We start from the raw sequence: 116,004 nt of genomic DNA on the forward strand, positions 1-116,004 counted from the left end.
GGTTTGGCTAACATACGCATTATGACAGGGCTCTCTAGCTCCAACCCTAATCAAACAAATCTCAACAAGCTAATCAAGATGCAATTAGATGGGACTCTAGCAGAAATCATGTTCATGGACGAGCTAATCTATTAAAGATTTAACGTCACTTGGTATGAAACAAGGTGATGCTGAAAGCCATGGAATTGAAACGAGGCCACTGGAGCAATTGCTAATGAGAGATGGGCGTGACACACGGCTCGAACACAGCAGAGCTTTTATTATGCCTCAGCTGACAGCTTCCGCTCCTTCCGGTCATGTGTATGTGGGGTAAAGCAGTGCTGTTTTATCATGCTAGATACATTTGAGTATGTTGATAGTTCTGTTATAATGCTACTCTGTGTTCGTCATCTGTATTTTAAAGCACATAACTTATTAACCCTTTAACTGTCACCGCTCCACCTGTGGGATGCTTGGCGCTCTTTTTTTCGTTGTCCTTTTTCTCTATCAAATATTTTAAATATCATTAAATATCATTTGAAAGCTTAGAAGCCCAAGAATCATCCTATGAAAACCATTTTGAAATCGGACATTGCATTACCATGGAAATGGTACTGTAAAATCTTTTGGCGGTCTCCTCCCCCTTAGCAGCGGTGTCAAGTGTCATATTACAAAATGCATCATGGTCTTTTAGAATCCAAACTTTTTAGAATCTTGACAAAAAACATGTCATTGGAAAGGTCTGAGTCTCAGGATTTTATATTTGGTGGTTATTTTGTGAGATTTAGACATTTGTGACAGAAAAATGCAGTTTGTTTGGCACCCGGTGGCTGTTTGTGGTATAACGCCCCAAACAAACTTTTACAGGAACCTAAATTTTTTTCATATCAACTTCAAATTTGGAACATAACTTATTTAGACATAAGGCTTCAATTTGATACCAAATGTAGGGTAAAACCTGTAAAATATGTATTTTATATAAAATAAAATAAAAATGGTACAGTGCATTTTCTTTTAAGTAAATTTAAACTTCCATAACTTATTAATATTTTATTTTTTTATAAAAATTCCACATCTGGCATAATCTGTTTTCTGTCTTCTTTGAAAAGAGACCAACCTTAGATCTGCATTCCAAAGTGTTCAGGAATTACAACAATTTAAGTTCGGATAGTGCACTTTCATGCCTATTAAAAAAAAAATGGGGGGTGACAGTTAAAGGGTTAAAGCATCTTTGATGTTTTCATGTTTTCTACAAAATAAAATTCCATGGAAATCTAGGATGTATGATGCCACTGGCAGGCGACGGAATGACAAAGGATGCATCACTTGTTAAAACTGCTAATTTCTCTGGATTTAAACATTCTTCAAAAACCAAGTTCATGACTGTGACATAAACTAAAATCTATTAGCTAAAGAACTATCATCTGTTAAGAAACGTGCTTTATTTTTTCAGATTCCTTTATATCAAATCTACAATTCAATACACCAGAAACAAAAGAACTATTTAATCTGTGAGACAGTGAGTCAACGGCTCTGACTGATCCTCTGCAACACCAGCATCCTGCTCTCATCATTCCTACTGAATCACTGATGCATGAAAACCTTTTGCTTCCCTGTGTTAACAATAACCTCACCTCATTCTCTCAGGTTGACAGGCATGGCAGAGCTCCGGCATTGTGACTGGACATGACATTTCTATTCCCTTTCAAACTCCATCACTTCACCAGCTCCACTGAGCCTGCATGCTCAGTCTGTTATTCTATTATACATTCCCCATTCAAACACTCTGTACTCCCCAAACAGTGCAGTACTTCACACTTCTCCTAGACTTCTTGGTTAAAGGTATCAAGCCAACTCCATTCTCTATTAAAAACATCTAATGAATGTAAACACATTTATAATGCATGCACATTATACAACTCCCGGAGGTTAATAAAGGCCTGCTGAAGCAAAGCAATGCATTTGTGTACGACAAGTATCCATATTTAAAACTTTATAAACCATGATCTCTTGCTTCCCCTAACTGTCGTACACGTGTTAGAGTGGCATTCCAGTAGATGACGTAGAACGTAGGCGTAGCGTAAGCTTCTTGACCACAGTTTACTTCCACTATAAAGCTTGGAAGAGCCAGGATTTTTTTTTATTATAACTCTGATTGTATTTGTCAGAAAGAAGAAAGTCATATACACCTAGGATGGCTTGAGGGTGAGTAAACCATGGGGTGATTTTTATTTTTGGGTGAACTATCCCTTTAATTATTATTAGACTGCCAGTTAAAACCATAGTTTTGAGATTCAGTTATTGAATGCACTGAAAATGACCAATAAGGACTTCACATTCATTTTATAGTGTTCATCTTGTTGCTTGTCTGATTGATTTGTACATTGCAATAGATGGTTTGTATTTTCTTAGCCTTGTAATAAACAGAATAATATTGTTGCATTTACCTAAAGCAGCTTCTGATTCTAAACTTGTGTTTATATCCTTGTCTGGCTGCATAACACTATATACTACAGTAGCTGTTACTGATGCTGTTCTTGTCCAGATGACAGTTTCTGCATGAAAACTCTCAGACACTTCACACAGAATACATAAAAAAACAATGTGGGAAATCACCACAACAGCACCTACAAATCCACTATACAGCACACCTCACATTCACATCTACATTCATGTAATAATTAAAGATCTTTTTAAGGCTTATGATATTGTTAACTATATAGTGCCATGACATTCTTTTAAACCTTTTTGGCATTAAGCAGACTTTTATTTATCCCTACAAAGTTACTCCCTCTGCTGGGTGATCCCATATAGACAGTGAATTCAACCTGGCATGTGTAAGTGGGTCACTAGAGCAGTGACTAATTAGCTGATAACACAATGAACTGCAGCTGACATGACAGGTGTATTGCTTAGAAGAGACAACACGGGGTCAATTCAAGATTGAAATCCATTCACTTTTACGTAAACAGTGAGGATGATGCCATCCAGGGCACTGAAATAGTCTCAAAACATCCCCTAAGGTCACGTTTGTGTCATCACAAATAACAATAGAGTCTATTGACGTCACTAATAATTGAAGACAGAACAAATTAAAGCTGTAAGCAGCGTTGAAAGGGCCCTTGCACCCGGGCTCACCGCCACCCTATGACTATAACTGGATATTGGAATGTCTTCAGGCCAGTACTTATATCAAACATATGAAGTTTGGTACAGATTGAACATGGTATGTTTGAGTTAGTGTAAAACATGACATATCCTGTTACCAACAGGTGGCACTATGATTATAACTGAATAATGGCCTTTAGATGTCTTCAGGCCAGGACTCGAACGTGTGAAGTTTGGGGTAGATCAGACATTGTATGGCTGAGTTACAACACCCTCTATTCCCATGGTGAAACATCGTACTTTGTCAGGCCACCACGGACACGCCATTTAACAAAAACTCAAGATCTTCGCAATTTAACATTGCAAAGGCCTTTAGAGTAGATTGACTAAATATAATGTTAATATAATGTTGTCATTAAATCTCTATGAGGAGTTTGTTAGAGAGTAAAACATGCCACTTCCTGTTGCCTGCCGGTGGCACTATGACTATAAGTGAATATGGTCATGGGCATGTATTTTGGTGCAGCTCAGACATTGTATGCCTGAATTATAACAACTTCCTTTTTCATGGCGAAACATCAAAGTTTGTCAGGCTGCCAATTTAAAGGAGAAGTCCACTTCCAAAACAAAGATTCACATATAATGTACTCACCTCCTTATTTAAATTGTATTATTTTTATGGAAATAACCAATCGTTACACTAGATAAGACAGTTCAAAAGCGGAGCACCATACCAGTCCATTATATGGAGAAAAATGCTGAAATGCTTTCCTCAAAAAACATAATTTCTTTATGACTGAAGAAAGAAAGACATGAACATCTTGGATGACACAGGGGTGAGTACATTATCTGTAAATTTTTGTTCTGGAAGTGGACTTCTCCTTTAACTTCACAAAGGGCTTTAGATTACACTGACCAAATTAGGCACTGATCTGTTTAAATCTCTTGGAGGAGTTAGTTTAAATACAATGCCTAAAATGGCACAAAACTTGCAGAGAAGTTTCAAAATAACAGACTTCCTGTTGGGTTTCGGACTTCATACCAGGGGACATTTTTTTAGGTATTGTTGTGTAACATGTCTGCCGAATTTCGTACACGTATGTGAAACATAGCTCATGGGGCATTTAAATGTTATATGTGGCACTATTGAGTCATTTTGCCACACTCACTTCTGAAACCCATATCAGATGTAAATTTTCATCACTTTTAGTGTGTGTGCAAAGTTTTCAAGCATGTTTAGGCCCTCAAAAATGTGATTCATTTTGGAGAAGAAGAAGAAGAATCTGAGCAATTTCAGTAGGGTCCTTGCACCACTGGTGCCAGGACCTAACAATGTAAAATATATTAATCTATTTATTTTTCCTGTGGTTTAATAGTGTTTTTTAACTGTAAATGATACATCCCTCAATATATCCAAAAACAAATTCACATATGATAACATTAATGGGGCAAGTCACCGCTTGCAAGACGGGGATTTTTCTTTCGTATTGTGATGAAAATCTTTTACCTAATTTGTGTAATTTGGTCATAAAAAATGGTTTGTAAATTTCTCATTATGCTATTTTATCACCAAATCTTGGATTCAGTCTTTTTATTAACTTTCTTTCAATTAGCACAAGTTTTGTATTCGTAATTGAACGAAAAAAAATGATGCGGGTAACATGAAAAAATAATAAACATTGTTCATTTACTTAAACTACTGACATTGTAACAATACATGGAGTAGACTCCATTTATCTCTTCATTCTCTATTGACAATGAACTTCCAAACAAACCGGAGGAATTAAATCACAATAGAGCATTGTGAAGATAGAAAAAAAAAAACATGACAAAATGGGGTTGTTTATGCAATCGTCCTTCTCCTACTCGTGTTTTTATTCTCAATTAAACTAGAGAAAGAGGATCCTTCATCCTGTGTGGGTGTCTACATAAAACTTTGCTGGAAGAGATGTCCTGCATGGGAGTTTAGAGTGTCTCTGACTAGATAGAGTTATTTTGATCTATCTGAAGCGTATGGCATGATACTTACAGCTTACTCCTGCTATTAAAACTGATATGTTATATATATAAAATACTCGGATTTGTACGCAGAGAGTGGGGCTCTGAGGAAGACTCAGGAATTCTGTCCAGGTTTCGTCTGGTAGATACTCCCATCCCTTCTAGAATTCCCAATGAGAGATAAGCCTTACTTGAGGAAAGGATATTTCACGGCTGGCTTCCCCCCACCTGTCCCTTGACTGACACATTCTGAATAGTAAATCGTTCTTTTCAGAATAACATACATCTTCTGCACTATCATTCTTGACTCCAAAAGAACAATATTGATTAAAGAAAACGGGTTTTGCGGGAAGATTGTGAGCATCTTATCTAGTGGAGGACATGACTGATTATTATACTTTTGCCCCTGTGCTTGTACAAAAGGAATATTGCAACTGGCAGAATAAAATGAAAGGCAACTTTTGTGAAAGTCATGTGATTTTTTTTTCTTCATTGGAAGTTTAAGCTATCTTTCTCAACAGTATCATTTCAGACCAATCATTTCATATATTATTTTAATAATGTCAAGACCAGTCATATGTATAGTGAATGAGATCGACCAACTGTGAAATGCAACAGATTTAAATAATTGAAGTGACAAACGCAGCCATTATTACACATTGCAGGTTCAAAAAGTTTTTCATTTCACATTATAGGTTCTTCATATAAAGTTCTTTAAATCACAAGAACATACAGCAGATGTTTTTAAAGAACAAGACAACACCCAAAAAGGTTTTAATTTGGCATCAGACTTAAAAACCTTTTAGCCCCTATAGTTATATTTTGTTATTACTATTGGAACTATCTAATGAAATAAAACACGCAAGAGGCAATGCTGCAAACTTCGGAAGCAACTCAAGAGTCATTAATCATGCATGCACTAAAAATACATTTTTATACAGGCCTTGCTCATAAAATAAATAATTATTTTAAAATTAACGCGACGTCAACACTTTAGACATCAAGCGCAATAAAAAGTATGTAGCACCTCTTTGCAAAAATAAATCTCTATAATCTATACCTCAGGAAATACATGAGGAAAAGCACCTTAACATTTGACAACGATGTAAACAATCGAGAACAACAGCAGCTGAAACGCTGAAGCTACTCACCAATCACAGAGTCCGAGCATCAGATGAGATGGCGAGCGAGTGCAGAACGCTGCGCTTCTGGATCGCTCACATCTCAGCTTCACTGGGTCATGTGACAGCAGCTGCTGCCCGCTTTATCATCCACTTGCTCATACTGCATCCATTCATCCGCAGCTTACTTACAACTACATTTGCTTTACATAGCTGGATGTTTTTTCAACTTCAGACACTTTTGTGTCCCAGGGCTTGATTAATGTATTAAAACTTAAATGTATTAAAAATAGTTGAAAATGACACTGTGGTGTAATGTTTATGGACACAATAATGACTCTTCTGTGACGTATGTGTGTGTGTCCACTGTTAATACTTCGCCAGCAGACAAATCACAAGTATGAAAATCCACATCACAGTTATTAAAGCGCCTGTATTTAAAGGGTTAGCGCACCCAAAAATGAAAACTCTGTCATTAAAGGAGAAGTCCACTTCCAAAACAAAGATTCACATATAATGTAAATGCAGCTTCAAACGATCCCAAATGCGGTTAAACGAGTCCAGCCAAGGAAGAAGGGTCTTAGCTCACCATAGCAACTCACCATAGCAGTTCATTATATGGAGAAAAATGCTGAAATGTTTTCCTCAAAAAAAAAAAAAAAAAATTCCTTTACGACTGAAGAAAGAAAGACATCCCTGGTGAAAAAAAAAAAAAACAGCATATGCTGGTTAGGTAGGTTTTGATGCTGGTTTAAGCTGGTCCTTTGCTGGTTTTTGCTGGTCATGTTGCTGGTCAAGGACCAGCATGAACCAGCAAAGGACCAGCATAAACCAGCAAAGGACCAGCTTAAACCAGCATCAAAACCTACCTAACCAGCATCCCAGTATCAAAACATACCTTTTTCACCAGGGATGAACATCTTGGATGACAAGGGGGTGGGTACATTATATGTAATTCTTTGTTTTGCAAGTGTACTTCTCCTTGAATTACTCACCCTCATGTCACTTCAAACCCGTAAGACCTTCGTAATCTTTGGAACACAAATTAAGATATATTTTTTTATTAAATGGTCAGCAGCACCACACGCATGCGCTGTGGTCAGGGTTGCCAGCTTTTCGCAACAAAACCCATCCAATTGCTACTCAAAACTAGGGGGTGGGGGGAGGGGTGGTCCGCCATATAAAATTGCATTCCGGTAGATAAAATACAATAAAATAAAATAAAAGTTTTTTTGTCGGGGTTCCCCGGGTAAATTCGCATTTGAGGGGCTAAATATGACGTTATTGGGGTTGCTTCAAACTGCAGACAGCAACGGCAGCAAGAGAGATTAAGTAGTCCAATTCCGCGGGAAAACTGCGGAGTTGGCAACACACATGTAGTAGTCGTGAATGCACGTTGAAGACTGACGAGAAGAAATTGTTGAATAAAGTCGTTATTTTTTGTTTTCTTTTCGCACAAAAGTATTCTTTTAGCTTCATAAAATTAAAGTTGAACCACTGAGGTCACATGGACTATTTAATCGATGTCCTTACTAGCTTTCGGGTCAGAAGCTATAGGATTTCATCAAAAATATCCTAATTTGTGTTCCGAAGATGAACGAAGGTCTTAAGCCGCCTACGGGTTTGGAACGACGTGAGGGTGAGTAATTAATGACAGAATTTTCACAAGTAAAGCAACCCTTAAGAAAAATTAACCATGGTTTATTATAGTAAAAGTGTAGTAACCATGTTTTTTGGCGCATTGATTACCAGTTCCATAATCTACCATTTATATAACTATATTACTATAATAGTTTTACAACAAATACCATTAAACTATGGTTAGTGTAGCAAGACCGTGGTTAATTTGTGGCTTCCATGGTTTAACTATAGTAAGCATGTTTTTTTTTTTTTTGGTTTTCTGCCATATTCCCTTGTTAATAGCCTAGTCAAATATTTTAAAGCTTAGCATAGTGCATAGTTTAAATCTTATTTAAACTGTTCACAGAATGTTTTACTAAAACCCAGTATGAAATGGAATTTTGGAATTTAGAAAATTGGGTGTATATTTTTTTTCAATATCAATCATAGCTCTCTGATTCAATACAAATTACACGTGCTGCAGTGATTCAGATTGTCTAACTCTTTATAGATTCTAAACGAGCAACAAAACTACAACTTTATCTTAAATTAAATATTTGAGAATAACCTGAAGCGTACCAGGCGACTCCATCTGAACCAACAGTTAAAAATGTTCCTCTTGGGTTGTCAAGCCTTTATAAGGAGGTTGTGTACATCTTAGGTGCGAGGGTGCTGACTATCTTCTCTTCTTTTTCATCTTCTGTGAGCACAAAATTTTATTATGCTAAAATTCAACTTTAACACTTCAGACATAAACACATTTCAGCGTTTATAAGAACAGACACACCTGAATGTATAAAAATACTTAAGACATGCCATCTTACATTGATGTTATTTTCTCCTCAGCAGGTTTCCCTGCATGCCAAAGATGTACTTTCTCATTTGAAGCTCAGTACAAAGAATCTGTCATCAATGTTCTTTAAGTATGTCACCCAGAGAGATTAAATTCGTTAAAACTGTTCATGTAACTAGGGCATGTTTCATTTCATAATAAGGTTACCTTCAGTACACCAACTTAAAATGGACAGTTTTAGGACTGTAGATATATGACCAACATCTGGTTTGAAAATCATTGTCAGACACGGTTGCTTTAAGGCCAAACATTAGTCAAAGTCAAAGTTTATTTGTCAAACTGCGGTATGTGTGTTATCTTACAAGCTCACCTTTGGGGGGAAAAAACCTTGTTTATATAACTTTTCAATGGCCACATTTACAGAAGTGTGCAGAAATATTAAATAACTGTTCAAGGCCAGATCTTCTGCCTTGAAATCTCATCTCGTAACAGTCCCTTACAAGAATACAGTGTTTCAAACACAAACTCACGCTCTGACCACATTAAAATGAGAAACTCTGCAGCCCTGCTGAATACAGCACACAGAAGTACACTGCTAATTTCTGTTTGCTTATGCAGAGGACATATTTACCCTCATTACCATTCAGGCCTCTTTCCCATCCACTTAATGACATTCAGCTGGTCCCGCAGGTATGCAGGCCATGGAGAGGTGCAGTCAGCACAAACCGGACTCATGCTGACTGAGGCATTAAGCAACAGTTCAAAGTCTCGTAGCCTTTGCTATATCCCCTCTCAAAGCCCACCTAAGGCCAATTAGACAGTAAGGAAAGAACCACAACAGACGTGCCAGAGGTATGAAATGTGAAGCTGCTGAGTCTGCATGTGGGTAACATATCCCAACTGATTTCTTGTACTGAAGCTGCCTGTCATAATGAAGTGTGTCAATAAAATCTGTTGTGTGTCACTTGGAGAGTGTGCTGGGTAATCCAGGTGTTAGATATATTTTGTGTGCTTCATCAGTTCCTTTTTTAGTTAGATTTGCCCGCTGAGGGACCTTCTAAGAGTGGCATATTTACAGTGCACTTGAAGTTAATGCATATTTCAACATGTTCGCTGTCTGTGTAAGTAGTCATTAGTGTTACTATGTTGGCATGCCAAGCTCTTTTAAAATAGTCATCAAGTGCACTCATTTTTCATCTGCCTTTGTGAGTTTAAATACTGGGTATCGGGTACTAATGTTTAATGTGTTTTTATACACTTGATCATGGTGTTTACAATAAATGACATTTCTATTTCCCACAAAGCTTTTCCACTGTCTACAGCAGGCGTATATGTTCAAACAAAAAATATATACTTGTCAAAGATGTTTATATTGTGAATGACATATTTATTTTCCCTTAGCAGATTCAGTTGAAGTCAAAAGTTTACATACACCCTGCAGAATCTGCATTATTTTAACAAAATAAGAGGGATCGTACAAAATGCATGTTGTTTTTTTATTTAGTATTGACCTGAATAAGATGTTTCACATTAAAAAATGTTTACATATAGTCATCAGTAGAAAATAATAGTTGAATTTATAAAAATGACCCAGTTCGAAAGTTTACATACACTTGATTCTTAATACTGTGTTGTTACCTGAATGATCCACAGCTGTTTTTGTTTGTTTGTTTAGCAATAGTTGTTTATGAGTCCCTTGTTTGTCCATGAACAGTTAAACTGCCCACTGTTCTTCAGAAAAATCCTCCAGGTCCCACAATTTTTTTGGTTTTTCAGCATTTTTTTGTATTTGAATACTTTCCAACAATGACTATGATTTTGAGATCCCTCTTTTCACACTGAGGACAACTGAGGGACTCACATGCAACTATTACAGAGGGTTCAAACACTCGCTGGTGCTTCAGAAGGAAAAAACATGCATTAAGAACCAGGGGTGAAAACTTTTTGAATTTGAAGATCAGGGTAAATTTAACTTATTTTGCCTTCTGTAGCTTATGTAGGGCAGTACTAACTGAAAAAAATATGATATTTAGGCAAAATAAGAAAAATGTACACATTCTCATTCTGTTCAAAAGTTTTCACCCCCGGCTCTTAATGTGTTGTGTTTCCTTCTAAGGCATCAGTGAGCATTTGAACCTTCTGTAATAGTTGCATCTCATATGTTGCATCTCATCCCTAAATGAACCATCCTGTAAACCCAAATGTTGTCTTTACTTATACAATTAATTAATCTTGACTAAAGTCAAGACTAGAGTCAAGTTATTAGGGTTTTTATTGTATCTGTTCAGAAAATTAATTTTTAATGCATAGATTTCTGTATTGGAATATGATAAATTTGTTTTGCACTACTAAAATATGAAGCAGTTTTTGATGTTAATGCATATTCTAGGATATGAAAAACACCAACTGTAATTCAAGTCATTTATTATTTTTATTGAAAAAATTAAACATAAAATGCAGATAAGAAAGACAGATTATTTTGTCCAAGTGAAAACTACGTTAAATATATATCAAGAAATCACATAACAAATTTAGAGAAAAAGTACAGTACAGATTTATGTATCAGTATCAGTTTAAGTCTTATTCAAGTACCCTAAGCCTACATTATATAATACATAAATACATATATTGCTTCACATTACCACTAACAAAACCCCCAAATCTATGGATTTGTTTCCCAACATGATATTTCAGACAGAATTAAGACCTTAGGCATCTCTAGAATTACTAAAACATCAATGCAAACAACTATTCCTACATGATTCTGAATTGCTTCTCTTGCACAGGCCTAAACTGCTGCTACATGTGTATAAACATGATTGAAATTGCAAGTTTGCATCCCATTTTTCTTCTCATTTCTTGTAGCCACCCATATATCCTCTTAGGAAGTCTTCGAATTGTGGAACTGGATGCTCAGGGGCCACATTTTCAGGAAGAGGGTTACCGTGATCTTGTTCTTGCTGGGCTGGCTGATCTTTGTGTTCCTCACTTGCGGATTCTGCCCGGCGCAGACGGCAGTTGTAATCGATTTCTGGGTCACAGTCCGGATGGGGCTCAATGATGCCATCTTTGACCGTCTTGGCTGCTTCAGCTCCAGTGGACGGCTGAGGAGCAAACTTACCACAGTTGGGGTCGTACGGGTGGCAGTCTGGTTTATCAGCCCTCAATTCCTGGTTCTCCACCGGGGTGCAGTCCTTATCATAGTACATGTAGCAGTCATAACCTTCCTTGGTCTTCCCACGGACGCCCAGGCGGTGACGGGTCTGGAACTCCGGGAGAACTGGAGGGGGTTTCCTGAGAGCAGCAGCTCCACCCATCAAACAATACGGGTCGTAGCGAGGGTCGCAGGCCAGGTTGAGAGGTGCAGGCTCATCTCTTGGAGCATATTCCAAGACGGGTTTATTGAGTGCGGCTAGCTTGGCAGCTGTAAGGGGGTTGCAGCCCTCTTCAAACAAAGGGTTGCAAAACTGCTCTTTAGGAGCTTCTGTGTTCACGCCGGTTTGGGCTGAAGGTGCGGCTACATTGGCGACGCAAAGAGGGTCAGTGGCGGGGTTGCAGGAAGGGTACAGGTGATACAAACCTGAAGGTGATCTGGCAACCAGCTTGGGCTGGCAGTAGGGATCTTTGGTAGGATCACATCCAAGATGAGCGTAGGAGGGCAGAGGGCCGAGTGAGGGCCTGTAGCCGTAAGCAGCGCGCAGGTGGTACTGCAAACACTCTGTGTCCGAAGGATTGCAGATACGCAACAGTTCTGCCCTCTTCTCAGCTGTCAAGAAAGGCTCTAAGACTGGAGCGTAGTAGTAAGCTGGTGGGGTTTTCAAAGGCAGAGGGTATAGATGGGACAGAATTGGAGCAGGGACCTTTTCTGGGGCGGGTGACGGCTCTTCTTCTGGAGCTTTTGGTCTAATAGCATAGATGCAGTAGGGGTCGAGGTAGGGGTTGCACACTGTCACAGTAGCTTGCCTCACAGGAACAGGCATGACCATCTTGGCTTTGGGTTTGCTGGTGTGTTCTGCAATGCAGTCTGGGTCATCGGAGTTGGCACAGGCTTTGTAAATTTCGCTCAGGTGAGTGAGGTAGTGGTTGAAGGAGCGTCCTTCTTCTACTCTGTGCTTGTTCTGCAGGTAAACAAGGTACATGCGATCCATGTCCTCAATCTGTGGAGATTGAAACAGAAGTCGTGCTTCCATTACAGATTTGTGCAAAACGTTTGCAATGTTTTATAAATGACAATAAAAAACTGTGATTGCATTTCCATTAACCAATGTTATGCTTAACCGACTAAACCGTAATTTTTTTTTCACGATACGTCATGCTGATGGATGTTGGTAGGTTTATGTAAGTCGCAGCCACCACACTAGCCATTCATTTTAATCTTGGAAAACATAGGCGTCTATCGTTACGCCCCACTTGCGTTACGTTACATATCTTTACACCCCATGTGTTTGGCTGAGGCCTGCGCTAGCACTTGAAAAGTTGACGGTGCAATCACACAGGGCATCAGCGCCACCGCCTCTCATTTACTTTGAATGGAGTGGCATCAAGCTTTGCTGAGGTCCGTTGCGTCGTGTCACTGGTGTTGCTCGTGGCAGAAGTTGAAAACTTTACAACTTTTCAAGCGGGTACACAGGTGTCAGCCAATCAGATCGCCTTATACAAATACACTAGTGCAGACGCTAGCCAATCGCGTTCATACAACACCACAAAAGTAAAGTGATTGGCTGTTGTCACTATGACGGTTGTGTCAGCACCAAGCTTTAGCCACACCCTCCGTCAAGCATTGACGGTGACGCCCCATGTGAATGTACCGTCAAAATTTTTCAACTTCTGCCAAGAGCAATGCCAGTGGCATAACACGGCGGATCCACAGTACAGTTCAGCAACGCATGACATCACCCATTCATAGAAAATGAGAAGTGTTAACGATGACACCCCGTGTAAATGGAGCATGTCAGAGATAGCGCGGACAGCCGGTTCTGGTTCGCTTCTGAAACGAGTCGTTGCACGCCTGGTATAAACACAAGCATTGACTAGTGTGGCTGTGAGCAGGTCCGCAGACTTGTGCAGTGTAAATAAGGGGTTATCCAAGCTTTAATGGCAAGGATTGTGTAGTCAACGCTTGTGTAAGCGGCAACATATGAGGTGTTTTTTTGAGGTTATAATACATTAAAGAATGATCATGTGACTTTTACATACACAAGGTGACCTGTAAATGTGAAAAGTCCGTTTACATTGCAGTTTTGTGAAATATTCCTTTTTCGAATTGCCTTAAAAACCACATCATGCAAGTGTAATTTTATTTTGTGATTTTGTGAAATAGACATGTTTACATTAGGCGTATTTTCAATTCGCAATTTCATTTTACGCAATTTGAAGGGTAATGGAAACGCAGCTAGTGAAACAAAATTCTGTAAAAAAAGTTCTCAAGGAAGTTGACTTATTTACAGGACTATTATATGAAGTCATAGACAAATTTCAAAATGACTATGACCATGACTAGCAATCTCTACTCACTCCCTCCTGGTTGTTGGTCTGCATATAGTATTTATACCAGCCCCAGAAATCAGGTAGGCTCCTGTAGTAGGCAACATTCCTCCGGCTACGGACCAGCTTTTTCAGTGTTGACTTGCTGTCGGATTTCACCTCAACAGCGCCCTCTATAATTGAACCAGCACATGACAACAGTAAGCATCATTTAAAGTGATAGTACACCCAAAAATGACAATTCTTTAATTAATTACTCACCCTCTTGTTGTTCCAAAGACCTTTCATAAGACCTTTGTTCATCTTCAGAAACCAAATAAAGTTATTTTTGATGAAATCTGAGAGCTTTCTGACCCTGCATAGACAATGTTTTCTTTGCGCACAAAAAGTATTCTTGTAGCTTCATAACATTACAGTTGAACTACTGATGTCACATGGACTATTTTAACAATGTCCTTACTATATTTCTAGGCCTTGAATGTTGTAGGAGGGTCTATGCAGGGTCAGAAAGCTCCTGGATTTCATCAAAAATATCTAAATATCTTACAGGTTTGGAACGACATGACGGTGAGTAATTAATGACAGAATTTTTGGGTGAAGCATCCCTTTAAGCATTCTTTAAATAATATTCAGACAACATCTTTTATTTTTTCTCTTCTTTCTTTGTTATAGTGGAGGTGTATATCTTTTTAAGGGTACTACATTTAGTGGATTTGATTGCATTCTTGCTTTGCTAGTGTGTCAGTCTGTAACTATGATGTGTTAACATTTTCTAAATATTTAACCTTAAATGACATTAAGAAGAAGGAGATTCTATTTTGGGGCCAAGATGTTGAGAAGCTCTATGTGAGACAATGAACCACTGTATTCAGCATGATGATTCATGTTTAATGGCATTATCTCACATCAGAGCTTTGATATCAGTGCATTTACAGCATAGCTGATGATATAATTACACAAAAATGTCCAACTCACCATCCTCTTCTTCAGTGCGTCCTACAGGACCAGCACTCAGAAAGTCTGTGTGAGACATTAATAAAAAAAAAAAGAAAGGAAATAAAGAAAAAATTCAATTGTTATGAACCAAATGTCAGACTTTTAAAATGAAGGAAAATGCCAAGCGACTATGACTGCACAGCAGGCACTTTTTCCGTCAGCGGAGCCTGTGTCTTATTCTAGTGATTACCGCTCTGTCTCGGCTCTCTTGAGAGCTCTAAGTGCCTTAAAATGGGGCTTAAACTTCCGGGACCCCCTACAAGTGTACCTGTTAAACTACAAAGAGATTGGGGAACTAGCCCACAGGCTGCTGCTATAATTACCACTGCTGTAAAATAAAATGAAGGATGTAAAATGTTCTGTACGTGCAACATGATTTGTGGCATATATCTGCATCTCCAGTTGGTCTCTTTAGAAGTTTATAGCTCATGGAAAATGTACAGTTGGCTGATATTCACAAGGTCAACCTTTGTCATATATGGAAACTGTTTGACTGAAATCACTATGCAGCGTTGTTCACAGTAAAAGAACAACAATACATAATGCTCAGTTGTTTTCTCTGGTTTTAAATCTTGGCAGTAATAATAATTAAATGTGCTTTGTTTCAGAGCTTATTAGGTCCATGCTGTATAATGTTATGGTGAGCAAAGACTTAATTGTGCAAAATATTCAGGATAACAGAATATTTATATTTTATCAAAATGGATTCTCACCTGGCATAAAAACAGTTGCAAGAGCCATTCCACAGAATATAACCGAAAGTGTAAGTCTGGCCATTTTTCTTGATTATTTGAGTCCTGAAACCAAATATTATCACAAAAATTGAGAGAGTGATCCATATCAGGGACATTTCCACACAATATTCAAAATAATGGTTGGCCAGTTGAGTTTTTCAATAGTTGACTCTTAAAGGAGAAGTCCACTTCCAGAACAACAATTTACAGACAATGTACTCACCCCCTTGTCATCCAAGATGTTCATGTCTTTCTTTCTTCAGTCGTAAAGAAATTGTGTTTTTTGAGGAGAACATTTCAACATTTTTCTCTATATAATGGACTGATATGGTGCCCCGATTTTGAACTTCCAAGATGCAGTTTAAATGCTACTTCAAACGATCCCAAATGCGGTTGTAAATGATCCCAGCTGAGGAAGAAGGGTCTTATCTAGCGAAACGATTGCTTATTTTCATTTAAAAAATACAATTTAAATACTTTTTAATCTCAAACTCTCGTATTGTCTTACTCTCCCTGATCTCTGTGTATTCTGGCTCAAGACAGTTAGGGTAGGGTAAAACAGTGATATAGGACGATTTTGAAGTTGAGAACATGAGATGGGAGTTTTTCTACATACCCTAACTGTCAGAGGAAAAAACAGAGGTCGGGAAGAGCAAGACAAGATGAGTGTTTGACATTAAAAAGTATATAAATTGTATTATTTTTATGAAAATAACTGATCGTTTAGCTAGATAAGACCCTTCTTCCTCTGCTGGGATCATTTACAACTGCATTTGAGATCGTTTGAAGCCGCATTTAAACTGCATTTTGGGAAGTTCAGATTCAGGGCACAATATGAGTCCATTATATGGAGAAAAATCCTGAAATGTTTTTCTCAAAAACATACTTTCTTTACCACTGAAGAAAGAAAGACATTAACATCTTGGATGACATGGGGGTGAGTACATTATCTGTAAATTGTTGTTCTGGAGTAATAATAATAAATAATAATGGACCTTCAACTGTTTTAATTTTTAAACCATGCATGATCTGTTTAAAATGACCAATATCTAAAAATTATGTGTTGTAGAATTTTGTTTTAATGGATAGACTGCAATTCACATTCTATTGTTCTTGTAGAAATATAATATGTAATTCGTTTTTTTTCTTTTGCACCTTTTTAAAATTCAGATTTATAAGTACTTCTTAGTCTTTTCCCTGCAAATTTTTTTAAATATCTTTTTGAATACTATTTACTCCTGACTTACATAATCCCTACTATTATTATTTTATATTATTATTAAGTTTTAAATCATGAAAATCCTCATTTGTTACATTTTCCAATTGCCAAACACATTATAAAGAATACATTTTTTTTTTTTTTAATTATTTGTCAACTGGATGAGAAAAAGAATAGAAAAGCTCTTCAAAAGCACTTACCTGTTCTAGGAGAAATGTTTGAAGATACTCCTAAGTTGCTGGTGGGCTCTGAAGGGGTGTACTGAGCTCTTCACACAACCCCTACACTCCCCTTCAAACCCTCTGAACTGCTGTGGTGAACGGGAACATTTTTAAGGTGCTCTATGATCATTAAGAAAAAAAAGGCATGTCATATGTCAGGAGCTTGCTGTTAGCCTTTTTTCGGATTGGCTCTTGCAAAATCAGCTCAATGACCAATAAGAATCCTGTAATTAGGAAGAAAAGCAGCAAGATCCAACTTGGCAGAGGGAGCCGGAGGGATGCAGAAATAATCAAAGAAATACCTTTTTACTGACTGATGAATGAGGTGCCACATCTACCACTGAGACACAAACATGTCAGAAAACCTTCAGAACCGAACACTTCGCTGTGTGAATTATGACTTTATCAGTTCATGCACTTTAGATTATTCCACCAAGAGCAGTTTATCTCTGAATATCATTAGGAATTCATTGAAATCTCCATTTGTATACTTTGCTTATGTGTAATATTTTTTAAAAAACGATTTTAAATGATTTTAAAAACGTGTACCCCACTGTAACAAATGTTTTGATAGGTAAAAAAAAAAGTTATTCATGTAAGAACATATATACAAATATTAGTTTTTTTAAAGGGATATTTCACCAACCATAATAGGTGTATATGAATTTCTTCTTTCAGGTGAATACAATCTGAATTCTATTTAAAATATAATGGCAGTGAATGGCTGTTGAGATTTTGAAGTCCAATAAAGTGCATCCATACATCAGTAAAAGTACTCCACACGTCCTCAGGAGGTTAATAAAGGCTTTCTGAAGTGAATCGATGTGTTTGGGTAAGAAAAGAATCCATATTTTAAACTTTATAAACTGTAATCTCTAGCTTCCACTGTAGCATGCACATTTACAAGACAATGGTTTCAAGCAGATGACTTAGGATATAGGTATAGCGTAAGCTCCGGTAAGAATATAGGCTCACAAGTTTTGTTTACAACAAAGGAAAAGCGGTCTCCTCTTGGCTTATATCGAAATCCTCCAATATTTTTCTTTACAAATCCTCATTTTGTACTTATTATTTTACTTTCTCCTCCGCACTTCTGCGTTCATCACTGTGTTCGCAACATGTCCTACATCATCCGCTGGAACACCACTCTGTCGTTAACGACAGTTAGCAGAAGCTAGAGATTACTGTTTATAATGTTGTAAATAAATAAAATGCATCGATTCACTTCAGAAGGCCTTTATTAACCCCCCAGAGCCATGTGGAGTCATTTTTATGATGGATGGATTCATTTTATTGGACTTCAAAAAATCAACAGCCATTCATTGCCATTATAAAGCCTGGGTCAGGACATCTTTTTAACATAACTCCGAATATATTCGTCGGAAAGTAGAATGCTATATACACCTAGGATAGCTTGAGGGTGAGTAAATCATGGGGTAATTTTCATTTTTGGGTGAACTATCCCTTTAAGGCAAACGACTAACCTTAAACATTATTTAAATGTTTACTCCACCCCAAAATGAACACGATTTAAGATATTTTGGATGAAAACCGGGAGGATTTTGACTGTCCCATTGACTGCCAGGTAAATACCACTGTCAAGACCCAAAAAAGTAAGAAAGGCATCGTCAAAATTGTCCATCTGCCATCAGTGGTTCCATGTGAATTTTATGAAGCTACAATAATACTTTTTGTATGCAAAGAAAATAAAAATAATGACTTTATTCTACAATTCGTCTCATCTGCATCACCGTAGCTCCATGGACTATTTTTAGATGGACTATTTTGATGACGTCTTTCATACTTTTACCTGGCAGTCAATGGGACATTTTCAGTCCTCCCGGTTTTTATCCAAAATATCTTAAATTGTGTTCCGAAGACGAACAAAGCTTTTACGGGTTTGGAACGACATGGGGGTAAGTGATTAATGACAAAATTTTCATTTTGGGGTGGAGTAAACCTTTAACAACCTCATATTTTTGTGGGTCAAAATTTTTTGTTTTGTGTTTTGTTTTATAATTTTGTCACTGTAAAACTATACAACTTTGACAGGAAGTCAGAGTCAACACATTGTTGAGGAATAAATCTTGGTGATCAAACAGTTGACGGTAGCCACTGACTTCCATAGAACCTCAGGTTTGGCCAAATTGAGGATGTAAATGCTGAAAGAAATGTCATTTTTGGGTGAGCTATCTCTTTTTTTTTTAAACCTTTACACAATATTGTTAACACCTGATCATCTTTCTCATTCAAGATTTTTAGCCTTCTGTCTAGTTGTTTAATCTATGAAGTGAAAACTGTATAAAGTAAGCTAAATAAAAACCAGACCCATGCTGTTAAAAACTCCCCCCCAACAAGCAGATTCCTGTCAGCAGCTTTCTGAAGGTGTTATCTGGCAGTTTCTTCACACTCACTAAAGATTCCACAGGAAAAGCAGAATGTGTCGGCCACCGTCATAAGAAACTGATGGCAACTGAAAGGCCAGAAGGTTACAGGATGCTATAAAAAAATCAGGTTTGGGTTAACGACCCAACTACTTTTTATGACAAGAGCATCATAGATCAGAATGATGGGCTGTCAAATATCATTTCAGGTGATTCGTTCCCACCATATACATGTATAGCTGCAAAAAAATCTATAGCTGAAGCTAAATGGTGGCTACTTTTGATTTAGAAGTGCATGCAATTCTTATGCTGTAAAGTATGTGATTGAATGTTTAATAAGTGTCCACATCCATTCATCATGATGATGAAGGGACGGCCAGATCAGCACGTCCACTGTTACACATATAATTAAACTTCAGGCTTGCTGCAAACAGGTGTTTTACATAGCACATAAACCTGCAATCCAACCTGGAAGCAGCTGAGCACACAAACACGATATGGCCTCATAATTTTAACATACCACATGTAGAAGAATGTGACATGCGCTCAGAATTTCGGAACACCTGGCGCCAGAGAAGTTTAAAAATCACTTAGAAGACCAAAAAAACCCTCTTTGCCCTTCATTGAAGCTTTTTTTTTTATCTGCCAATGCCTACGAAATATCTATGTATTTTTTCACAAATATCTAATTGCCCTATTTCACAAACTTTAGTGAAATAAGTGATCTTTATTTAACTTGTGACAGGACGAGTGTGTCTGGAAGGTCACGGTGATAAAACTGAGGAGTTCTGCTTTTTTATTTCCTTTTTTGCAGTTCACCTGTATGTCTCTGTAGAATTTTTACAAGACTTGAGACAAGCCAGCTTTCACATCTTCTCACCTGGAAATAGGGCAGAGCACTTTTCCTTTCTTTCCACACATACAATGGCTTTAAAAAAAATATTCAGACACTTAAGTCACACCTAAAAATGTGTGAATATCAAAATATCAAACCAACTGGCATTGTTCTTAAAAGCTTATCACAAACAGTCTTTTCAAGCTAATTTTCAAATGCTAAAAAACGCTATTGTTTAAAACAAATTGACAGTTTCTGGTTGTCAAACAGTAGCTATGTAAATAGTCAATGTCATGAACTACATCTCTGGTTACTTCTAATAAGAATAATGAATGAGAATAATTATATTCCTAGCATGCTTTTCCCAAACCACCAACGCGATTTGTAAACAACAGCATTTTATGGAAAACTAAAAGCCTTAGAAAGAATTTAGGCTTGTTTTCATGTAAGAAGTAAACAGAAATGATGTGTATGACACCATATAATTTACATGCCAGAAAGGACAAGCAACTGAATCTGTCATGTATAATTTTATATATTTCAGTGTGTGACATGGGTTACATGAATCAATGACATGAAAATATTGATTTAGTTAAATGAATACCAATAACATGTTTATGAAACTTTCTGTTGTATAGTTATCTATCTATATTGTGATAAGCAAAGTAATACCATAGGTCTGTCTTACGGTGCAGACAATCTTTTTTAATTTTTCTCATTTTTTGAAAAACATTTAGATGTGTGGCAAATTAGGGATTTTTTGTGGCTTGTTTGATTTTTATTTTGGCCCTAAGACACAAATCACACCACATTAAGCCACTCACTTCATAAAGAAATTCTCCAGTAGTAAAAACGTCTCCTGCTGGGTCTGAATCTTTAAAGGACCACCAGATGCAGAATTATGGAAGAGTTTTTTTTTAATTGTTTCAGTATGTTTAGCTATAACCTGTACAATCACTAATGTTGCATTCATTCAAAAACTGGACATTTGTTCACTCTAAATCATGAATATGTTACTGAAAATATTAGTTTTGTCCTTTTTATGTGCTTTAAAGGGATAGTTCACCCAAAAATGAAAATTCTGTCATTAATGACGTTCCAAACCCGTAATACCTTCATTCATCTTCAGAACATAAATGAAGATATTTTTGATGAGATGTACACTGTAAAAAACAATTTGTTGAGTCAACTTAAAATAATTTGTAACCTGGTTGCCTAAAAATTTTAAGTTCAGTCAACTCAAAAAAAGTTTGAAAATGCTTGAAATGTTAAATTATACTTGAAATGTTAAATTATACTAAGTGACAACTTAGATATTTGAGTTGAATCAACTTAAAATTAAGGCTGCTGGGTTACTTACCCATTTGTTAAGTTTAGCAAACACAAATATCTAAGTTGTTACTTAGTACAACTTAACATTTCAAGTTGACTACACTTATTTTAGTTGACTGAATTTATCATTTTAAGGCAGCAGGGTAACAAATTATTTTAAGCTGACTCAACAAATTGTGTTTTTTATTTTTTACAGTGTAAGAGCTTTTTTTTACCCTGCATAGACAGCAATGTAACTGACACGTTCAACCCAGAAAGGTAGTAAAGACATCGTTAAAATAGTCCATGTGACATCAGTGGTTCAACCTTTATTTTATGAAGCAATGGGAATAATTTATGTTGCAAAGAGAACAAAAATAACGACTTTATTCAACAGTCTTTCTCTTCCGTGTCACCATCTTCCAGCATTATAGAGAGCACGATGACGTATATGTGTGCATGCTTCTGCTCATAAACAAAGTGCAGCATTGTGGTACTCTTAATAATGGCAGATGACGTTCGTTATATATTTTTTTCTTGTGCAAGTAGCTTCATACAATTACAGTTGAACCACTGATGTCACATGGACTATTTTACCAATGTCCTTACATCCTTTCTGGGTCTGGGAACATTTCAGTTGCATTGCTGTCTATGGAGGGTTAGAAATATCTCAGATTTCATCAAAAAATATCTTTAATTTGTGCTCCAAAGATGAACAAAGGTCTAATGGGTTTGGAACGACACGAGAGTGAGTAATTAATGACAGAATTTTCTTTTTTGGTTGAACTACACTCTTAAAAGTAAAGGTGCTTCACAATGCCATAGAAGAACCTTTTTGTCTAAATGGTTCCATAAAGAACCTTTAACATCTGAAGAACCTTTCTGTCTCACAAAAGGTTCTTTGTGGCAAATAAGGTTCTTCAGATTATAAAAAGGTAAGAAAGAGAGAGTTCTTTAAAGACCCTTTGACTGAATGTTTTTTTGTGGAACCAAAAATGGTTCTGTGGCATCGCTTGAAGAACCTTTTGAAGCACCTTTGTTTTTAAGAGTGTATCCCTTTAAGCATGTAATTATAAACATCTCTTTAAAAAAGCTACATTGTAATATTTAGCGTTGATAAATGATTTCACATTGAAATAAATCAAACCATAATTAAAATAGATTTGAATAGTTCAAACTGAAGTACTTTATCCTTTAGTCATGATTGACAGGTTTAATTAATGCGCATTGAATAAAATCCTGCATAGTGATGAGCATAAATCTTATTCGAAACATGACTTCATTTTGTTCTGCTGACTCGAGGAAACGTTAAGGTGATGTATGGATGGTACGTTTTACAGGTGGACTACGAGTAAATCACCGGGTGCTGTTTAAAAGTGTCAGATTTATGAGGAGGACTGTTCCTCCCCTTTACCTAGTAAATCTAGAAACAGTGAAAAGCTCATATTTAACCAATACCTAAATCTAATGATAGTGATTACATTTGTTATTTGTTTAATCATGCATTTGGCAATTAGCAATACATATTATATGCATTTTTATAAGCTATATACACTGTAAAAAACAGTTTGTTGAGTCAACTTAAAATAATTTGTAACCTGGCTGCCTTAAAATTTTAAGTTCCGTTAACTCAAAAAAAGTTTCTTCAACTTGAAATGTTAAATTATACTAAGTGACACCTTAGATATTTGAGTTGAATCAACTTAAAATTTTAAGGCAGCTGGGTTACTTACCCATCTGTTAAGTTTAGCAAACACAAATATCTAAGTTGTTACTTAGTACAACTTAACATTTCAAGTTGACTTATTTTAGTTGACTGAACTTACAATTTTAAGGCAGCAGGGTAAGAAATTATTTTAAGCTGACTCAACAAATTGTGACAGTGGCATGACACATGCGTGTGGTCTTACAGGTTTTGAATGACATGAGGGTGATTAACTAAAGACAGAATTTTAATTCTGAGGTAAACTATCCCTTTAATTTTCAAATTTAAATGAATAAAAAAAGTCTGGACTTTTAATGTGAAATTTGAACCCCAATGCATATGTTTTGACCCCATTTAGGATTGTTTCAAAGTCGCTTAAGATATTTTCCACTGCAAACCCTTATTCAGAATAATGACAAAACACACAATTTTGAATCATACGGTTTTAATTACATTCTGGAGATTGTTTACATACAACTGTATTTTGCTTATTCTCTTCCGCTCTGACAGACAAACTCGCACAGGCATATAAGGCGATCATATGTGCGTGGCAGCAATCTAATAGGAGAGATATATAGGAATAAATTATATTTAAATTAAAAAAGATCAAACTGACACAGATTAGAATCATTTTTGGATAGCAGTCATTATAGTGACTGGCAGAAATTCCTATTCAGCCACTGTATTATAAAAAGTGTTTGATACATCTTAAAACAAAATTCATAATACATCAGTAGTTTGTTAGAAACACTAAATTTAGATACACACCAAGCACCACACTGTGAACAGAAACAGTCTTGGCTATATGTGCCTCTGTACTTACATTGATGAAAAGGCAATAATGAATAATGGAACATAATCTGCTTTCCCACAGAAAGCAGATAATGATCCCCAAAGAGACATTTTGATTTATAAGACTGACCAAAAGTACATTTGTCTTCTCTCTACATTCTTCTTAGCGATTAAATACATTTTACCTTTGTTACTTTTGCCTGAAAATAAATCTTAAGGTTCTTTGTGTACATTAAGAGAAAGGGTTCACCCAGAAATGATCATTATTTACTCACTTTCAGGTCTTTCCAAACCTGTATGAGTTTTATTCTTCTGTGAAAGTCAGTGGAGTCTAAAACAGCATTAAACCCCATTAATGACAGAATATTCATTTTTGGGTGAACTGTCCCTTTAAGTACCATCTGTATGAATATAAATCATAATCTGTTCAACTTTGGTGCCTATGTGCTCTAGTGCCTAGTTGGTTCACTCTAAAAGAAAGTGCATATTGAAAAAAAGTCTAAAACATGAATACCCATGCAAAGGATTACACTAAGATCACCAACTTTCCAAAAATCCTTCATGAAAAAAATACAAAAAAAATAGAAAAACAAAATATTTCAAATAAAAATACAAATTCGTCACGTGTACTTCATTATAAGGTCTTTCTGTTTGCTTATAAGTGCTATCCTGATTGTCGGTTAATGGGAGGCCCTTATTCTTTGGCCTTGAAGCTTTAGGAGTAATTATGTGAAGTTGAAAAGAGAAAAATATTTGGCAACCGAATATGGAGTATCCTGTATCTACCAGCCATTTAACAGCTGAACTACTGACTTTACTCTGGTCCATAACCCTCTGGTCATTGGCAGGATGGAGGTTAACAGGAAACATTCTGAAAACAATTTCCTCCGATGACCCACTGAGATGGAGCTACGCAAAAACCAGCCACTATCACCTTCCCCGTGAAATGCACAATTAGCACAATTATTCCTTCCACAGATTACTTTTTTCTTTTTTTTTTTTTTTAAATAGGAAAACAACTGAATCACACCAGCTAAGTAAAACAACGGAATACCTTCATTACTCTGGACCTTTTCCTGTAAACCCCACATTTATCCTCCCACCCACATCCCATCACAGAGGGAAGCGGAACCCCTCTGAATAAAATCATTGGTGCCCCAGTAGTTTGGACAGAAAGCCTGAAGAGGGTTTGCTAGGTTTAGATGTTTCTGCACGGCTCGCCCGGTCCAGCCCCAACTCGCCTTCCAGCTGTTCCAGCTCTGATTGGTCCAACAACTCAAAGTCCTCCGCCTCGCTGTCCGATTCCTCAGCCAGGGCCTGGACCAGCGCAGGCACTACCGCCGCCTCCAGGCGTTCCTGCATGGCCGCGGTTACTGCTGCCGTGATTACGTCTCCAGCCAGCCTCTGCACAACCTCCAGGGCCTGGGCCATGGGTTCCTCCTCTGACTGTGTGGACCCGACCCTGCTGGGATGGGCTAAAGGGGTGGGCATACCAATACTCAGGTCTTCATCGTCATCTCCATTTGTCCCCAAGCCATTGTCCAAAGAGGGAAACTCCGGTAGTCCACCTGTGAAGACCTCCTCGTCACTTCGCCGGTCTGAGTCTGTCTCAAATATGTAAAATAAATGGATGAACTCTCTCTTTAAACAGTTTTAGACATTACAGACAAAGACAGTTGAAGTTAAAAGTTTATATACACCTTGCAGAATATGCAAAATGTTAATTATTTGACCAAAATAAGAGGGATCATACAAAATGCATGTTATTTTTTTATTTAGTACTAACATGAATAAGACATTTTACATAAAAGACATTTACATATAGTCCACCAGAGAAAATAATAGTTGAATTTATAAAAATGACCCTGTTCAAAAGTTTACACGTACTTGATTTTTAATAAAGACCAAAGAATTTGACCTGAAGGATTTTTCTGAAGGACAGCGGGCAGTTTAGCTGTTCAGGACAAACAAGGGACTCATGAACAACTATCACCAAACAAAAAAAAATCTGTGGCTCATTTAGGTAACAACTCAGTATCATGGTCATTTTTATAAATTCACCTATTAATGGCTTTTCAATATAGAAGCCTGACATAGATTAACACTTTATATCTATATATTTCAGAAAAAAGGCAAGAGGGCTCACCTTCAGAGTTTTCTGTCTGAGGTGTGTGTCCCTCTGAAAGGTTAAAGGTGCCATTGTCTGTCCAAGTTATTTCAGAGACCTCTGTGTCTGATATAGACAGCTCTTTGCACACGGTAGAGTCCATCTGTAATAGATACTCAGTATCAGTTCAAACAGGAAATGGACATATTATGTATATTATATTGTTGTCATATCATGAAGCCCTCACAGTCTTCAGTGGCACATGATAAGTGTGTGAGTAACAGTATCCGGCCAGTTGTGTGGCAGCGCACTGACCTTGGGGAAAAGTGCAGACAGATCCGCTTCAATGCTCTCTCTCTTGGCTTGTGACTGGAGGATCCTTTTCTCTGGAACAGTGAAAACAGGGAATATGGAGAATGCAAGTCAGCCATTTAAATTAAATATTTCATTCTAAACATTTAAGAGATGCTGCCATATGTAGTGCACTTCACATCAGTCAATTATGAGATTAAACAGAGCTATATTTTAGTATTACTTATATAATATTATAGTAATTATTAATATTTTGACATTAGATTTTTTTTTTGCTTTTCTCAGCTATACTGAAATTATGTAAATTTAGCCATCTTCTGTGTGTTTGTGAGACATACCATGATTCTCTTTTATTTTCTGAAGAAACTGGCCCACTCCGAAGTCCAGTTTCTGCAGAACTGGTTCCACCCACATCCCGAACTCATGTGACGACACCAAAGGCCAGAGAAAAATGCCCAGCACTGCAGTAAACAGATGTAGAAACTATTAATGTACGTGTCACACTGGCCAGTGTGTTTATGAACCTGCTGACTGCTGGGAAGAAAGAGAAACCAGAGACTGAGTGAGAATATCGTCATGGTTACATTACTAGGAATCCACTATCACATGACAAACGGACTGTTGGATGTTCTCAAGAGTGCTGGAGGTAAATCCAAGAAAGGCTATGCTCATCTTAGCCAATAGAAGCATGGTTACAATCAGTTGTACACTTTTTTTGTGTAGGACCTAATTTGGCACTTACCTAGGATGTATGAAATAACAACCCCTGGAACGTAACGTCCAAGTATTGCCAGAAAAGAACACATACTGCACACCAGCAGACAGAACTGCAAAGAGACACAAATTTTAAATGTCTCAGTTCACTGCAAAAAGATAGTTAACATAAAATAGTTAACAAGTTAATAACCAGCAATGTCTATTTTACATCTACTTTAACTATCATTTTGCGAAATCTTTTATAATTGCAGCTTTTTATATTAATATTAATTTTATTTTTTACACACACTCACACACCCCCAGTTAAACTTTTTTGGACAGTAAGATTTTTAATGCTTTTAATGAAGTCTCTTTTGCTCATTAAGCAAAATCGAAATGATTGAAATCACAGGAATAAATTACATTTTAAAATATATTCAAATAGAAAGTTTAAATAGTAAAAATATTTTACAATTTTACTGTTTTTGCTGTACTTTGGATCAAATAAATGCAGGCAAGAAGAGACTTTTAAACTCTTTTTTAACTTAAAAAAACGTTAAAAATCTTACTGTTCAAAAACTTTTGACTGGTAGTGTACATATATTACACACACACACACACACACACATACATACATATATATATATATATATATATATATATATATATATATATATATATATATGCTTTTAACATACATCACTATTTGATGCACCTGGAAACATCATCAGTGATGTTATAAATTAATATCTGTCAGACCATGAAAAATGAACTAGAGAAGGCAAAATGGTAGTTAAAATGATGAAATGAAGACTTGACGTGATACCCAATATATATAGTTTCTCTTTATACAATCTACATTTTAATTAAAAAAAGGGTACATCATGCACCACCTAAATTCATCCATACCTTGCCTGGATTCTGCTGCTTGAAAGAGGACGTCTCCTCAATGAAGAGCTTGAGGCTCGACCAGAAGTCTGTGAATGGAGATCCTGATCCAGACTTGCCCTCCTGAACAGAATCAATGACCTCCCAGCTGCAATTAAAAGTCCAAAAAAGCACATATTAATTCATTAATTTAAACAATGTACACTTCTTTAATGATCACTGCATATCCGCTGCTATATTTGTAGCACGGCCTTTTCTCAACCTCTGGAACTGAGCCTACTGGAACATGCCCTATACAGGATGTTTTAATTCATGTTATGGAGCCCATTTTAACAAATGTCAGTGTCTATAATATTAGCTATACAGTGTGTATGCTTTTGAAGGCAGATTCTAGCACACTGTACATGTGAAATAGTTCACAGTCTGAGTGATGACTACAGAAATGTACAAGAGGATTCTTATAATATCTACAGTGGGGTCTTGAGATAACAGAAAAGGAGGCGCCCTGAGAATGCCTGGTTTATAAATAAGGGAATTACTGCACATTGAAAAACTTGGCTTGAAGGTTTACTCAAGATTGCTATTCATAGATTCTTGTTTTAAAATATATATGAATACATATCAGTCTAGTCCTAAACTGATGACTTACATCAACAAACATATTTTTAATTACATAAATTGCTAATCTTTAAACCTGTTGGGCCTCTTCGATGAGCTTAAAAAGTCAAGTAAATAGTTCTTTGGTCAGACATTTGGCTTTGAATGAATTAGATTGACTTTCAGAACAGGGGAATTTCTTGGCACACGATAAGCATCTATTAACAGGCGGCTTGTTAATGCCCTTTATCTGTGGTTATGTGCACCTATTCCTATCCCCTCACAGCTGTTGCCCTGTATTTCCTATCTCCAAAACAAACCAAACAATACCACCTATAAATCAAAACCTTTTCAAACTCAAAGTCCTTCAAACAAACAAACAAACAAACTGACCCCAAAAACATGCTACACATAACCCACGCAATTAAGAACTCTCCTTCAGATCCGCTCGAGCTGCGTTTCCTCCAAAAGGTCATAAAGCAGTCACCTCCAACGTTACAGAGACACATTCCCCCACCGGAGGTTTCCTATTAAACAGAGCGCATGGGGGGCATGTGACTATGAGGCAACAGAGCTCACATTAGCATTTCACCATCGACCATGTGGCAGATACAGGCGAAAGTGCCAGAGAAAGTGAGCTCGGGCTTGCCCAACCCAGACCAGAGCCGACGACTGGACATCAGTGAGGTGTAATGCTCACAAGTGTTAAGAGGTTTCATCAGATGAGGTCTTTTGTTACATCTTTTGGGAAATGTGCTTGTTGACTGGCACCATGTGATGTTTGATAGTTAACACTATTTATACCATGATCTGTCTGAATACTCGATTCTGATTGGCTGGCAGGTGTGTATTAAAACGGTTTAATCACTGTCTGTCCTATATTAATGCGCTGCTTTAACTGTTGCACGATGCACACAAACACACACACATATAGAGAGAGAGAGAGAGAGAATGAGAGAGAGAGAGAGAGAGAGAGAGAGAGAGAGAGAGAGAGAGAGAGAGAGAGAGAGAGAGAGAGAGAGAGAGAGATCGCACTGCCCCGCAAGTTTTATTAATAAAATAGCCTAAGCATTCTTCAGCAACGAGGAGGTAAAACAACCGTTTCTAAAGTAACTAAACACAGCATAATTGTTTGTAGAGAGAGACGTGCAGATACAGGTTTATGTAAGTTCACATACAACTCTGTCTCAATGAATAATTACTTTAAGTAAATATTATATTTTATTTAAATAAATGTGATCATTAACAGCTTTAAAGTCCTCATGAAATCAAAATCTAAGTTTTTTGGCTGTTAGTATGAATATGTTAGCCTTAAGGTTATCCTTAAGCTGGTGTGCTCCAAGTCAATGACAAAATTGCATTTAGAAGATATAAGCATTCAAGCATAATTATGTTAACGCTGAATAACACTGTGTGTTTCAAAGCACTTCAGTGGACCTTTAAGTTATCAATGCTGGCAAACGGCTATGGTATAAGTGGGATAATGCACGGCTAGCTGTGCATTAAATGATTTTAAAGCACGACGTGGAGCCACCCTTACTTGAAATCATACTGCATGGCATGTTTGCCACTGGTAAGTATTTTAAGTAATATCATGTGAACCCAAATGAAGTGGGTGCTTTTACACCTGTAGATCGATTGCTTTGTTCCCGAAATAGGGATTAAAATTATTACAATATTGCCTTTTATTCTTGGTGCGGTTCGCTTTCACACAGCAAAGTTTCTAAAAGGACCAAATGTGTTAATACAAGTCACGCACGAGAAAACTGTCCTCTCATTGGTCAAAGCTTATCAAATGGCATTACAAAATGAAAATGCGCGCTTTGATTTTTGAATGGCGAAGACGTGCCCACACACATTATATTTATATTATATTTAGTCTTTTGCCTCCAAAATGTTTGAATTTAGCGGCAAGAAACCTGATTTGCTGTCAAGGCAACCAGTAGAGGAAACGCCCATTAGCAACCTCGTGCAGCGACAGAAGTCGCTGCTAGTGTGAACAGGGCTTCTGGCGCGGATCCGAGCGCGATTGCCGTGTTCACATATGCCCAAACGTGCTAAGGGGGGAAATGCGCCAGGTTCTGAAACAAAGTGCCAGGTGTGAAAACAGTTTGCTGCCTCAAGAAAAGTCCTAAATCTTTTAATACCAAAGAAAATGTGTAGAATAGCCTCTAATGTCCCTGTAAATGCCAACAACAGGTGACTCTGGAGACTAGTTGACTCTTATGCTAATCGCTAAAACAACAAAGTAAGCTACTTGTCTGACACTCAAACAGACCCAGTGACAAAGTACTAAAATAGTCCAAAATAGCTGAGGAATGCCACTGAAAATCAACAGTGTGTCTTAATTTGTAAAATAAGGGTAAAAGGACTCTTGGTACTGTTTTTTTAAGCTTATCTGTGGGTCTGTCCATGTACACCTCATCACACATGACTGACAGGTTCCATTGCTGTGTGGTGAACATGCACGTATCAATACCTATAAAGTCCTTGTGACAATCGACATGAAATTCCCCCTAGCAAATGTTCCAAAACAAGGGTCACTATGGAGACCACACAGCCACGGATGCACCTGATGCATGATGACTGACATTTCTAATAATTTGGAACAAGCTAATTTCTGAAACATGACACATCTAACTGCAGTGTAAGTAAGATTAAAGAACAGTTGTCAAAGACAAAGTCACTTGATTAAAAAAAAAAAAGAAAGAAAGAAAAAAGACAAAATAAATATCCGAGTCATATTTACAAATAGACACTTGAAGGTATAATTCACATGACTCTGATTCTTAGTATTCAAAAAGTTAACAGTGACTCTGCCTTTGTTCCAATTTCTTTAATAGTGTATTTTCTTTCCTTTTACCTTAGTGCTGATCGATGGTCTTCAGCAGTCATCTCAAAATCTCTAGGTTTCAACATGAAAGGCGTTCAGGTAAGTCAGAAGGTGAGCGTGTCAGCGATAAGTTCCAGAGTTCAGACAGAGTCACAAATGAAGTGTCGCATGAAGCCACACGAGCTAGTGTTTATGTTGACCAAGGCCCGAGCTTCACTATTTCAACCGGTCAGGTCTAAAAATACCAGAGTCACACAGCATTCCACAAGCAGGCATCAGACGGACAGTGCTGGAGCATGAACACACACGTACAAACACTCCATATAATACCCCCTTAATACCCCCCACTTCATAGAATGAGACCCTCTCAGAAGAGGATTCTGAATTACGCAAATTTTCTCAATGAAAAATGATCTGCATACATGGTACATGGGTATCATAACAAAGAAACATCCTGACATCACAAAAATGTGTGGTGTTAATCTGACTGATTTATAATAAATTCATGTTTCATTGTGAATGTTTTAAAATCTCATACTGAAAGAAATATTACATTAATACTTTAATTATATTTAAAATTAAAACTTTTTTAGCACAACGTATTTTAGTGCATATTATACAGTATAAATATCATTAAACAAATGAATAAAACTACACTAGTAAACATTTAGACAAGAGTCAACTAGATAATGAAAGTAGAATTTAACAGAAATGCTCTCAAGACAAGTTTCACTGTGTGTGTGTGTTTATAAAAATATTTAAATATTTACATTTCAAAAATGTCCATTTGAGATGGACTTTTAACATTTTTGTGTTTTACATTGCATAAAATTATACAATTAATTAAATATTTATTTTTCAGAAACATTCATTTCGAGCAAGTTGGGACTTTTTTAAAAACAATTATGATTATTTTTATTTGCCTGTGTTTTAAATAGCAGCCTATAAAAATTTACAATTTATTAATTAAATATTAATTTTTCACAAACGTCCTTTAGGGACAGGTCATGTTTTCATTGTTTTATTATTATTATTAATATTATTATTATTATTTAATAATTAAAAAAATATTTTGTGTTAAAAAATATTTTAATATTTATATTTCAAAAGTTACCAATTACCATTTGAGACAGGCTTTCAATGTTTGTGTTTTATACAGTATAAAATTACACAATTAATTAATTATTTATTTATTTTTCATAAACATACATTTGGGGCACGTAGGCACTATAAAAAAATAATTATTATTATTTGCCTGCATTTTAAAATCATACAGTTGATTAATTAAACACTTAGTTTTCATAAACATTCATTTGGGGCAGGTTGGCATTTTTTTAAACAATTATTATTATCACTTATGTTTTAAATAGTATAAAATTTTACAATTTCTATATTAAATGTTTATTTTTCACAAATGTCCTTTTGGGATGGGTTGTCACATTCTCATTGTTTTTATTATTATTATTATTATTATTATTTACATGTGTTTAAAATATTTTAATATTTATATTTCAAAAATCTCCATTTGAGACAGGCTTTCACATTTTTGTATTTTATATTGTTTAAAATATAAAATACAAACTACAATTAATTAATTAATTAATTAAATATTTATTTTTCATTAACATCCATTTGGGGCAGTTTGGCACTTTTTAAAATTATTACTGTTATTATATACCTGTGTTTTACATGGTATAAAATTATATTTTTATATATATTTTATTAATTAAATACTTATTTTCAACAAATGCCCTTTAGGGACAGGCTTTAACATTTTCATTATTTTTTTTATTATTTAAATATGTTTAAAAACTATGTAATTATAAATATTTTAAATTGTCCATTTGAGACAGCCTTTCACATTTTTGTATTTAATATTGCATAAAATTCTACAATTAATTACATTTTTATTTTTCATAAACATCCAGTTGGGGCAGGTTGCCACTTAAAAAGAATGACATGTACCATGTGTTTTAAATGGCATAAAATTATACAATTTATTAATTACATATTTTTCAAAATGTTTTAATGTTTCTAAAATTTCTTAATGATAAATTATTAATATTCGTGGGCCAAAAAAAGGTTTGCTATGTTTATACATTTTTGCTGTTTTTATCTTTTAATTTTACTGTTTAAATTTTGCTTACCCCAGCATGATTTGCTTAAACATCCATATATATATATATATATATATATATATATATATACGTAAATAAACCGTACCATTTAACCTAGTTAATAATGGTGGACATATTTTTTTCAACTTTTTTCTATGCTTCAAAATGACTTAAAAAAAAAAAAAAAAAAAAAAAAAAAAAAACTACATTTGCAGAGAAAGGGAGTAAAAAGTGTAAAAACTTGCCTAGTCTTCCCTGTATATTCAGACAGTAACAGTTGTCTTTACTATTTATATCACTTCTTTATTTGTCATTCTATCTACTATTATTATTTGGTCATTTGACTGTGATGGAAGGACCATGTCTGGTCAGTTGGTCAGCAAACAAATCCTTCCTCCAATGGGCTACTTAGTCTCTAGACACACCCTTTGTGAGTTAGTATCCTGTGATTTAATTGGCTTCTCAGTTGGGACACTCCAAAATCCTCCCAATAAGAGTGGCGAGGAAACGCAAGAGAGGATTACCATCACTCCCGAGTGCACAAATGGCTGTGTCATTCTACTCGCCATGCACGCAACAGTCTGAAACATAAACTCAAGTTTCACAACACAACATGATTCCAGAACAAAACAACCCACTCTAGTGCATACGTCACAATTTACAGATAAACAAAGCATTTCATCACTACAGCTTGTAAATAGCATAGTGTAAATATTTATAGCAGAAAAAAAAATAGTGATTACATTTATATGACTAAATTTCTGTTGGAAGTTTCATAAAAAGGCAAAAAATAACATTTTTTCCAAAGCCTTAATGTGAAATTACAATCATCACACTTTAAATTTAATTTAACGTAACGTCTATAACATACACTGATACAAAAAGTAGGCCACAACAGAAAGCTCTTTAATCCCACAGCTATGGGAGGACGGGGGGGCAAAGAGGTCAAAGTGAAGATCCGGGTAAAGACAACTGTTGGAACAGGACTCGCATCAACAGCAGCCGGCAGAAACGAACAAGCTGAGACAATCCAGCAGCTGTTGGTCAAGTACGGATGATTTTAACGAGGCCCGTCTCGCATAAACACCACACTGAAGATTACTACACTGGTATCTCACCCACTGGTGCACGGTGGAGCCATTGCATTTGTTTTTACCATAAGCATGTAAACAATGACAGGGCAACTTCGGTCAGAGTACAGCAAGACGCAACCCAGATTCAAATAATGGAAAGCCGAAGGCCATGGATAAGCAGTATTGGATAAATTCATCAAGCCTTCCACTAATCCAATACTTTAACAAACTTAGGCCAACTTTTGAATGTTCTCATATGCAAAGATTTGACGTGAATATTGATCAATTTCAAACTACCACGTGAGAAAGGTTACCAGTGTTGTACTTTTTTTTTTTTCAAGCAGGTCAGGAGTGCTTGGTTAGATTTCTTAATTAGTCTTGATCTCACATCAGCACTGGATTTCACAGACATTTCTAAATTCACATGACTCTCACTTTATGAACTGCTGTATGTCATCAATAATGCCAATAAGAGGTATAGGACGCCCTCTAGTGGCTACACTCTTAAAAATAAAGGTGCTTTAAAAGGTTCTTCACAGTGACGCCATAGAAGAACCATTTTTGATTCCACAAAAAATATTCAGTCAAAGGTTCTTTAAAGAACCATCTCTTTCTTACCTTTTTATAATCTGAAGAAACTTCTTTCGCCACAAAGAACCTTTTGTGAGACAGAAAGGTTCTTCAGATGTTAGAGGTTCCTTATGGAACCATTTAGACAAAAAGATTCTTCTATGGCATCGTGAAGCACCTTTATATTTAAGAGTGTACACCCAAAATACGAGGCGGCAGTCTGAGGTTTGCAGTTTCGGCGAACAGCAGCCCATCACCGGCTCAGATTTCAGCGAAACACCGGAAGGGATTAGAGAGAATGGTTGAATACACTTAATTTAAAATATTTATTTTAAATGTTACAGTTTTTTTTTGTAATGCTTGTTAAACGAGTTTAAATGTATGTTATATAGTAAATTATGTTCACCCACATTCAATTTGTCTGTGTTCTTGCTTATTTAGAAATATTCATTCTCTGTTGCCTGAAGCAATTCTATGTGCGATTTTTCATTTCCAGCCTATTTTAAGCCAGCAATAATTTTAAACAATAGTTTACTTAAATAAAACAACCCAGCATGTCTGTCCAATATTTAGCCAGCGCTGGGTTGCCAAATATCTCAAGTTGGGTTGTTTTTAACCCAGCATTATTTAGAGTGTACAAGCTGGACTGTATATGATGAATAGAAAAGACTTGAGATGAAAACATCTTCATAAATACATTCAGATGTGTGCTCCTTCAAATTTCTGAGTTAAGTACATTTTTAATGTAACTACCAAAAAAACATTTGTATGTGTTGTAGGTAGATCGTTTCGTTTAAAATAAAATTGTGCCATCATCTGTCATGTTGTTTTAAACTCAAATAAATGTAAAAGGAATTAGTGAATGTAAAAGCTGCTCTTTTTATTACAATAATTAAATGATTTGGGTTTAGTAAGACTTTTTAAGAAATTAATACTGTTATTCAGCAAAGATGCATTAAATTGATTTTTTTCAATGTTACAAAAATTCTATTTCAATTTTTTTCCTTAAAGAATCCTGTAAAAAGGGTCTCATAGTTTCCACAAAAATACAAAATAGCCGTTTTCAACATTAATAATAAGAAGAACTGTTTTTGAGCACCAAATCAGCATATTATTAGAGTTTCTGAAAGGTAATGTGACACTGAAGACTGGAGTAATGGCTGCTGAAAATTCAGCTTTGCCATCATGGAAATAAATGACATTTTAAAATATATTAAAATAGAAAACTGTTTTTTTACTTGTAATAACATTTCACAATTTTACAGTATTTTTGACATTTTTTAAAAAAAACTTCCCTCACCAAACTTCTATAGCTAAATGATTTGAGGAGTGCATGCTCTAAATTTACCTGCTTGTCATACTCTTCCATAGAGCGGCTCCTGTAAGTATAGGAAAATAAACATCAGTGGGATCTAGACACCATATCAAACTTTGATTCTATTCTTATGAGTAGCAACAGTCACACGTTAGGGTATTATGGGATGAAACAAACCCACACCTCTTGATCTGGAAAGAGCCACATCTCTCACCAGCTGTATCATCACTAAAAGAGCCACACACATGGAGATGAGGCTGAACACCCGACAGGGACTAAGGGACACAAACCTGCATGGAAAAAAACAACAACAAACAGGTTTCCCCTTCTTCATCACGTGCAGTTACAGCCAACAGACATCTAACTCTCCATTTCATATATATATGTGACCCTGGACCACAAAACCAGTCTTAAGTCACTGGGGTATATTTGTAGCAATAGTCAAAAATACATTGCATGGGTCAAAATGACTGATTTTGCTTTTATGGCAAAAATCATTAGGAAATTAAGTAAAGATCATGTTCCATGAAGATATTTTGGAAATTCCTACTGCAAATATATGAAAACTTTGATTAGTAATATACATTGTGAAGAACTTTATTTGGACAGCTTTAAAGGTGATTTTCTTAATATTTTAATTTTTTGGCACCCTCAGATTCCAGATTTTCAAATAGCTGTATCTCGACCAAATATTAACCTAACAAACCATACATCAATGGAAAGCTTATTTATTCAGCTTTCAGATGATGTATAAATCTCAATTTTGAAAAATTTACCCTTATGACTTGGTTTTGTGATCCAGGGTCACATATATTGTGCTAAAAGCTGTAAGATCATCTAAGACCTGACATCATACCTTTAAAAACAATTAAACCTGTTCATGCTCATGTGTTGTTATTATTTCTCTTTACAAGTTATGTAGAATCATGTGTTTTGAGGGTTAAACTAATTCCTACATGCACACCAAAATACTAATTATAAAGCCATGTTAACCTAAATACACCATTTGTCCATATGCCAGAACAAGATTTATTAAAAACAGCTTTTGTCAATGCATATGAAATTTTCTTTAATTCAAAATTGTAAAAGTTCATCTTCAAAAATGTATTCAGGCTACTGTCACTAGCACAAAAGGCCCACCACTATACAAATACCAATACAACTGTAGTGAAATCCAGTGCAATCACAGATACAGAGAAAATGGTCAAAGGAAAATGCCTTAGGGGCCAGTGTACAAAAAACAGTTAGGCCTGCTGATTTAATTAGGCAGAGAAATGTAGTGCATTGGAAAGCGATAAAGACTGACCCATTAATGCAATATTTTATTTAAACTCCAACATCATGATGTCTTAAAGAAAATCTGATATTTGCATTCATACATTCTGCATTCAGCTGATGAATTAAAAATATGCTGCGTCATGTGTCTCACCAAAACGCTATATTTGTAGTTGCGAAGAAAGCGGAAGTCCATAACGGTCTTTTCCAGTTAATCAGCTTTGATATACGACACAGAGGATAAGTGCCTGCAGGGTGTCGGACTCCAGAAGGCTGCTCTTCCTCTTTCTCCGCCATCTCTCCTCCACCTGAGTTGAGTGATCGGGAGGAAGTCTCGCCGGCCCTCTGTCCCACCGGCTCCACCTCTGAAGCCTCCAGGCTGCCGCATCCACCCTGATTAGCCATAGCAAACGAACGCGAGCCCGCTCCCCGCTCCTCACGCGCACTGCCAGCTGCTATTTATTTTGTTGTTGTTTAGTCGCTGACGTCACTCGGAGGCAGCCCCGGGTTGCTGTTGGGAACTCTTACGTCATCGTTTAGTCAGCTGTGCGACTTTCCACCTGCTCTGGATTACCTATGCATGCAGCTTTTTGCTCGAAACCACAGCCAAATCAACGTTTTGTTTGCATTTAATTCACATCATAAAGAAATAATGCGTAGTTTTCTGATATTCATCTTTTTCTTCTTCTTCTAGTGAATCATCATTCATTATTCTGAAGCTTTTGAAGTATTTATTCTTCAGCCTATATGCTTCTTTTCCACTCGTGTAGATTATCTGATATTTTATTTCTATTGAAGACAAAATATGAATGAGCTCAATACGCACTTTATCCACTAGGGCGCAGTGTACATTACTGTACAGTGCTTTGTAGTTCCAGTGGAAATAAATATAAATACATAATATAAGTATAAAACTACCCTATAAAATGTTAAGTATTATTTTTTAACATCTCAAACGTTTTCTCTGCTATTTAAAGACCTGATGTTGTAACATATATGTAATTAATCCGTGTTTGATTAAAGAGTCTTGTTATGAACATTACTGCAATACACTGAATCTACGCAGATGATGTTCTTGACCAATAGATCAATATGTCTTAGAAAAAAGGATTTTTGTTGTAACACATCATTTCTGACAGCCTTAAAGAATTACCACGATATTAAGGCAAAACGACTTTTTTTCTAAGTAGGTTATTCAAGTAATTATCCCCCTTTTCTTCAACGCCAAAGTATGCCTATGGGCGAGACTTCCGGTTTATTAGCCGCTATCGGGAAGTAACGAGAAGATAACAACGTACAGTAAACGGTAAAACTGTTTGCACTACAAACCAGTGTGTGTTCATAATATAGATAATACATTAACACTAATTTGCAATATAAAGCAGCAAAACCAGCGGTTTTGTACTGCTAAAAAAAGCTGGATGCAGATGAGACTGGAAAATTTAAATGGCTGTGCCCGCTCTTATGCAAAAATAAGGTAGATTCTGTTTTTAATTATATTGTTTTATCATTAAAAGACACATCAAATTTAAATTTAAATATTGTTTTATCATTAAAAAAGGTGTAACGTTGATGCAGGACGATTTTGACATTGGAGGAGAAAATAGGATGGGAGTTTTTCAACGTACCCTAACTTTCCTAAACAGGACGCATGCGCGTGGCAGAACTAGACAAGACGAGCATTTGTGGTTAGAAAGTGTATAAATATTAATTTATTTAAGAAAATGACTGGTAATTTCACTAGATAAGACCCTTCATCTTTGGCTGGGAGCCCTTTAAAGCTGCATTTAAACTGCATTTTGGAAGTTCAAACTCGTGGGCACCATAGAAGTTGACTATATGGAGAAAATTCCTAGGAAAGTTTTCCTCAAAAAACATAATTTCTTTACGACTGAAGAAAGAAAGACATGAACATCTTGGATGACAAGGGGGTGAGTAATTTATCTGTAATTTTTTGTTCTGGAACTGAACCACTAAGTTAATATCTTTACAATATCAGTTGTTACAATTGCCTATAACCACATTGCAATCAGTGAGTTATGAAGGAAGATTACACATCTTTTGCCCTCACCTTTCCTGCTTTAAATAAATGCCAGTGTTGTGTTAGATCGCTGTTTCCATGCCTAGACAATTAAGATCCAGCCCCGGATGCCAGATCCCATCAGAAAATATCAGTTTGTCCAGTAACAGAACAACTCGTCAGCAGAGTAGTCTAATACCCAAACCCTGTTAACAGGAGGTCTTGTCTGGTACCCAAAATACCCAAAACACTATTAACAGTCTTCTATCAGCCAAGAAGTTGACTGAGGAAAAAGCCAATGAAAGTGAAGAGCAGAAGCAGGAGATGAAGTAAAGATGGTAAAAGGAGCAGAGTTTATTGAATAGTCTTAGTTGCATTAACAAGTACTGTTATACCAAACTGCTTCACAACAACATCCCATAAACCTTGAGTTTCTATAAACTTTTCCTTGTATCTCTTATTCATGAAGACAAACAGCCCTTGAAACCACACAGTCATAAGACTAAACAACAATGGAAAAAATATCTAAAAAAAAAACCCAACTATAATATAAATGAATAATCAATTAATTAATCAATAAAATGAATATATAAATGACTATAATGATTATAATAAATGATTTTATGATTAAATGGAATAATAAAATGATTAATGATTATAAATGAATAAATGAATGAAGAATAAATTAAGAATATATAAAAAGAAAGCAAAACACAACACAAATTTATGGTTGCTCTTAAGGCAAAACACAGTTTGCATTTGAGGATCGTCCGATCCTTCAGTTGTGAAACTCCAAAGTAATACTTTTTTTCCATTTGAAAAAGGAAAAAGCAGCTTGCAGAGACATGCAGACATGGACCAAGTTAAGTTAATTAGACATTATCTAATTAAATATGCACTAGTTTTCATACATTTCCAGAACAAAAACCTTAGTATTGGATAAAGTCAGGTTTAAAATGCTTGTTTCATTTTGCTGACATATTGCAGTCAAAGGTTTTCACAGAGGGGATTCTGGATCTTTTTTAAATCACTCAAAACAGCCAAAAAAAAAAAAAAAAATCAGGAATAAGATGTTGTATAAAATCAGATAATATATGAACAAATCCTTCTGTAAAAACCTTCAGAAAAAAAATGGAAATTTCTGGCTGTAGTGCATGAGAAATTTCATTTTATGCAAACAGCCTTTAAAGATATATACTGAAGTTGAAATGTACAGACAGATAAAGTGCAAAAAACTAAAAGTATAATTTTATAGTGTGTATTCTTTCCTCTGGTCTGAAACATTGCATTATAAAAAGACAAATAGCCCAAAATCACTGATCAACGCATAGATATAAAATAAATAAATAAATAAAAATAGTGCCTATAAATAGTGCATGTCTTAATATAGGTTCGGAAAGAAATACCAATCAGATGTAAGTAAATTCTCATTTACATGATAAAATCTGAGTAATACCTGCCTTTGAGAGACAGGCTCAGTGAACAGCAATGACCTAATTTTTTGATGCTACACAGTGAACTGTGTGCTTCCAAACTGGCTGGTATTCAAAATTAGAGCTTGGAGCAAGTTTTCAATAAGTTTAAAATATTTGATATTATTGTATATTTTGAGCTTAACATGATTTTAGTCAAACATGATTTCTTTTTATTTGGAATAACCTTGCATCAAGCCAGCAAAAACAGCACGGTGTACCAGAAAGAAGTGTGGAGCCACTAATTGGACTGAATTTCAGTGGCAACAAAAGCCCTGGCTAGAAAATTCCAGCCCTGGTTTTACAGGGCCTGCTTTGTTGCCGCAGTGTTTGTTCTCTACTGCTGTGTTAACAGTTATCTTTTCGGTGGTGGCCTCTCCCCACCCTTCCACACAGTGCATGAAATGTTCCTCAGCACAAACCCGTCCAGAGCCACCGTGACACACTACAGGCGATGCTCCCCGGTTCTGCACAGGACACCAGGAGTGGCCCAACAGCTGCCTCGCAACCATGTTCCCACACAGCTTTGACTACAACCCGCCGATGAGAAAGCGTTGAGAAGAAGGAGACATGATGGGACAGTTCCCGGAGGATGTGGTGGGTGGCTTCACCGCAGAGGAACTGGAATGCAAGATCTGCTACTGCGCTTACAGCCTGTCAAGTCGACGGCCCAAGGTCCTTGAGTGCTGCCATTGTCTTTGTGCTAAGTGCCTTGCAAAAATCCTCGATTTAGGCGAATCCTCTCCGAATGCAGTGGTCTGTCCGTTCTGCCGCTACATCACAGAACTTCCCGGAGAAGACGTGGACAGTCTACCAGATGATTATAACTTGGTGTCTGCACTGCTGTCCATCCAGACACGGAAGCATCAGAACCTTAATGCCAACCAAGGCGAGATTCTCCTCAGTCCCAGATGCCTCAACTCCCTGGTTGGACACTCCGCCTCGGCGTCTCCCACCTCCATTCGTTCCAATTATGTGGTGATCACCATTATGGAGCCTCGGCAGGAGCCTGTCATTCCAGCTGCGGGTAGGAATTTCCGCTCTTCCAGCCAGGACTCCATGGCCTCCGTTACCCAGAGATGGACAGTGTGGAACTGTGCGGCCCTGCTGTGCCAGACTTCAGCACGCGTCCTGGTCTGGCTTCTGGGGCTGCTGTACTTCAGCTCACTGCCTCTAGGTGTCTATCTGCTAATCATGCAGCATACCACGATGGGGGTGTTGATGGTCAGTCTGGTACCTGTCAGTCTTCTCATCGTCATGGTGTACGGCCTTTGCCAATGCCTGTGCCGTGAGTTTTGGGACTGTGAGTTTTTACCACCCTAATGACCAAAGCAATAAGTGTAACTGTTATGTGTGGATATATACGATGATTGGTTGTGCTAATGGTCCTGCCAGTTTGTGGAAACCCATTGATAAACAATGTACACTGAACTGAAATACAAACAATAAAAGTGCACAGATTTGATTTAGTAGGCTATCATACAAATCAATGTTATTTTAGAATACTTTAAAATAGCATCCACCTCAGCAAAATTATTCACTATCTTTTTTTTAACCGTCTGATTGTTAAATTCCTGGAGTGCCAGAAATGGACAGTTCAATAACTACACCTACTCTAGGTTTGCTGATGTACATTTTCTCTGTCTGAATAATTAACATGCAGTAACTTTGTTAGTCATTGAATGCTTGGGTAACATTTTACAATAAGGTCCCATTAGTTAAGTTAGTTAAAGGGTGCACCCTCATGTCATTTCAAACTCGTGAGACCTTAGTTTGTCTTTGCAACACAAATTAAGATATTTCTGATGAAATCTGAGAGCTTTCTGACCCTGCATAGACAGCAAAGTTCCTACCACGTTCAAGGTCCAAAAAGGAAGTAAGGACACTGTTAAAATAGTTCATGTGATATCAGTAGTTCAACTGTAATTTTATGAAGTAAAAAATTTATGGAGTGGATTTAATCAAAAACATATCTTAATTTGTGTTCCAAAGATGAACACAGGTCTTATGGGATTAGAACACAAGGGTGAGTAATTAATGACAGAATTTTTATTTGTGGGTGAACTATCCCTTTAATGTATTAAATAACTAACAATTAGCATTATATTTGAGGAGTTTATTTGCAAAAACAGATAACAGATTTTTTTAATTTCCAAAAATAATATTTTTTTTATTATGTTATTATGTTTTTATTGTGTTAGTTAGCTGTATTTTATAGTTATCAAAATATCCCAACTGCAGTTTGATTGAGATTATTTGGAATGCACAATGAAAAACATGATTTTTAAAAACTGTTAAAAACAGAGGGATCTATTTTTTTCAAATGAACTCTTCATTTGTTATAGTATTTTTGTTAATGTAAGTTAATAAAAACACAGGCCCATTAAATAATATTAAGTCATACTTTGATTTTACTAATGCATTAGTAAACGTGGAAATTAATAAGATTGATAACTATTGTGATTAACTAATGTTAACAAATGGAACCTTATTGTAAAGTGTTACAGGTGATTGCAATATAGAAAAGCCCTTAACCTACAACATTACATACTAAATCATGAGTAGGACACATTTTTAATATTTTAATCATGTTTATTAGTTTGACTTTTCCATGTTTTACTTGGAACACAAATGCATGTGATGCATGAACATGTCTGAACATGTCTAAACTAATCTGCATATGTATTTTTCACTTCATGACAAAGTTATGAATGAACCATTAATGGTTATCACAGGAATGTTGGAGAATGCACTTTATACATTTTGCAAAAAAAGTACTTTACATCCCAAAACAAACTGGAAGGCCAAGACATCAGATCAAACTCTCATTACATGTGTAAGTTTGAGAATCAAAACATCTTGATAAATTATTCATGCAAATGTGAAGATATAGTTTGGAGAAGGTATGGAAAACACTACTATTTACATTTATATAAAAAGCGATGTTTTATGTTGTGTTTTGTAATTTTTTTGATGCTGCTTAAACATGATTAAATGCACTGACCCTGGCCAAGTCTATAATTTGTTTAATAAATACAAACACCAAACACAAAAACACCACTAACATATTTTAACTCAAAATTTATGTTTGAGAAAATGCTCTATTTCCTACCCCTAAAACTTACTACTTAACTAAGTACTAAGTTTTAGGGGTAGGAAATATAGCATTTTCCTAATTGGAGGTCTTTGAGAAGCCCTCACCATAATAAAAAGTGTAAGGGGACCCTGACCTGCATTGCACTGATAACTGCACTGATATAAAAAAAATGATTAAATAAATAAACGAAACATTATAATATGTAAATGTGCAACTATATTCTCGCTGTCACAGCCATCTCAACTATGGACAACAAGCCAAGTGAGAAGGAGGACATGTTATTGGTAGCCTGTGTCTAGTCATGTACCAAGTGCTCGAGGAAGTATGACTGGACCTTGAGAGAGCCAATCAGATCGCTGGATTTCACACTAACAACAAACAAAAGATCGGGGTTCCCTCTGCTGCTGTCTTTCTGCTCCTTTTCCCTTATTTAGTCTGTCCGATCGGTTGGATGTCGTCTTAAATAACAAGGATCAACTTTCTGGATGTCTGTTATGCTTTCGTAAGCTGTCGTTTCGCTGTACTGGCGTGATTAATTCTCTCTAGCGTCTTGCTAACTCTATCAGAGAGGCTGTTTGCGGGCTAATCGCAGTTAGCTGGCTGGCTAGCCGTCCGATCCGAATAAAACAACCTCGAAATCTCAGCGGCTGTTCTCCTGCGGTGTCTGACAGTGGTCGCTTGAGCCACTGGACACTGTTAAAAAGCTGTCCAGCTAAAGATAGCTGGCAAGCTGTTGGTATCGACGGCAGGAATCGGATCGCGATGTCAGGACCGTCATCGGGCTGTGGGTTTCTGATGTCGGTTGTCGTTCACGGAGACTTGGCTCTCAACGAGCAGGAAAAAGAGCTCAACCAGCGGCTTAGACGCCTTTACCCGGCCGTCAACGAACAGGAGACCCCGCTGCCCAGATCCTGGAGCCCCAAAGACAAATTCAGCTACATCGGCCTGTCTCAAAACAACCTCCGGGTGCACTATAAAGGTAACCAAGGCTAACAGCAGCAGATGAACACAAACACCAAGTTGTTTACCAGCTAAATGTTCAAGGCTTTAGCCAGGTTAGCTCGTGTCAAATTGCACCTCAGATTAATGATATAAAAATACACTTCTGTTAGCTTCTGCGTACTCTCATTGTCTGTGTATCAAACCTATTTTTAGACACACAAACTGCTAAAATCGTTAAGAAACAGGAATGATTTAAAGTGGTAATCAGGCACGTTAGCCGATATAAGTAAACGTTATGTAAATGTTAACTAGAAACTTTGATTACTAATAATCTGCTCAGACGACATGTTTGAATAAAAATAGCCTCCCTTTAGCATTATCTAGCACCATTCCTAGCAGTCAGCATTGTCTAATAATTAAACGACTGCTTTTATATAATGTTTTATGCTTATCAGTGTGTGTGTGTGTGTGACATGTACCCTTTGAAAATAAATGCTAAAAGCATTAAGTTTGAAAGTGTAAAGTTCGTGTACTGTAGCATTGAGATGGTGGTGAGTTTCAGCAGCGAGCTATAAAGATGCTTCAGTCATTTCCGGAAGCACCTACTGTATGGAGTTTCACTGTTGAAATGCAGTCATTGTCAGCTTTTTTGACAACATGATCTGTGTACAAAGGCTATGTCTTAATTCACACATGCTGATGTAGGTAGTGATCGAGCCTGACGCAGAAGCTTTAGCAAGGCCCGTGTGTGTTTATCTGCAGAGGCAGGTTTTCTGCCATCGCGAGTATGTACTAGGAATTCAGCAGATAAAGAAAAGCTGTCATATATGTATCATTTGATTACCGTATTTAGTTATTAAATAAGCCTCTGTAATCCAGTGAAGTGTCTGACATTTCCCTCAGCTGAGTCATAAAGGTAGGCCACAGAATTAATTAGGCCAGTCAGTGCTGACGACAGGTAGGTTTCAGGTAGACTGCCTTAAATTACCAGTAGGCCTAGATGACTTAATAAATGTGCAAGCTACATATAAGCTTATAAATTTACTTAAGATATGTTTGAGTCTGATTATTAGGGGTTTAGGACTAAAATGTTACCAAAATGCATCATATATTTATTTCTGTAAAGCCTGACATATTAAATTCTAGTCTAGTCTAGATTTGTTTAATGGATTTGTTAATTGAGTGTTTAGAGAAAGTATTTTAAAGTGTTATGTTTTGTAGAATATTTGATAAATCAGGCTTTTATGTCCTATATAGTGAGAATATGGAGCTCATGCACAAGAAGAAAAAAACACTTCAATTTTATTTAGAGGCCCAAACTGAGCAAAAAAAAAAAAAAAAAAAAAAAAAAAAAAATTGGTACGGTTATTATTTATATGCCCAAAAAGTAAGAGAATTGATTGTTTGTCTTGTAATGTAAGACAAACATGTAAATTGTAATGTAAATCAGTAAAATCCTTAGTATAGCAGACTACTTGCATAAAATTGATATAAATATCGCTATGCGTCCCAGTAATAGTATATAATATTAATAATAATATTTAAAAGCTTAGCTTTATGATCAGTGCTCTGTAGTTTTAAATTTGCGAAAACATAATGTTATGCAATACAATGATGACTGAGAGATGTACAAATAAATATCTCAACAGCCTGTTATTTGATAATTGATAAAAACATCTTATCACAGTTATTTAAGTAAAATTATGTATGGATAATGAAGTACACCTGAGTTCCTTCAGTCCAGTCAGTGTTTGTCTTGAAATATTATATAAATATAAAACTTATTCTATGTTTACTTTATAAAAATCATTAAAGATTTCACAGCAATGAGTACTTTTAGATTTTATTTAAAAAAAAAAAAAAATCAGTCTGAAGGCAGAAAACATATATAGTATTGTGTACAACAGGTTTTTCAGCAATGTTTTGATACATTTAGTCAATAACAGGCCTTAGAAATTCATGAGTCAAATATGATGCAATGGGCTCTGTATGTTTGGACAAAAATGCCTTTTTATTCTTTGTTGGTGCTATATTTATAGTATTCTATTTTTAGCCTGTCTTTGTTAATAATGAGTAAATAATGGGTTTATTGCCTCTTCAGACACTTTAGTGACTTATAGCTATAGATTAACTGTATGCATTTGCTTTTTCCAGAGGTGAGTGTTAAATATATGAAGTTGATTTGATAAAAAATAAACCGTAAAAATACAGAAACACTTTCAAAAAAAAGTCCAAAACATCCGAATCTTCTTTAATGATACACGATAGAGAGCTATATGTGACCCTGGACCACAAAACCAGTCATAAGTAGCATGGGTATATTTGCAGCAATAGCTAAAAATACATTGTATCGGTCAAAATTTTAGATTTTTCTTTTATTTCTTTCATATTAATTTACTACCATAAATATATCTAAACTTAATTTTTGATTATTGATGTGCATTGCTGAGAACTTTTTGCAGATTTTTTCAAATAATTGTATCTTGGCCAAATATTGTCCTATCTTAACAAATCAGGCATCAATGGAAAGCTTATTTAATCTTATTTATTTTGCTTTCAGGTGATGTATAAATCTTTTTAAAAAATGACCCTTATGACTGGTCCAGGGTCACATATAGTTACATATCATACATATATATATATATTTTTTTTTTTTTTTTGTTCTTGTTGTATCTTGTACATTATTTACTGATACTTTTGTATTTGTTTTTTTTTATGCCATTTTTGTTCAGAAATTTAGAATTTTTTAAATAATAGATTCAACTGAAGTATTTGACTTAAATGAGATGACATGCCTTTTAAAATGAATAAATTTCAGGTGGCAAATATTGCCTGTTAGTAATAAATTATTTCGTAAATTTCTTACATTGGTTTGTTGGCCATTGTTAATAAAAATGACAAAAAAATATGAATTCCCAAATTCAGTGCAGTGCTTATTCATGTGAAATAAACTGCCATTTTTAAATATCAAAGCTAATGTGCAGGGTCTTTGCTGTTGTCAGGCAAAATATCATCAGCCAAAAGTGTACAGCTCTCACAGCAAAAAAAAAACATTGATTTATTTTGCTAAGTGTTTTTTGCCATGGCGACCTCTGGCGATGTTATAACATTACAAATGTTCTGGTGCTCCTTGTGAGTGACACAAACCATTAGCAGTTGTAAATAATTGTGTTCATGTCATCCAGGTCATGGAAAGACCCCGAAAGATGCGGCATCTGTCCGTGCAACACACCCTATTCCAGCTGCCTGCGGGGTCTATTACTTTGAGGTGAAAATTATCAGTAAAGGACGAGATGGGTATGTGAAGGATTCAGTATTTTCTTAAATTACTTAATGGAGGGAAAAATTTAAAGGTGCACTCACTCAGTTTTCTTGGACATATATTGTCATCTAGTGGCGTGGATGTAACATTAAGCAAAAGTTTTCATTTAGTAATGTCTCGTAGAAGTCAGCCAAGATTAATTTATTCTGAAAGTAAAAATGTTGGATAATACGTTTTTTACAGAAATTAAATGATTACTATTGGTAATGCTGGTCATTTGATCAGGTCATGTGACTTTGACTAAAAGTAATATGAAATAGCAAAATATAAAAATCCAAATGAGTTATCAGTGATTCTACAATAACACTCAATCTCATGTACGTATACATTTTTTTTTAGGGCTAAAACTTCAGAGGAAAACATTACTGAGTGTGCTTTTGATTTTTAGGCTGAGAAATTTTACCCTCTTCTGAAGCAGAAATTTTATCAAATAAATGCTTTTTTTTGTGAGCAGGTACATGGGGATTGGCCTGTCAGCCCAAGGTGTCAACATGAACAGACTTCCAGGTAAAACAGCTGTCAGATTTTTGAAGAGTCACTGCTTTTATTGCTAGTAACACATTAACTATTGTCATGTTTCGAGGTTATTACTGTCTAAAATGTCTATGATCACTATAGATGGACAGGTTTTGTAGTTTAGATGCAGTTAGTCTGCATTTTAACTTGACCTCCACCTTTCTGACACTCACAGACACTGGGTGGTTCCTCTGTGAGACTGCAGCTTGCCAGGGAGATAAGAGTTTAGAGAGCTTAGTGCTCTTTCCTTAGCATTTTTGTGGTTCATTGTTTCCAACAATCACCAGTGTGTGTACAATGTTCTGCTCTTAGGATGGGACAAACACTCATATGGATACCATGGAGATGACGGACACTCCTTCTGCTCATCTGGCACTGGACAGCCCTATGGCCCCACATTTACAACAGGCGATGTGATTGGCTGCTGTGTGAACCTCATCAACAATACCTGTTTCTACACAAAAAATGGCCACAGTCTAGGTAGTAAACATCTGTAATGCACATTAAGATCAAATACTTGTCTTAAAGGGATAGTTCACCCAAAAAAGAAAATTCAGTCATTAATTACTTACGCTCGTGTAGTTCCGAACCCGTGAGACCTTCGTTTTTCTTTGGAACACAAATTAAGATATTTTTGCGATATTGCGTCGTAGTGTTATCGTGAATGGCGGCGGACTGACCCAGAAGAGAAGAAATCGCTGAATTGTTATTTTTGTTTTCTTTGTGCACAAAAAGTATTCTTGTAACTTCAGAAAATTAAGGTTGAACCACTGATGTCACATGGACTATTTTAACAGTATTCTCACAACATTTCTGGCCCTTGAAAGTGATAGTTGCATTGCTGTCTGTGCAGGGGCAGAAAGCTCTTGGATTTCATCAAAAATATGTTAATTTGTGTTCCTATAGTCTTACGGGTTTGGAACAACATGAGGGTGAGTAATGAGAGAATTTTCATTTTTGGGTGAACTAACCCAAAACTGTTGTTACTTGTTCTTTATTACTGATCATCAATTCAGTGAGCAGTTTAACATTATGTACACATCTCTAAGAATAGAATATTTTTCATTTAGTATGATTTAGTAGTTTATAGGAGGTATGAAATGTCGGCTGTTAACAAGTTTAAACTTGTATTCCTACAGTTTCATATTCAAACTGTGTTTTGTTTTGTTTTTTTTCAGGGATAGCCTTTACAGATTTACCGGTAAGTCTGTTTTTTTTTTTTTTAATCATCTCAGAGATTAAAATTAAGATTTTGGTGCCGTATTGTATTATACACCACTGTTTAAAAGCCTGGGATTAATTTGATCTTTTGTGTGATCAGAAATATGGTTAAAAACTGCAATATTGTGAAATAATAATTTTCAAATGTAATTGTTCCTCCGATGGGAAAGCTGAAATTGTTATTAAGTCTTCAGTGTCTAATGTTTAAAACAGTTGTGCTGTTAACAGTTTTGTGGAAGCCATGGTACATTTTTTTTTTTTAGCATTCTTTGGAGAATGGAAAGTTCAAAAAGCAGCATTTTTTTTTTTAAATGTCTTTACTGTCATTTTTAATCAATTTAATGCATTCTTTATGAATAAAAGTGTTAATTTCTTTTTAAAAAAACATCTTATTTTTGAATGTTGGTGTATATTGTTTATTATAGTTTTAGTATTTTATAGTTTATGTAGTGTATCCTCTGATAGTTTTGCTATGCTGTTAATATCCTGAATATATGCACATTTTGTTAAAGTTGTACATTTTGTGTGCGTGTTGTCTAAATGTTGAACTTGCAGTGACGCATCATTTGTAGCTTTATAGATATGTTTTTATTTATATTCTTTCTCTGCCTGAAGGTCATGGGGTGATTGATCTTTTGTATATTTTTCATTCTATTGTAATATTTTTAGATATTGTAAAAGAAGGCTTTTGCCATTGTTTTGTCTTTCCTTCCTTTCTTCATCATTCAAGATGTTGGACTGACAGCCCCTAAGCATTTCTCTCGCTAACTGAACAGAGGCCTGTTTGGGGCTAAAACAATAATCCATTGAGCAGAAAACACAGTTGGCTGGTGACCAGCATTCATGTTACTCTGAGTACTTGTGTGAAGTATGTCAGTTAAGCAGCCCTGACCTTTCTTTCTATTGGACTAGGAGCACAGACCCTCCCAGAGTTATTCTTCAGAAAGCATCAGAAAATGACTAATATGTGTCTGCCCCCTGCCCTGAAATAACCGATAAACAACATTTGAATTATGTAGTTGTGATTTGAAATCCGATGTTTTTTCTAATCCATCTCAGTCTGAGCGTCTATGATAGACATGAAACTGAGGAACATTTTCCATGTTTTTAAGATAATCTAAGTCGTTTTATAAGACCGTCTTTAGACATTGTGCTTACATGCTCATCATTAATAATAAAAAGCTGTTAAATTAGCCAGTAACTATAATCCACATTTAATAAAATGTGCTTATATTGTTTTTAGCCCAACCTGTATCCCACAGTGGGTCTACAGACCCCTGGGGAGGTCGTGGACGCCAATTTTGGGCAGCATCCGTTTGTCTTTGATATTGAGGATTACATGCGTGAATGGAGAACCAAGATCCAAGCCCAGATTGACCGCTTCCCCATTGGGGAGAGAGAAGGAGAATGGCAGGCCATGATTCAGAAGTGAGTACTTTTGATTTGAAGTATTTTTATAAGGTTTATGTAACATAGCTACAAGTGTCTAGTTTTTAAAACCTTTCCAAAGGTAATGAATGGATTCTGACCTATTCACTTTCTCTTTTTAGAATGGTGGCCTCCTATCTGGTTCACCACAGCTACTGTGCCACCGCCGAGGCCTTTGCCAAATCAACTGACCAGGCCGTACATGAGGAACTTGCTTCTATTAAAAATAGACAGAGTGAGTCTTTGCAGGCAGCGCAAATAGGCTCTTCAGACTCTTATCTGGGTCCTATTTTGGGTCTGTCTGATTGTTGAAGTCAACGTGAAATCAAATTGGCAGTTTGTGGTTCAATGATTGAATTGAATGAATCTGAATGATTCATCAGTGCACGTCAGCATGCTTTCAGGGTTGAACATTCTCAACTCAATGCTGAGTAATGATTTTACTTTTGTGATTGCAGAGATCCAGAAGCTGGTCCTATCCGGGAGAATGGGAGAGGCTATAGAGACCACTCAACAACTTTACCCAAGCCTGTTAGAGAGAAACCCAGACCTCCTCTTTATGTTGAAGTAAGTGTGATTTGTGCAATCTTTAAGGAATTAACACATCTTCGTTAAACACGCTGTATACATAATGTATATCTCTCTTTCCAGAGTCAGGCAGTTCATTGAGATGGTGAATGGCACTGACAGTGAGGTCAGGTGTCTTGGTGGAAGGAGCCCTAAGTCACAGGATAGTTACCCAGGCTCCCCCCGTCTCTTCAACAGCCCTGTTCACAAAGCCAGCAGCTCCCAGACCTACCAGACAGGTATGTATTATATCCAAACAGTATTTATTTCTTAAAAGTACCTGCTTTTTGGTGTGTTCGCACTGCTGGAACTGGGAACAGTTTTAATTATAGCAGCACTAGGGCTGGGCAATATGGCAAAAAAATACAATCTTTATTTATTTTTATTTTTATTTTTTTCAGAATGTTTGGCCAATTCTTAATATTTCTAGTTAGTCAGCTTGAAAATATAACTACAACATGATTCAAGTAACTTTTTCTTTATTAACCCTCTAGAAAATTATATTCCAAGTGCACCACACATGTTGTCATGATGTAAATGTTAAACAAATCACTTGTTAAAGGAGAAGTCCACTTCCAGAACAACAATTTACAGATAATGTGCTCACCCCTGCTGTTCATTGTTTTTACAGGACATTTATAGTTAATAATAGTCTACTGGTGTTATACCTTCAGTCAGTTTTGAATTTGAATTACCATAACTTTTTATTTTTTTAAAGCATTTTTCTCATAATATTTCTTAACATATAATATGTATAAGACACGTTTGTACAAGACCTAGTTGTAGTTCATGCTTCTTTTCTGCAAAGATATTTAAAAGAGAAGTCCACTTCCAGAACAACAATTTACAGAGAATGTACTCACCTCCTTGTCATCCAAGATGTTCATGTCTTTCTTTCTTCAGTCGTAAAGAAATTATATTTTTTGAGGAAAACATTTCAGGATTTTTCTTCATATAACAGGCTGATATGGTGCCCCGAGTTTGAACTTTCAAAATGCAGTGACCCTTAAAGGGGTCATTGGAGTCCATTATATGGAGAAAAATCCTGAAATATAGGTAGCAAAAATGTGCAAAATCGCAGTTCATTGATTTCTTGACTTCTAAAAAATAAAATCGTGGCAAAACAGAAATTTGAATTAATCAATAAAATCTTAAAAATCACCCAGCCTTAAGGAACACCTTTTGAGGGGACTAAATTAGCTACTGCTTCAGAGTAGGGTATAACCCAGCACAATAGGAACTACCGGAGACATAAGTGTATGTTGATTGGCTGAATGTATGCCATACGCAACTCTGGCACCCACCACTTTTAAAAAGCTATGTAAACAAAACTGTGTAAGACCTTCGTTTCATCTTCGTTACACAAATTAAGATTTTTTTTTAATGAAATCTAAAAGCTTTCTGACCCTGCATAGACAGCAATGCAACTGACACATTCAAGGCCCAGAAAGGTAGTAAGCACATTGTTAAAATAGTCCGTGTGACATCAGTGGTTCAACCTTAATTTTATGAAGCTACGAGGATACAGCTTAGGAGGGCCTTCAAATGTGACCCTGGACCACAAAACCAGTCACAAGTAGCACAGGTGTATTTATAGCAATAGCCAACAATACATGCCAAAAATCATTAGGATATTAAGTAAGATCATGTTCATCAAGTTTTTGATCATTTTTTTGATTTTTAGTAATATGCATTGCTAAGAACTTCCTTTGGACAACTTTAAAGGCGATTTTCTCTGTCTATATATATATATATATTTTTTTTTTTTTTAGACCCTCAGATTCCAGATTTTCAGATAGTTGCATCTCGGCCAAATATTGTCCTAATAAACCACAAATCAATAGAAAGCTTATTTATTCAGTTGCAGATGATGTATAAATCTCAGTTTTGTAAAATTGACCCTTACGACTAGTTTTGTGGTCCTGGATCACAAATATTGTCTTGGACAGACAGGTGCTTTGGAGTCAAAAAGTTGAGAACTGCTGATTTAGATAATTTTCAAAGGCTAATTCTAGACCAGAATGACGTGTTGGTCATGAATTCACTGATCATTTGTGCTTCCCTCTTTCTCTAGGCTTTGATAGTAATTACTGTAATGGAGTTTCATCAAGTAAAGGCCACACCTCGGCCCATAGTCACAAGTCATGTCCACCTACAATGCCAAGCCCTGAGCTTGGTGTCCTGAATGGCAGTCGGGGCCAGCAGACCAACGTCGGGTATGTCTTTGTTCCATAGCGCATTGAAATATCCTTGAAGTTAATATGAAATGAAAATTCCCAGTGTTTTGTATATGCATGTTTTTGATATAATTGTGAGCAGTTAATTTCTGTTTTTTTTTTTTTTTTATTTATACAATTTTGGACCTTTTAAAATGGCATAACTTGAAATTACAGACTTTTTGTCTACTTAAAATGTCCCTCTGAGCAAGCTTACATTCATTTTTGAGTGCAGCGCCAAATATCAAAATCCCTGCTCTTTTTTTTCCCCCCAATAATCTGTTACACTCAGATGTACAACATAATACAGAAGAAAAGTTATGTCACAAATTCTGTTTCGTTTCACTTTAATTCCGATTATATAAGAACATAGTAACTGTACAGCACAAAATAAGCCTGTTGTGTAAATGCTAACTGTTTCTTGTAGTGCTGAAGTGGAGATGGAGGTTGATCACTTCTCAAACGGAGTGTCTGAATCCTCCTCAAATGGATTTCTGAATGGCAGCTCTACTCACGGGATAGACTTGGAGGAATGTGATGCAGATATGGGTGAGAACAATAATTGGGCTCAGTCTTCTGTTAAATTCCTGTGTGTCTGCAGTAAAATTTGTTGTAGGTTGAAGGTTTTTTTCCTGTGTGATTTGTTTATCATATCTGATGTTGTGCGTGTGACTTTAGTCAATTATATTATGCAAATGAATCCTGTGTACAATTTTGAATGAATTAAATATTCTGTACACAGAAGTAGATAGTGCTCAGTCTAAGAGGCAGTTGTGCGGAGGAAGCCAGGCAGCCATTGAGAGGATGATTCAGTTCGGCCGAGAGCTACAAAGCATGAGTGAACACTTGCGCCGTGAGAGGGGCAAAAACTCAGCCAATAAGAAGATGCTTAAGGTACTGCCTTCAATATACACTCAATCTAAAAGTTGAATGTAGGTGGTGGTTGTACCTGTAATCACATATATGATTTAAAATGGTCTTTTAAATCATAGTATAAAATGTATTTTGGTTACAGTGGTAATGATCACTAAACATGGAGGTGTGTTTTATCCTAAAACCTCTTATTATCTCCATTCTTGCAGGATGCATTCAGTTTGCTGGCATATTCAGATCCATGGAACAGCCCTGTGGGCTACCAGCTAGACTCCATCCAGAGAGAGCCTGTCTGCTCAACACTCAACAGTGCAATATTAGGTAGGTATAGGATTCAGGTCTTCATATATTAGAACGTTTGTTCTCAAACTTTTCAGGCCAAGTACCACCTTTGATCAAATCAGAAGAGCGTAGTCACTGCCACAATCTCTGATGTTTTCAGCATTAAAGGGGACATTTTATCATGGTGTTTGCTTATAAATGTGTCTTAGCAGTGTGTGGACACAACCATCCTATAATGATAAAATTCATGCACTCCTTTTTTATAATTCACAAAAAACCTAAACGGTCTCAATTATAAAGCTTTTAGATTTTTTTTGCATAGTATGACATCATAGTGCTCAGGCTCCGCCCACAGCCACTGACAGACTGTGTTAGCATATTTTCACCTTCAGCCAGTTTTGTAGCTGGAAGTAAAAGTGAACCATAAGAGTCTTCATTTTCTTCCGACATCAGAGCCACTGAGGACACAGTGGATTAGTTTTGTTTTTGATGGTAACGTGCCACCAAATACAGACAAAAAATGGAAGGGAAAGGCGGATTTGAGCAGTATCTTATTATCATTTAAAGAGAAATGCACCGAAAGGGCTCGCTGTGAACAGAGCAGTTTTTGACAAGGTAAAAAGGGTGTTGTTTACTTGAACATTGAGGAATTTTAACCAAAGTAATTAAAACTAATTAAAATTGTGCTGCACACTTTGATCAGTGCCACTTCAGGAGAGTCTCTACACTTTGCCACACTATGGTGTTCTTTTGTGTATTAGTTTCTGTTTATATGGTATATGGGCCATTCTACAGGATTGGTGCAAACTGCTGTCCCACAACCAAAAAACACATTTAAAAAGTATTTTCAGTGCCTGAAAATAGTCTCCCTGTGCAAGCAGGTGGTCACGTTGGTTATGTTGACGGAAGTTAGCCTATTTTCAGCCGCTGCGTAATATCATTGCGCCTGCTGCACCCATGGTACGGCAGAATGAGAGTATAGTTCCTAGCCATATCGACCTAGAAAATCACAACTTTTCATTTTCCATCAGTCTTAGTACGTGATGTAACTACAAAAGAGTCAAGTTTTAAATAGGAAAAATATCGAAACTCTTTGGTCATTTTTGAGCGAGATGCTAACGGTCTAATCAGATTCAATGATCTATGCTAAGCTACGCTAAAAGTGCTACCATCAGACCCGGCGATCGGCTGAATGGATTAAAAACGGTAAAACTCAACTGTTTAACTCTAGGGGAGTTGGAAAATGAAAATGATTTTTTTCAAAAAAACGTGGAGTGTTCCTTTAAAGGAGAAGTCTACTTCCAAAACAAAGATTCACATATAATGTACTCACCGCCTTGTCATCCAACATGTCCATGTCTTTCTTTCTTCAGTCGTAAATAAATTGTTTTTTGAGGAAAACATTTCTGCATTTTTCTCCATATAATGGACTGATATGGTGCCCTGATTTTGAACTTCCAAACCACAGTTTAAATGCGGCTTCAAACGATCCCAAATGCGGTTGTAAACTATCCCAGCAGAGAAAGAAGGGTCTTATCTAGTGTAATGATTGGTTATTTTCAGAAAAATAATACAATTTATATACTTTTTAATGTCAAACGCATATCTTGTCTTACTGTGCCTGGACTGTTTTTTTCCGGTCCATGACAGTTAGGGTATGTTGAAAAACTCCAATCTCATGTTCTCCCTCAACTTCAAAATCGTCATATATCGCTGTTTTACCTTTTTTGTTAAGGGTGTTTGATCTTCTTTCCATGTTTACTTTGCAAAGACTGGGTCGGTTCTTTTGCAGCGATGTAGGGCGATTTTGAAATGATTTTTGAAGTTGAGGGAGAAAATACGATTGGAGTGTTTTGACATACCCTAACTGTCTTGAGCCAGAATACAGTTCATGGAGAGAAAGGCAAGACGAGCGTATGAGATTAAAAAGTATTTAAATTGTATTTTTAAAATGAAAATAACCAATCGTTTCGCTAGATAAGACCTTTCTCTCTTGGCTGGGATCGTTTACAACCACATTTAGGATCGCTTGAAGCCACATTTAAGCTGCATTTTGGAAGTTCAAACTCGGGGCACCATATCAGTCCATTATATGGAGAAAAACAGAAATGTTTTCTCAAAAAACAATTTTTACAACTGAAGAAAGAAAGACATGAACATCTTGGAAGACAAGGGGGTGAGTACATTATCTGTAAATTTCAGTTCTGGAAGTGGACTTCTCCTTTAACTTGGAAATTGGTATTATCAACTTTTTGCCTTTTACAAAGAAAATTTTCAAAATTCAAAGTTCAAAATGCAGCAGTACTTGAAATCTTGTTAAAATGGTAATTGTTACTGATTTTACCTCTGAAAAAAATGAATAAAATACCAAAAAAAATATATTTACAATGTAGATCTTAATAAAGCAAAGCAAAATCTTAATAGGTCAGTATAACCCTTATGATTAAATTATTATTACTGTGTTTCAGTAGTGACACATTTGGGGAGAGGACAAATATTCCAAAACTTTCAATTGCACAAATTACTAGAAATGTGTACCTTGGATAATAAACAAATTTGCATACAAATGCAAATGCATACTGTTTTGCATTTGAACACATTTCAATATGTAATTTATTCCTCTGACAATGCTTAATTTTTAGCATTGATTACTCCAGTGCCACATGATCCTTCAGAAATCATTGTAATGTGCTAAAACATTATCATTATTATCTGTTAAAAACTTTTTTTTTCCAGGATTCTTTAATGAATAAAGAAAGTTCAAAAGAACGGCATTTATTTAAAATAAACTTAAATAAAAGCATTACTTTCTTTAAACATTGTATGAATGGTGATGCCTGTTACTGTTTATTAGAGGTTACTCTTGAATCTAACAATTTAACAGGCATTTAGCATTTAATGTCACTTTTTTTCTCTCATGCAGAGACTCATAACCTGCCAAAGCAGCCTCCCTTGGCACTCGCCGTCGGCCAGGCAGCTCAATGTCTGTCCCTCATGGCTCGCACAGGCAGCGGATCCTGCGCCTTCGCATCAGTGGATGATTACCTGCACTAACCCCTGGAGAATCATCCCTTTAAATGACCACATGAAAGAGGCCCACATCATCCCAATCCATCCCAGACTCCCAAAAAAAAAAATAAAATAAAAAAAACTGGGGCCGGCTTTGAAACCATGGCCTGATGAACTGAGCCTCCACATGGCCAGACCCATCCTGGCTCTCTGACAAGACTGGATCCTCTTCACCCAGGCCTAAACTGGACCTAAAGACACATTAGGGAAGAGGGGTTCTTAAAAGTCAGATAAAATCCCCAATCATTATGGTCTTTTTTTTTTTTTTTCTTTTCCTTTTGTCTTTTTTATTTTGGGGGAGGGGAGGAAGTGTTGGGTGGGGGGTGCAGCAGGCTCTGATTGTTTGTTTCCTAATTTACAAGGCATGAGGAAAATTATTATGACATAATTAATGTTATTATCAGTAAACTTGCATATAAGATATATTTGTTCTTGGTTGAAAGCTGGCAGAGTGAGCGAGACCGAATAATTAAGGTCCCACCGCAGCAACACCCTGCTATTTTCAGGTCTCAGCTTGTGTACTTTACCATTTAAAAAAGAAAAAAAAAAAGAAAAAATATTGAAATTATATTAACACGAGGAGTGGAACATTTAGTTATCTTACAGTAAAAAAAATTAAAACCCAGAAAACCTAACACTGCTGGAGTCATCCTTAGTGGTGGTATTTAGTATAGAGCGTTAGTGTGAGCTGTATGAGTTATGCCCTTTTTTGTGCAAGCGCACCCTCCCTCTGCCAACTGCACAGCAGGATTGATGCAATGTTCGGACACTTTGATTTGTAATTGTATTGATGTCTATGGTCTTTTCATCCACCCGATCTCTTACTCCATCTTTTAAAAAGTCCATATTCAGGCGTCCTCTCATCATCGTTGCCTGCACTGTGTTTTTGTGCAGTTTGGATGTGCGACAGGAACGTGGTGATATTAAGGTCATATCCAGTCCCGGAGAGGCAAGCCTGCTCCATTGTTTTTTCTCCTCTTGTTTACCAGTCAATCCCTCAGATCATCAGTACTTTTAAAACAAGGAGAATGGTACAGTATTGTCATCAACACTGTCTTATCATTTTCAGTAATAAAACGTAAATACCCATTTGAACGAGATATACCCGTCTGTTTTGACACATTTCAGCAATCGTTCGGCTATTGCACAAATACACTACCAGTCAAAAGTTTTTGAACACTAAGATTTTTAATGTCTTTTAAAGAATTCTTTTCTGCTCACTAAGCCTGCATTTATTTGATCCAAAAACAGTAAAATTGTGAAATATTTTTACTATTTAAAATAACTGCTTTCAATTTAAATATGTATTAAATTGTAATTTATTCCTGTGATTTCAAAGCTGAATTTTCAGCATCATTACTTTAGTCTTCAGTGTCACAAGATCTTTCAGAAAGCTAATGATGTATGTAATATGTTGATTTGCTGTTCAAGAAACATTTTATAATTATTATCAATATTTAAAACCATTGAGAGCATAAAAAAAATACAGAAATAAAAAGCTTTTGTACCATTATACATTATACCTTTCAAAAGCAAATCAATACTTTTATTATACAAATCAATGCTTTTATTTAGCAAGGATGCTTTAAATTAATCAAAAGTGATGATTAAGACATTTATAATGTTACTAAAGATTTCTATTTCAGATAAATGCTGTTTTGAAGTTTTTATTCATCAAAGAAACCTGAAATTTTTTTTTTACTGTTTTCTACATAAATGTTATTTAAGCAGCAAATCAGAATATTAGAATGATTTCTGAAGGAGCGTGTGACTGGAGTAATGATGCTAAAAATTCAGCTTTGAAATCACAGGAATAAATTACGTTTTAAAATATAGTCAAATGGAAAACTGTTATTTTATATAGTAAAAATATTTCAAAATGTTACTTTTTTTGCTGTACTTTGGATCAAAAAAAATGCAGGCTTGGAAAAACAAAAAATCGTATTGTTCAAAAACGTTTGACTGGTAGTGTATGAAGAATGCAGTTACACTACGCAGAGCATTAATAATGCCAAACTAATTGTCTCATCACATATTTAAAGGAATAGTTCACCCAAAGAGAAAATTGTGTCCTCATAACCCTATGTTATTTCGAACTTGTAAGACTGGTTAATCTTCAATGAAGATATTTTTGTCCCTCCATTAAAAGTCTAGGTAACCAAAACTTAAAAGATCCAATAAGTTCCTTGCTGAAAAATAAAAACAATAGAAACAATCGCAGAAATTCTAATGGTTTCCACTACACAATTACAAACCATCAACGTTTAACCATTAAAGTTGTATTCCTGTAGTGTGTTTTGGGACATATTTCATTAGGTTTTAGTGGTTTTAACAAGCCACCAATAGAAGACGACCAATTGCCAATAGAGACCAAGAGGCATCATTACAGTTTCCATTAAAATCAGTACAATTCCCATTGTAACCTGTAAAACCATTTCAATAATTATGATGATCTCTATTGTTTTTTTTTCAGCAGTGGTTTCTGCGTTATTAAACAATCCACATGAATCAAACAGTTCAATTTTTTTAAAAGATCATTTTATATGATAACCAGATTTAGTTTAGGCCTTATTTACATCTAAATGATGATAAACACACATACATAGAGCACATCATATATGGTAAACATGGGAGCTTATATGTATGTATATTTCTGAATTAAAGCCTGAATTAAATCTGTTCGTCGTATAAAGTGATTATATCTCTTTTAAGACTTGGATTAAACTGCCTGATTCATATTAAATAATTTTAAGGTTATTTTATAATATTTTTTGATCTGTTAAGTCGTGGTTACCTAGACTCTTAATAGAGAGACCGTAAATGCAAGGCTGGAGACTGATGCAGAAGAGAGAGAGAAGAATTTGTTGAATAAAGTCGTTATTTTTGTTTTCTTTGCACACAAAAATTATCCTCGTAGATTCATAACATTATGGTTGAACCACTGATGTCACACGGACTATTTTAAAAATGTCCTTATTACCTTTCTAGGTCTTGAACGTGTCAGTCGCATTGCCGTCTATGCAGGGTCAGAAAGCTCTCGGATTTCATCAAAAATATCTTGATTTGTGTTCTGAAGATGAACGATGAACTTATGGGTTTGGAACAACATGAGGGCAAATTAATGACAGAATTGTCATTTTTGGTTGAACTATCTACCTTCCTTGTAAAATTATATAACCATGACTTGTTAATTTGGTAATCATAGTGATTTAGTTTAATGAAGTCAATCTTATGTACAGTGTAACAAATGAACTGTCCATCCTTAGATCACGTTTACATTTATTGACGTGTAGGGTAAATATGCAAACTTAAATTCACATTCAGCTTCCGCCACTAGTAAAAAATGTTCAGTTTTAACTTGTACATAAGATGTAAGGAAAGTCATTTCTTTTTAAATGGTTGAAAGAAAAAGGTATGAAATAATTAAAGGTGTCCTTTTGAAAAATACGATCCACATGGTCAAAAACAGCTGGATGATGGAAGCAGTCTTTGGACGTGACAGTTTTCACGTGTTGAACTCATAATTCAGCAGGTCTTTCTCCCGTTTTATGTCTCATAAAGGAATCAGTTTCTGCTGGTGTATAAACCGCTTGTTGGACCTTGCAATCTTCGCTTTTTTATAAGCACCTACAAATGAATAAACACAGCTCAGTCTGTTGTTTTACAAAACATATGTTGAGAACATAATATACTTGCTAAGCATTAAAATCTCTACTCACCCAATTTTTTACTTGCAAAATCCACAGCAGCACCTTGGCTCCCACCCCTTTTCTTACTGAGGGACAGAAGCTCTGTATCTGAAGATAAATATACACACAAATATTGTGAATATTCAATTGGTCTACAAGATCTGGTAAAAAGAAAGGTCTGCACAAAGCATTGACTTACTGGTCGTTCTTTTGGTTCCTGGGCCATAAAGGCGGGACTGAATGAAGTCCATGGCCTTTTGTTGCAGTGAATTGGCAGCGGAATCATCCTTTATCCTTGTTACTTTGTAGCTGTCTGGTAAACTGAAATCAGACACATTTTCCATAAGTACATGTGAAACGCTTTCAGTAAGATGATAGATGCACAGTTGAGGTCAAAAGTTTACAACCCCCTTTCAGAATCTGCGAAATGTTAATTATTTTACCAAAATAAGAGGGATCATACAAAATGCATGTTATTGCAACTATCACAGAAGGGTCAAATGCTCACTGATGCTCCAGAAGTAAAAACCATGCATTGAATTTAAAGTTCAGTGTTAATTTAACTTACTTTGTCTTCTGGGAAACATGCAAGTATCTTCTGTAGCTTCTAAAGGGCAGTACTAAATTAATACATATAATTTTTAGACAAAATAATAATGTACACATCTCCATTCTGTTCAAAAGTTTTCACCCCCTGGCTCTTAATGCATGTTTTTTTTTTTTTTTCTCTGAAGCATCAGTGAGCGTTTGAACCTTCTGTAATAGTTGCATATGAGTCCCTCAGTTGTCCTCAGTGTGAAAAGATGGATCTCAAAATCATACAGACATTGTTGGAAAGGGTTCAAACACACAAAAATGCCGAAAAACCAAAGAATTTGTGAAACCTGAAGGATTTTTCTTAAGAACAGTGAGCGGTTTAACTGTTCAGGACAAACAAGGGACTCATGAACAAAAACACAGCTGTGGAGTATTAAGAATAAAGTGTATGTAAACTTTTGAACAGGGTCATTTTTATAAATTCAACTATTATTTTCTCTTTCGGACATATATGTAAATGTCTTTTATGTGAAATATCTTATCCAGATCAGTGCTAAATAAAAACTAACATGCATTTTGTATGATCCCTCTTATTTTGGTAAAATAATGAACATTTTGTAGATTCTGAAAGGGGGATGTAAACTTTTGACCTCAACTGTAAACACACTATTATTATTACCTTTTTGGGGTTTTCTTAGGCGTGGTCTTTGTTTTCTGTTCCTTGTCTATAAAAGAGTTGTTTGTCATTTAATACTTCAACTGACCAACAGCAAAAACGTCTGAAGTTACAAAAAAATGACAAGGTTAGAAATTTTATTGTTACCTTTGTTGTTGTCTGACGGCTTTGTTGACACATTTTTTTTGATACCTTTCTTGACTGATGGATCTGTCTGTCTAAAATGAAGAAAAATCAATCTAATAAGTTTCCAAATGATTTAAGGAATCAAGTTTTTATCCAGCGGGAGATCTTACTTTTGGGGTTTCGTATCAAATTCCTCCAAAAGCTCTTGAGGAAGAAGTTTTCTCTTCTGCAAAACAACATATATAACATTGATGTTTTGATTTATGTAAACTATACAATTTATTGCGAAGCGTATAAACATTCCTTGGTAATAATAATGTATCAGCTATCCTGAGGACTGACCTTTTGTTCTTGAAACAGCTGTTGTCTCTTTTTTCGCTTCTCCTTCAGTAGGTTTTTTTCTCTGAAAACAGAGCGAAAAACAAAAATGTTTACACCGCATAAGCTCATGTGCTCTGTGTCTGAAGTCAGTGGATTCACTCACGGACCTTTTGACTGCTTCCAGTGCATCTTTAACGCTTTTCAGAGCAGCACTTTTAGACGCATCAAAGCCGATCTCCTCTGGGAGTTCATCATCACTGGATTCAATGTGCGTCTCTGTCAATTCAGACATGTTGTCAGTCTTTTTAAACGTATTCACTTCAATACACACGTTGGATGGGACTCGCCATATTAAAAAGCCAACAACACTGACCGTGCATTAAAGACAGACAGATGAAAGCCAAAAGTATTGGCAGCAACAGATGATGCCATCTGGTGGTCTGGATGTCTCAGTAATATCTGCTCGTAAACAAACTGATGCAAATGGCGGAGTTTATAATAATAGACCAGACGGCAGATACTGACTATTTACTACCAGGCAAAAGTTTTTGAACAGTAAGATTTTTAATGTTTTTTTTTCTTCGGATCACCAAGCCTGCATTTTTTTGATCCAAAGTACAGCAAAAACAGTAATATTTTTAAATATTTTTACAATTTAAAATAACTTTTTTTTTTATTTGAATATATTTTAAAATGTATGAATTTTTAGCATCACGATCCAGTCTTCGGTGTCACATGATCCTTCAGAAATCATTCTAATATGCGAATTTGATTGTTAAACATTTTATTATTATTATTATTATTGTGTTTAATAAAAATATCAATTTCTATATTTTTTTTTTTTTCTAAAAAAAATATTGGTGTTGGTGTAATAGTTGTTTATGATACTGAGCGTTATCGTGAAATTCTAATGGTCCTACAAAAATGTAAGGAATTAGCATTACACACGCTATTGTTATACATTAATAATAACACGAATAATACATTTCTTCTTATTATGATTATTATTACTGATAATCATTATTATTATGGTGAAATCTTATGCTTTCAATTAGCTAAATGTAATACAAATAATAGCTACGTTTTAATATTGTAATTATTGTTAAATTATATTATGTTATTAGGAATACATTTCAGTAATAAAAAGTGATATTAATATTTTTCAGCTAGTGGAAAATATTTTTTTGGGTTTGTCATGCGGTTGAATATATCTGACCAATCAGTGTGTCCGACGTGTTTGTGACATGGATGTTGGTATATTTGTCATTTTGGATGAGGGACCGGTGCAACGAAATCCTCTACTCCACCAACAGGCGTTTGAATTAGCTTTGTGAATATTTAAATCTCTTGAAATTATAGCTTTGCACCAACAGACATGTCAGGTTTTGTTGTTTTTGCACTGGTACTCTCATTGTCCGCGATGGTGCCTTGTTTGGGCTTTCCGCCGTCAGTAGCGGCGGCGCCGCAGCCCTGTCCAGCGCCGTTACAGTGGGAGGGTCGGACCGTTGAATATGACCACGGCACGGGACGAAACACACGGGCCGCGGTCTCCTATGATGCACAGAATCAGCGAATTAGGGTCCTGGAGCAGAAAACAGGACACACACCATGCAAGAAGTACGAATTCATCATATGTTATGAAATAGATATTAATACACGTTCGTATCACTGCAGAAATTATTATTATTTTTAAATATGCAATTTTTGTCTTGTTTTCTAAATATCTACACTTATTAAAATTTATTTAAATTTAGTTAAGAAGTAAAACAAAAATGTATAGTGTTGTTTTCTGAAAAAATGTATCAAAAGTTACTATTGTCATCATAATAATTATTAAACTATTACTTATAATTGTAATATTTAGTAATTCAACCAAAAATACATCATTTTATTAAATCAATATATTTTACTTGACAAGAAAATAGTGCTGTCAAACATTTAATCACGATTAATCACATTTAAAATGAGTTTTTGTTTACATACACTGTGTTTAGTCTCCTATCCTGAAATGTCTGACTTGCAGAGATGGACTAAAATGAACTCCCAAAACTTACTGCCAGATTTTGGAAGATAAATTCTTGAATCAGAGGTACAAGAGGATGTGATGCTTGTCCTTCAAGAGTCACTCTCAACTTATCTGTCTATAAAGCCTATAAAAAAAAAAAACTGTCTTCATGTATTTCACAACACGTCAGCTTGTTATTGTTAAGTCAGGGGCGTTTTTTTTTTATTTTTTACCAAGCAAAGTCTCTGAGAACCTGACACACTGTACTTCTGAAGACTCCAGGTAGGTTGCAGTTCTGGAAAATGGTGGCGCAGGAGACTAAACGGTTCCTGATGGTGTCACACCTAATTCTTCACCTTAATTCCTAATTCTTTTGCAGTTAACATGCATCTTTTCTTCTCCACCTGTTTTTTCTGACCATGCAGACTCAACAAGCATTTCGCTGTCCAATGGTCAAGCCTTAACTTTGCAAATTCTTGTAATGCATTAGTATTGCATTCTTCTCATGGGCATTTAATAATTTGGACTTTTCAGTCTGGGTTAAATATCTTGTTTGGCTCATTTTATCTGTAAAAGAAAACATGCCTAATAATCCTGCACACCTGAATATAAGGAGTTTTTCACTTCCAGCCTTCACAGACAGTTATATATCACTTACAAATGATTAAATACAAAATTAATAGTAGTTATTAAGATTGTTGTGGTTTGGAATTGGTAAAATGTGCTTGGGAAAAAAATATGACCAGATTATCAACATGCCTAATAATTATGCACACAGTGTAATGCGTGTGTACTGTGTATATTTATTATATATAAATACACACATGTATTTACATATATAATTGATATTTTATATAAATATTTTTAATATATAAAACAACATATTTTTCTTAAATATATACATGCATGTGTGTGTATTTAAATATACATAATAAATATACACAGTACAAACACATTATGTAAACAAAAACTTAAGCGTGATTAATCGTTTGACAACACTAAAAATGACGAATGAAAAATTTTGTTTTCTCAAGATTAATTGACATAAAACAAGAAAAAATATCTGCTAATGAGGTAAGAAAAATAAAGTTAATTTAAAGAGAAAACAAGTTTATTTTTCTTACCGCATAGACATTTTGTCTTATTTTTAAGCATATTTAATTTTGATTATGAATACAAGACAAGTCATTTTGCTTCTTAAGTAAATGTGCAAAATCTCATGATGCTAATGATCTTTTATTGTCAAAATTAGAATGACCAAACACAGTTGAATCAATATTAAAAGTATTTGCATTGTGCAATTGTCTTTGAGGTTCTTTGAGTACATCTACTTATTCAAGAGTGGAGTGCTTTTCCAAATTGAGGAGATTACTAAGCAGTGTGCAAAGATCGCTCTGACGGAGGCCTGGGACCCTTATGATATTCCCCTGAACTCCACATACGAGGACCAGTACTTCATTGGAGGACCTGGAGACATGATCGAAGTCCAAGAATGGTCTGATCGAAAACCAGCTCGCAAAAGTATGTTTGTCATCCACCTTTTTCTACTCGTAAGAATGGGCGAGGCCATTTGTCAATTTTATGGGTCTGACTTCTGGTCTTATCTGCATCCAGCTATTTTTAGCTGTTCAAAACAGCTTTTTTTGCTGCTTGACATTACAGATTTGTGTGTCTGGTGTGTCTTATCTTAATTATGAACACACTGGTTTGTAGTGCAAACAGTTTTACCGTTTACTGCACACAGTTATCCTTCTTGTTATTTTAGCGGCTAATGAACGTCTCATAGGCTTACTTCTGCGCTAAAAAATAAGGTGGATAGTTATGTTGTGTATTTTGCATTTCACATGTGCCTTGATTTTTTTATACGAGACCTCTAATGTGTTCCTGAATTGCATGGGCTGAATACATTTTTCTGTCTTTTACAGATGAGGCTTGGGTTGGTGTGTACACTTTGAAGGACTGCTATCCTGTCCAGGAGACATACACCAAGAACAGTAGCGTGACCACATCCACGCGCTTCTTTGACCTTCAGCTGGGCATTAGTGACCCTGGGGTGTTCGACCCACCCAGCACATGCCAATCAGCTCTGACTGAGAAGATGACATCTGACTGCTGAATACCTCGCTCTGCATAACATTACAATATACCTTAACCATAACGCGGCAGGCTTAAATAAACAGCTTCTAAATAAATATTACACTGACAAAAAGCACAAGAACTGAGTGCAGGTACTGTTAAATATAATCAGATTTGAAATAAACCAGAGAATGTAAGTTTAAGTTCAATAGTTCTTGTTGATTTAGTGTGAATGTGACTCACATTTTTTGAAGCCTCATTTTTAATATGCCACATTGTGGGCAAATTACAACTGTATGTTGAGCTGATCCAGGGTGGACTAATGTAGCACTTATTTTTTTGTTTGAGAGTTAATATTCTGTTCATCTGCTTATTATATTATTTAGCCTTTAAGTTGATTTACAGTGTGGATGCTTACAGTTTGTTTTCAAATGTTGTAACTTCTGGAATTTTGATTTCAATAAAATTGTTTACCTCACCACCACTGTTGAGAAAATTAATTTAACAATACATACCTTTTTTAAGACAATTAATCAAGGATGTTTTGCATAGACAAAGACTTCAGCATAATAGCTGTAGTTGAGTCCATCTTTTAATGAAAGAATTGTTTCTCTGCTTAAGTCTGTAGAAATGTGAAATAAAGACCTGTTATGTATTTATATCATAATTTACATTATAAAAGGACGTGGGCTTGTTATCAAGTAATGTATGATAGCAACTTACATAAATACAGTGACTCAGAGAGTAGTAATATATATGTATGTCTTTGCATTAAGGCATTAAATATCACATAAACATTTCACAAAAACAACACTGAAATTGTATTTACATACAGAGCAGGAAAGATGACTTACAAATTGTTACTGTTTACAGATTACATGATGAAAAATGTAGTTAGTAATGAAATCTAGGTAATAGATTTTTAGGTAATGTAATCTGACTAGTTTTAGAGTACTTTTAGATTACTTTTTTTTATCAAACTTGTTTTTAACTTAACATTAAACGTATTATTGATATAAAAAAGCAAAGAGAAAGAAAATATATGCCACTTTTTGGAACATCATAAATTGTGAGTTGATAAAAGCCTAATAATTAATTCAATCATTACAAATGTAAAATAAAAGCAGTTTAATCACTTGAAAATTAAAAATACAAATATTTTATTTGTTTACCTGCAAGTCATTGTGATAAACAACATCAAAGAACATGCTAATGAGTTGTTAAGTTATTGAAATGTTAACGTCCTTTTCATTTTAAGCAAATATTTTATTTTAAGGGGTGACAAAAACGTTTGGGAATCCCTGCATTAAACAAATGACTTCACAGTTCAACTAAAATTACCTTTACAGTTGATTAAAAGTCAAAAATGACGCTGAGAGAAGCTCTAGCATCATTTGTTCGTAGATACCACTTAGGTTTTATTTTCTTTCTAATTCAATGAAATTCAAACATTTAAAAGTTTGGTTTTTAGGGCAATTTTCCTAGTGTAAAACTGTATTGAATGAATTGCAGTGGGACGGTGAGTAGGCCTGACGCAGTTCCGGGTTCTACTACATATCCCAGAATTCTCTTTCCAAAACAACATCACACTATTTCCTGTATGACTGAAGCGAAAGTCATCATATGGTGCGGAATTTTTATCGACAGGTAGATCCTCACTGATTTATCGGTTGACTGTGATACAAAGTGGACTTTTATAAGATTGCACAGCAAGGTAAGCGACGTGTTATTTATTTTGATAAACTAATGCTAATATGACAAAACAAATGAACCTGTAATGTTCTGTAAATCGACACGATGTAACCCGATAGATTGTTTTTAACAGAGATTGTGAGTGTTGGATTGTTTATTTTGCTAGTTACCATTTTAATTAGCATGATAGATATTTGTGATGTATAATTGTGACACTGTGTTTCACATTTTGAGACATTCGCGCTGCTTTTCCTGTTATACTGCTGTATTATCATGCTAGCTCATAGCATGCAAATTGTTTTGGCAGAATTCTGAAATAACCACTTTACAGCGTAAACACAAAGTAGTTTGAGTTTATTGCGTTGTATACTTCAATTTTCCATATTAGAAAAGGAACTAGGTCAATTTTGTATCAGCATATCAGTCATGGAAGCAATGAAGTCAAATTTTCCATACAGGTTATTATTAACTGTATTGTCAGTAAGGGTAGTTCAGAACAATATGAATTACAGCAAAAAGTCAGTTCACTTCTCATGTATATGTCTTTTTTGGGGAAGGAAATATCCTGCCTAGTGTGGTTAGGTCTTAACAGAGTGATATGCAAACAATGCAGCCCATAAGGCATGAGAATTCCTGAGCTCGTTGTTTTTTGGTAAATGACATCAGTAAGAGGAACTTGTCCCAGTAACCAAACAGACAGTTGCTGTTCTCTTAAACTCTTGACTTTTTTATTCAAGTTTTTTTTTTTGGAATACTTCCTGATAAGACTTGCTGGACTGCTTTTTTATGCCTAGTTACTATTCACTATTCACAGTCCTTGCAGTTGTGATCAAAAATGAATTATAGCAAGCCTTATCATTTTTAGCATAATTAATCCACCATCATGAATGACTGTACATTATCCTGCTCATTAGATGCGATCCCGCTTTATTTTTTTCCCATAGGTCTCTGTTAAAGCATCACCAAATCAGCTATGAGGAGAATTACAACATTACAAACTTTGATTTGATGCGAAAGTCATTTAAAATTGGACAAAAAGGCAAGACCGCTTTAGTGAGGAAAATAACTATAATCCCATGAAGCATTGCAAATGACATAATCAAATTAAAACAACAGATGAATATAAAAATATTGATTTAAAGATGTTAACTGCGTATAGAAGCAACATTTAACAATTATTTTGAAATAAAGTGTTTTTCTGTAATTTGCCTCTGTGTAATTTGCTTGTTTTGATGGTTTTTCATGGGTAATGTAGTTTTCATCAGGAATTATGCTGTTAAACAAGCTTATTTAAAAAGTTGAAATAATGAGGACTCGTAGCTTTAACAAAAGCATATGCTTCTAATTAAAAGTAGGTCTTTCTTTTAAGTTATAAAAATGATCAAAAAACACTTTCCCCATGGCTTAATTGAATGTACAGTTTATATCTGCAACCGAACTTTTGCACTCTATAATAGGTGTTAATGTTTCATCACTTCTTCTTTGTGTGTTTTTTTTTACTTCTTCTTTGTGTGTCCGCCCAGTGATAAGACACAGGATGGTGGTTTTGTTGATTTTAAGACATCACAAAGTCCTGAACAAGTGACAATAATAACTATAAACCTTTGAACGCTGTGTAAAATGCCTCCACTTTGTGTGTCATTTCAGAACTAGGCATGACTACAGAGTCTGACTCTCCAGGAGAGTGAGTGTGAATGGAGTGACACGAGTGGACGGGCCTGACGAGTCATGGACAGCCAATGCGGTAGCAGTGTGGGTTCCCGGGCCACTATAGGGGGTGTGGGCAACATTAACTCAACACACGTTTCTGCCCGTATCGAGTCCTATGAAGGAGGCGAGAAAAAGTGCATCTCTGATGTCCGAAGAACCTTTTGCTTGTTTGTGACCTTTGACCTTTTGTTCGTCACCTTGCTGTGGATCATTGAGCTCAATGTATGTTGTAGTAATACATTTGCACTAAATATTATTCATAATGTGATGTTCTTAACATCTTTATTATGTGAAACTGATTTAGCTGCACTACATTATGTGTGAATCCATGTGAAAGTTTGTGTGTTTTTTTCTAGGTCAATGGAGGGATACAAGAGCAGCTGAAACAAGAGGTGTTGCAGTATGATTACCACAAATCTTTTTTTGACATATTTGTAAGTACTGGCCTACACAATACTCTCTGTTTCTGAAATATCAGCTTCTATTTTGAGAAGGGATTTCAAGTAAATATTTAAAGTCATATGGGTTTGGCTGACAAAAAGTTCGGGAATTCCTAACCTATTGGACAAGTAAACAGGACCTGATCTTTAAGATATATTACATGTTGATGTTTAAGCAGGGAAATAACCAGCATTTAAAGGTGTGAATTATAATGAAATTGATGGTGGTAAAATATTAGGGACAGTCCATCCCACAGTTCCCTTTTTAAAGATGACTCTTCTAAATTGACATATGACCTCACTCACACTCTTTCAAACCACATAGTTTCTGTCCAAGAAATCTTAGGCCTGGTTTCACAGACAGGGCGTTGATTAAGCCAGGATTAGGTTTTAGCTAAACTGGGACATTTAAGTAGTTTTTTTTTTTTAAATGAAAAACAGTACTCGTGTGCATTTTGATACAAATCAATGGCACTGACATAATTTAAACGGATAGTTCACACAAAAATTCTAATTCTGTCATTAATTACTTGCCCTCCTGTTGTTCCAAACCTGTAAGACCTTTATTCATCTTTAAAACACAAATTAAGATATCTTTGATGACATCTGAGTGCTTTCTGACCCTGCGTAAACAGCAATGCAACTACCATGTTAAAGACCCGGAAAGGTAGTAAAGACTCCATGTGATATCAGTAGCTCAGGCCTAATTTTATGAAGCTACGAGAATATTTTCTGTGTGAAAGAAAACAAAAAAGACCTTTATTCAACAATTTCTTCTCTCCCATGATTTCATCAAAAATATCGTAATTTGTGTTCTGAAGATGAACAAAGGACTTGCGGGTTTGGAGCGACATGAGGGAGAGTAATTAATGACACATTTTTCATTTTAGTGTGATGCTGGATTTAAAAAAACAGTTTTGTTCTTGTTGCTTTGTATTTGGAAAATAAGCCTGTAGACTTTGCCCTGTAAGCTGCTGTGTGGCCTAGATTTATGCTAATACACAGTGGTGCCATTTTTAAAATGCTACCTGATCACATTCTTTAAACTGAAGTTTTAATGTAACAAGTTGTTTATGAAATGCTGATAAACCAGTTCTAAAAGGTTAATAGAACATGTAAGTGTAATATATATTCTACCATGGAAAAGAATAAAATCATATGAATATATGCACAATAAAAAATAACAATAATATTTCTTGGAGTTTGAGTGGAAAGAGAGCAAAACAAATAAATCTTTAACCAGATTGCCAGCATGACACGTCCCCTCCTGTTTGCATACCTTACAATTAAATTCACTGTGAATCTATTTTTACAGATCTATTATTTTACATTATTGGCAATTTAGGGAGGTTTATTGCAAATAAAGTGTTCAGATGGGCTTGATCCCGACTGGTTGGTTATTGACCCTTCTCTATACCCGCTTAGCCAGCCAGCCACTATTGAGCTTGGAGTTTAATGCTTACTCTACTACTCTAGCTTTAAGGAAATACACTAATTTATTAGGGCCCGGGCACCAGTGGTGCGAGGACCCTATTGGAATTGCTCAGATTTCTTCTACTCCAAAATGAATTGCATTTTTGAGGGCCTAAACATGCTCAAACACGTGAAACTTTGCACACACACCAAAAGTGGTGAAAATTTACATCTGATGTGGGTTTGAGAAGTTGATAGCACCACCTATAAAATTTCAACAAACCAATCCTCGAGCTATGTTTCACTTACATGTACGAAATTCAGTGGATACATGTAACACACTAATACCTGCAAAACAGTCCCTCTGTATGAAGTCCGAAACTCAACAGGAAGTTTGTTATTTTGAATTTTCTCTTCAAGTTTTGTGCCGTTTTTGCCATTTTTAGGTTGTATTCAAAGGAGAAGTCCACTTCCAAAACAAAGATTCACATATAATGTACTCACCCCCTTGTCATCCAAGATGTTCATGTCTTTGTTTCTTCAGTTGTAAAGAAATTATGTTTTTTGAGGAAAAACATTCAGCATTTTTCTTCATATAATGGACTGATATGGTGCCCCGATTTTGAATTTTCAAAATGCAGTTTAAATGCGGCTTCAAACGATCCCAAATGTTGTTGTAAACGATTCCAGCCAAGGAAGAAGAGTCTTATCTATTTTGAAATTATTTTTGAAGTTGAGGGAGAAAATACTGTCTTCAACATACTCTAACTGTCTTGAGGCAGAATACACAGTTCAAGGAAAGTAAGGCAAGATGAGCGTTTGAGAATAAAAGTTATATAAAATGTATTATTTTTATGAAAATAATCGATCGTTTCACTAGATAAGACCCTTCTTTCTCGGCTGGGATTGTTTACAACCATATTTGGGATTGTTTGAAGCTGCATTTAAACTGCATTTTGAAAGTTCAAAATTGGGGCACCATATCAGTCCATTGTATATAGAAAAATGCTGAAATGTTTTCCTCGAAAAAAAAAAACAGAATTTCTTTCATTCTTCATTTATTATAATAAATATAATAAATATATATCCTTATGAATGTATTACCTGACATGTTCAGAGTTTTAAGGAGGTTTTTCCCGATTAAAGTGGTCAAATGACTGTGATCCCGACTGGTGGGTTATTTCCACTTACACTGGCCACTCAGTCAGATCAGCTGCAAGAGCGTCCCGAGTTTGACGTATTCCCTATCACCCTCTCTGCACAAAAAATATTTTTACTATCTATTCGTATGCATTAATTATTTTATATGATTGACATTTAGAGAGGTTTAACATGCCTAAAGCGGTAAAAGGACAGTGATCCCAACTGGTCCCAACAGCTGCTTAATAGTTTTAGTTGTACTTATTTTTGCCATTTGTAAATTTTATGGGTCTGACTTCCGGTCTTATCCACGTCCAGCTATTTTTAGCTGTACAAAACAGCTCACTTTGCTGCTTGATAATGCAATTGGTGTGTTTAACCATATTATTTCGATGTATTATCTTAATTATAAACACTGGTTTGTAGTGCAAACACTTTTACCGTTTACTGAACGCTGTTATTGTTCTCTTTAATTCTCTGTAGCGTCTATTGAACTGGAAGTCTTGCATATAGGCTTAGTTCTGTGTTGAAAAATACAGTGGATAGACAGTTCAAAAGGACAGCATTTATATTAAATGGAAACCTCTTGTAACACTCTGGCCTGGTTTCACAGATGGGCCTTAGCTTAAGCCAGGACTAGGCCTTAGTTAAATCAAGACATTTAGGCAGCTATTATAAAAATGACAAAGCAATGGCACTGACATATGTCAGAGCAAGATATTTTCAGGTGAGACAGCTCAAACATTAATTTTAGTCTGGGACTAGCCTTAAGTCTGTGAAACCGGGGGTATAAATGTCTTTAAGTTTAATATGTAAACTGTATATGCCATATATATGGAAGCAAAGGATAATGTTAGTGTATGGCTGTTTTTTTCTCCTCAGCTTTTGGCTGTGTTCCGCTTTGCAGCTTTGATTCTGGCTTATGCAGTGTGTAAAGTGAGGCATTGGTGGGCCATTGCGGTAAGTGACTTTCTATTTTATATTCTTCCATCCTCCACCAGAGGGCGATGTTGCTTTACTTATTAATAACTTACAGGATTTCTCTTCGTTTAGTACTTTCTCAAAACAACTCGACTGAGCTTCACTTACAAATATAACTATATAGCTTTTTAAAATTGTATAGATTAAGTTAATGATAATCATATCTCCACATTTCTTCATTACAGATAACTACAGCAGTCACCACTGGTTTCTTAATAGTGAAAGTAATAGTATCAAAGGTATGAGATGTTTTTCATTCAGTCTATTTATTTGAGATTTAAATCCTATTTGCATTGACCCAGAAATGCGTTTATGTTGTCTAGCTTCTATCACAGGGAGCGTTTGGGTATTTGTTACCCATTGTCTCCTTCATTCTGGCATGGATAGAGACGTGGCTGCTGGACTTCAAAGTCCTGCCCCAGGAGGCCGGTGATGAATTCAGTGAGAATCTAATATCTAATTACAGTGAGACAAGCAAACTTGATCATTAAAGCCTAATGGACATAGATTATAATTTTAAGACATGCTGATTGTGACTTATTTGCTCTTGCAGTGTCATGGTTTTTAGCTAACACGTGTGTCGTGTGTGATAGGGTATCTTTCAGCGCAGAATGCGCAAGATCGAGAACCTCTTTTATACCCTGGACCCGTTCAAGATGGCCAGTTCTACTCGCCTCCGGAGTCCATGGCAGGTAATAGCTTACTAACTGTTCAGTACTAGCTGAACAACCATGAAAATGGTTCTCAGGGCCACATAGAAATTTACAGTCGTGTCTTTTACAAGTTGTAATAACTTGTTTTTCGAGTTCTGTCACTTGATAGCTTAAAAGATTAGTCACATCAGCTTCGCAACATTTTGTTGTTTATGGATTTTTTTTTTTTTTTGTAGTCATAGTTTATTTTTCACATATCACAGTTACAAAGTTACAGACACGTATTTTCCAGGAAACGCCACTGTCAGAGCTCAGGTGCACTGCGGTGAGCGGTAGAGATATTCAAGGAAAGTTGTATTTAGAGGTGTTGCAGCTGTATTAAAGTGCCTTGGGAAAATAATCCATTTCCTGTTAATTGTAGATTTTGCTCTAGATAATCAGCGTATTTATTTTTTATGATATTAATCACAGCAAATAATGAAATATTGGTAACACTTTACAATAAGGTGTCGTTTGTTAACATTAATTAACTAATGTGAACAAACTGTTAGCAATACATTTATTACACTATTTATTCACCTTTTTTAATGTTAGTTATTAAAAAATGCAGTCGTGAACTGTTTGTTCATGTTAGTTCACAGTGCATTAACTAATGTTAACAAACACACTTTGTGATATTTTAATAATGCATTAGTAAAGCCTGAAATTAGGATTTACTAATATTAATAAATGCTGTAGAAGTATTGTTCATTCTTAGTTCATGTTAATCAATGTAGTTAACTAATGTTAACTAATAAACCTTATTGTAAAGTGTATCATATTTATTGTTACTACTGTAAAGTTACATTAAATTATTATGGCATCTCCTTCAGTGCTTTCAGAATCTTTTGGTAACACTTTACAATAAGGTGTCATTTGTTAACATTAGTTAATGTATTAACTAACATGAATGAACAGTACATTTGTTACGCTATTTATTAATCTTTGTTAATGTTAGTTAATAAAAATACAGTCATTAATTGTTCATTCATATTAGTTCACAGTGCATTAACTAATGTTAACAAACAACTTGTGTTTTTAATAATGCATTAGTAAATGCTTAAATTAACATGTTATCTAATGTAGATAATTGTTGTTAACTAATAAATCTTATTGTAAAATGTCACCAATCTTTTTTTTAATAGCTTTGAATCAGGATTTTTACAATTAACATTTTAATAACAGTATATTTATTGAACAAAAATATTTTATCAAAATGAACAGAAAATAGTACAGACTTTGCTAAAATGATTACTTTGCTATTAGCTATTAACTTAGATTCTGTTCAAAACTATTCTAAACACATTACTTAAGTATTTGTAGAAATACAGATTTTTCTACACCCGTGGTGAAAGGGCCAACTTGCCTCATACATTTATAAGATGTTTAAACAAAACAAACCACTTTTATGATTTTATATTCATACAAAATCTGTTGCGGCATCAATGTTTAATAAAAACATTAAACATTTTTTTTTCTGCAATCATATATGGGACAGTGAAAAGCACAAAGAGCCCCATCGTACCCTATATACATATATGTCACACGCTGTTCAAAAGTTTGAAGTCAGCAGTTTGTTTGTTTTTTTCACACCACATACACCGGAATCAAGGCTGCAAAACACAGCCAAAACATTCATATACTAACATTATCTTTTATCCACACCACCAAATGTTTTTGAACAGTAAGATTTTTAATGTTTTTTAAAAAAAGTCTCTTCTGCTTACCAAGCCTGCTTTTGTTTGATCCAAAATACAGCAAAAACAGCAACATTTTGAAATATTTTTACTATTTAAAATAACTTTTTTCTATTTGAATATATTTTAAAATGTAATTTATTCCTGTGATTTCAAAGCTGAATTTTTAGCATCATTACTCCAGTCACATGAGCCTTGAAAATCATTCCAATATTTTGATTTGCTGCTCAAAAACATTTATTTATTATTATTATTATTATTATTATTATGTTAAAGACAGCTGGGTAGATTTTATTCTGTTTTATTTGATGAATAGAAAGTTCAGAAGAACAGCAGTTACCTGAAATCTTCTGTAACATTATAAATGTCTTTAGCATCACTTTTGATCAATTTAAAGCATCCTTGCTAAATAAAAGTATTAACTTTTCATAGTTATATAGTCTCATGGGGGGGGAGGGGTTTAATTAAAAAAATACTGACTCCAAGCTTTTGAATGGTGTAGTGTATAATGTTACAAAGGCTTTTTATTTCAGATAAATGCTGATCTTTGGATCTATTCTATTCTATTCATCAAAGAATCCTGAAAAAATATACTCAACTGTTTTAAATATGAATAGTAATAATAATAATAATAAATAATACTTCTTTCTGTTTCTTGAACAGCAAATCAGCATATTAGAATGATTTCTGAAGGATCATGTGAATGGAGTAATGATGCTAAAAATGTAGCTTTCATCACAGGAATAAATTACATGTTAAAATATGTTCAAACAGAAAGCAGTTATTTTAAATAGTAAAAATATTTCACAATTTTACTCTTTTTGCTGTACTTTAGATCAAATAAATGCAGGATTAATAAGCAGAAGAGACTTTAAAAAACATTAAAAGTCTTACTGTTCAAAAACGTTATATACAGCATATATGCACTAATGTTCACTGTTTGGGTCAGTAAGTAACAGTTTGGGGAATGTTTTTTTTACATTTTTTTAATTAATTTTATTTAGCAGGGATGCATTAATCAGATCAAAAGCAACAGTAAAATTTACTTAAATTTGCTTAAATGAGATTATAAATTATAAGATTATAAATATATTTACTATATAGTTTATAATCTAATTTATTAAAAAAATGACCAAAGAATGCTGAAAAAAATCTTCAGTAGATCTTTAGATTTGTTCATTTATTTCTAGTTTGACTGTTTAGTTTAATTTAGTTTAGTTTTGTTGGTAACACTTAAGTATAGACCAATTTCAAGTAGACGTCACAGTGACTGCGCGTGCATAATGGTTGCAGAAAAACACTGGTTGCAAGTGGAGGTAAATGGGTAAAATCCATGGAATAAGAGAAAAAATGTTTTTTTGTGTCTTTTGATGTCAAAATTGGAATGCAAATAATTTTTATACAATACTGTAGTAAAAGACGCCATTTGAAACTAAACGCAGACGCTTAAACGGACATACGATGAAAACTAATATGATTATTCTACTTTTAAAGCATATTGATTTAAACAATAGGTCTACATAATATTCTCATGTGCTGTTCATAGAGGACATATTGTATTAGCCTTGCAGTTAGCCTACAGCATGAAATATTATTTAAACCTATTACTATTAACATTTTTACATAATTTTTTTTTTTATTTTATCTCACAATTCTGACTTTTTTTTTCTCACAAATGCAAGTTTATATCTCCTAATTTGGACTTTAGAACTCGATTTAACAAAACTAAGTGAGTTTATTAATTCTGAGGGGAAAAAAAGCCAGAAGTGTGGAAAATAAACACTGAGCCGAGGGGAAAAGAGAGAATGACGAGTTGTTTTTCCTCTATAGAGTTGTGGGATATAATCTTTGAATTGAGAAAATAAAGTCAGAATTTTGAAATATAAAATCAAATTTACCTTTTACCGCCCATTAAAAAAAAAAAAAAAAAAAAAAAAAACGTCATCCCTATTTCGGATCTGTAAGACTATCCCACTGTCTAATGTCAATTTCACTGAATAACAGTGTTTATCGCTGGGTGACAAGCTCTTGTAATATGCGAATAATATTTTAAAAATGACATCTAATCAATATAATCTATACTCTTTTTAAATCAAAGTATTTTGTACTGTATCCCTGTAATTCTCTAGCTGTAAAGGCTATCTCTCCCGGGCTTTCTGCAACCATGCTGTGCGCGCATCCCAAATGTTTACAAACAGATAATTGGTCTATAGGGACCAATTCTCACTATTAACTATATTAGCATGCGTATTACTTTTACTTATTGGCTGTTTATTAGTACTTACAAAGCACATATTCTACATGACCAAATTACACATCCTTAATCCTTCACCAGTGCCTAAACTTAACAACTACCTTATTAACTATTAATAAGCAGTAATAAGGAGTTTATTGAGGCAAAAGTCATAGATAATAGTTTGTTAATTTCAACAACTGGAAATAAAGTGTGACCCGTTTAGTTTAGTTTAGTTTTTTGTTTTCATTCTTTGCACTTCTTGATAATTGAATCAGCATTTTCCAGTCCAGAACTAAACTCTTTTTGACATTGCTACATTATGTGTCATTATGTTTCCCATTTCATGCATTCATTTGAAATTATCTCATATGTGTGTGTGTGTGTGTGAGAGATATGTGGACTTGTTTTTATATCCTTGTGGGGACCTAAACCTGAATACACACAGACTCATGGGGACTAGTGTCACCGTGGGGACCTAAATTGAGGTCCCCATGGGTACAAAAGCTTATAAATCATACAGAATGAGATTTTTTTGAGAAAGTAAAAATGCAGAAAGTTTTCTGTAAGGGTTAGGTTTAGGGGTAGGGTTAGGGTAAGGGGATAGAAAATACAGTGTGGAGAGTATAAAAACCATTGCACCTATGGAGAGTCCCCACAAGGATAATAAACCAGACATGTGTCTGTGTGTGTGTGTGTGTGTGTGTGTGTGTGTGTGTGCCTGGTATTTATCACGTTATGGGGACCAAATGGATATTACTATCCTTGTCCCCACAAGGATAGTAATACCAGTAAATTTTGACCTTGTGAGGATGTTTTTTAGGTCCCCACGAGGAAACGGGCTTATAAATTATGCAGAATGAGTTTTTTGGAGAAAGTAAAAATGTGCACAGTCTCCTGTGAAGGCTAGGCTTAGGTATAGGGTAGGTGTAGTGCGAAAATACGGTTTGTACAGTATAAAAACCATTACACCTATGGAATGTCCCCATAAAACATGGAAACACAACTTACGTGTGTGTGTGTGTGTGTGTGTGTGTGTGTGTGTACTTGTTTTTGCTACATTGTGGGGACCAAATGTCCCCACAAGGATAGTAAAACCTGAAATTTTTGACATTGTGGGGACTGGCCTGTGGTCCCCACAATGTTAAAAAATTATTAAAAATAGTAAATGATGTTTATCTGAAAGTGTAACAATGCAAACATGTTTTCTGTGAGGGCTAGGTTTAGGGTTAGGGTTGGGTTAGGGGATAGACAGTATCGTTTGGTCAGTATAAAAACTATAGAAGTCTATGGAAAGTCCCCACAATTCACAAAAACAAACGTGTGTGTGTGTATGTGTACTTGTTCTTGCTACATTGTGTGGACCAAATGTCCCCACAAGGATAGTAAAACCTGAAATTTTTGACATGGTGGGGACCGGCCTGCAGTCCCCACAATGTAAAAAAATGATTAAAAATAGTAAATGATGTTTATCTGAAAATGTAACAATGCAAACATGTTTTCTGTAAGGGTTACAAATGTGTGTTTGTTTTAAAAATATTTTTATATATATATATTTCCCATGTTTTTTTTCCCCCAATATTATTTCAGTTTTTCAAATGTTGCTTAGAAAAGCATCACAAACAACAAATTTACGTGTACTTTATTTATATGAGAAAATTGGAAGCTTGAATATTTTTATGAATATTTCATACCTCATGCATTTATAAAACATCCTCACTGGTGTTTTGTCAGTTTGTTTGTTGTGTGCAAACAGCCGTGTTCTGTTTGCGTACATCGATTTTAATCACACTGAATATGATCTTTTGCTTCTGTAGACTCTGATGAAGACCTTGATGATAAACATAATCTTGAGAAGCCCATCGTCTAGCAGGTATTAATATTAATAGGTATTTTATAAAATGCTTTTCTTCCTCAAATCAAATTGATCTAGTCTAAATAATAGATTTTATTTTGCTTTTTTAATAGGAGCTCTGACAAACACTGACTTTCAGAGTACAACAGCCTCTTCCAGCGTCGCTCGTCCTCGAGCCGTGTGTCTTAACATGGGTTTTTGTACACGGGTGACCCGAACCAGAACGTCACTCTGCCTTAGATCCACCATCGCCATGTCTCTATTTGCCCACACAAACTCTTAGTGCAATCATTTTTTGAGTCTTAATTTTTTTCCACTCAACTATAGCAGTACTTCTTGAAAAAATGAAGGATTTTAATGTGTATTCTGAACTTAATCATCAAATATCAGTGTTGAACTTGACATTTAGTTTGTTTTCAAATGCTTCAGTGTAAAAAAAAAAATGCCACAAGCTCTGTGTGTATTAACACTGTTATGCTTCTGATCTCATATACATCACTGGACCTAAATGTGAATAGCAGTATAGTCTCAGGTCTGCACTGCCACTTACCAGTGTGTGTTCTTTTTGGTTTTTTATGCTTTTTCTACCAGTTTTTGGAATGAGAGGTTTGATTTACTTGCAAAATAAAGAACTTGTTTAATTTAGCATGAAACACACTTAAACAAAGAAATGTATGACTTAAAGTGATGCATGGATGTGTAATGCATTTTTATGTTTGTTGTGGCTCCTCTTCAGTAAGCATTCCTAAATCATCTTAGGTGAAAGATATCTACTTCCTGTTGAGTTTACTTGTACCGTGCTTACTGAATAAGGGCTTATGTACCTGGTGCAGGTCTGGGACCTACAGTTTTGGTTAAATAATTTGAAAATCTCCATACAGTATGCATCTATCACGAAGCCTCAAGTGTGCAGGATGGTGGCAGATTGTATTCTTTCGTTATGCATTAAAACAATTACTGTTTTTATTAAACACGAGTCTTTATGCAGTTTTTACAGCCTGAAAGCGAGCGAAAAGGAGCGGAAACCCCAGCTGAGAGTCAGTTTGTGCTCTCACGGATAGTGCAACCTTCTCGCCCACAAATAACAGCTTAGATTAAAAAGACAAGCACCCTGCAGCCGCTAATAAATTATCAGCCAATCATGCTGTGGTTAAACTGTTGCATGTTTTCTTTCCAGTAAGCACCTCCGCCTGTGGTGTGTACATACCCGACCACATTTTCCTACCGCAGCAGTTTCAATCACCTTCGTGATGTTTTTCACATTTACGTACGGGGCTTTGATCTTTAAACTTAATTAATGCATAAAAATTGATTACAGAATTGTCATTTGTAGCAGAGTAAACTATACAAAGATGTAGTGTGTATTTTTGTTTAGACAGTACTTTAATGTAACTAAACATAATAGTCAGATTTTAGTATTATTATTATAATAGTACTTTTTATGATGTTGATATGTATTATTAGCACCTAATTAAATACTTATCTGATATATACTGTATTTTATGGGTATTTTGATTTATTTATAATGTCTAAGACAGGAAAATGCATAAAGGCAATCATCTTTCTATATAATGATTTTGTTTTATTTTAAAGATAACCTCCCATGCAAGCATAATTTATTGAAAGAGTTTCATTATTCATAACTGATTCATTTTATTACACGTACAGATAACATTTCATTTATTTTATGAACAGATTTTATTCAACAAATTGTGAAAATGCAACAAAAGCAGATTACAATGAAAACAAAACATTTTACATTTGGATACGTTATGTATTTTTAAAAATCTAAATATTGCTTTTAAAAGATAAAAAAAAAATGTGCAAAGCAGATGCACTACAAATTTAAAAGCAATACATTTAAGCAGAGATAATATTGCATCTATTCTTTAATTAGCAAAATGTACTTTATGTAATAAACCTTTGCTTGTTTGGTATTTATCTTATGCATTAAGTCTAAGAGCTTTCTTCTTTCCTTTCAGCTCTTCTCTTTAATAGAAATACAGACACAACGCCAAAAAATAAGCCATTCTTCATGAGCATGACACTGTATGCATAGACAAACAGGGACATGCTGGGTAATTGATCTGAATCTCCTGTAATAAAGCAAAAGAAAAAAAAAAAACAGTTAAATGCTTTTATAAAAAACATTTATATGTTAATAATATATATGTCTGTGCACTTTACATTTTGGTAAACACAGGTAACAATTTATGTAAATAAATGTTTTGGTATGAATGCGTTTTTTTTAGTAACACTTTACAATAAGGTGTAATTTGTTACCATTAAAGTATTAACTAACACGAAGGAACAATACATTTATTAAAGTATTAATCTTTATTAATGTTAGTAAATAAAAATACAGTCATTCCATTTTCATGTTAGTTCCCAGTGCATTAACTAATGTTAACAAAAACAACCTGTGATTTTAATAATGCATTAGTAAATGCTAAAATTAAAAAAAAAACTAATATTAATAAATGTTGTAGAAGTATTGTTCATTCTTAGTTCATGTTAACTAATGTAGTTATAAGTGTTATAAGAGTATTTTAAGTGTTACCATTTTGGTACCATTAGTTAACTACGTTAGTTAACATAAACTAAGAATAAACAATACTTTTTTTTTTTTTAATCTTAATGTTAATTTCAGCATTTACTAATGCATTATTAAAATCACAAGTTGTGTTTGTTATCATTAGTTAATGTACTGTGAATTAACAAGCAAACAATGAACGACTGTTTGTATTAACTAACTTTAACAAAGATTAATAAATAAATACTGTAATAAATGTATTGTTCATGTTAGTTAATGCATTAACTAATGTTAACAAATGACACCTTATTGTAAAGTGTTACCCAATAAAATTATTAAGACAAATAGGATTCGTAAGATCAGAATAATTCAGTGACTGTAATAATAATAATAATAATAATAATAATAATAATAATAATAACAAACAGTTAAATTACTTTAGGAAGCATGAAAAGAACATGTACAAATCATTTAGACTTTAGATTTTAGCAAATTCAGTCAAAAATGTATTAAATGTTGGCTTGGAAATTTTTCAAAGATTTTGTATCAAAATGTAAATGTATCTTAATCCAAATGTATACACATTTATCTATTCATTTTTATTTATTCACCTGAAGTGTCCACATTTTTGGGCTTCTCAGTGCTGGGTGTACATGCTGCATTTTCCTTATTAGAGTCCTCTGGTTGCCCACTGGGCTTGTCTTTAAAATATAACAATACAGTGATAAAAATTAAACAAACGTGTATTTTACAGTTTCATTCATATGTTAACACTGTAATGTATGAAATGTTTAATTCTAATTCATTCTTTATTAATTCTTTGATTTATTTAAGGGTTTAATGAGGTTTTCTTACATAATAAGAAATAATTTTTTATAATAAAAGCTCTCTGTGTCTTCAACCCATATCAATTGTATTAAACTTTATTTCCATAAAATTGAACACATGACTGTAGTAAATCAAAGTTTCTTCAAATTACCTTTCTTCAATAAAACACTTTTGGTTTTGTCAGTGTTTCCCTCATGGGTAACAATGCATTCATAGTCGCCACTTTTGGCCTTGTCTTCATTCCAGAATCAACATACTTGTCACAGTCACTTTTTTTTGTTTTTTCTTTCCTCTGCTCGACAACATCTCCCTCTCCCGACACAGTCGCACCATTTTTTTCCATTCAAATCTCACCAAGTCAGGAAACATACCACTGGCCTGGCATAACATTGCCTGTTTGCCATTTTTGGGATCTGGTTTTGATGGTAGGTATCCAGACAAATTTGGTTGATGAACTTGTCTTTCCCTGGCTCTTAAGAGAAACACATATTAAACACAGATTTAGTGATCATTGAGCAAATAAGCAAAAAGAGGAAGACTTGCAAAGTTTTTTCTTAGAAATGATATAATTTAATGCATTTGAAGAAATTTTGACACTGTTTCCTACCGGTTACTATTAGCCGTGTTCCAGATCCAAATCTTTTGATCAAATAGCCCACTCAGATTAAGTTTATTACAAATACATCTGAATAATGCTAAACTTTCTAGCCTTGTATATAATGGTTTAAGACCACTGTTCCTGATGGTCTACACTATTTTGAAGGGATAATTCACACAAAAATAAAAATTCTGTCATCATCACCCTCATGCCATTGAAAATCTGTATGACTTTATTTTCAAAGGATATTTTTAAGAATGTTTCAACTGTTTTTGTTGGTACAATGAAAGTCAGTGATGTCCAAAACAACCTTAAACTCTTTTTTTTTTTTCATTGTATGGACATAACAACAGTTTTCAGAAAGTCATACAGGCTTAGAATGACACGAGGGTGAGAAAATAATGACAGATTTTTTATTTTGGGTGAACTATCCTTTTAACATATGTGACCCTGGGCCACAAAACCAGTCTTAAGTAGCACGGGTATATTTGTAGCAATAGCCAAAAATACATTGTGTGAGTCAAAATTATCAATTTTTTTTTTACCCCAAAAATCATGTTCCATTGTAAATTTCCTACCATAAATATATATAAGTTGATTTTTGATTAGACATATGCATTGCTTAGAACTTTATTTGGACAACTTTAAAGGCGATTTTTTTTTTTTAATTTGCATCCTCAGATTACAGATTTTCAAATAGTTGTTTCTCAGCTAAATATTATCCTTTCCTAACTTAACAAACCATACATCAATGGAAAACTTATTTATTCATCTTTCAGATGATGTATATATCTCAGTTTCTAAAAATTGACCCTTATGACTGGTTTTGTGGTTCAGGGTCACATTTGAAGAAATTCTGACACTGTTTCTTACCTGTTACTATTAGCCGTGTTCCAGATCCAAATCTCTTAATGTCATAGCCCACTCAGATTAAGTCTATTACAAATACTTCTGAATAATGCAAAACTTTCAAGCCTAGTATTTAATGGTTTAAGACCACTGTTTCTGATGATTTTTCATTTTGGGTGAACTATCCCTTTAACATTTGTGACCCTGGACCACAAAACCTGTCTTAAGTAGCACAGGTATATTTGTAGCAATAGCTAAAAATACATTTTATGGATCAAAATTATTGATTTTACTTTGACGCAAAAAACCATTAGGATATTATGTTCTATGCGGATATATTGTACATTTCCTGCCGTAAATATATCAAACTTAATTTTTAATTAGAAATATGTGTTGTTAAAAACTTCATCTGGACAACATTTAAAGGTGATTTTTTTCAATATTTAGATTTTTTTTTTGTACCCTCAGATTACAGATTTTCAAATAGTTGTGTCTTGGCCAAATATTCTCTTATCATAACAAACCATACATCAATGGAAAAACTTATTTATTCAGCTTTCAGATGATATATGCATCTCAGTTAAAAATTTTTTACCCTTATAACTGGTTTTGTGGTTCAGAGTCACATGTGAAGAAATTCTGATACTGTTTCTTACCGGTTACTATTAGTCGTGTTCCAGATCCAAATCTTTTGATCCGGTAGCCCACTCAGATTAAGTTTATTACAAATACTTCTGAATAAAGTAAAACTTTCTAGCCTGGTATATAATGGTTTAAGACCAGTGTTCCCAATGTTCTACACTATTTTAAAAGGATAGTTCACACAAAAATGAAAATTTTCTCATTATCACCTTTTGCCATTCAAAGTCTGTATGACTTTATTCTTCTGTAAAACAACAGTTTTTAGAATATCTTTTTTTGTGTTCCACTAAAGAAAGTCATACAGGCTTAGAATTACACGAGGGTGAGAAAATAATGACAGATTTTTCATTTTGGGTGAACTGTCCCTTTAACATATATGACCCTGGACCACAAAACCAGTCTTAAGTAGCACGGGTATATTTGTAGAAATAGCCAACAATACATTGTGTGGGTCAAAATTATCAATTTTTTTTTACGCCAAAAATCATTAGAATATTAAGTAAAGATCATGTTCCATGTAGATATATTGTAAATTTCCTACCATAAATATATCAAAACTTGATTTATGATTAGAAATATGCATTGCTAAGAACTTCATTTGGACAACTTTAAAGGCGATTTTCTCAATATTTAGATTTTTTTGCACCCTCAGATTCCAGATTTTCAAATAGCTGTATCTCGGCCAAATATTGTCCTAACTTAACAAACCATGCAACAATGGAAAACTTATTCATTCAGCTTTCAGATGATGTATATATCTCAGTTTCAAAATATTTACCCTTATGACTGGTTTTGTCGTTCAGGGTCACATTTGAAGAAATTCTGACACTGTTTCTTACCTGTTACTATTAGCCGTGTTCCAGATCCAAATCTTTTGATTGCGTAGCCCACTCAGATTAAGACTATTACAAATACTTCTGAATAATGCAAAACTTTCTAGCCTGGTATATAATGGTTTAAGACCAGTGTTCCTGATGTTTTACACTATTTTAAAAGGATAGTTCACACAAAAATGAAAATTTTGTCATCATCACCTTTTGCCATTCAAAATCTGTATGACTTTATTCTTCTGTAAAACAACAGTTTTCAAAATATCTTCTTTTGTGTTTCACAGAAGTCATAAAGGCTTAGAATTACACGAGGGTAAGAAAATAATGACAGATTTTTCATTTTGGGTGAACTATCCCTTTAACATATGTGACCCTGCATTACAAAACCAGTCTTAAGTAGCACGGGTATATTTGTAGCAATAGCCAACAATACATTGTATGGGTCAAATTGATCGATTTTTCTTTTACGCCATCATTAGGATATTAAGGAAAGATCATGTTCCATGTAGATATATTGTAAATTTCCTACCATAAATATATCAAAACTCGATTTATGATTAGAAATATGCATTGCTAAGAACTTCATTTGGACAACTTTAAAGGCGATTTTCTCAATCCTTAGATTTGTTTGCACCCTCAGATTCCAGATTTTCAAATAGCTGTATCTCGGCCAAATATTGTCCTATCCTAACAAACCATACAACAATGGAAAGCTTATTTATTCAGCTTTCAGATGATGTATATATCTCAGTTTCTAAAAATTGACCCTTATAACTGGTTTTGTGGTTCAGAGTCACATTTGAAGAAATTCTGACACTGTTTCTTACCTGTTACTATTAGCCGTGTTCCAGATCCAAATCTTTTGATCCAGTTGCCCACTCAGATTAAGACTATTACAAATACTTCTGAATAATGCAAAACTTTCTAGCCTGGTATAAAATGGTTTAAGACCAGTGTTCCTGATGTTTTACACTGTTTTAAAGGGATAGTTCACACAAAAATGAAAATTTTGTCATCATCACCTTTTGCCATTCAAAATCTGTATGACTTTATTCTTCTGTAGAACAACAGTTTTCATTTGTGTTCCACAGAAGAAAGTCATACAGGCTTAGAATGACATGAGGGTGAAAAAATAATGACAGATTTTTCATTTTGGGTGAACTATCCATTTAACATATGTGACCCTGAACCACAAAACCAGTCTTAAGTAGCACGGGTATATTTGTAGCAATAGCCAAAAATACATTGTGTGGGTCAAAATTATTGATTTATCTTTTACGCCAAAAATCATTCGGATATTAAGTAAAGATCATGTTTCATGTAGATATATTGTAAATTTCCTACCGTAAATATATGAAAGATTTTTGATTAGAAATATGCATTGTTAAGAACTTCATTTGGACAACTTTAAAGGCAATTTTCTCAATATTTAGATTTTTTTGCACTCTTAGATTACAGATTTTCAAACTGTTGTATCTCGGCCGAATATTGTTCTATCCTAACATGCTTAATTTATTTATTCAGCTTTCAGATGATGTATAAATCTCAGTTTCACAAAATTGATTCTTATTACTGGTTTTATGGTTTAGGGTCACATATTTTCTCCCTTTATAAGCAAACAAGCAGACTAATTGAGCAGCCTGGATTTGCTATTCCAGCTATTCTATTCTCGGTCTCTGGCTGAATTACACAAGTAATTAGTGAAATTAAATTAAAAATGCTTCAAAATCGGTCTAGAAGACCTTAATTATATGAATTTTTCCTTACCTGTCACATAAAGTCTTGTCCCCGAACCGAAGACTTTCTTGTTGCCCACAGTCATTTGTTCTTGAACAAAAAGGTTCAGCTTATGCAAAAGACCATTTGTTGTCACATCATGTTGTAGAATATCCCTGTAGACTTTTTAAATATTTGACTAAAAAATTAGAAAAAAAATTAGAATATTAGTCTTGATTTTGGTCAATCAAATACTAAAACAATTTTAAATTACATCTGCATTGAACAGATCCAGCAATAACATTTTGTACAGTGTCATGTCACACTGTTACCAGTAGGGCTGCAATAATTTATTTACAAGTCTTTCAACACTCACTCATGGCTAGTTTATGTGACCAACAATTTGACAGCTGTGGTCAGTGATCAAAGGGACTCACTAAACTTCCAGTAAAAATTTTCAAATGAATCAGTGAATTTAAAAATGAATTCAAACGAAGGTCCTGTGTCTGCTTATCTGAGCTGGTAGTTAAATTATGTTGATTCCTTGAATGCTACCGCTTACAGTTTATTATTCAACAGCACATTTATTCTTCATCAGTCAAAATTTCATCCCTAACCCATTTTAAACCTTGTCCTTCTTTTTCCAAAGTGCTCAGGATCAGCAAACACTCTTTATAGTAAGTGAAATTCTTTGTTTTTAGCAGATGTTTTTATATCATTAAAAACCTGTGGCTTGTGGTATCAAGTTAACACATGAAGCCTGCTGGGTTTTTGCATAGGGTGTTAATATTTACACCTACTGTGCTGCCTGAGACCCAACAGGCACAGTAATACATCGCCGAATGTTTGTTTGTCAGTTCTGGTATTTTCAGAGCCAAATTTGATGGTTTCCTATCTACTTTAAATGATTCAAAACCAGCATCGTTGCTTGTGGATGCACTTGTAATTGATGTATATAATATTCTTTTTAAGGGTTCTCCCTTTTTTTGTTGGTACCAGTGAATGTAGCCACTGCAGTCTGAAGGAAAAGTACAGTCCATAACTGCTGTCTTGTCCACAGATTTGATCAATGAGGTTTTCTGTTGCAGCTTCACGTCTCCATCCACTGGAACAAAATAACTGCATATATAAAAGCAGTAAAAGCAGTATGTATACCAATATAAATTTAAAAGTTAATATAAGAGTTAATGTTTATAGCTTGAAAATTAAAACTTGGTTAAAACTGTGATGACAAAAAAAATGAGATGACTCACCTTTACATAAAAGGTAAATAAGAAACAAAAAACGTAAATGCATTTGAAGAATCATGATGGCAGAGAGTGTCTGGAGAGCTGCTGTCTTCATTCTGGCATGAAGGGAGGTCATACAGGACGTTTATGATATTAAGTTTCCGGCCCTCATGCTAATCTGAGTTTGTTTTGTGGTTCATGATTCAGATGTGACAGATTCTACAGCTTCTGCTCTGTGCTTTAGTATTACACAAATGTAAAATTAGCATAGGTGGTTTTAATGTTTTTGAAAGAAGTCTACGCTTACCAAAGCTTTCTATGTGATCAAACATACAGTAAATTTGTAACATTTTTTAATTTTTTTTATTTTATTTTTTCTGTTTTCTTTTTTCAAATTCTATTTTTCAGAAATGTTTCTAATTTTATAATTTTTCCTGTAATGGCAGATCTTTTTTGTTTTTTGTTTTAGCCATATAAATTAATCAAAAGTGACATAAATACATTTATGCTAATAATATTTACAATACTTTCCATATTTAAAAAAATTGTCAAACAAAAATTTAAATGTGACTGGACACTTAGCTTTTATAACAATAATAAGAAATGTTAAGAATAAGAAATGTGCAGCAAAATCAGTATATTAGAATGATTTCTGAAGGATCATGTGACACTGAAGACTGGAGTAATGATGATAAAAACACATTTGACAACACAGGGATAAATTACATTGTAAAGCAAATGAATACATAAAAAAGGTATTTTAAATTGCACTCTTAAAAAGGTCTTAAAAACAAAATTTCTCATGGGTTGGTAACTTTTGAAAAGGTACCACCCAGTGACAGCTTTTTATGTTTGATCAGAAAAATACTTTTTTTACTTTATTTTTGATGAGATAAATGCAGCCTTGGTGAGCATAAGAGACTTTTAGAATAAAACTATTCTAAACTTAATATGCTACTTACAAACAAAACAATTGGAAATGGATCTGATTACTTTGTACAGTGTGGTATTTTCTCTGGAAAAAATGAGGCTTTAGCAGCTTAAACAGTGCAGGGAGTAACAGTGAACTCTATTTCTGAACAAAACAGCATCAGAACCCAATTTATCTTTTCAGGTTTTCATATTCAGTATCAGCTGATTTTTGTCTTTAAAAAACTATAATAAATAAACTTTGCATATGCAATATATACAGTTTTCATCTAAAAGCATTTTAAAATTAGCCTAATACATTGCTGCTGAGTTTCCCATCTTCATGCTAATCTGAGTTTGTACTGAGGTTCATGATTAGGATGGCAGCTCAGACTCAGAGCGCCTTATTCAAGAATAGTAAGCTGAATCTGGTTGCATTGTTTATTTCTGCTAAGGAAATAATAAAACTGAATCTTTTGCCCATATAAATTAATTTTATGCATTTGGCAGTCACAGCTTGTACTGCATTCAAGATACACATTTTATCATTTAATGTATTCCCTGAATCAAACCCATAATCTTTGGTGTTATTAGCAGCATGCTCCACTGTTTGAGCTGCAGTAGTACATGTATGTTTATATAAAGTTCAGAAAAAGGCTTGTGCTCTCTGATCAAGACAGGAACCCTGCAGATTTTGTGCAAATCTTCAGTCTTTACATTTACTGTGCTGGGAAAGATGTAGTCCCAGCATGCACAGTAATACATTGCAGAATGGTCTGTTTTCAGCTTGGTGAATTTCAAAGCAAAATGATTTGATGCTTTCTTTTCTGATTTGATGGATCACCAGCATCATTCCCTTTTGTGGATCTATCTTTAATATCAGCATACAGGATTCTCTTGAGTGTTTCTCCGTCTTTTTGCTGATACCAGTGGATGTAGTTCCAGCAGCGTTTTTAAGCGGAGGAAGGGTTGTGTTTTTTTGTGCGGGGCTTCAGTTTTTAGACACACTGTGCTGCCTAAGACCCAGCATGCAGTAATACATCGTTGCATGCTTCATTTTCAGCCTGGTGATTTTCAGAACAAAATGATTTGATCCTTTCTTTTATGATTTTTCAGATTCAAAACAGCATACTTGTAATTGACAGTCTATAATGGCTAACCTTTCCTCTGCTTTGGTCAGGGAGATTTTCTGTTGCAGCACCACTGAAAAAAAAAAAAAAAACAATTCACAAATCAAATTCCCATTTCATAGAGACTATTAGATTAGATGCATAATAATGGTTATTGATTCTGCTACTTAGCAATACAGAATCAATTACAAAGCCACAAAATACTAAAATACTTACCTTTGCAAATGAACTGAATAAACAGGAAAAAAACGAAAGCACCAAAAGAGCATTCATAGCTTTCATGGTGGCAGAGAAAGTCTTCTGTATTTTCTCTGTGATGAAGGTGGAATTAAATTCAATGAGCAACAAACAGGAAGTGCTATGCAGTTTCCTGTCTCATGCTAATTGCTAATCTGAGTTACAGATTTGACATGAGTTTAACCCCTACATTTACTTCAGGAGCGTTTCCTCTGAGGAGGCAACGGAGGCAGTGTCTTAAAATACTGGATCAGAAAAAAATCATAGTACAAATATTACAAATTCTAACTAAAAGTGGTATAAATCACTAGTTTTTTTTAAAGAAACTTCGTCTAACAGCGACACCTGCAAGTAAAGCTACAGCAGGAGTCCACGTCTCTCTCGCCTCCCCTGAGTCCATTGCAATTCCTCCATTGCGATATGATTGGATATGACTGCTTATGTTCGGCTGTGATTGGTTCATGCAATTAATTCCGCCTCTTGTGTTTGTGTGTGTTAATGCGCCTATAATTTCAATGGCTGTTTCCCAATGTCAGCTGACTTGCTGCCTCGCTGCCTTATCAGGCAATAGCTACGAAGGCAACACTGGGAACAGTTTCAGGGCAGTGTAACGTACAGTTTGTGCTAGGTTACCTAATGGTTAAGTTGTACATTTTGTAGAAAAAAGATCTTAAACAGTTATGTATAAATGCTTTAAATTGGTCATCGGAAGCTAAGTTCACTTTCACATGTTGTTTGAACATTAATGTGTGTTGGCAGTGTATGTACAAATCTGCCTGTAATGATTAAAATCCATGCAGTGGTTTTTAATTAATCTGTAAAAATAATATCCCCTTTTTCAAATCGAGCCGTTCTCAGATGCCTGTTGTTGTTGCGTCACATGGACAGAGGCCGCTCCCACGATAGTTGATTGACATGAGCGTTTTACCTCAGACCAACTGTAACAGTCCGCCCTCTTTGTTTCAATGCCGGAGCAGGGAGGTAAGTTAGACAAAAATATTCTCTGATTGAGCGATTGAGGTGTTGTGATGCTGGATGTAATAATGAACATAGTTGTCGTCATTTACTCCCGACATCTGAGCCGCTGAAGATGCAGTGGATTACATATGTTTGTGAGGGGAATGCGCCTCCCGATCTACATATATCCGTCTATGTTTGCGCAAATCATTCATGATCCAGCTTCACTTTCAGCAGAAGTGAGTATAAGGTTTTTTTTAATTAATCTTTGCAATTGCCTTTCCTAACAATGTGCTAATTAGCTAGTTTAGCGGCTAAAAGCAGCTAAATGTGGCTAAAGTAAACAGGCAAATAATTTTCCACAGAAAGAAGAGAGGGGCGGGGCGAGCAGAGCTCATTTGCATTTAAAGCAGCCTCGACCAGAATAAGACGATTTTTGCAGAGCTGTTTTTGACAAGGTAAAAAGGGTGTTGTTTTACACAACCATTGAGAATTTTTAACCAAAGTATATTACAGACTTTCCATTAAGACCCTAAAGAATCATATCAACTTGTGGAAAATGGCCAATCCGATCACCCCTTTAATAATACGTAAAGAGCTCGATGTCACTGTCATTGAAGGTCTCTGCATCAGAAAAGACAGCTGAGAATGGCATTTTTTTTGCTTAAAAATGAAAAGCACTGTTGCAAGTATTATTGCAGAACAGGTCATTGTTATTAGTGGCTGTTTTGTTATTATTGGTAGTATATTGTAAATATAATTTTTATTTACTACTCAGTTGAACCCTTTTAAAATGTTTATAAAATACTGTTATTACAAACAATATTATTTATTATTCTTTTTAAACTATTACTATTTATAAAGTATATCATGATCAAGATCTGTTATATTCAAATTCAATTCAGTTCAATTCAAATGTACTTGAATAGTGCTTTTCACTATACATATCGTTGCAAAGCAACTTTACACTAAATTAAAGTTTTTACAGTATATTTAGTACAATGTAAAAAATGCTGTGCCCTTTTTACTCAAAATTGAGGCAACTATTTGCATCAGCCTTTTAAGTAGTTTGAACTCATTTTATTCTTGTTTGTTCTATTAGACTTTATATGTTTCCAACTTGTACTGTTTAGCAGATGTTTTTATATCATTAAAAACGTGTGGCTTGTGGTTTCAAGTTAATGCATGAAGGCTGCTGGGTTTTTGTACAGGGCGTTAATATTTACACCTACTGTGCTGCCTGAGACCCAACAGGCGCAGTAATACATCGCCGAATGTTTGTCTGTCAGTTGTTGTATTTTCAGAGCCAAATTTGATGGTTTCCTATCTACTTTAAATGATTCAAAACCAGCATCGTTGCTTGTGGATGCACTTGTAATTGATGTATATAATATTCTTTTTAAGGTTTCTCCCTCTTTTTGTTGATACCAGTGAATGTAGCCACTGCATTCTGAAGGAAAAGTACAGTCTATAACCGCTGTCTTGGTCACAGCTTTGGTCACTGAGATTTTCTGTTGCAGCTTCACTTCTCCATCCACTGGAACAAAATAACTGACTTGTCATAAAAGCAGTATGTATACCAATATAAATATCACGTTAATGTTCATAACTTGAAAATTAAAACTTTGTTAAAAAAAATAAGATGACTCACCTTTACATAAAAGGTAAATAAGAAACAAAAAACGTAACTGCATTTGAAGACTCATGGTGGCAAAGAGTGTCTGGAGAGCTGCTGTCTTCATTCTGGCATGAAGGGAGGTCATACGGGAGGTTTATGATAGTAAGTTTCCGGCCCTCATGCTAATCTGAGTTTGTTTTGTCGTTCATGATTCAGTTGTGACAGATTTTACAGCTCTGTGCTTTAGTATTACACAAATATAAAATTAGCATAGGTTTTAATGTTTTTGAAAGAAGTCTATGCTTGCCAAAGCTTTCTGATCAAACATACAGTAAATTGGTAACATTTTGAAATATTTTAAATAACTGTTTCTATTTTAAATTCTGTTTTTTTGTTGTTGTTTTTTTCATTGGCAAATCTTACTTTTCAGGAGCCATTACTCCAGTCTTCAGTCTCACACGATCCTTCAGAAATGTTTCTAATGCAAAATTATAATAAGAAACATTTCTTATTAATGTTGAAAACGTTAATAAAACATTAGTTGTTAACCAGTTGTTTTATTGGTTTGTTTTGCTTTTATTCAACAAGGTTGTATTAAATTTATCAAAAGTGACAGCAAATACATTTATGCTGCAAAATACTATTTACAATACTTTCCATATATTAAAAAAATGTCAAAAAAAAATTAAATATGATTTAACAATAACAAGAAATGTTAAGAATAAGAAATGTGCAGCAAATCAGTATATTCGAATGATTTCTGAAGAATCATGTGACACTGAAGACTGGAGTAATGATGCTGAAAAAAATCACATTTGACAACACAGGGATAAATTGTTCATTCATTGTAAAGCAAATGAATATATAAAAAAGGTATTTTAAATTGCACTCTTAAAAATAAAGGTCTTAAAAACAAAATCTCTCATGGGTTGGTAACTTTTGAAAAGGTACCACCCAGTGACAGCTTTTGCACCTGTTTTCTTCACAAAAATACAGTTTTTACTTTTTATTTTTGATTAGATAAATGCAGCCTTTGTGAGCATAAGAGACATCTTTCAAAAACATTAAAAACTATAATTATTCTAAACTTTTGTCTTGTCCATAAACCTAATATACTACTTACAAACAATATGATTTGTAATGAATCTGACTACGTGGTACAATGTGGTATTTTCTCTGGAAAAAAGAAAATGAGGCTTTAGCAGCTTAAACAGTGCAGGGAGTAACAGTGAACTCTATTTCTGAACAGAACAGCATCAGAACCCAACCCAATATCAGCTGATTTTTGTCTATCATTAAAAACTATAATAAATAAACTCTGCACATGCAATATATACAGTTTTTCATCTAAAAGCATTTTAAATAATGCCATAATCTTGGTGTTATTAGCAGCATGCTCCACTGTTTGAACTGCAGTAGTACATGTATGTTTATATATAGTTCAGATAAAAGCTTGTGGTCTCTGATCATGACAGGAACCCTGCAGTTTTTGTGCAAAGCTTCAGTCTTTATATTTACTGTGCTGTGTAAAAGTCTTCCCAGCATGCACAGTAATACATTGCAGAATGGTCTGTTTTCAGCTTGGTGAATTTTAAAGCAAAATGATTTGATGATTTTTTTTTCTGATTTGATGGATTTATCACCAGCATCCCTTTTGTGGATCCATCATTAATGTCAGCATACAGGATTCTCTTGAGTGTTTCTCCGTCTTTTTGCTGATACCAGTGGATGTAGTTCCAACATTGTATATGTAATTGACAGTCTATAATGGCTAACTCTTCCACTGGTTTGGTCAATGAGATTTTCTGCCAAACCCCCCCGGCTCCGCCCACTGCAAAAAAAAATAAAAAATAAAATAAAAAATATTAAAAGGTAAAGTAATTATAAAGCTATATTAACCCTAACATTCCGGTTAAAAAGCATTTATGGTAACATAGGATGATGAAATGAAGATAAAATGGCCACACATTAAAATGCTGGGTCTCTCTTGGTAAGGTCAGTAAGTTTTTCCCCTTTCTTTTTTAGAATCACATTTTTGACCATATGAAAAAAGGCATAGTTAAAACAGCTCAAATGGAGCAAGCATTAAAAACCCAGGAGTAGTCAGTCTTCAGGAGTACAATGTGTCAGTTTCTCAGAGACTTTGCTTGGTAAAAAATTCTAAAAAATGCCCCTGACTTAATAAGAATAACAAGCTGACGTGTTGTGAAATACATGAAGACAGTTTTTTTTTTTTTTTTTTTTTTTTTATAGGCTTTATATCTAAGATCCATTCTAATGATTTTATTCAGTCACAGCTTATACTGCACTCAAGATATACATTTTATCATTTCATGTATTCCCTGAATCAAACCCATTTGCGTTATTAGTGCCATGCTCTACTATTTGAGCTGCAGTAGTGCATGTATGTTTATATAAAGTTCAGATAAAGGCTTGTGGTCTCTGATCAAGACAGGAACCCTGCTGTTTTTGTGCAAAGCTTCAGTATTTATTTTTACTGTGCTGCCTGAGCTGTAGTCCCAGCAAGCACAGTAATACATTGCAGAATGCTCTTTTTTATTTAGCTTGGTGAATTTCAAAGCAAAATGATTTGATGTTTTCTTTTCTGATTTGATGGACTCATCACCAGCCTCATTTTTTGCGGATCCATCATTAATGTTAACATACAGGATTCTCTTGAGTGTTTCTCCGTCTTTCTGCTGATACCAGTGGATGTACTCCCAGCAGTTTATGTGTAATTGACAGTCTATAATGGCTAACTTTTCCACTGCTTTGGTCAGTGAGATTTTCTGTTGCAGCTCCCCCGGCTCCATCCACTGCAAAAAAGCAAATAAACAAACAAAACTCACAAATCATTTTTAAATACATATGTATAAGGTAAGGTAATAATAAAACTATATTAAACCTAACATCTTAAAAGCATTGGTAAAACAGAATGATGATAAACATAAAATGGGCACACATTAAAACACTTACCTTTACATACAAGGAGAATAAACAGCAAAAAGGATAATTGTAGCTGAAGACTCATGATGGCAGATGTAAGACTAGTGAACTTCTGTTATATTCAGGGATGACTGAACAACAAACAGGAAGTTGGTTTGCTATTAAGATTCCTGTCCTCATGCTATTCTGAGTTTGTAATGAGGTTCATGATGCTAATGTGATACAGGTGCACACAATGTTTGAAAATTTATTCATTTATTTATTTTTTGTGGAAAGTTGAGTACACTCCTGTGTATTACTTAAAAGTTAGACCACGTGATATTTTTAGGACCATTTTTTTAGGACCATTTGATTAATACAATTTTTATAAAATATAAATTAATGTGTGATTTCATATTAAATGATTGGTTTTGCAGTTATATATATATATATATATATATAATGGGCACACATTAAATATATATATATCGGCTTGGGTGTGTGTTCTTACTCTGTGGGCAGGACAGGATGCTAATTTAATATAAATCTGTCAAAAAACAAAAACAAAAAAAAAAAACGAAAGAAAGAAAAAAAAAGAAAGAAAAAAAAATCCATTCTAATGATTTTTCTTCAGAATGTTCTTTGGTTTCTGTGAAAGCATCAGAAAGACTGAATTCTGGTTAACCTTTCAGAGCAATATGCATTATTGATTCTGTAAATCTATGTAGCGAAAAAAAATAAGTTGCAGTTATTTAGCAGCAAATGCTTTAGAATGTCATGATAAAGGCCTCAGCACCAACGTTATGAGGACCCTCTTGGAATGGCTGTGTTTATCTTATCAAGAGTTTTTATCTTTGGAGGAAGGGTTGCGTTTTTTTGTGCGGGGCTTCGGTTTTTAGACACACTGTGCTGTTTAAGACCCAGCATGCACAGTAATACATCGCTGCATGCTCCATTTTCAGCTTGGTGATTTTCAGAACAAAATGATTTGATCCTTTCTTTTCTGATTTTACAGATTCAAAACCGACATCATTTTTTGCAGATCCATCATTAATGTCAGCATACAGAATTCTCCTTAAGGTTTCTTGATCTTTTTGCAGATACCAGTGGATATAGCCCCAGCAGCTTACTTGTAACTGACAGTCTATAATGGCTAACTTTTCCTCTGCTTTGGTCAGTGTGATTTTCTGCTGCAGCGCCTCGGCTCCATCCACTGCAACAAAAACAAAAAAAAACAATTCACAAATCAAATTCCCATTTCATAGAGACTGTTAGATTATATAATATATAATAATGGTTATTGATTCTGTTACTTAAAGTACTATAATACAGAATCAATTACAAGGTCACACAATAAAATACTCACCTTTGCATATGAACTGAATAAACAGGAAAAATGAAAGCACCAAAAGAGCATTCATAGCTTTCATGGTGGCAGAGAAAGTCTTCTGTATTTTCTCTGTGATGAAGGTGGAATTAATTTCAATGAGCAATAAACAGGAAGTTGTAATGCTACTGAGTGTCCTGTCTCATGCTAATTGCTAATCTGAGCTACAGATGTGACATGAGTTTAACCCTTCCGTTTACCTCAGGGGCGTTTCCTCGGTGGAGGCAAGGAAGGCAGTGTCTCCTCAAAATAGTGGATGACAAAAAAATCGTAGTACAAATATTACAAATTATAACATTAAAAATTGTATAAATCACTCGTTTTTTTAGGAAACCTTGTCGAACAGCGACACCAGCAGGTAATGTTACTGTAGGAGTCCGCGTCTCTCTCACCTCCCCTGAGTCCATTGCAATTCCTCCATCGCGATATGATTGGATATGACTGCTTATGTTCGGCTGTGATTGGTTCATGCGATAAATCCCGCCCCTTGGGTTAGTGTGCGTTCCGCGTTCGCGAATCAGTCTGAATGAATGGCGTTAATGGGAAGACTAATTAAAAAGTAAGAAAACAACTCACACACTTCGATATAACCACTTTGGTACGTCAAAATAAGACTTGAAATGGCATCAAAACATGATGTCTGGGAGTTTTGAGGAATCATCTTTGGTGAAATTTAAAGTAAATTTCCGTGTTTGTGACTAATATTTAGGCTACAGAGCTCTGATTACTACTGATGATCCGAAAAAATAATTAAAAGTTGATTATTAAAAAGAATAGCTGAACATAAGTTCATAAATAAAATATGTTGTTTAAATTATTACTTTCTTGAGTTATTACTTTAATATAAAATATGTAAATTAAATCTATTGATGAGATTCATACATGGCTTTAATAAATAGAATATAAAATAGAACTTTTTTTCTTTTTCTGATAGTGTATGTAATGTTTATTTAACCAGGAAAATGTGACTGGGCTTACATTTACATTTGATTTTTAAATAAATAAATTAATCAAACTCAGTCTTGGAGAAGCTTTTTTGATACTTTTCTTCTTAAAACCCAATCAAATCAATAAACAATTGAATACATAATCAAAGACTTCAAAACATATTGGCTGCACTGCTTACATTATGTCACATTATATCAGTGGCCGATGTGTTATTGTGTAGAGACTCTTGAATTGCTAGCTGAAGTTGTTGTACTTCACCCCTAAATATTGTTAGCAATGAGAAGGCCTGCATGTGGCATTTCCACTAAGTTTCATTAAGTATCATTCTAACCCTATATTGTTGTTTTTGCTATCAGCAAGTATGCATGTGCAGAACCACACTTTGTGGTTGTTTTCAGAGAGTATCTATCAGATGAGTTAATACTGTAATAAATGTGGTTTATAACAGATTTTGGCAACGCTCCTGTTGTGGAGTAACAGTCTCTCATGGTTTATGTAAAAGATGTCAAAGTATTCTCTCACTGTGGCTGCCCTCATAGCTCGCGCAGTAATACGTTCCAGCGTGTTCATCCTTTATTGCTTTGAGTTTTATGCCATATGAATTTCCAGATTTTTCAGCAACAACGTCTTTTAAGTCAGTTGTAGCGACCCCAGAACTGCTCATGTACAGTATTCTTTTAAATCCTTCACCGTCTTTTTTATGGTACCAGTGGACATAGCCACCAGAGCCCAAGCCTGTTACCTCACATTTAAAGGACACAGTTTTACCTTTTATCTTAACCAAGACCTTTTGATCTTGATTTAAACTCAGACTTTCCACTCCTGCAATGAAATAAATTGAAAATTGTTTATTGATTTTTTTTTTATTATTATTATTTAAATAGTCATATTTATGTTTTCTTAACGTATTAACCTATTTGACCTATTTAATCTTTAAAGTTTACTTACCATGGATCATTACAAGAACAACAGTGCACAAGTTTAAGAGCATCATGCATTTGGTTATGTGAGACGATATATGATTCATAAAGTTTCCTGTACCTGTTTCTCTTCAATCTATTTTGCAAAAATCATTGCAGAAAATTGTTCAGTTACACCTTACTGATGTCATTTCCTGAGGTGGAGTTCTAATATATTTTAGTGCTCTTTTCATGTGGTGTGATTTGTTCAGCAATCGGCATGAATTATTTAAACAAAACAATACATTTCCACCACACCTGACTGATATATATATCTCAATGGGATTCTCTTCATTTTATTATATGTAATTTAGTAAAATGCAATTTATTAGAAGTAATTTAGTAACTTGCATGGAGCCTTAGAGCTTAAAATACCCTCTTTTACAGCTCAATAGCACCATCCACTGTTGGTGATCTTCATGTTAAACAAGCAACTGTTCAAATATCACAAATATTGAAGATTATTTGAAAGGTCTTGAAGAAAAAAAAAGCATCCCTGTTGCATTCACCTTTAGGATGCATTTTGGACTACTATCATTTAATGTATTCTCTGAATCAAACCCATAATCTTGGTGTTATTAGCAGCATGCTCAACTGTTTGATCTGCAGTATGTATGTTTATATATAGTTAAGATAAAGGCTTGTGGTCTCTGATCATGACAGGAACCCTGCAGTTTTTGTGCAAAGCTTCAGTCTTTATATTTACTGTGCTGTGTAAAAGTCTTCCCAGCATGCACAGTAATACATTGCAGAATGGTCTGTTTTCAGCTTGGTGAATTTTAAAGCAAAATGATTTGATGACTTCTTTTCTGATTTGATGGATTCATCACCAGCATCATTCCCTTTTGTGGATCCATCATTAATGTCAGCATACAGGATTCTCTTGAGTGTTTCTCCGTCTTTTTGCTGATACCAGTGGATGTAGTCCCAACATTGTATACGTAATTGACAGTCTATAATGGCTAACTTTTCCACTGGTTTGGTCAGTGAGATTTTCTGCTGCAGCTCCCCAGATCTGCAGTGCACTGCAAAATAAAATTTAAAAAAAGGTATAAGGTAAAGTAATTATAAAGCTATATTAACCCTAACATTCTGGTTAAAAAGCATTTATGGTAACATAGGATGATGTTATGAAGATAAAATGGCCACACATTAAAACGCTTACCTTTACATGTAAGGAGAATAAAGAGCAAAAAGGATAATTGTAGGTGAGGACTCATGATGGTAGTGAGCTTCTGTTTTTTATCAGAGATGACTGAGCAACAAACAGGAAGTTGCTATTAAGGTTCTTGTCCTCATGCTATTCTGATTTTGTATTGAGGTTTATGACATAAATGTGATACAGGTCCAAATTTGAGTCTCTTAGTTTTTTGGTTAATTTTTTCCCCCTTCTTTTTTTTAAATAATGCATTTTTGATCATTTTTATTAAAGAAGGGACAGTACTGTTCAAATGGAGCTAAGAGAGCTTTTTATTTAGATTCAAAACTGATATATATATATATATATTTTTTCTGGAAAATACACTGCTGTGTATTATTTGACATTTTTAGGATCACTGAATTAATCAAAACAATAATAATAAAATACTAATTAATGTAATTTCATAATTAATGATTGGTCTTGCAGTTTTGAATAACTGTAATAAAATTGTATTTTGGCTTGGGGTGTGTTTTTTCATTACTCTGCCAGACAGAATGCTAATTTACTATTAATCTGTCATTAAAAGAAAAAAGATCTATTCTAATGATTCAGATCTTCAGTCACAGCTTATACTGCATTCAAGATATACACTTTTTCAATTCACGTATTCCTCGAATCAAACCCATTTGTGTTATTAGCACCATGCTCTTCTGTTTGAGCTGCAGTAGTACATGTATGTTTATATAAAGTTCAGATAAAGGCTTGTGGTCTCTGATCAAGACAGGAACCCTGCTGTTTTTGTGCAAAGCTTCAGTCTTTATATTTACTGTGCTGCCTGAGCTCCAGACCCAACAAGCACAGTAATACATTGCAGAATGCTCTTTTTTATTTAGCTTGGTGAATTTCAAAGCAAAATGATTTGATGTTTTCTTTTCTGATTTGATGGACTCATCACCAGCCTCATTTTTTGCGGATCCATCATTAATGTTAACATACAGGATTCTCTTGAGTGTTTCTCCGTCTTTCTGCTGATACCAGTGGATGTACTCCCAGCAGTTTATGTGTAACTGACAGTCTATAATGGCTAACTTTTCCACTGGTTTGGTCAGTGAGATTTTCTGTTGCAGCTCCCCGGCTCCATCCACTGCAAAAAAGCAAATAAACAAAACTCACAAATCATTTTTATATACATATGTATAAGGTAAGGTAATTATAAAACTATATAAACCCTAACATCTTAAAAGCATTGGTAAAACAGAATGATGATAAACATAAAATGGGCACACATTAAAACAATTACCTTTACATACAAGGAGAATAAACAGCAAAAAGGATAATTGTAGCTGAAGACTCATGATGGCAGATGTAAGACTAGTAAACTTCTGTTATATTCAGGGATGACTAAGCAAGAAACAGGAAGTTGGTTTGCTATTAAGATTCCTGTCCTCATGCTATTCTGTGTTTGTAATGAGGTTCATGATGCTAATGTGATACAGGTGCACACAATGTTTGAAATTTATTTATTTATTTATTTTTTGTGGAAAGTTGAGTACACTCCTACGGTGACCGGGAGGGGACACCTTCGGTTCACTTTAGTTTATTGTGGCCAATATCGTGGCTAGTGTTGTCACGGTACCAAAATTTCAGTATTCGGTACCAATACCAGTGAAAATCCACGGTTCTCGGTACCAATTTTGGTACCAAATCAAAACACAAAAACATGAATTGAACAACACACTATTTTTATTTATAACAAACAAAAATAAAACAAAGTTTTGACTTGGAAGCTGGTATTTTGAGCTGAGGTGATGAAGCATTTGCTGGAATCCCCATTTTTCACTGTATAAACTGGCACTTAATCCATACATGTGAATTCAGCAACAGCTCGGTTCAGTTTTCTTGCCTTTTTGTCGTACTTTGCTGCTCAAAAGCATCTGGAACCATTGTCTGCTTAGGAGTTTGGTTCGTGGTCTTCTTCAGCCTGCAGCTGTAAAAGGAAAATATAATATACTTCAGTAAAACAATGGGCTGAGTCTGACTAAATGCAATATTAGATTGACACCAGCTAAACAGAACTTTATATATAACTTTTCAGTAAATAACAAACCTCAGCTTTTTATAACAAAGTTAGATAAGATTACTTATACTGAGTGTAAGATATCAATGTTACACAGACGGAAACTGTAGTATTAAAAACACTTTACAAAAAGATAACATTTAACATGACTTAATAAACAAGTGTTACATAGCAATTATTCTTCTTAATTTCAAAATGTATTCAATTTATTTTAAATTAAAAGTTGTATCTGTTGACATTATTTCACGCACAATGAACAAACATGAACGATCAAATGTTTGCATAAAACAACATTCACACACATTAATTAATGTTCACTCACTGTAAATTTATGTTAGATAATATATTAAGTCATGTTAATGAATAGTATCTTTTACCAAACTATACAGGACTGTATTTGACTGTACTTTTATTTAATCAAACTGCGCAAACTATATTTCATAGCCTAGAACTGCTTTTCTGATGGACCGATTTTAAGGCATTAACCATACATTTGTACATTTGTTCTCTAACACACATATTTTAGCTACACGGGTCATTTAAAAGCCTCAGGTGTGTAAAAATAGTACACTATCATGTCCTGTTTTTTTTTTTTTTTTTTTTAATAAATGCTATAGGAGCATTAAACACTTAATAAAGAAGTTTATTCTAATTCTCGCGTTAGCATTAGCCGCGCTAATGCTAACGATTAACTAAGCAAATGGCGATGTTTATTTAACGTATAATTTTTATAACAGAAGCTCTAAATATAAAATTAAATTAAAACTTACCTGCTTGAACTTTCATTAAATCTGGGTGTCGGTCTTTGAGGTGTTTTATTAAGTTCGATGTATTTCCTCCTTTTGAGAGAGAACTTCGATGACACCGTTTGCAAGTGGGTTTCTGATGATCTATGATGTTGCCCTTGTCATCAGTCGCAAATACAAAATATTTCCACACGTGGCTCCTTCCTCCTTTCTTTTCAACAAGCGGATTCAGAGCAGCCGCATCAGCAGCACCACCGGGCGCCGTGTCTTTCTGCTTTTATGAAGAAGACGCAACTGCGCACTTTTTTGCATAGCGCAGCAAAAACCGGGTTGACCGGGTGCTCGGTACCACCGGTACTTAAGAAAACCTGGTACCGTAACATTTAATTTTTTTTAGTACCGACTTGGTACCGAAGTACCGGGTCTTTTGACAACACTAATCGTGGCGTAATATCAACTCGTGGGAACGTGATATTACGTCGTGGCCACGAGATTATTTTGTCCAGGTAACGACATCCTTATGTCGTGGCCACGAGATGCTATGATGAGGGAACGACATCCATTTCTCGTGGCCACGTCTTATTATGTTGAGGAAACGACATGCGCTTCTCGTGGCCACGAGTTTAATGCATAAACAAACCTGCGTGACCATAGTAACCCGGGATTACCAGAGATAGACTTATTACCATTATATTTTGAATTAAGGAATTACTATATTAATTGTTATAGAAATTAATGCAATATTAAATGATAGTATTATGCGATGCTGTCTACACTGTTAGACATCTCTTCAATTTCTAGTTATTAATTGTATATCACCCAGTATAATACTGCAAATTCCCTTTGCAGTAAATAACTGTAATAACCATTGCATCATGGGAATTTTCTGTGACGTCAGACCCCAAATACAGAGACTTACTGTATTTTTTAAAACTGCAGTATACTACTGTGTATTTGCTGTAACGTTCTCATTGGCGGCGTTCTATTGAGGTCGTTTTATTTCCCTCATTTATTATATTTGGATTGACACCATTTGCCCTACACCATGTCTACAACGCCGCAACAGCTTGGGACGGACTACACCGGATGTGTTGCATCGCTTATAATGATTGGAAAATCCGTTTGTCCTTCATGTCAGACACAGCGCGAGTGCTTGAAGTACATCTGTAAGTCAGAAATATACCGGGGCATTACTACTGTAAGCATCCACTGTAGATTGTATATTTAATGTGTTCTATATTGTCTTTTGTCGAGTCGCGCTGCCCCGCGCCACTCGTGTCCGAGGAAGACGCTGAAGCAGCGGGCAGCGTCGCTGCGTTTGCCCGGGGATGAACCCGCGAGAGCGGAAGAGTTCCGGAGAACATCCGCGCAGTGTGTCGATGCAATTTACGAGAGATTAAGACCAGCAAGTAAGGTAAAAATAAATATACGTTTGTCTGAGTGTTTGTCAGATTTTTACACACCGGTTTAACCTAGTAATATTTACCCGTCAAAATGGTGGATACAAACTTTACTATAGTAAACTGTGCTGTCGTTTCAAACGGCGTTTGTCAGCTTATTAAATTAAGTTACTGAATTAAAATAATTTTCAATGAGCAAGGCTTATCTTATATTAACATTAGGTTAACTAATGTGAAACTTTGTTCAGGTGTTAGTATAATGTTGGCCAGTAGCCTATTGAGAAAAAAAAAATCGTATGTTAGCTATGTTAGACAAGTTATATAGCTTACTGTTAGCTGCCTTTCTAGTTTTAGAATTAGTTTGTTATAATTATTAATGGAATTTAAGATTTACTGCATTTTGTTGTGTTTGTGTTTTAAAGGCAACTGCAATGAAGCATCAAGAAAGACATGAGCATGCCAACCACTGATAGTTCATGGTAAAAGAACAACTATGGTTTTGAGATGTTTGTGTATTGTATGTGGGGTTTGCCTTTTAAAAGTGTGCCATTTCTTCTACTTGTTTTTCAGAGAAGACATTTCTGTCACTAACAAAGTGGATGATGAGCAAAGGTGGTGGCCACGTTTTAGAGCAGACCTGGGTTTTGCAGATGGCTGTGTATTCTTTGGCTGCATGTCTTTTTCTCCATTGTTTCTGTTGCCTATAGATTATTTGTGAGGATACAACATAATGCACTGCAAAACATCCTAAGGCAGAGGAAATGGTGAAGATGCACTGTTCCAGCAGTTTAAGACTGTATTTTTAAGTGTTATACATGCATTGTTTTAAATAAAGTATTTGATATTTTGTAATTTTTGTGTCTGTTTTAATTGAATGTCAGTAGTACCTATGTAGAGTAAAAATAAATTAAATTTAAATGAATTCAATATAAAATTATAAAATCTACTGAAATCTATATTAAAATGAATGAATTACAGTAGTATACTGTTAAATTTGACCTTTTTAATAGTATTTGGCTGTAAAACAGCTACAGTTTGCAACTGTAAATGAAATACAGTTTGCTACTGTAAATTCTAATTACAGTAACTTACTAGTAACACTAGTTACTGTAAAAACCCTTTGAAATGTCTAACAGTGTATGCGAATGTTGTCTGTGCGCGATGTAGACAGCATTCAAAAGAAGTTGATCATTAATAAATATTACATAAAGTATATCAAATAGTCCTACAAACATTTCATGCATCCCACAGTCTTGTAAGTCCATTATCAGAGATAGATTTATTAATATTTTATTTTGAGTTAAGAAATTATTATATTAATTATTATAGAAATTAATACATTATTAAATGATTATATTAACAACAGGGGATGTTGTCTATGTGAATGCTGTCTGTGCGCGATGCATTCGAAAGAAGTTTATCATTAATAAATATTACCCAAAGTATATCAAATAAAATAGGCCTACAAGATATTTTTATCCAACCTTCTATTAACTGATCGTTTTTTTCAGTATTATTATTATTAGCCTATTATTTTATTTTCCTTTATGTTCCATCCTTTTACTTAACGTTCTATATGTAAATACTGTAAATGCTCGACATATGTTATATGACTGGGATTTTTACTGGAATGCAGTTTAAAGGTTGAATTATTTTATTTTGTTTCGTCTAATTATAGTGTTTCACTGAGGAATGAATCATTCACGCAGTTTAATTTGTAAATGAAAACACACTCATTTATCGTCACACACGGGCATAAATACAATCATAAAGTCAAAACTTTATTGGCATAATTGTCAAGCATTAATAAAATTAGCCCTAACCAGTTATTAAAATAATAATAGCCTAACCATAATAATAATAATAGGCTAATAATAAATTATAAGTGACTTATAAGTGGCTATATTTTTATATTTATTGTGTATCGCTTTGCCTAAGGTTCTGTAGGCCCTATATGCTAGTATTTGCTATATTTTGCAAATACTGTAAACGACAATTATGCCAATAAAGTTTTGAGAGAAGTGTTGATTGTATTTATGCCTGTGTGTGACGATAAATGATTTACAAATGAAACTACGTCAATATATAGGCTAGTCTATTAATTAGACGAAATAAAATAGAATATATGTCAAATTCAACCTTTAAACTGCATTCCAGTAAAAATCCCAATATAGCATATTCAAAATTGTGCTGGCATGTCGAGCATTTAAGTAAAGAGATCGAAATTAAGGTAAAAAAAAATAACGAATATAAAGGAATGATACAAATATTACAGAAAAAAGAGGATCAGTTAATGGACTTAAAAGACTGTGGGATGCATAAAATGTTGATGTAAAATGTAGGCCTATTTGATATACTTTATGTAATATTTATTCATGATCAACTTCTTTTGAATGCTGTCTACATCGGGCACAGACAACATTGGCATAAACAGCATGGCATAATATTATCATTATCGTTACACACGGGCATAAATACAATCAGAACTTCTGTCAAAACTTTATTGGCATAATTGTCGTTTACAGTATTTGCAAAATATAGCAAATAGGGCAGAACGTTATAAGCGATACACAATACATATAAATATATAGCCACTTATAAGTCACTTATAATTTATTATTAGCCTATTATTATTATTATGGTTAGGCTATTATTATTTTAACAACTGGTTAGGGCTAATTTTATTAATGCTTGACAATTATGCCAATAAAGTTTTGACTTTATGATTGTATTTATGCCCGTGTGTGACGATAAATGAGTGTGTTTTCATTTACAAATTAAACTACGTGAATGATTCATTCCTCAGTAGAAAAAACTAGTCTAATAATTAGACGAAACAAAATAAAATAATTCAACCTTTAAACTGCATTCCAGTAAAAATCCCAGTCATATAACATACGTCGAGCATTTACAGTATTTACATATAAAACGTTAAGTAAAGAGATGGAACATAAACGAAAATAAAATAATAGGCTAATAATAATAATAATACTGAAAAAACGATCAGTTAATAGAGGGTTGGATAAAAATCTGTCTCTGATAATCCCGGGTTACTATGGTCACGCAGGTTTGTTTACGCATTAAACTCGTGGCCACGAGAAGCGCATGTCGTTTCCTCAACATAATAAGACCACATAAGGATATCGTTACCTCGACAAAATGATCTCGTGGCCACGACATAATATGACGTTCCCACGAATTAATATCTCGTGGACACGACAAACTTAAGTGAACCGAAGAGGTCCCCTCCCGGTCACCGTACTCTGTGGGCAGGACAGGATGCTAATTTAATATAAATCTGTCAGCAAAACAAAAAAAAAAAAAAAAAAAACGAAAGAAAGAAAAAAATTCATTCTAATGATTTTTCTTCAGAATGTTCTTTGGTTTCATTCTGTGAAAGCATCAGAAAGACTGAATTCTGGTTAACCTTTTAGAGCAATATGCATTATTGATTGTTCTGTAAATCTATGTAGCGAAAAAAATAAGTTGCAGTTCTTATTTAGCAGCAAATGCTTTAGAATGTCATGATAAAGGCCTCAGCACCAACGTTATGAGGACCCTCTTGGAATGGCTGTGTTTATCTTATCAAGAGTTTTTATCTTTGGAGGAAGGGTTGCGTTTTTTTGTGCGGGGCTTCGGTTTTTAGACACACTGTGCTGTTTAAGACCCAGCATGCACAGTAATACATCGCTGCATGCTCCATTTTCAGCTTGGTGATTTTCAGAACAAAATGATTTGATCCTTTCTTTTCTGATTTTACAGATTCAAAACCGACATCATTTTTTGCAGATCCATCATTAATGTCAGCATACAGAATTCTCCTTAAGGTTTCTTGATCTTTTTGCAGATACCAGTGGATATAGCCCCAGCAGCTTACTTGTAACTGACAGTCTATAATGGCTAACTTTTCCTCTGCTTTGGTCAGGGAGATTTTCTGCTGCAGCGCCGCGGCTCCATCCACTGCAAAAAAAAAAAAAAAAAAAAAAAAAAAACCAAAAAAAACAATTCACAAATCAAATTCCCATTTCATAGAGACTGTTAGATTAGATGCATAATAATGGTTCTTGATTCTGTTACTTAAAGTACTATAATACAATACAATTACAAGGTCACACAATAAAATACTCACCTTTGCATATGAACTGAATAAACAGGAAAAACGAAAGCACCAAAAGAGCATTCATAGCTTTCATGGTGGCAGAGAAAGTCTTCTGTATTTTCTCTGTGATGAAGGTGGAATTAATTTCAATGAGCAACAAACAGGAAGTTGTAATGCTACCGAGTTTCCTGTCTCATGCTAATTGCTAATCTGAGTTACAGATGTGGCATGAGTTTATAGGTGTGTTCGGCTTAACGCAGCGCTGCGCAGCTCGTTCAAATTCTGACTTGAAGCAGTGCATGCCGGTTACAAATTTTGTCCGACTTGAGGCGGCGCCGACGCCTCGTGACTGTCACGTGTGGCATCAAAGTACCGCGATAGCGATTCGAGAGCAACCGACTGACTCAGCCGGCGCAGTTTCTCCAGAGCGGCTGCAGGAGCTCTGATGACCACATGACTGTTTCACGATTGGCCAGATTCACCGCATGACAACGATCACGTGTGTTTTGGGTTTATTCTAACATCCTCAAGTCCGATAATGCTGACAAATCTGTGTTTTTATAACAATAAAAGTGTTTTTTACTGTAGTCGCAATGTTATATTGAGTCAGATATATCATAAAACACTGATAAAAGCATAAATAACCCCACTTTATTAGTATGTAAATAGTATATGTTTATGTTTATCATTATTCTTGTTCAGATGGCGCTGTATTAAGCAGTATATGAAACGTGTTTCTGTTGCTCATGAAAACGCTTTTAAAAAGTCGGTGTATTTGATAAATATTGCATTTAATTCACTTAATCTGTGATAGTGTATGCAAACACCGCGAGAGCGTCACTGACGAGAGCAGAAAGTGTCCGATTTGACGCCTCCGTTTTCAACTCCACCCCCGACTGCTCTCGGCTACTCTCGTTCATCGCCGTCTGTAGCCGTAGATAAAGTCGAACACACCTTAAGACTTACGTTTACCTCAGGGGCGTTTCCTCTGTGGAGGCAAGGAAGGCAGTGTCTCCTCAAAATATTGGATGAGAAAAAAAATCGTAGTACAAATATTACAAATTATAACATTAAAAACTGTATAAATCACTCGTTTTTTTAGGAAACCTTGTCGAACAGCGACACCAGCAGGTAATGTTACTGCAGGAGTCCGCGTCTCTCTCGCCTCCCCCGAGTCCATTGCAATTCCTCCATCGCGATATGATTGGATATGACTGCTTATGTTCGGCTGTGATTGGTTCATGCGATAAATCCCGCCCCTTGGGTTAGTGTGCGTTCCGCGTTCGCGAATCAGTCTGAATGAATGGCGTTAATGGGAAGACTAATTAAAAAGTAAGAAAACAACTCACACACTTCGATATAACCACTTTGGTACGTCAAAATAAGACTTGAAATGGCATCAAAACATAATGTGTGGGAGTTTTGAGGAATCATCTTTGGTGAAATTTAAAGTAAATTTCCGTGTTTGTGACTAATATTTAGTATACAGAGCTACTAATGATGATCCGAAAAAAATTAAAATAGTTAAAAGTTGACTATTAAAAAGAATAGCTGAACATAAGTTCATAAATAAAATGTGTTGTTTAAATTATTACTTTCTTGAGTTATTACTTTAATATAAAATACGTAAAAACACGGACTTGATGAGATTCATACATGGCTTTAATAAATAGAATATAAAATAGAACTTTTTTTCTTTTTCTGATAGTGTATGTAATGTTTATTTAACCAGGGAAATGTGACTGGGACATACATTTACATTTGATTTTTAAATAAATAAATTAATCAAACTCAGTCTTGGAGAAGCTTTTTTGATACTTCTCTTCTTAAAACCCAATCAAATCAATAAACAATTGAATACATAATCAAAGACTTCAAAACATATTGGCTGCACTGCTTACATTATGTCACATTATATCAGTGGCCGATGTGTTATTGTGTAGAGACTCTTGAATTGCTAGCTGAAGTTGTTGTACTTCACCCCTAAATATTGTTAGCAATGAGAAGGCCTGCATGTGGCATTTCCACTAAATTTCATTAAGTATCATTCTAACCCTATATTGTTGTTTTTGCTATCAGCAAGTATGCTTGTGCAGAACCACACTTTGTGGTTGTTTTCAGAGAGTATCTATCAGATGAGTTAATACTGTAATAAATGTGGTTTATAACAGATTTTGGCAACGCTCCTGTTGTGGAGTAACAGTCTCTCATGGTTTATGTAAAAGATGTCAAAGTATTCTCTCACTGTGGCTGCCCTCATAGCTCGCGCAGTAATACGTTCCAGCGTGTTCGTCCTTTATTGCTTTGAGTTTTATGCCATATGAATTTCCAATTTTTTCAGCAACAAAGTCATTTGCCTCAGCTGTACCAGTCCCAGATTCACTTATGTACAGTACTCTTTTAAATCCTTCACCGTCTTTTTTATGGTACCAGTGGACATAGCCACCAGAGCTCAAGTCTGTTACCTCACATCTAAAGGACACAGTTTTACCTTTTATCTTAACCAAGACCTTTGGAGTTTGTTTTAAACTCACACTTTCCACTCCTGCAATGAAATAAATTGAAAATTGTTATTTCATATGTTTATGTTTTCGTGATGTATTAACCTATTTTATTTTACCTATTTAACCTCCTTTTTAGGTTTACTTACCATGGATCATTATGAGAACAATGGTGCACAAGTTTAAAAGCATTGTTCATTTGGTGACCAAATGAGATATATGGTGCATAAAGTTTCCTGTACACTATTTTGCAAAAATCATTGCAGAAAATTGTTCAGTTACACATTGCTGATGTCATTTCCTGAGGTGGAGCTTTAATATATGTTAGTGCTCTTTCCATATGTGGTGTGATTTGTTCACTAATCGGCATGAATAATTTAAAAAACAGATACATTTCCACCACACCTGACTGATACGATATTTCAACGGGATTCTCTTCAGTTTACTAAATGTAATTTAGTAAAATGCAATTTATTAGAAGTAATTTAGTAACTTGCATAGAGCCTTAGAGCTGAAAATATCCTCTTTTACAGCTCAATAGCACCATCCACTGTTGGTGATCTGCATGTTAAACAAGCAACTGTTTAAATATCACAAATATTGCAGATTATTTGGAAGGTTTTGAAGAAAAAAAAAGCATCCCTGTTGCATTGCTCTTTCGGATGCGTGTTGGACTTATGATAGTGGAGGTGGAAACTGGGTTTACATGCACACAAAAAAAATCAGCTTAGAATAGATGTCACATTTATGTTCAGAAGAGTAAAATCTAATGAATGTTATCTAATGACAATATCCTTAAGTTAATGTACAGTATGTGTATGAATGTTCTCAGTGTGGTTGTTTGAGTCCCAGTAGGCGCAGAAGTAAACGGCAGCATGAATCTTCTTTGTGTTGCTCAGTTTTAGGTTATAGAGCTGTGTTCTGTCCACTGTGAAGTCATTTGCTTGGGGATTGTTGGTATCATGAGTGAAGGTGCCAACTGCATTGATATACAGAAGTCTTGATGGAGCTTCACCCTCTCTCTTTTGGTACCAATGGATATAATTCCATGATTGCAAATCAGTCACTTTGCAGGGGAGATATGAAGTTTTGCCCACTGCTTTGACCAAAATCTGTTGACCTTGTTCCAAAGTCACTCCCAAAACAGCTGCTTTAATTAAACAAAACAAGAATATATTTGTACTTAATAAAGTTAAATTTCAAAGGCTTTTTTTATTAAATGGCACCTACCTGGGATCTCTGAGAGGAGGACAATATAAATGTATGCAAACATCATTCATCTGTGAAAAAAGTAATGCTTTGTTTTACTGCTGTATACAGCCAGACTATCAAATACAGTTGCTGATGTCATTTC

General features: G+C 34.9%; 8 protein-coding genes, 1 long non-coding RNA gene, 1 pseudogene and 1 gene segment (V, D, J or C); 5 read left to right on the forward strand and 6 right to left on the reverse strand.

The window, feature by feature from the left end:
- ralyl (RALY RNA binding protein like) overlaps nt 1-6,288 on the reverse strand; it is a 25,745-nt gene extending 19,457 nt beyond the window's left edge. For all 3 annotated transcript variants that reach the window (XM_051122227.1, XM_051122238.1, XM_051122220.1), the window contains exon 1: nt 6,237-6,288. The gene's annotated coding sequence lies outside the window, so the exon portion shown is untranslated. The remainder of the gene's footprint in view (nt 1-6,236) is intronic.
- Nucleotides 6,289-11,112: 4,824 nt separating this feature from the next.
- Nucleotides 11,113-17,376, reverse strand: and2 (actinodin2). The gene is made up of 5 exons (XM_051093344.1): nt 17,253-17,376; nt 15,813-15,896; nt 15,079-15,123; nt 14,134-14,276; nt 11,113-12,776 (listed from the first exon to the last, which is right to left on the reverse strand). The coding sequence occupies exons 2-5, from the start codon at nt 15,874-15,876 to the stop codon at nt 11,472-11,474; spliced, it is 1,557 nt and encodes a 518-aa protein (XP_050949301.1). The 5' UTR covers nt 15,877-15,896; nt 17,253-17,376; the 3' UTR covers nt 11,113-11,471.
- A 7,081-nt stretch (nt 17,377-24,457) lies between these two features.
- On the reverse strand, nt 24,458-38,586 carry retreg1 (reticulophagy regulator 1). Its single transcript, XM_051092517.1, has 9 exons — nt 38,238-38,586; nt 36,992-37,098; nt 36,842-36,872; nt 28,325-28,451; nt 27,462-27,546; nt 27,058-27,180; nt 26,723-26,793; nt 26,447-26,570; nt 24,458-25,904 (listed from the first exon to the last, which is right to left on the reverse strand). The coding sequence occupies exons 1-9, from the start codon at nt 38,486-38,488 to the stop codon at nt 25,447-25,449; spliced, it is 1,377 nt and encodes a 458-aa protein (XP_050948474.1). The 5' UTR covers nt 38,489-38,586; the 3' UTR covers nt 24,458-25,446.
- Nucleotides 38,587-42,041: 3,455 nt separating this feature from the next.
- On the forward strand, nt 42,042-42,898 carry rnf182 (ring finger protein 182). The gene has a single exon (XM_051092525.1). The coding sequence runs from the start codon at nt 42,146-42,148 to the stop codon at nt 42,896-42,898; it is 753 nt and encodes a 250-aa protein (XP_050948482.1). The 5' UTR covers nt 42,042-42,145.
- A 2,111-nt stretch (nt 42,899-45,009) lies between these two features.
- ranbp9 (RAN binding protein 9) lies at nt 45,010-60,208 on the forward strand. 2 transcript variants are annotated; one of them, XM_051135616.1, is made up of 14 exons: nt 45,010-45,651; nt 48,800-48,911; nt 49,388-49,443; nt 49,765-49,932; nt 50,631-50,653; nt 51,917-52,101; nt 52,224-52,336; nt 52,560-52,668; nt 52,753-52,907; nt 54,743-54,884; nt 55,312-55,433; nt 55,627-55,778; nt 55,967-56,078; nt 58,963-60,208. In XM_051135616.1, the coding sequence occupies exons 1-14, from the start codon at nt 45,435-45,437 to the stop codon at nt 59,091-59,093; spliced, it is 1,797 nt and encodes a 598-aa protein (XP_050991573.1). In that variant the 5' UTR covers nt 45,010-45,434; the 3' UTR covers nt 59,094-60,208. The 2 variants fall into 2 exon arrangements, with proteins under 2 accessions (XP_050991573.1, XP_050991584.1); XM_051135627.1 differs by having other exon boundaries at nt 49,391-49,443.
- Nucleotides 60,209-62,327: 2,119 nt separating this feature from the next.
- nol7 (nucleolar protein 7) lies at nt 62,328-64,835 on the reverse strand. The gene is made up of 8 exons (XM_051125019.1): nt 64,625-64,835; nt 64,479-64,539; nt 64,307-64,362; nt 64,158-64,228; nt 64,014-64,059; nt 62,997-63,118; nt 62,828-62,905; nt 62,328-62,735 (listed from the first exon to the last, which is right to left on the reverse strand). The coding sequence occupies exons 1-8, from the start codon at nt 64,747-64,749 to the stop codon at nt 62,662-62,664; spliced, it is 633 nt and encodes a 210-aa protein (XP_050980976.1). The 5' UTR covers nt 64,750-64,835; the 3' UTR covers nt 62,328-62,661.
- Nucleotides 64,836-65,703: 868 nt separating this feature from the next.
- On the forward strand, nt 65,704-68,807 carry epdr1 (ependymin related 1). Its single transcript, XM_051124740.1, has 3 exons — nt 65,704-66,074; nt 67,775-67,983; nt 68,388-68,807. The coding sequence occupies exons 1-3, from the start codon at nt 65,833-65,835 to the stop codon at nt 68,576-68,578; spliced, it is 642 nt and encodes a 213-aa protein (XP_050980697.1). The 5' UTR covers nt 65,704-65,832; the 3' UTR covers nt 68,579-68,807.
- A 1,324-nt stretch (nt 68,808-70,131) lies between these two features.
- On the forward strand, nt 70,132-83,362 carry stard3nl (STARD3 N-terminal like). The gene is made up of 9 exons (XM_051094196.1): nt 70,132-70,252; nt 71,878-72,162; nt 72,297-72,374; nt 75,816-75,893; nt 76,100-76,153; nt 76,238-76,355; nt 76,508-76,606; nt 82,354-82,409; nt 82,505-83,362. Exons 2-8 carry the CDS (start codon nt 71,959-71,961, stop codon nt 82,404-82,406), a joined length of 684 nt encoding a protein of 227 aa, XP_050950153.1. The 5' UTR covers nt 70,132-70,252; nt 71,878-71,958; the 3' UTR covers nt 82,407-82,409; nt 82,505-83,362.
- Nucleotides 83,363-84,047: 685 nt separating this feature from the next.
- Nucleotides 84,048-90,577, reverse strand: LOC127152572 (uncharacterized; annotated as a pseudogene).
- Nucleotides 90,578-100,226: 9,649 nt separating this feature from the next.
- On the reverse strand, nt 100,227-100,979 carry LOC127152563 (T cell receptor gamma variable 4-like). The segment is given in 2 exon segments: nt 100,227-100,605; nt 100,759-100,979. Coding segments are annotated over 2 exon segments (429 nt in total).
- A 6,529-nt stretch (nt 100,980-107,508) lies between these two features.
- Nucleotides 107,509-108,893, forward strand: LOC127152580 (uncharacterized). 2 transcript variants are annotated; one of them, XR_007825097.1, is made up of 4 exons: nt 107,509-107,816; nt 107,905-108,064; nt 108,473-108,529; nt 108,621-108,893. It is a non-coding gene; the product is annotated as an uncharacterized LOC127152580 (long non-coding RNA). The 2 variants fall into 2 exon arrangements; XR_007825096.1 differs by having other exon boundaries at nt 107,512-108,064.
- Nucleotides 108,894-116,004: the final 7,111 nt, after the last annotated feature.

Source organism: Labeo rohita, chromosome 2, assembly GCF_022985175.1.
Source record: "Labeo rohita strain BAU-BD-2019 chromosome 2, IGBB_LRoh.1.0, whole genome shotgun sequence".
NCBI lineage: Eukaryota > Metazoa > Chordata > Actinopteri > Cypriniformes > Cyprinidae > Labeo > Labeo rohita.

Bases quoted from the DNA above. Each gene is read 5' to 3' on its own strand.
- and2 (XM_051093344.1), bottom strand. From the start codon at position 15,876: ATGGCCAGACTTACACTTTCGGTTATATTCTGTGGAATGGCTCTTGCA. The intron at 15,124-15,812 runs GTGAGAATCCAT...TGTCTCACACAG, and splicing joins TGCAACTGTTTTTATGCCAG to ACTTTCTGAGTGCTGGTCCT. The intron at 12,777-14,133 runs GTGAGTAGAGAT...CAATCTCCACAG, and splicing joins AGACCAACAACCAGGAGGGA to ATTGAGGACATGGATCGCAT.
- retreg1 (XM_051092517.1), bottom strand. From the start codon at position 38,488: ATGGCTAATCAGGGTGGATGCGGCAGCCTGGAGGCTTCAGAGGTGGAG. The intron at 37,099-38,237 runs GTGAGACACATG...TTTTCCATGCAG, and splicing joins ACTACAAATATAGCGTTTTG to GTTTGTGTCCCTTAGTCCCT. The intron at 26,794-27,057 runs GTATGTCTCACA...TCACTGTTCCAG, and splicing joins GAAAATAAAAGAGAATCATG to AGAAAAGGATCCTCCAGTCA.
- rnf182 (XM_051092525.1), top strand. From the start codon at position 42,146: ATGATGGGACAGTTCCCGGAGGATGTGGTGGGTGGCTTCACCGCAGAG.
- ranbp9 (XM_051135616.1), top strand. From the start codon at position 45,435: ATGTCAGGACCGTCATCGGGCTGTGGGTTTCTGATGTCGGTTGTCGTT. The intron at 45,652-48,799 runs GTAACCAAGGCT...CATGTCATCCAG, and splicing joins CCTCCGGGTGCACTATAAAG to GTCATGGAAAGACCCCGAAA. The intron at 55,434-55,626 runs GTGAGAACAATA...TTCTGTACACAG, and splicing joins GGAATGTGATGCAGATATGG to AAGTAGATAGTGCTCAGTCT.
- nol7 (XM_051125019.1), bottom strand. From the start codon at position 64,749: ATGTCTGAATTGACAGAGACGCACATTGAATCCAGTGATGATGAACTC. The intron at 64,060-64,157 runs GTAACAATAAAA...ACTCTTTTATAG, and splicing joins GCCGTCAGACAACAACAAAG to ACAAGGAACAGAAAACAAAG. The intron at 62,736-62,827 runs GTGAGTAGAGAT...ATTCATTTGTAG, and splicing joins TTTTGCAAGTAAAAAATTGG to GTGCTTATAAAAAAGCGAAG.
- epdr1 (XM_051124740.1), top strand. From the start codon at position 65,833: ATGTCAGGTTTTGTTGTTTTTGCACTGGTACTCTCATTGTCCGCGATG. The intron at 66,075-67,774 runs GTACGAATTCAT...ATTGTCTTTGAG, and splicing joins GGACACACACCATGCAAGAA to GTTCTTTGAGTACATCTACT. The intron at 67,984-68,387 runs GTATGTTTGTCA...TGTCTTTTACAG, and splicing joins TCGAAAACCAGCTCGCAAAA to ATGAGGCTTGGGTTGGTGTG.
- stard3nl (XM_051094196.1), top strand. From the start codon at position 71,959: ATGGACAGCCAATGCGGTAGCAGTGTGGGTTCCCGGGCCACTATAGGG. The intron at 72,375-75,815 runs GTAAGTACTGGC...TTTTCTCCTCAG, and splicing joins AATCTTTTTTTGACATATTT to CTTTTGGCTGTGTTCCGCTT. The intron at 76,607-82,353 runs GTAATAGCTTAC...TTGCTTCTGTAG, and splicing joins GCCTCCGGAGTCCATGGCAG to ACTCTGATGAAGACCTTGAT.